General features: G+C 37.2%; 1 pseudogene; it reads left to right on the top strand.

The window, feature by feature from the left end:
- The first annotated feature begins 55708 nt into the window (after positions 1-55708).
- On the top strand, positions 55709-115911 carry LOC117077706 (annotated as a pseudogene).
- Positions 115912-144179: the final 28268 nt, after the last annotated feature.

Below are 144179 nucleotides of genomic sequence, written 5' to 3'. Positions count from 1 at the left end.
TCAGTCTTACAGGACAGTTAAACTATCTGGCCTGATGGGTTAGGTGGCTGGGACCTGTGGTTACAGAGGGACTGTGAGGCTGGCAAAAGCTAGATTGGTAAGAGTTAATAGAACAAATAATTTTTAAAATTTAGGGAAAATAGTTTTACATTATAAATACAATCAAATGTAAATATGTATTGAAAAGAGGGCATGCAAATGAGACTTTCTGGCAGAGAGTGGGGGTGAGGATGAAGTGGTTGCACTGAGGCACTGTGCTTTCTTCATCTTAATCAGGTTAGTGATGTGGAAAAAGTCCTGGGCTAGAAATGAAGAGATCTGGGTTCTAACTCATAAGGCAATGTTTATGGGCCGTGTGACTTTGGGCAACTCACTTGTATTCCTTGAGCCCTAGTTTCCTTATTGACAAAATAGATGGTTGGACAAAACGGTCTCTAAGGTGCCTTTCAGCAATTTGATCTGATGACCTAACATGATTCACAGAACTGTGATTTTCAATTCTGCTAATCCATGCAATTTCTTCCTGTCAAGGGTTGGTATCAACAATTGATGTGACTCATGATACCTATAAAAAGACTGTTTAGCTTGTATGTCTCCTTTCTTTTCCCTGAGGTTGCATATTATGTTCATGTTGCCCTGGCTTCTCCTTGGTGATGAGAAAGGAATTCTATTTTCAGGAAGAGGCTGAGGGAGGCTGGGTGCCTTCTGATGAATGGGAAGCCATCGAAAGGGTAGCAGTCACCATTTTCTTTCCTGGCAAGCTGCACTGTCCCACTCCCTGGTGTTAAATCAGGGACTGGCATAAGACAAGTTTGACAATTGAGCAGGAAAGAAATGCAAACTAAAGGCGATGGGGTTATCAGGCAGTTCCCTCTTCACTCCATCTCAGGCAAGCTTCAGGATCGAAGAAAAGGTTAAAAGTGTGTGGCAATTTGTAACTTGGAGATAGAAGAATTCATTTTCTAATAGGAAAACTAAATTATATGTAAAAAAGAAACTTTTATTAAAGCAGTTCCATCAGAGTGACTCTGATTAAGAAGTAGAGCAATTTTCATCATGTAAATTATGTTTTTAAATTAGATTTGAATACACAGTAATACTTTTATTCATGTTATCCACCATTTAAAGAAATAATAATTTGGTCAACTCCCTGCATTTTCACGAAGCAAAATTCCATTACAATTCTTGAGTAATTGAAACTGTGGTGATTATAGAACCATCCAATTACAGGAATTCAGTGCAATTATTTTTCTAATAAAGTTAGTTTTCACTTACATGTGTCTGTTATTTGCTGTGAGTGTGAGAATGCTTTAAAAATCTTTTTCAGATGAGCTCTGGATATTATTGTACCTGTAGAGAGATATTTATTGATACTGTCAGATAAATGTAGAGCCCATAAAGGAAGGCATGATTATAAATTTTAGTATGTCTACTTATCTTTGTTTTTCTGCCAGCATCAATAAACAATTGTGAATGTTTCTCAGTAACCTATTGACCATAGTACATTGAGTGGAAGTCTGGAATTTTAAAAATAATTAAATTGAAATGTTAATGCCGACATATTCTATTTAGACAGTAATGCTGCAGTAGAGATTGGATTACACTGGGCCAGTGCCTCTTAGCATCCTAACAATTATGTCCTTCCCTGTTTTCACTGAATGAAAGTTGAGGTAATTCAAGCCAATGTGATTGTCAGGCTTTGCCCTCTATTCACCCTTAACTGTAGTTTTATGATTGGAGAAAAGTATAAGAACATCAGAAAAATTTAATATGCAATTAATTATTTAACTGATCCTTCTACAGACATTTGCTCAGTGAGCCCGCATATGTCCCAGATACTGTGCTAGGCCATGGAGATACTGAGATTAATTGACCTCATGTCAACTCTCAAGGAGGTCACAAATCCGGAAGTCTGTGCACAATACAGGATAGTAAAGTTGCAGACTAGCGGTGGGTGAAGGAGGGCAGGGGGATACGAGAAACTTGTGACATTTCTCACCTCAGCAAAGTCAGTTTGGTGACTGGGGTTCACAAACAATAAAAGTTATTTTGGAAAAATGGCTCCTTTCTTCTAGAGTCTCTTGCTCCCTTTAACTATAAGGGGTTAATTTCCTCATCTCTCAGGAGTGAGAGGTGGACAAAAAGTAGAGCGTAACTCGGAAGGAAAAGAGAGAGCGAAATCAATTTATTTCAGACCAAAGCCATGCTTTTAAACTATGGACCCCTGTGTAGAGTTATTATAAGTCTAATATTGCTCTACTGTATATCTAAAGGTTCGGATCACTTTTAGTTTAATGACAAAGTCTATGTTTTAAAAGGTCAGCCAATGAATTAAACATGTGTGTGGTAGGTTTTTGCATTGCTCTACCATTTCAAAGATACAATCCAGTGGAGAAGGCAATGTGCTTGATGTACAATGATATCAGGTTTTGTTATCTAGCAGGCTTTCTCCACAATTTGTACAGCTTAAAAGGAGAGAAAAGTGAACTGTTTTCTACGTGTAAAGGTAAGTTGCAGTTACACAATTAAAAAATAGTTGCCTTCAAAGTAAAATACACACTTAACTATGGCAAAATTATGGATACCAGTGCATGGGATTATTGAAACAAACAGAAACACACTGATCTATAAATTAAATGCAACTCTTTGAACTGAATCCCATTGTGCAGGTGGAGGGTTGTGTGTGAGGAAGATTGGTTTCCGTTGAGTGTGTTCTGAAGTGGACAAGGAGAGAAGTCTTGACATCCACACGCCAAAGAAATCAGATTTATGAGAAACACTGGGTTGTAAAGGTCTGACCAAGAAGTGATTGTCAGTGAATCATCTGCTGATGACCAAGAAAATCAGGAGAGTTCATTTGAACAATATCAGGTGCCTTGAAAGTATGGCATAATGTCAGAAAAGCTTCAGGTATTATACAATATTAAGGAAGGGATTTCAGTGAGGTTCAACATAGTCTGGTAAATAAAACCTTTTTACTTTAACATTCTTATGAATGATCAAGGGACATTCATTACATTTATAGCTGATAGTGAATTAAGTTTTATTTGTTACAAACACCAGAGAGAACAAAGAATTGCCAGGTTAGAAACATGCTAGAAAGACAACCTGGGTAGGTTTAGAATAAATACCATGGATGGAAATAGAATGCTTGTAGACATTAAGTGGTAAACAATGAAATATAAGTCATATCTTCCTCTGTCTGGCCCCTGTCAATTCCTTTTCTGAACAGCAGCAGCAACAACAACAACAACCACAACAGCAGGAAAAACAATCCCAGCAATAAAAAAGACTTAAGCATGGTTTCCTCAAACACGCAGAAAGGCAGCATGAAAGTGTAAGAAAAATAAAGTCCAAGTAGTAACCCACAACATAGTAGTATTTGAGAGTGTCTGTACAAAACGCACTGCTCCCAAAACAGTGCTTGGGTCAGAGGGCTGGTCTACGATACAAAATATGTGAAATCAGGGAGGCTTTTCCTTAGCATTTCCAAGAACTGTTTTAGAGAAGATTAACAAAGAGGATTGTCTGGATCTGCATTGCTATTTTACAAGAGGTTTGAGAGTGAATTAAGCTAGCAAGAGTGGCCCATTCTCCGAAATAGGCCTTACCAATGAGGGAATTATCAATCATTTTCACCTCATTCGTGCTAGAGTCACAGCAGTGAAAAAATTTTCCCTCATGAAACGTCAAGCCTTTCACAAACATGCTATTTTAATTACCACAATCTAAATTTTCATCCATGTCCTCAGAGTTAACATTCTGATATGGGCACTTTAAGGAGGAAACATTTCAGCTGTATTTTGAAGTACATAAAGAGTAGTAGATAAATAGTTTACAATGGCCAATTCTTCGTGCAGGAGGGTGTGGGCAACTGAAAAATGGAGCTCGCAGAGCAAATTGGTACTCTCTTTTGGAGGTAAAGTGCTCATACGTTTAAGGTAATTTACCTCTTCCAAGAAGACCATTTTGCTCTCTGAAGGAATAATTTAGTTCAAAAGGGTACAAATTCAGCATCATTAAGGCTTTGAGGAGCTACATTTTCTATTATAAGAAATCCTGGAGAAGCTAATTTGCCTGAATTAGATGATCACTTTGAATCCAGGAGGGAGTATATTTTACTTACCTTACTCATAGTCATCAATTTTCTGTTGATTGCCCAGGTGTGTATGAAAATGTGTTATGTATTATATACAAGCTTAATAAAATAAGACCCAATCCCTTTTTCTAAGTAGCATATGTTCAGCTGTATCTTAGCACATGTCCCAGTTACTGGTAAACATGGATATACAGAATATGATTCTTCATTAAAAGGAGTTTATGAAGTTTTTATTTTTGACAGGAAGGCACCTAGGGTAGACAACAGAACAGAGCTGGCCTAACTTTCATGGATGTGGTAAGGACTGACTTTTAACAGCTATGAAAGTGCTTTCAATATTAAGCCTTATGGAACCACTAATTACATTCATTATTTAAAAGGCATAATGGGAAGAAATAAAACCAAGAAAATTTTAGGGAAAATATCTAGAATTAGTGCCTAATAAGCAGCTTTTTCAATGGCTAAAGAGTAAGTGAAGGTTACTGGTAGAAAATCTATTACTGCAGTGACTTAAAATGGGAATACAGGAAATGTGCTGGAGGAAAGTGAAAATCATTAGGGTGCTGCAATTTAAACATTAGGCAGTGACCATCTGGCCACCCTCTTGGCTCCTTGGTTCATAACCTGTCAATAAATCTCACATTAATCGACACTTATTGTGCTTTGCCTATAGAACGATCGAAGCAGCTGTGTTATTCTTTTCACAGCTCTTCTTACTTAAAGTGTATCACTGCATTTCAGTTGCAAATGGAAGCAACACTATTTTGTTTGCTCATGACCCAAGTCACTTGTCAAACCTATTGTAGACTTCCATATATTGGAGGTCTGTAAGAAAGGTGCTGTAAGGATTGAGAGGCAAATCAAAGAGTAGCTTATTTCAAACCGAAGGAGTTTTAGTTTTATTATTTAGCAATGCATTATACCTAAGACATTTTCTACCCTAAGTAATAGAATTGACCTCAAAGGATAACCACTAACAGCCAAATACCTGACTACTAACACAGCAAAATCATATCCAGCTATATTTTAATTTGGCTTCATTTACTTCATGCAATATCTTATATACGTTTAGGAAATTAGAAGAAGAGAAAAATCTCTTTGATGCCTGAATTTTTAAAAATCTTTTCACTCTGTGGGGTTGTATACAACAGGCAACAATGATTTTGGTAACCTAATCACAAATGTTCATTTTTTAATGTTAGTCTTTATAAAGTAACTTTAAGAATCTTTAATATTCTCTTTAAGCACTGTTAGAAATCTACTTGCCGATCACAGAACATGTTCGTTGTCTGAAAACAGGGAATTAGCTTCATCAAAATACATCAAACCTAATTTCGGTACTTCTTTTGTGGAGAAGTCAAAGGGTCTATGACCCATGTTGGCATAGAAAGATACTTTATTTGTGTAGCTGACTTCTTGGCAGTTCTAATAAAACCTGAGTTTAAAATGCAGTAAATTCTTCTTATTTGTGATAGTTATGTTTTACAAACTACTGAACCATTGCTTTTAGAAGAAACATAGGGTTAAGTTCCTATAAGCTTCTGGTCACATTTTTGTTAACTAATCAATATATAATTTTGTTTTATGTGTGTTTCTCTTTAGTACATTCTATTTAACATATTCTGGCTGGGCGCGGTGGCTCATGCCTGCAATCTCAGCACTTTGGGAGGCCGAGGCAGATGGATCTCCCGAGGTTGGGAGTTCAAGATCAACCTGGCTAACATGGTGAAACCCTGTCTCTACTAAAAATACAAAATTAACTGGGCATAGTGGTGCGTGCCTGTAATCCCAGCTACTCAGGAGGCTGAGGAAGGAGAATCACTCGAACCCAGGAGGCAGGGGTTGCAGTGAGCTGAGATGGTGCCATTGCACTCCAGCCTGGGTGACAGAGTGAGACTCCATCTCCAAAACAACACAACAAAACGAAACAAAAAACAAAAAAGGAAACCATATTCTGTTGTTTCATTAACCTTGGACTCAAGGCCCACAGCACTACTATTTATGCCTGAATGATGCTTGTTAATATGTTTTTTTTTTTTTTTTTTTGGTAAAAAAAAAGTCACACACAGACTTCTTGTGCTTAGGAATACTTAATGGTACTTCAGCACTACACTTGGGGGCCATTTAAAACTGTTAAAATCATCCCCCAGAAAAACAAAAAATGTGAAAAATGTGGCACCAAATAGACCACAAAAGGACATTGGTTTACAGTATGAGACCTGAAACAAGAAGGCAGAGTGTTCCCTTGTTTAATTTTAGCAGGGAGTATGCATATTGGACAACTGAAATTTTTTGCCACTCTCTGCATGTTCACTAATGACCACGAAGCAACACGGATGTTGATTGTGAGGTTACAAATACAATTTCAGCAAGCAGGCAAATTAATAAGTTTGGAATCTGCAAATAATGAAGACTGACTGTACCTATCATGGAGTAATGATTTTTTTATACTTCTTATTTAAAACTGATTAAAAAGCTATTCTTTACTTGCAAAGAATAAATTAGAAATACACATGATTTTGACTTAGTACTTAAGTTTCAAATTTTGCCCTTGGACATTTATTTCAGTAAATTAACTTGAAAATAAGGTTTGATCTTCTCTTAAGTTGGTCTAACAATTGTAGTTATTTCAGTGGCCCTATTCAGGAGCTCAGTAGCTAAGAGAGTATAAATTACAAAAATACATGGGAAGGCAATAACAGGAAAAGAAATCAAGGAACAAAATACATGTTCTCAGTATTCCAGTCGATAGAAAGTTCAAAGAGCTGAGATGTGCTTAATCAACACTTGTTGAAGGAACTTGACAATTTATATTTTACTTTATAATTTATAATTGAAAATGGTATGAGAAGAAGGATGGATGGAAACATTATTTGAAGATAATAATACCATTAAATTAACTCCATGACATACTACATTGCCATTATTTGGACCAGGCTTTATATAGCCTCAATTCTGAAGTGCCTAGTGTTGGCCAATATTTAAGACACGAGCATTTGATTCCCTATGAAATAAAAATGGTCTAACAGACATTTTATAAAGTGTGCTCTGTTGAAATGTATCATTCTGTACTGCCAGGAGAGCATGCACTTTGAATTGAAAGGTAGTGAGAAGAAAATAGGGAATGACTTATGCATGGTGCTTTCAAGCTCACAACAGAAAGAGCTCTAGCAAATGTGGTCACTCAAGAAAGTTCAAAGGTGCTGGTGTCTGAGTTTGGGAAGGTAGGAGAAGACTTATAAAGCTAAGAAGACATTTCAATTAAAACTTTTAAAATATAAAATAATCAATGTGTGAAATTCACTGTAAATGGAGGAGGAAAAGCAAAACCTGAATGTTTAAAAACAAAAGAATAGAATAGCACTAGCACACGAGAACACAGAAAGTCACGTTAAACAGGAAGATAGAAGTGTGCATTATTATCTTTTCTACACTGGCAAGTTCAAACATCAGCTGGGAAGAGATGAGAGTGATTTGATCTCTCTCTTATCTTGGCTTTATCATATGAAACTATGTAACCTCTTTCCTGTCTTATGTTTTTGCCTTCAGTCTGTGGCTTCATACAACAGGTTTATCTTCTAGGCCACATTTATGAAAAAGGAAAAGAACTGAAGACAAAGAAAAAAATCAAGCTTTTAAAAGGATGCCAATTTTGTCTAGAAACTGCCATTACAGAGATAACAGGATTTAAAAACTTGTCTAAATTTCTTTTAATGTATTTAGAAAACACACTTTCTATAACTGAGATGATCCCTATGAAAAGGAAAAATGACTTTCAGCACATTGCATTGTGCCATAATATACTTTCCTCGAATTTTTTTGATACTAGTCATTAAGATGCATAAGGCCAAACCCAGGAATATGGTTTTGTCTGATAAGATGTGTCAAAATGCACAAGCCCAGCCAATGAAGGAGAATAGTTGTCACTTGAGAGAAGCTGGGGAGAAAAGGCAAAGGCATTTTTAACAACCTCTCACAAGACACTAGAGTTTTAGAAAACTGATGGGTGAGTTAGTTCCCAGGGGCATCCTAGGTTAGAGTACTTGTCTATCTTAAAGGGATTCTTTAGTTTTATGTTAAAGAGCTTTACCTCTGAGAAGTGAGGAAGGACTCTGAGTCTCTCGTTGGTGTTTCTGTACTGCGCAGCTGCGCAAAGAGTAGCCACTCAGGGTCCCCTCATAGAGTAGGCAGAATTTATGTTAAGGTACAGGCCACCAAAATAAATCCCAAAGGGTTTTCCACAAGTTCTGAACTTTTAACAAACACTCAAGTCCCTCTGAAATATGATTATTGATAGTTAATATTTTTTTGAGCACTTACTATGCACCAGCATTGTGTTGACAACTTTCTACATACCATGCTAGTTTGTTTAATTCTCATGATAGCCCTATAGGATAAGTGCTCTTTTTTTTTTTTTTTTTTGAGGCGGAGTCTCGCTCTGTCGCCGGGACTGGAGTGCAGTGGCCAGATCTCAGCTCACTGCAAGCTCCGCCTTCCAGGTTCACGCCATTCTCCTGCCTCAGCCTCCCGAGTAGCTGAGACTACAGGCGCCCGCCACCTCGCCCGGCTAGTTTTTGTATTTTAGTAGAGACGGGGTTTCACCGTGTTAGCCAGGATGGTCTCGATCTCCTGACCTTGTGATCCGCCCGTCTCGGCCTCCCAAAGTGCTGGGATTGATAAGTGCTCTTTTATGCCCATTGTACAGATGAGGAAAGTCATGCAAAAAGAAGTTAAATAACTTGCCCAAGGACATATTGAAAGGATGTGGTGGAGCCATAGTCCAACTGTAGTTGGTATTATTCATTAACATAATAGTCAGGAATTAGATTGTCTAGCTAGTTTATTTGAAAGGCTGTAAAAGACTAGTTCTCAGTAACGGTAAGTTGTAAGGTGAGTGAGCGAGAGAGACAGGGATTATGGAATGCTACAGAGAATGAAGAGTGTTAATGTGGAGGACTAGGGACAACCCAGGGGAATTATAAGAATAGTAAGAACTGAGACACAAAAGGAAGAAAGGGGACACTCAAAGGAGTTTTTAAAGGTATCTTCACAAATTTTCCAGGTCCAGTTCTAAGAATTACCATCAGTATTGAAATCCAGATATGCCTTAAAATTCAGAATAGGTACACTCCAGCAAAGCTGGTTGCAAAAGAAAATTGTAGTCCCTTTTTGTATTCTCTTATGCCAGAGGAAATAGTGGAGATGTTCAAATAATTTTAGCATGTGGGCAAAGTATAGGATGGCTTCTTGTTATTGTGGCTCCCTGGCTTAGGTGTGACCATCACGCCAACAAGTAGCTGAAGCAAAATTCGGGTAAGCTGTCCCTCAAACTATAATCTTCCATAGCTCTGGTACACCTTAACCAAGACACCAGTGAGAAGCAGGGGCCAATGTCTAGCTTAATCTATTACGCTGGAACTATCGTAGTGTCCTGCTGGATTTGAGCTAGAGAATTATGATGTAATGATATTAATAAATGAGGGCTTCCCAATTATGCTACTCTGAGGTTTTAATTAAGACATAGCAATCAATTTTACTTTTTTATTAGTTTCCTAGGGTTAATATTAATCTATATTATTGCTTCACAGGATGCAATGGTATGCCACATACAGATATATATGCACACAAACATATTTGCACATGCATATATGCATATATGTACATACATGAGAACACACACATCTCTACTTCTATTCCACAGCATTCAGAGACTCTAAAATAGTTACAACTTATTTCCAAGCTAGTAATAAGTGGCATAATAAAGAATTTTCATTTGCTGACTTTTGATTGGTATAACCCAACAATTTAAGATATTAACAGGTCATAAAATTTCTTTTTACTTTGAGGTAAAGTTTCTTCACTATGGGATGACTGATGTTTTAAACTAATTTTCATTTAAATAAGTCTCATAACCCTGAAGCGGTTGGCAGTTTTTTAAGTAGAATCATAGACATTGAGAGTTGGAAGAAACCCTAAGGCTAGGTCAGCATAACCTCCCTTTTGATCATTCCGTTTTCTCTCCAACAGTCCACCAAAAACTCTCAGACCATCTCTCTCTCTCTGTCCCTCCCCCCTTCTTTTCTTTCCTAAATTCATTTATCCAAACAAGTGAATGCCTATTATGTGCCAGCTTTCTTCCTACATGATGCAGACAGAAAAATTAATAAGACACCGTTACTAATTTTAAGAAACTCACAGTTGAATAGAGTTGACAGATATGCAAGCAGAAAGTTTTCTACAATTTGGGCCATAGAAGAAAAAAAATAAGAACAGAAAAGGAACAGATAGTATAGAGGAGAGAATAATTAACTTGCGTGTGGATGTAGTGGGGGTTGGGCAGGGTCTAGACACTTTCCAGAGGAAGAAATGTCAGATCTGGGTCTTTGATGAGTGAGGTTTGCTAGGTGAACAAATGGATGATGAGGTAGAAAGAGAAGAAATAATAGCCTAGTGTAAAGGTGAGAGATTAAAGAGCCTGGCTTATTAGAACAATCCCAAGTAGTTTGTCATTGTTCGCTGTAGTTGGAGAAAGGTAGGGAACAAGAGAAATCAGATCCAGATGGGCCTTGTCAACTTGATCAGAAGACCAGACATCATTCTGAAGGTGGTGGGGAGTCATTAGAAGATTTCAAGTAATCTGTCATTATATACCAAAAGTGTGTGTTTGAACTTAACTTTGAACAAGTTTGGATTTCTAAAGTTCTTATTTAGAGAGATCTAAAATCTTTCTCACTACACCTTCAACCTCATAGTCCCCATTCTTTTATGGGGTTCTCACAGAATAAATCTAATTGATTCTTCTACACATGTTAAATAGAAACATTGAACAATTGTGATTGGATTCTAATGGGTCTTCTCTGGGTTAAACATTTTTAGTTATCTTGACCATTGATTCTCACAGAATTGCTTGCCCGAAGGAAGTCAGGGGTATTTAACCACTACCTCTTGTCTTCCATTAATTATTTGAGGGCTGTGAGGGATTCTGAGGCATTGGTGAAAGCTCTGATGCAAAGATTAGAAAGTTGCACAGCATTCATTTGAGGTGGGTGCAGTCAACATAAGATGGGTCTGAGCTCACATGGAACTGTCCACTGCAGGCTACAGCTGAAATCAGAGGTGGATCAAGAGGGTGTGACCTGGGGCATGAGAGACAAATGCTACAGTAAAGGTAAAGGTTAAGCCGTTGCAACATAGAGATCCGAAAACACAGTGGCCTAAACAAGACAGAAGTGTATTTCTTAAGTAGGGTCTGGCTAGCCTAGGATGGTGGGCCTTCTCTGCTCAACAAGGTCATTCAGGAACACAGGTTTCTTCTATCTTGTTGCTCTGCCTTTTCCTGGGGCATTTCCTAGACTGTATGGTCAAAACTGGGTTGCTAGCATATCTGTGCTCTATCTTGTAGAAAGGGGAGAAAAGAGGGAGTCCAGTGCAAACAATTTCCTTTTAACCAAGTGAGACAGAAATTGGACACATCCTTTATGCTCTTATTCCATTGATGAGAACTGAACAGCATGTCGGCGCTGGCTGTTAGGGATGCTTTGAAATGTTTCTAGCTGACAAGCTGTGTGTGTAGTAAGAAGGGGAGAAAGGAATTTGGGGGGATACCTAGCAACTATAAAACCTCCCTCATACTGAATTTTCTGTCTCATAAAACCAGTCTGTTTTACGTTTTCAAATTCAAATTCGAATCAGTCCTGAAGTTGCAACAAAACCCAACAGGTTCAAACGCAGCCAAAGCCATACCATAATCATTACTTACTGCAAGCAGCTAAAGAATTCCTTGGGGCCGGGCGCTGTGGCTCACGCCTGTAATCCCAGCACGTTGGGAGGCCGAGGCAGGCGGATCACTTGAGGTCAGGAGTTTGAGACCAGCCTGGCCAACATGGCGAAACCTCATTTCTACTAAAAATACAAAAATTAGCCAGCAGTGTTGGTGCATGCCTGTAGTCCCAGGTACTTGAGTGGCTGAGGCAGGAGAATCACTTGAACCCGGGAGGCAGAGATTTCAGTGAGCCGAGATCACGCCACTACACTCCAGCCTGGGTGATAGGGTTGAGACTCTGTCTCAAAAAACAAAAAACAAACAAAAAAATTCCTTGGTTGGTCTTAATTGAGAACAGTGTAGGACAATTCTCCTATTACAATTGGTCTTATTAAGAGCTGTTGAACCATGCAGAATGGACTGAGAAGAAAGTTCCTCTCCTCAACAGAGGACCATGCCATTTTCCGTTTGGCCATTATTCTTCATGTCTGTCGTCGGGGCTTACGTTTCACTATAATTCAGAGAATAACAGGAGGTTCGAGGGATTTTGGTAGGCTATTTTTTTTAATCACATGTGCAAATTTCAGAGATACTACTTTCTGACAATCCAAGTTGCAAGGGAAAAACAGTGTGCCACTACTGTCCTTGTACATCATTGCTAATGAGGGCAGCTTCTGCCACGTCAGTGGCATGGACGCTTTACTTGTGTGGAATCTGGGTCCCAGCTGTGTCATGTGCCACAGTTATTTGTATCTCTATAATATGATGTTGTTCACTGCATACATTGAGTTATGTAAGACATTAGGAGAGAAAGACCTTTTGTTTCTCTGCAAGAAGAAGTATGTCTCTAAAGCCTTAATTGGGTAGTATGAGATGTTGACATTTTACCCCAACTTGACAGCCAAATCAATGTTATTGAAGGCAGCCTGTAGGCATTTGTGACAGCCTAAGGATTAATACTTTTAGCCAGTTTCAAAATGGTTGCAGCACATCAGCAGGCCTGGTGTGTTGGCTTCCTGGATTCCAGTCAAAGCAATTTCAAGGTGTGCCCTAAGCTATTTATATATTGTAGATAGTAAAATTAAACTGGATCTCGACTGATCACAATGGGCTCATTTCTAAAGTAACTTTACTTATTCCTTCCTCATTTTTTATATTAGTGCATATACTGATGAAGACATGGAATTTTCTTCATGCTTGTTGAACCTAGACAAAATGAAGTTAAATTTCAGTAGCAGACATTTGAATCCCAGATAAATGAGTAGAATGACAAAATGACTATGAGTAGAATATTGAATGAAATGGCTGTGGCAGAGATAGTATTCAACAAACATCTATGCATTTCTTTTGACTTCCTACTTTCCTTTGCGGTGAGGTTGGAGCCATGTGGCTAGCTTTGCATAATGGGGATGGAGCTAATGTAATATGTGACATTTCTGGATTGAGTCAGCAAAGACCTTTATACCTCCTCTATTCCTCTTCTGTTGCAATGATCTTGGAGGTCACATGTTTCATATGGCATAGCTACAGGATGGAGCAGAGTGTTTTGAACTATATCATGCTGCGTATAAATAAGAAGTAAATGGTGGCATAGCCAAACTTATTCTGACTAATACAGAGGTGTTTTAAATTATCCAAAGACTGGGCCAGTTCTCCATATTATCAGTCTAGATGATTGGAAATGGCATTCAAAATATGCACTTTTGCAAATGCCGGGTGAAGCTTTCAAAGCTTATTTATTTCAAAGTTTATTTATTTTAAAAGGTACCACGACACCCTAAATGCCAAGATGCTAACTTTGAGGGAAGATCATAATACACAGCAAAGCATGAAACTGATCTTCAGTTTTACAGCTGTTATTATTTTTCTTGCTGTTTTTCTACTGTGTCACATGATTCTAAACAATTCTGAAACTGGAAGTCAAGCTCATCTAGCAGTGAATGATGGCATCTCTAATTGTTTATAAATTTAGACAGTAAGTGAAGTTGAAGCACAAATCACAACTGCATTCCATTGCATGTAGAATTAATGTTGTATGTTGGACACCCAAAATGATGTATGAGGAACCGATGGCATCTAGCTGGAACTTAAATTTAAATTTCTTTTATTCGTAGAGGTGAGCTGGAGGGAAGCCACATTTCAGCCAAGACATTATCTTTCAGTGGTTTGTCCTTTTTCCTCTTGCTGTAAAGTAGATTCCAAGTGCAGGAAAGGGTTATCAAATTTGTGGCAACAAATTATTTGGGGCTGACTAACTTTAAATTAGAAACTCCTATTAAAAAGATCACTGTAGCTATTAAAGAAAGTCATTATTATAAACATAACCTTGCTTCATAAGAAGTAATAAAATACTTGGCAGTTCCAGGCTCAGTTTATTCATGTATCCAAATCTTTTCAAATTCTCATGCATTTTTGTAACTCTATTTCATGTCTTTATATTTAGCTTATTCCAGACGGACTTTGTCAGAAAATCCCATATAAGATCAAGAATCTGTGCTCATGGCATTAATATACTCACAAGATGAAAATACAACTTCATGATCTCCCTCCCTCCTCACCTGCTTTCATCTGCACAAAAATGGGAAGCAATACAGCATCCACAACAAGAGACATGATGTCATTTTATTTATTGAAGAAGCACTGTTGACTGACTGAATAACCTGCACTGATAATATGCTAATAAAATAGGCTTGGATGGTGTAAAATAGAATTGGCTATAAACTGGTCCCTGATAGAAAGAAAACTGGTATATAAGACTTATATCTATTGGAGACTTTTTCATTTAATGAGTAATTCATTGTAATTAAAATGAAATGAAATAGCTTTACTACTGGCTCCTAAGAGATTTTATCAAGGCAACAGTGTTCCTAGTTTTAGATCAAGAAAATTTTATATCTAGTTAGTTCCTATTCAAATATAGTATCTTCTCTTTCCAAGGAGAAAATACAACTTTATTTCTTGTCTTTATCTCCCTTTTCTTCTTTTCTTTTTCATTTCATTTAATTCTCTCTCTCTCTCTCTCGTATTTTTTTTTTTTTTTTTTTTTAGCAGGCAGAAAGTTTGTTTTGGGTTACGGATGTCACTGAATTATCTATGGACTCACTGAGTGGATAATTTGAATTTTACTTTTCATCTGCATAGAAACTGAAGGATTGTAAGAGCACTGCAATGCGGGCAATTTTGGAATTCTAATTACAGTTTTTAGCTCGGGTTGTTAAAACTTCCAAGTTTCCCTACTCTGGATTCAGACTGTCACATGGATTTCCTGTGGTTTTAGGTTTTCTCTGCAAATACAGGCAAGATCTTTTGGATTTGAAATGTCCTTCACTTTCCCAAATTTAACTCTTTACCTCTTGTCCCTAGAGAAGATCTGAGAGATGATGATAATCGAATATACTTCCTTTCCCAACTCTACCCGAAAACATAAATGCATTATGGGAGCAATTCAACATCTATTAGATGAGACTCTAGGCAATGGCACAAACCTGGCAGGGTGGGCAGGAATGTGTGATGGTGAAGCGTTTTGTAACACAATGTCTGGCTCTTTCATCATTTAATTTAGCTGAGCTGTACATTCTTAATAATATGTGTTGGGCTCTGAGTGACTGTGCCATTCTGGAAATCATTGCTTTAGCCAGATTTTCTCAAGTTCAGCTCTATTTGCATTTGGGCTGATCATTTTCTGTTCTAGGGGCTGGCCTGCGTATTGTAGCATTAGTAGCATCCTTGGCCTTTATCCACTAGATGCCTATAGCACTTCTGTCCCAAGTTGTGACAGCCCCAAATGTCTCCAGACATTGCAAAATGTCCCCTGGGGAGGGGATAAAATTATTCCAGTACAGTGCTCCTGTTTTTGGGTGAAAGACCATTCAGTAGACAAATCTGTTTTGTGCCAGAGTGGCACACCTAACATATTTGACACCTGGAAAAGATGTTTGAATCCCCCTCTTGTATAGGTAAATATCGTTTTCAGTGATAATGAAGTGACATTAATATCCAAGAGAGTGAGAATTTTGTTATTACTGAGAGCCTTTAATTTTTTATATGTAATCATGCCAGTAAAATATAAGAAAATTAAACATGAAATAAATTTTGTAATACAAAACAAATAAAGTAATAGATTATTTCACACTGCTTGCTTCTATCAAAACATCTTATGCACCCCATAAACATATCACCTACTATGTACCCACAAAAATTAAAAATAAAAAGAAAAAAGTAATAGATATAACAGATTAATACCTTTTAGTTATACTAATGTATTTTTAAGGGAAAATCTTATACCTATATATAATAATAAATAATAAAATAACGTCACAGTTTAATAACAAAAAACAACTTGATAAGAAGAGTAAAATTATAATAGAAGACTAAATTTCAATTTTAACTATACTATTCAAATTCAGTAATATATTTCATCTATTAACTAAATTTTCACTAATCAAACCAGGATACTAAACCTAGTCTGCCAAAACACCAAATCAAAATACCTAAGGAACAATACATTACAGTTTGTCCTCTGCTTCATTCATTCATTCTTTTAAAAATATGCAAGTAGTCACATAGAATGATGATATTGAAGCAAGTCATGTTCAGGTTCTTTGCTGCTAAAATGTCTTATCATTGTCTACTTTAAATCTAATATTTAAACGCGGGAATATGCAGAAACACAAGGGATGCAGATGTGAACTCTACATAGGGTGAGTTCAAATGAGTCTGAAACGTTAGCAACTTCCTTTGGAAATAAATGCATGTAGAAGGATCTGCGTGTGACAGAAACCAAGTATATAACTGAGAGTTCTTTAACTTCCATGTCAAATGTAATGTTCTTTATGTGGTAAGCAATATAAATAAATACCGTTATTAAAATTAATAAAAATATTAAATCGTAAGAGTAATCATTGCAATTGTTTTGAACTTAGACTAGTGATTCTCATCCAGGAGCAATTTTGCTCTGCGGGGGACATTTAGTCATGTTTAGAGACATTATCGGTTGTCACGATTGGGAAAGGGTGCTCCTGGCATCTAACGGGTAGTGGCCATGAATACTGGTAAGCGTTCTGCAGTGCACAGGGCTACACAACAAAGAATGATCCAGTGCAAAATGTCAGTGGTGTCGACATTGAGAAGCTCTGACTTAGACTGACCAATGATCCCACTCCTCTCCCGAGGAGTATTTTATCCTTGACTTTGTTTCCAATAAAGGGGCATGGTGATAATAAAAAGCAGACTTATTTTTAGTTTGTTTTCTTATTGTTTGTAAATTTTCTACAGACAATGCATCCCCTTATCTTCTAGGCTTGGAACAGACCACTCTAATTTCCCTTCCCTGGGTAAGATGCCCAATGTAACAAATATCAAAGCAAAGAGATATTTATGTGGTATTCATAGTGCTCACTAAAGTGTTCAACGTCATTAACAGAACTGGATTTTTGAAGTGCCTGAGAAAAATTGGCAGCTCTGACAATTTTTCCCAATATGCTGTGGTTAATCTGTGATGACATGAGTCATGTTTTAGTGCTATGGGCTTTGGCTGGTCCCAAATGGTAAGAAGCACTTATATTTAGGAATTCATCTTGCTTTGAGATCTAGGAAGACAGAAGATGGGTAGCAGTATTGGTAAGAAACATTCACACTAATTAGTTATATGAAGTCCAGAGAGCACATATAAATCAGGAAATCGAATGATAAAAATAAAAGCAATCAGTTAGACAAAGGGAGGCAGATATGAATTTCACCAATTGGTTTTCTTATTGTCCTGCTTTTGTTTTGTTTTGTATTAAATGACTGCAAAAGATTTTGCCCCTGGGTGAGGTTAGGATGGTAAATCAAAGCCAGATGGATGATCTATCTAATAAATTCTTAAGTAATGAAACAGAATTCATTCTCTGCCAATGGCACACTCATTCCTGTCTCTGTGTCTTTATTTATTCTCTTAACCTTTCTTTGAAGACCCAACTCACCTCTCCACCAGAGAAAGAAACAAATTTGATATTTCCCTCAAAGCCTCTTTTGAATTAGACTTTTGCAGTTTTTCTTGCATGTCCTTGTTTTTTTTAATTTTTTTTATTTTATCATTTATTTATTTTTTTTTTGAGGTAGGATCTCACTATATTGCCCAGACTGGAGTACAGTGGCACGATCTCGGCTCACTACAACCTCTGCTTCCCAGGTTCAAGTGATTCTCCTGCCTCAACCTCCCAGGTAGCTGGGGTTATAGGCGTGCACCACCACACCCAACTAATTTTCGTATTTTTAGTAGAGATGGGGTTTCAATATGCTGGCCAGGCTGGTCTCGAACTGCTGACCTCAAGGGATCCACCTGCCTTGGTCTCCCAAAGTGCTGGGATTACAGGTGTGAGCCACCACACCTAGCCTGTTTTTCATTTTAATACATTTCCAGGAATTTCTTTATGGGATTACACCTGCCCAATTCTAAGAACTTCCTTCCCCACCCCCTGTGATGAGTTTGTGACCTAGACCTGACCAACTGAGCATTGCCTTCTCTTGGTCACAGTGACTGGTTCACAGACAATAACATGACCCAAGCAGAACATATTAGACATAGGTGCTTTCCTCTCACTGGGGTTGCTGAGAGAATGGGATATAAGCCTAGAGTTTCTGGTAGCCATCTTGCTACCAAGAGGAGAGAATCTTCCCTAGAGCCGTTATGGAGGAAAGTGGAGCTGACAGATGGAGAGAAGACAAAAAGTTGATGACTTTATTTGATTCCCTGGATGCATCTGTGCCTAAAGTCCACAGCTGAACTTTCCAGTTACATAAGTAACTGAAGTCAGCTTGTGTTGGTTGTCTGTCACATTATAACACAGTAATTCATGACTAACATCACTTTCTTTCCAAAGTCTTCCTTAACCATTTTACTTCATGTTATTCTTTCTCAACTCTGAATTTTCATAGGATTTATAAGTTTTAGTATATACTCTAGCACTTGATTATATACTGTTTTATCGTTATCTACTCATTAAATTTATCTGAATCCAGTCTTTCCCATTGTATACTTTAATAGTAGAAATATGTTCATGGTTTATGAATCAGTTTTACATTCAAAATTTCACTTAACTTCTAAATTCATAGAGAAAAGATAATTTGTCTTATATTTCTTTTGTATTTTTCACAGTACTCAGCACAGGGTGGTCACATAATGAGTACTTAATAAAGAGTAGGTTTAGTCAAACTTCCATTCACAGCTATGCTTCTGATTTCTGAGCATCTGAAAAACTTCTAATCCAATAAGCTATAAGTAACAAACTCCTAAAGATAGTAATTTTGAAGTTAACAAAAGTAAAGAAATGTAATTCTTCTTGAGCCAATTTACAGAAATAGAGCAAGGCCAATTCGCTCGCGTGAGCTTTGTGAAGACAGGAACTTTGTCACATTTGCCTTTGCACAAAGCACCATCTAACACAGTATCAGGCAAATACTAGATGCTCAATACAAGGTTAATAAATAGTAAAATGACTGCATTACTTATAACATGCTTTCTGCAGTGACAGAAATGTTTTGTACTATAATTTGTACTGTCCAGTATGGCAGTCACATGTGGCTGTTAGGCACTTGAAGTGTTGCTAGACTAACTGGATTCTTATTCTTATTTAACTATTATTAATTTACATTTAAATAGCCAAATTGGCTAGTGGCTACTCTGCTGTATAGTTTGAGTTTGTAAGCATAAATAAGCAGCCTATACCACACAATACAAGGATGTCACTGGAAATACGCAATTTAAATGCCATCACAGGTTTTTTTTTTAAACAACCCTAATTTATAATGATAGTGAAAGCAATAGACATGTCTTCTTGTTCTCATTATGGTCTAGTTCAAGTATCACCTCCTTTGGGAAGCCTGTCTTGACTCTGATCTCCACTCCACTTTTACCCTATCTAGATCAGAATTAATAAATTAATTATTCTTTCAAATGGTGCTATGCTATATTCTAACCAGTTTTACTTATGTCTAATTAATAAGCTGGATTTATTGAGTTTTGAGGGCAGAGACTATGTCTTATTCTTCTTTATTCATTCAAAAGCACTTATTAAGTTCTTACTATGTCAGAACTTACAGTGTAATTTTCTGTTGGTTAAGCCACCCAGTCCGTAGTAATTTGTTATGGCAGTCTGTAGACTATTATACTACAACTGGGCTATATTCGAGTCTTTTGGAGGCATAAAGCAGGGTAACTCAACAGGATGTTACACAACCCACATTGTGAACCCCAGAGAGTTGCTACTCTAAAGTCATCTGTATGCTGAGACTTGAAGATGACTAGGAGTTAGGCTAATGAAGCACAATTGAGTGACCAAGGAACAAGTATATCTCAAGTGAGTGACACCACGTGGAGCTTTTGAGGAAGTAAAATAATTTAGTATGTCTGGGCTGGGCACGGTGGCTCACGTCTGTAATCCCAGCACTTTGGGAGGCCAAGGCAGGCAGATCACGAGGTCAAGAGATCGAGACCATCCTGGGCAACATGGTGAAACCCTGTCTCTACTAAAAATACAAAAATTAGCTGGGTATGGTGGCATGTGCCTGTAATCCCAGCTCCTCGGGAGGCTGAGGCAGGAGAATCGCTTGAACCTGGGAGGTGGAGATTGCAGTGAGCCGAGATTGCACCACTGCACTCCAGCCTGGCAACAGAGTGAGACTCTGTCTCAAAAACATAAATAAATAAATGAAATAGAATCAATAAAAGAACAGTATGTCTGGAGCCTAAGTATAAAATGGTGCAGATGAGAATGGAAATTGTGCAGGACTTATGGAAACCAATGTAAGGTTTTGAGACTTCATTTTGGACTCTCCAAAATGAAGCCATTTTAAAAAAGTAGAGTGGCACAATTAAAGTTTTGCTTTGGATAGCTCACTTAGATTGCAGAGTGGAGACAAGGTTGGAGGAAAGCCATTCTGAAGGCAGAGAAACCACGGAGAAGGCTGTTGCAGTTGTCTAGATGAACGATGACAGTGGCTTGAATGAGAGTTCTCATGTCTCTAAGGCCTACTACGGTATCCAGCACATAACAGGTGCTCAACAAATATTTGAGGTGAAGCAATTTGAGTAGAAATCTGAAGGCCAATATATTCTTCATTTGGATGACAAAAGTAAAAGCAGAGCTACAAAAAAGAAACAGCATCTTTCAAGATTTACATGATGCCAACAGCTATATCAAGATTACATTTCAGGTGGGTAAAATGAAGAAGGATTTTGAATCTCACAGTATTTGAATCTCACAGATTTTGGTCACATCCAAGTAAAAAGAAAACAATTTATGCAAGCAACATTATCTTAGAAAATGGAGAGTAAGATTAGCAGAGCAATGATAAACAAAAAAGAAGGATGTAATATCTGAACACTCTATTTTTGGTCTAAACAAGGCTTCCATATTAATTGAAACCAAATACAATTCTGATTTATTTTTCATATTTTAGGAGTTGGAAGTGTAGCTTTTCTCAAAACTAGGAATTTAGAGGATTAGCCTTCAAAATTTGTTGATTTCCATTCTTCCTTTAAAATAAGCTCAGAGGATAATAGTAAGAAGATTTCAGTTGATCAAAACCATGTCAGGAAAGCTCAAAACCTGTGAGACAATTGAAATTATCTGCTAAAAGAAAAAAACAGTTTAAAAAACTTTAAGAATTTGGGCTTTTACCAAATTTTAAGGGGTAGCTTAGATTTTATCTTGTCCAGAGATAAAGAGGTTGAACAAGTGCCTTCTTAAGCTACCTTTTATCTTCATTTAATTTGTCTTCTTACCCTCTTGAGTGCTCGCTACACTTTTATTAGGCCACCTTTATTAAATGTCCATTTCTGCCAGTCATCTGTCTCTACCTTCTAAAGTCTCTCTTTTGACTTTTAAACCTTTTTAAAAACGGAATGTCTAAAATATTGCTCCAGCCCCAAGCTGTTACCCTACAATCAGTGAAAAAAATTCTGCAAATTTCAGCTCTCCCAGGAATTCATCACAACCTAAGTTTCATATATTTCACCTTCCGACTTGTTTAAATTTTCTTTCTTTTTTTCTATAAGTCCCTAATACCTTAATATTTGTATAATTCTGTTTTAGATTAAATATTTCTATGGAGCAGAAGCTATAGAAATTTCTTTCACCTTGAGTTGAGCCTGATGAACAGTCCTATCAAGGTAACAGATGAGTGATGTATATAATGTGTGTGGGTATGTGCACGTACTTTTAAAAGCTTGAAAATATTTATCTTCCTGTCATGTGGAGATGCAGATTCAAACTTCTACAGTTAACAATCATGTGCCAAAGGTCCTGAAGCATAACTTTTAATTTTAGGATGACTTCAGGGAATATCAAGATTGACTTGAACTATTCTTGTAATCATTAACAAATAGCATGATTTAATGTAACCAACATTCTGAGACCTAAATGGAAGAAAACAAACAAAAAAACTGAAACAACCCTCAGCCATTACATATCTACTTTCAGTTCAAATTAGTATACATTCCATTTTCATTACAACAGAGAGAAGTGGAGAGTATGGTCCTCTCTTAGCCACAAATCAATAGATAAACCCTGATCAATGGATGTGAAGCTCCTCTGAAATTTGAAAATATTTTTATGCATTTTGGCAGACTCTATAGCAGGAAGCAATCCATTAGGCTTTGAAAAGAGGAAAGCCAATAAAGATAGGCTAGATGTCAAATTCTTACATACCTCATATTTCTGACATGAGAACTATTCTTTCTGTCTGTTACATCCGATGATCAACATGTGGAAAATCTAGTCAGAATTATGTCTGAACTATCAATCAAGTAATTTATCTATCCATCCTCATTTTACCTCTTCCATGCATTTTCCACAGGAAGACTGAAAAGTATCTTTACCTCAGTTTTCTACTGCCTGAAAAATGGAAATACGAATATTGATCCAGAAATGCTGCAATGATCAATCACTTGAAATCTGAAACTAGAAAAAGCTCAAATACCACAGAGCCATTTCTCTAACTTCTGTTCTCCTTCAAAAAGCAGAAGCTGAATGTGCAACTAAACTTTGCTTGATGGGTAAAGCAGCTTCTTTTCACATGGTAGACTCTCAATTTTCTAAAATCTTGCTTTCCACATAGGAAGCCTTCAGTATGAGACTGTGATTAGTCACAGGTTGTAGCTGTCACACTTTATCATATTATAGCCAAATGAGATATCATAGCATAACATGAGTTACTGACAAATTTTTAAGTCTATTCCTAACCTATGACCAAGATTTATGGCTAGCATGACTGCAAATCACAAGGTGACTTGTTCACTCAGAAACTTGTACTGAAATATTATTAAGCCATAGTCGGTCTGGGAAACAAAAAACCTTGTAATTATCTACTCGCCAAAGATGAGCAACAGTTTGTGCCAAGTGAGACAAACAGCAAACTCATGGAAAAGTGTTTGCCTTTCTCATTAAGGCTATCTTGTCATATACAGTGTCTGAAAGAAAAGATTGAGACCTTTGATAGTTTACCAGCCCTAAAAATGCTGTGCAGAGGCTTTGCTGTTAGGCAGGTGATATAGATCTCTAGAGGCTTGGAAATACTACGTTCCCTTTGGAAGATTTTCCTCTTTGAACTCGTTGTGCTACTAAGTTCATCCTAACAAATCAATCTTAAAGGAATTCAAACTTGTTACTCAGGAAGGGAAAGGTTTGTCAAAATCTGTTACTTTGATTGTTAAGTTATTGCTCTGGCTAAGAGTGATTCTTAAAAACAGTGCTGGAGGATAGAGATGGATGAATAAGGCCTGGCAAGTTAAAATGTGATGGACTTTTTCAGTGGAGAGGGAGATGTGTGCTCCTGCATAGAATCCTGCTAGGAGAAGAACTCAGAAAGTTAGGAAGAGGTTATGAAAGATTTGTGCCTGGAGAAATTGAGTCAATTGTTCCACTGGGAATGTGGAGGGAAAGAACAGATGATATTAAACCTCAACATTCAAAAGAATTATTTTAGTTCTACATTATCCTGTAATTATTACAGCTCTGCAGGTCTCTACTTGTTCTGCAGTATTCTACATTTTTGCTGAATGGTTTAGCACATCTGCAGTAAGAAAATGTGTAAAAAGGACTCAATGAATTTAATCATCCATACTTGGCTTGACTGCCTTAGGAGAGGATTCTAAAAGTATATAAATTATTTCAGGGTCACTTAAACTGCTAGCAAAGACTGTAGCTATTGGTTAGTGTAATGAAGGTTGAAGCCAGCTCCCAAATGACACCCCATCCCCCACCTAGAAAAAAAAGTGAAAATGAAAGTTTGCAACTTCTGCAACATACATTTATTTATAAAGTGCTTAGAGAGCAGAATATCCAGAAATTGTGGGCAGTTACACTCTGGTGAGCAAAACTCAGTGAAAAATTATTTTCTTGGGCTATAGGATTCCCCCTTTGTACTATTTTAACCTGAATGTTGATGCCCCCATCCCCAAACTTCTGAAGTCAATGTGAACAGGTGCTGCACACACAGGTTCTCAAATCGGTAAGTATCTTTTGTGCTAGGGAGTGGGTAGGAGTGGGTAGGCTATTCAAAATAAGAATGGGAAATTCAACCTTGAAGGTTCATGTGGAAAAACCTAGGCGCTAATTAGAACAACTTAGAAAAAAGGGTGCATAGAATTCCCGTGTTGTAACTCTGTTGGTCAGATTGTTTCTAAGTCCAAACTCAGTGTACTGTAGAAAATCACCACAGGTACAAATCCATTCAGCGTTCTACTTTTGAAATCCAGAATTGGCATTTTGAATTTAACATTACAATTTAATCTATTTATGCATGCCACATTATATGGAAATGAAAGACCTGGTCTGCTCGATTTGCACCGGGCTGCCTGCATGACACGTTGATGTGGCAGGGACTCAGAGATCTGTGACTCACTCTTCCTAGCACTGTCTTGATGAATTAGGAAGAGTCCATTTTTTTTGTCCTGTTTGAGTTTACAGCGCAAATCTCAATATAGCCATAGGAAAAAAAAAGATGCATTTGATTGAACAAAGAGTGCATAATGGTCCTTAAGGCTTTGTATGCTTTTTAGAAATATAGCAGAGTTTTCAGAAATTTCCTTTCTGCCTCCACCCTTGAAAGGAACTCTTTTCTTTATTGGAAATCAATTTCATTTGAATAAGGGCCATAATGAGGTGAATATTATAAAGGTAGTAAGCTTATTATATTGGAATGACTGCTCTACTCTTCCTCTTCAAGAAAACAAAGATTTCAAACTAACTATAATGCAACCCCTAGTTAGCTCTACTGTCACAGACAGAATAAAAAATGAACTCCCATTGCCCAACCAGTGCCCAACCAGCTTTCTGTTGTTGAAGTTAGATTTTTATCGTATTGGGATCATTTTAAATTAACAGGAGATGTTAGACATAACCAAATTTGACCAGTTTTTTTTTTTCTCTTCCAAACCCTGTGGAAATATTTTTGTTAAAGAGGGCATCACTAAGTTTAACTTGAAAAAAAATTCTTTTTTAAATTTCTATTATACACATTGTTTTAGTGGTTTAAGTTCAAGAGCAAAATTGCAGTGCTCTTCCTTTCTCCTTACCTTGCAGAGATATTTAATTTCTCTAACTATCGTCCCATTTTTCATTTAGGTCTCTTAAGGCTGCCTGGTTTTTTAATGTAATGGTCATCTTCATATCTTAATAAAACAAAAATTGAATTATATGCACTACTGGGCAAGCATGACATGACTTTTGCTAGCATATGTAAGGTGTGAAAACCTGGGGGGAAAATACTATTCAATTTAAGTTCCACTTGAGCACACTGCAGTGCACTGGAAATGAGTTCAGCCTTAATGGCACTGAAAAAGGTGGAAGCAGGGAAGGTGGAGATCACCGATTTGAACCTAATTAAAAAGACCTGATAAAAATGCTAGAAAGCCAGATGGTAAAGTCAATTTCTTAGTACTGTGCCAGTCCAGGATGGAATATGTTTAGCAGTTGACATTCTGCAAGGGTAGACTGATAGTATCAGCAGGGAACCAAAAGGATTTTGCTAACACTATTAGACTTTACTTTTAAAACTCTTCCATGCTTCTGTGTCTAAGTGGAAACAAAAAATATAAATTCTCTATTTTAATCAAATTCTAAAGCTCTATAAGAGCTTCAAGCATTTGATTGCTATTCAATATCTCCAACACTAATTTGAAAACTAAATATCAACACCGTTATAATAGCAAATAGTGGAGTGGAAATTCAGCACACTAGGATGGTTATCATCCCTTAAGAGAATTGTTCCTATTTAATTTTAAAAGTTAAACAATTGATTAATCCAAAGCAACACTTGAAGTAAAGCACTTAAAGAAACAGTGTCCACATTTAGGCAACTTTTGGTTACTCAAAATATAAACATTTAGAAATTGGAAATTTCGTTTGAACACACAATAATAGGTGGGCCTTTCTTGAATATTTTCACTGCCATGACCATAAAAAACATCTCTACATGGAGCAAATTAAAAAAAAAAGTAGATCAGAAATCTTTCTTTCTTCATCCAGATAATTCTCTGTTGTCAATGTAGGATTGCAATGAAGGATGAGTAGACATTCTCAAATGATGCATATTTATCCATATATATTGAGTGCTATTAAAAGTTAATTGAAATTAGAAACTGAGTGAGCTACATTTTGAAATATTTTATTATTTTAAAAGAAGACAATGGAGGAGGGTTTACAAAGTATCAGGGGTCTATCCAGGGACAAAAAAAAAAAAGGATAAATAGAGGGAAAAAAAGGATAATTCGAGACTCTCGTTGGTGCCAAACTTTGCCATTAGCAATTAACTTTTGGAGCACTGATTCACAGCCTTGATGTTCTTCTTCAGTCCATTTGTTCCTCTGTGATGTAACTGAGTAATTTATAGGTAACCAAGTCTTCCACTAGTGCCAGGAGAGAGTAAATAGACCTGCTTTTTTCCAGCCAACAATGAAGAGCAATGCTTGGATTTATAGTTCTCCTTTTCCAAAGTGCTCAGGAGGAAGACATTTTGCCACCCAATTCATCTCAAATAGTGGTGCACCTTTAACAAGCAGTTTAGGTGGCGTCAGGGACAGAGCTAATGAGGTTTGTTAAATCTCAGTTTTTATAAAGTACGATGTTAGCTTTCTGCCTCACAATAGGATTTGCTCAGTACTACAATCCCTGATATCTTTCATACATTCTCCCCAAGGCAGTTGTGTTTCATGGTCTACTGTCAAGTATATATTTGCTGCTCTACCTATATGAACCACAGAACAAATGACCTATCTAAGCTATACTACACCTGAGGCATACATGGCAGAGTAAAATACTTGTCAAAATCTTCTTCATTACTGCAGGGAAACGGGGGGCTTTGCTATTTATGTAAGCAGTCACCATCCTGGCTAAACATTGTTTCCTCACCCCATTGTTTCCTCACCCCAGTAGGTATATTTGTCTCTCAGTTATCTAGCTCTTCTTTCTGTGCCTTCCTGGATTATATTCAATAACGTTTAGACTTTTTTATTTGAATTTGCATATTTGCCATTATTTATTTACACTAAAAGTGTTTCTCTAAATAATAATAGAATCTTGACTGAAAAAATTTTTACACATACAAAGGATAAATATTTTGTAGCAAGTATCTTGGTTTTTCTTTTTTACCGACTGTATTGAGGCATAATATGCACACGACCAACTGAGTTTATTAAAATTATATAATTTTATGAGTTTTGACGGTTAAATACACACACGAAAACACTACCACAATTAAGATACATACCATTTCCATCACCTGCTTTTTTCCAGCCAACAATGCACATCAAGTTTGTTGATGATGCTTTGTAATCCAGCCCTGACTCTGTATGCCCCAGGCAACCAATGATCAACTTTCTCTCCCTCTACATTAGTTTGTATTTTTTGGTGTCTCAAATGAATGAAATCATGCAGTACGCACTCTTCTTGACCAACTTCTTTCATTCAACGTGATTGTTTTCTGAAATACTGATTTTGTTGGATGTAGCAATAATTCATTCCTTTTTATTGCTGAATAGTATTCTATTTTATGACTATATGACATTTATTTGTCTATCTATTGACTTGTTGAAGGACATTTGGGTTGTTTCAAATTTTGAGGTATTATTAATACAAATAAAGCTTCTGGCTGGGTGCAGTGCTCACACCTGTAATCTCAGCACTTTTGGAGGCTAAGGCGGGCAGATTGCCCTGAGCTCAGAAGTTTGAGACCAGCCTGGGCAACATGGCAAAACCCCGTTTCTAGTAAAAATACAAAAAATTAGCCCAGTGTGGTGTCACATGCCTGTAGTCCCAGCTACTTGGGAGGCTGAGGCAAGAGAATCGCTTGGACCTGGGAGATGGAGGTTGCAGTGAACCGAGATCAACCTGAGTGGCAGAGAAAGACTCTGTCTCAGAAAAAAATAGCTTCTACTAACGTTTTTCCTTGGATAAACACTTAGGGACGAAAATGCCGAGTTATATAATAGGTATATGTATATATTTTTTAAAAACTGCTAAACAGTTTTTTTAAAGAAGTTATACTATTTTACATTCCTACCAGTAATGCATGAAAATGCTAGTTGCCCCACATCCTCATCACTTGAGTTTTTCATTTGTTTGTTTGGTTGTTTTAGTTTTAGCCACTTTAGTATGCTTGTAGTGGTGTATCATTATGGTTTTAATTTACATTCTCTGATAGCTAATATCTTGAGCATCTCTTCCTGTGCTTATTGGCCATTTGTATATTCTTTTGTTAAGTGTCTGTTCAAATATTCTTTCCATTTTTCATTTTTTTTGGTCTTTTTATTATTGAATTGTAGTAGCACTTTATATAATCTGGATACACGTCCTTTGTCAGATATAAGCTCTGCAGGATATTTCCTTAGTTTGTGGCTTGTATTTTTATTTTCTTAAAAGTGTCTGTTAAAGAGCAGAAGTTTTTCATTTCAATCTATTCATTGAAATGAATAGATTCTAATCTAATCGTTTCTTCTTATATGTTTATTGATTTCTGAGATTTGTCTAAAAAATTTTGACAACCCCAAAGTCATAAAGATTTCTTCCTTCGCTTTACTCTAAAAGTTTTATAGCTTTAATCTTTCATATTTAAATCTATGACCCATTTGGGGTGAATTTTTGCATACAGAATGAGGTAACAATCAACATTCATTTTCTCTATTCACTGAATTGCATTGACATTGTAGTTGAAAAATATTTTGACTATATATATAATATTTCTGGACTCCTTTTTATTACCTTGATTGATATGTCTTCATTCATACCACACTCTAGTACTAATGCTTTATACTGTCTTGAAATCAGGTGCTATACTTTCTACAGCTTTGTTTTTCTTTTTAAAAATTGCTTTGGCAATTCTAAGGTCACTTGCATTTCCATGTACCTTTAAAAATCAACTTTTCAATTTCTACTTAAGAAAGCCCTGCTGGAATTTGGATTAGGATTGTGTTGAATCTACAGTTTAATTTGGGGATAATTGACATGTTAATAGCATTAAATTTTCCAATCCATGATTATGGCTCTCTCCGTCTATATGTCTTTAATATTTTCCACTAATGTTTCATAATTTTTAGTGAGGAGATGTGTCATGTGTTTTGTTAGATTTATTCCTAATTTTTTTTATATTTGAGGAGAGAGGGCTACTGTCAATTTTTTAAAAATTTCATTTTTCTATCATTTGCCAATATATCAAAATATAACTGATTTTTTGGATATTAACTTTATATCCTGTAACCTTGCTAAATTTGTTTGTTAGTTCTATGAGTTGTTTTGTAGATTATCTAGGATTTTCTCATAAATAATTGTGTCATCAGGAAATACACACAATACTTTTCTCTTTCCAATCTGTATGTTTTCTATTTCTTTTTCTTGCCTTATTGTAATAGCTAGGACTACTAGCAAACACAGGAAAGCGTTTAATGTCTCACTCCTAAGTATGCTCTTATTTTAGTTCTTTGTTTTTTAAAAAATAGATGCCTTTGGTCAGATTAAGAGATTTTTTTCCTAGTTTCATGTGAGTTTGTTTCTATTTTTAATCATAATAGCTGTTGAATGTTCTCAAATCTTTTTTTCTCTCTATTGAAGTAATCATGTTTTCTCCTTTATTCAGTTAATCTGGTGAATTATATGTTTTATTTTTGAATGTCAAAGTAACCTTGCATCCCAGTGATAAAACAAATTTAGCTATTGTGTTATTTTAAAAAATAGAAGGTTAATTGATTCATCAATATTTTATTAAAATTTTTTTGCAGTTATATTTATGAAAAATATTGGTCTTTTTTGGTAATTTCTCTTTCAGAACTTTATATTAAGTATATTTTGGCTTCATAAAACCATTTGGGAGGTTCTTTCTCCTCCCATATGTTCTGAAAACTTTCTGTTTCAACCTGTGTCAAATTTGATAGTTGTGTATCTCAAGAACTTGTCCATTTCAAGTAAGTTATTGAACTTGTTAACATGAAGTTCTTCATTTTTAAAAAAATTTTAAATGATATGTTTAATGTATCTAGGACTTGTCTTGCTAACCTCTTTCTCATTCTTTATAATGATTTGCATTTTCTCTTTTTCTCATTTAATCTAGCTAGGGTTTATAAATTATGTTCATCTTTTCATAGAACCAGCTTTTGGCTTTGCTACTTTGCTTTATTACCTGCTTTTTGTTGTGTTTATTACTGCTCTCATATTTCCTTCCTTCTACTAACTTTTGGTTTACTTTTCTCTGTATTAACTTCTTCAGGTGGGAATTTGGGTTATTAATATTAGTTCTTTCTTTTTTCTGGTATAGGCATCTTAAACTATCAATTTCCTCCTAAGCACTGTATTTTCACATGCTTTATTTTCATTATCATTAGTTAGAAACTTTTTTAAATTTTATTATTTTCTTTGTGATTTTTCTTTGGCTCGTGAATTATTTAGAAGTGTCTTGTTTAAGTTCCAAATATCTGGGAATTTCCTAGACTCTTGTTGTGTTATTGGTTTCTAATTTAATTCTATTGTGACTGGAAAATATACCCTGTATGATTTCAAACCTTTTTAGATTCATTGATGTCTGTTTCATGGTCACACATGTGGTCAATTTTGGTGACTGTACCATGTGTACATGAAAGAAATGTGCATTCTGCAGTTATTGAGTGACACAGTCTATAAATATCAATTAGGTAAAATTTGTTGATAGTATTGTTCAGATTTTCTATGTTAACCTAACTTTTTTCCAGCTGTTCTATGAATTACTGAGAGAGAGGTGCTAAAATCTCTTACTATGATTTTGGAATTGTCTATTTCTCTCTTTAAGGCTGTCAATTGTTGCTTCATGAATTTTAAAGTTTTGCTATTAAGCACATGTATGTTTAGAATTTTTTCCTGGAAAATGATCCAGTTATCATTACAGAATGTTACTCTTTACCTTTGGTGATATTCTTTGTCTTAAAGTTTCTTTAAGCTGGTGTTAATATAGCTACTATGACCTCATACTTACTGCTTACATATTATACTTTTACACTTTTCCCACATATCTGTGTTATATTAAAGTATGTATGTTGTAGATGGCATATAGTTGGGTCTTGACTTTTTAGCATTTCTGATAATATCTGCCTTTTGATTAGCATATATAGTCTATTATTATTTAATGTAATTATTAATATGGTTGCCTTTATTTTATTTCCAATTTTTGTGAGTACATAGTAGTTGTATATATTTATGAGGTACATGAGATTTTTAAAAAAAATTCTATTTCCATAGGTTTTTGGGAAAAGGGTGTTGTTTGTTTACATGAGTAACTTCTTTAGTGGTGATTTGTGAGATTTTGATGCACCCCCCATCACCTGAGCAGTATACACTGTACCCAATTTTCAATCTTTTATCTCTCACACCACTCCCACCCTTTTCTCCAAGTCCCCAAAGTTTATTGTATCATTCTTATGCCTTTGTATCCTCATAGCTTAGCTCTCCCACTTATGAGTGAGCACATGTGATGTTTGGTTTTCCATTCCTGAGTTACTTTACTTAGAATAATGATCTCCAATTCCATCCAGGTTGCTGTGAATGCCATTATTTCATTCCTTTTTATGGCTGAATAGTATTCCATATATATATATAAATAATTTCTTTACTCATTGATTGATGGGCGTTTGGGCTGGTTACATATTTTTGCCATTGTGAATTGTGCTGCTATCAACATGCATGTGCAAGTATCTTTTTCGTATAATGACTTCTTTTTCTCTGGGTAGATACTCAGTAGTGGGAGTGCTGGATCAAATGATAGTTCCACTTTTAGTTCCTTAAGGAATCTCCACACTGTTTTCCATAGTGGTTGTACTAGTTTACATTCCCACCAGCAGTGTAAAAGTGTTCCCTTTCTACTGCGTCTCAGCCAACATGTATTATGTTTTGATTTTTTGACTATGGACATTCTTGTGGAAGTAAGGTGGTATTGCATTGCGATTTTGATTTGCATTTCCCTGATCATTAGTGATGTTGAGCATTTTTTCATATGTTTGTTGACCATTTGTTTATCTTCTTTTGAGAATTGTCTATTTATGTCCTTAGCCCATTTTTTGATGGGATTGTTTTTTTTTTTTTGCTAATTTGAGTTCCTTGTAGATTCCAGATATTAGTCCTTTGTCAGATGTATAGATTGGGAAGATTTTCTTCCACTCTGTGGGTTGTCTGTTTACTCTGCTGATTGTTTCTTTTGCTGTGCAGAAGCTCTTTAGTTTAATTAAGTTCCACCTGTTTATCATTGTTTTTGTTGCATTTGCTTTTGGGTTCTTGGTCATGAGGTCTTTGCCTAAGCCACTGTCTACAAGGGTTCTTCCAATGTTATCTTCTAGAATTTTTATGGTTTCAGGTCATAGATTTAAGTCCTTGATCCATCTTGAGTTGATTTTTGTATAAGGCAAGAGGTGAAGATCTAGTTTCATTCTTTTTGGCTTACCAATTATCCCAACATCATTTGTTGAATAGGGTATCCTTCCCCTACTTCATGTTTTTGTTTGCTTTGTTGAAGGTCAGTTGGCTGTAAATATTTGGGTTTTTTTCTGAGTTCTCCATTCTGCTCCATTGATCTATGTGCCTATTTTTATGTCTGTGTCATGCTGTTTGGGTGACTATGGCCTTATAGTATAGTTTGAAGTCAGGTAATGTCATGCCTCCAGGTTTGTTCCTTTTGCTTAGTCTTGCTTTGGCTATTTAGGCTCTTTTTTGGTTCCATATGAATTTTAGGATTGTCTTTTCTAGTTCTGTGAGGAATGATGGTGGTATTTTGATGGGAATTGCACTGAATTTGCAGATCGTTTTTGGCAGTATGGTCATTTTCACAATATTGATTTTATCCATTCATGAGCACAAAATGTGTGTCCATTTGTTTGTGTCATCTATGATTTCTGTCAGCAGTGCTTTGTAGTTTTACTTGTAGAGCTCTCATACTTCCTCGGCTAGGTATATTCCTAAGTATTTTTAATTTAATTTAATTTAATTTTATTTCTTTTTGCCACTATTGTAAAAGGGGTTGAGTTCTTGATATGATTCTCAGCTTGGTCACAGAGCTACTGATTTGTGTACATTAATTTTGTATATGGAAACTTTGCTGAATTCATTTATCAGTTCTAGGAGCTTTTTGGAGGAGTCTTTAGGGTTTTCTAGGTATACTATCATATCATCAGCAAACAGTGACAGTTTGACTTCCTTTTTACTAATTTCCATGCCTTTCATTTCTTTCTCTTGTCTGATTGTTCTGGCTAGGACTTCTAGTACTATATTGAATAGAAGTGTTAAGAGTGGGCATTCTTATCTTTTTCCAGTTCTCAGAGGGGATGCTTTCAACTTTTCCTAATTCAGTATTATGTTGGCTGTGGTTTGTCATGGATGGCTTTTATCACATTAAGGTATGTCCCTTCTAGGCTGATGTTGCTGAGAGTTTTAATCATAAAGGGATGTTGGATTATGTCAAATGCCCTTTCTGCATCTATTGAGATGATCACGTGATTTTTGTTTTTAATTCTGTTTATGTGGTGTGTCACATTTATCGACTTGCAGATTTTAAACCATCCCTGCATCTCTGGTATGAAACCCACTTTATCATGGTGCATCAGCTTTTTAATATGCTGTTGGATTCAATTAGTTTGTATTTTGTTAAGGATTTTTTCATCTACATTCATCAGGGATATTGGTCCACACTTTTCTTTTTTTTTTGTTATGCCCTTTTCTGATTTTGGTATTAGGGTGATGCTGGATTCATAGAATAATTTAGGGAAGATTCCCTTTTTCTCTATCTTGTGGAATAGTGTCAGTAGGATTGGTATCAGTTCTTCTTGGAATGTCTGATAGAATTAAGCGGTGAATCCATCTGGTCCTGGACATTTTTTTTTGGCAGTTTTTAAAATTACCGTTGCAATCTTGCTGCTTGTTATTGGTCTGTCCAGGGTTTCTAATTCTTCCTGGTTTAAGCTAGAAGGGTTGCATATTTCCAGGAATTTATCCATCTCTCTAGGTTTTCTAGTTTATGCACTTAAAGGTGTTCATAGTTAGCCTTGAATGATCTGTTGTATTTCTGTGTGTTGGCTTAGTATCTCCCATTTTCATTTTAATTGAGGTTATTTCAATTCTCTTGGCTGTACTGGTATGTTCCTGCAGTAGTTCTTGGAGCAAAAAGTCACAATATGAGTCTGCACACGCTGCCCTCTCCGTATGAGTAAGAGTTGCTATTTCGGTATGTGAGATGTTTTGATACAGACATGCAATGTGAAATAAGCACATCATGGAGAATGGGGTATCCATGCCCTCAAGCACTTATCCTTTGAGTTACAAACAATCCAATTACACTCTTTATTACAAATGTATAGTAACGTTTTTATTGGCTATAGTCATCCTATTGTGCTGTCAAATAGTAGGTCTTATTCATTCTTCCTATTTTTTGGACCCATTAACCGTCCCCACTTCCCCCAAGCTTCCTACTACCCTTCCCATGCTCTGGTAACCATACTTCTACTCTCTATATCCATGTGTATGGTTGTCTTTATTTTTTAAAAAACATTTGTGGGTACATAGTACTTGTATATACTTACGGCATACATGAGATGTTTTGATACAGTCATGCAATGTGAAACAAGCACATGATGAAGCACATCCTTCCCCTCAAGCATTATCCACTGAGTTGCAAGCAACCCAATTACACTCTTTAAGTTATTTTCAAATGTACAGTTATTATTGACTATAGTCACCCTATTGTGCTAGCAAATAGTAGGGCTTATTTATTCTTTCTCTCTCTCTATATATTTTTGTACCCATTAACCATCCATACCTCCCTGCCAGCTCTTCACTATGCTTCCCAGCCTCTTGTAACCATCCTATTCTCTATGACCATGATTCCATTGTTTTTTTTTTTTTGAGGCGGAGTCTCGCTCTGTCGCCCAGGCTGGAGTGCAGTGGCCGGATCTCAGCTCACTGCAAGCTCCGCCTCCCGAGTTCACGCCATTCTCCTGCCTCAGCCTCCCGAGTAGCTGGGACTACAGGCGCCCGCCATCTCGCCGGCTAGTTTTTGTATTTTTAGTAGAGACGGGGTTTCAACCGGGTTAGCCAGGATGGTCTCGATCTCCTGACCTCGTGATCCGCCCGTCTCGGCCTCCCAAAGTGCTGGGATTACAGGCTTGAGCCACCGCACCCGGCCGATTTCCATTGTTTTTATTCTTAGATCCCACAAATAAGTGAGAACATGCGATGTTTATCTTTCTGTGCCTTACTTATTTTACTTAACAAACTGTCTCCAGTTTCATCCATGTTGTTGCAAATGACTGGATCGCATTGTTTTTATAGCTGAATAGTACTCCATTGTGTACACGTTACATTTTCTTTACCTATTCATCTGTTGATGGACCCTTAGGTTACACCCAAATCTTAGTTATTGTAAACGGTATACATATGGTTGTCTTTAGATGTATTATTTTACTATTTGGTTTTTGTTTGCTCCTTCTTATTTTTATCTTTCTGTTTTCCTGACATAGCCTTCTGTTAAGTTATTTGAATATACAGTTATATGTTGCATAAAGACATTTCTGTTAATGATGAAGCACATGTATGATAGTGTTTCCATAAGATTATAATATCATGTTTTTGCTATCCTTTTTCTAGATTTAGATATGTTTAGATACATGATATTTACTACTGTGGAATTGCCTAAGGTATTCAGGATAGTAACATAACAGGTTTGTAGCCTAGGAGCAATAGGCTATACCATGTAGCCTAGGAGTGTAGTAGGCTATACCATCTAGATGTGTGTAAGCGCATTCTATGATGTTCACACAACTGTGAAATTGCCTAGGGTCATATTTCTCAGAATGTGTCCTCATCATTAAATGATACATGACTATATTTTAGAATTTGATTTTGATTTATCTATTAACTTTTCCCTATACTCTTTTAATATATACATATATTTAGTGGTTGCTCTAGGGATTAGAGTGTGCTTTCTGAAGCTGTTACTCTTCTAAGTATTAATAGTGTACCATTTACACAAAATGTAGTAACCTTACAACCATACGGGTTTATATTCTCCACCTCCCCATCTTTTAAATGTAATGTTTGTTATGTACATTATAATTAATTACTTTCTAACTATGCAAGGGATTGATATAATGTTTGTTTTAAATAGCTATAGGCATTTTAAAGAAATTAAGTGAGAAGAAGGTCTTTCATTTTCACTCAAATACTTAAAAGTTTTTGATTCTTTTCATTCATTCCTAAAAATCTGGGATTCTCTCTGGTGTCATTTCTTTCCAGCTGAAGAACTTTCTTTGGCATTTCTTATAATTCAAATCTGTTGGTGATTCATTCTCTTAGTTTTCTTTTGTCTGAAAACATGAAATTTATTCTATGCCAGTTGCTTCCTCCAAACTTTGGCTTCTCTCTGAAATACACATGTTTTTAATTTATAGTTTTATATTTGTCGTAGGATAATTTTTAGTAGCTTACTGATTCATACTGGAAGTGGAATTTCTATTAACCCGTTTTTCAAAAATATTTAAAGCATGGGGAAGAGTTTCTGCAGTAGTGATAAGTAAAAAAAAACCATGACAATGAGCAGAATGTATTCCAATTTTATAAACAATAAAAGCAATTATGCATTTATAACGTAAAAATGCAAAGAAAATTTGTTTAAGTCTTAATAAGGATTATTTCTTGGTGGTTGGATTGGGGTTAATTTTTATTTTGTCCTTTAGAACTTGCTATAAGTTATATTTTTAAGAACGCATTTAATTTTATTATCATAAAAATGATAAAATTGATTTAAAAAGATATTGGAAGGCAATGAATGAATAATTAATAAATGACTCATAGAGTCAATAAATCCTCCAGTAGTTCAGAGGAGGAAAAGATTTCAAGACCAGAAATCTTTCAGACCAGATTGCTTTGTCTATTGTATTTATATTTTTCCTAAGAATATTGTATGGCTATATTGTTTCAATATGTATAAGCATTAAATATCAATTAGCTGGAATGTTCAAGATAAAGAACACTTTGATTAAAAGAACTTTTAACTGATATTTAAGCAATAAAACTTTTCAGTTTCAACACACTTACTGGACAATATTTGTAAAATATATGAGCCCATTTATCTGCCTTATAATCTCAACATAATTGAATCTTCATCTGAAGACTAACGATCTTTCAGGGCCTCAGACTGTTCATACTGCACATCAGTGATTCCTATAGAGGACGTTGGAGAAAGTCTTTAGTCAGTGTTCACTCAGGATACAACCTGGAAGTTGGATTTGTGATTATCTAATATGTAGTTTAGTTTATAACTTGCCCCTTTTATCTAAAAAGTTAGATTTCAAAAAAAGCCTCTTTTTATGTTTATGTAATTTGAGGATTCTGGTGAATGAGGGGGCTGTTTATTTGAAATTTTTGGTAAACATAGAAAACATAGTTGTCATATTGTATTCTGAAAGTAGTTCTTTTTTCAAATTGTTTCACTGAAAATTTCTTTCCATATTTGAAGAGTAAAGCAGAATAAATGATACCAGAGAAACAAATAATAATTCTCCTATGAAGTTTGATAAAAGAGATTGATGAGATTATCATCTCAGTCTGAGGATATTTCCCTAGATGGAAAATAAAATGTTGGAGGAATTGAAAATAAAAAACAATACAAGTTTTTAAAAAAAAGATAATACAAGTTACCAATTACTTCATTCTTCTTTTGCCTAGTTCCCCCATACAGCCTCTGAACCAGAAATAGAAACCAAACTGGAGGCTGAATGAGAAACTTATCTCTCTGCCACCCTTGCTAACAGAATCAGCCCATGGATGAAACACAATGAAAAATACTCATATTGTAGCTCAAAAAAGAGAGAGGCTTGGCATATAACTTCTTGAATTTAAGTAATAAAATTCCTTAATGAGAAAAATGTTAGAATGCACCTTCTACCTCACCTATATCACCCAGCACTTATTTAAACTGTCCCCCTCTAAAAACACTTTATATTCTACTTCCTCCATGTGTCCCTCTTCAAATTCCATCATCGGACTTGGAAAGGTTTGCTGTGAATACCTTCTAACAGTTATGGTGAGAAATATTTACTGCAGGTAGCTCTTCACCTTTTTCAGTGGTAAAATATTTTATGGGGAAGTGGTGGTGGGATGGGGTGACAGGAGCAGGATTATACAAGTAAAAATTTTTTCCATAATTTTTATGTTCATCTAGGTATTCTTGATTTCTTTCTCTGTCTCTGAGCAGGACTTGGACACTTACCTTTAAATGTACTATCATCTATGAATTTAACGTGCATCATTGTAGTCACTGTTGGGGGAAAAATAAATTTCCTCAAATCCAAAGAATCCAAAGCAAGCCTTTTGAAATATCACTCAATATTTTACCCTTACCTTTCCATCAGTTCGCTTTTCCTTCATCCTAGCCTCTCTTTCTGCTCCATAACAGAGGTTAAGACAAGGAGCACTGGCAAAAAGTTGGGGTAGGATTGGAAGAGAAACAGCAGTCATCTGCAGGCCTCATTTTCACCTGCAGGGTTGCTATAATATGAGTTATTAATATGCCAAGTCTTATGTTCTTGGTCTTTAAAAATGCCTTACAGCATACTCCAGTTAACTGTTTATTGCTCCCATTTCCAACCCCCCTACTGTGGAGTGTCTTGCTAATGCTGGGAAATCTCCGGATTACATATTGTCATTCCCCACTGAAGACAGCAATAAGCACTCAGTTGCTTTCAACATTATTTTCCACTTTTGGTACCCACTGTGCTTTGGTTCAGTAGAGTACTTTGTAGGTGGTTAAATTCAGATTTATTTTTTCTATCAATATAATGTTATAAAACTTGCCCTAATGTCTTTAAACTGTATTATATGCTGTATAGATAATAGAATACTTTTCCTAATGAAAATAGCTAATATATGCTATATATATGGAGTTTTAAATTGTGATAATAATGTCTTTTTGGTGACTGTAGTCTTCACTTTCTGATGTAAGGTTTTGTAAAAATGGCTAGTGATTTTACTGATTATCTTCAAATGGCTCAATAAACACATTCTTAATGATTCTATGAATATATTTTCAAAATTATTTTGCTCAATAAAGTGCTTATGTTGTAGGAGTTTTAAGCCCTGCACGATTTATTCAAAATAAATTCAATTAATCTTTAAATGTTGCAGTCAATAATTTGCTTTATTTATTTTAGAAAAAAACATAACAGCTTTTTCAATCTAAAAGAGATTTAAAAACCAAGACTTTCTTTAATTCTACACAATGCTTATGCATACTTATAAAATTTTCAAAAGTCATTTTTCAAGGAAAGCTACATTTCTTAATCTCTCTTAATGTTTTGCCTCTATCTGGTTCCAGTAGACTGCCCAGGCCCTCCAGTGATTATGTTGAGGAGGCGGTGATCTAGTGCATTACTCAGATATTGTTGTGGAAGTGCTGGCGCCTGCGCACCACAGGAATTAGAGGAGAGTGAAGGGAAATTGATTTACAAATACTTGAAAGAAAGACTCAGAGGAATGGATTCTGGTATTCTTTTAAGGGCTCGTGCTTTTTTTCTCTGAAAGGAGAAACAACACAATTAATATGTCAAGACAACAGAACTAGCTTCTTAGAATTAATTTGAAAACAAAAAGCAAAAAAGAAAACAGTTCAAGGATCTTTCTGATCTGACTGGAAGATTCCGTACTCTTTCAGAGATTACAGAGGGTGCTGATAAAGAACCCTACCCTTTTTGACTAAGGCTCTTTAAGTGTGAGGCTGCATCAGGATTCAGTACGGCTCATCATTCTGATGCATAGTCAGAAATATGAAGTAGCTGAGAATAACTAGTAGCTTTCTAGAAAAAGAAAGCAGTTCTGCATCAGACCTATATATGTATAGTGACTCTATGAAAAGAAATGATTTCAAAACCTGAGGCCCAAAAAGTTAAATTTTGAGGGGTATTTTGCTTACCTCTCTTCACTAGATAATTAAAACAATTTACATTGCTTTAAAAATTATAAAAGCAATCTATGTTCCTGGTAAAACAACACAGAATGATACAATGCTACATAGGAAAGTATTAGGTCAACTGAAAAAGTGGAATATGGCTGGTAGATTAGGGAAGTGTACTGTTTTCTTGTTAAATTTCCTCAGTTTGACAACTGTACTGTGGTAACATAAGAAAAATATTACAATTTAGAGGAGATACTCACTGCAGTATTTAAAAGTGCAGAGACTCATGCAGCTTACACTCAAACAGTGCAGAAGAAATGTTGTGTGTATACATGTGTGTACATATGTCTGTGTGTGCATCTGTGAATATATGTAGATGTATATGAATATGGCAGGGAAAAAGCCACCAATAAAGCAAATAGGGTAAAATGCTAAGAGGTGAATCTATGTGAAGGATATGTGAGTATTTTGTACATTTTAAGTTTTGCAACTTTTAAGTTTGAAATGACTTTCAAAAAACCAAAAAAAAATTAAAATTTGAAAGCTCCCTCCTTCTGAATTTTTTATGCATAAACATCACACACAGAGATGTTTTAAAATATAAATAGAATAATGCTATATATTTCATTTCATGATTTTTTTCTTTTTTATTTATTAATATGTATTGAATTGTGTTAATATTTTAGGCACTTGATTCCAAAGTACATGTTCATCTTATTGTAGCCAAGTTTTTTTTTTTTTGAGGACCAAGTAGTCCGTGCTTCTCAATGACCCTACTGACTACTATACATGTGTTTTAAATAACTTTGTCAACATTTACATAATAGTACAAAGATTGGGAGTTTGAGAAATCCATGATATTTCTAGGGTCTTACTATGGAAAGGAAAGCCATATTATGAAATTCAACTTCAATTGTTCCTTGATTCACTTATGGAAAAGGTAGTTCATTCATACAGTTCAAATTCCAAACTGTACAAAAAAAGCATATAGTGAAAAGCATTCTTTCCACCTTCTTCCGCTGATACTCAGCTCTTCTTTTTCAGAAGCAGCCAATGTTATTTCTCACTTATGTATCATCCAGAGATATTGCATACATTCACATTATGTGTGTGTAATATATCTTCACAGCATATATATATGTATGCATATTAATATACAGTCATGTGTTGCTTAATAACAGGAATAGAGTCTAAGAAATGCATCCTTAGGTGATTTTGTTGTGTGAAGACCAAAGAGTATACTTACACAAACCTAGAAGGTACAGCCTACTACACACCTTGGCTATATGGAAAAGCCTATTGTTCCTAGGTTACAAACCTGTACAATATGTGACTGTACTGAATACTGTAGGTGACTGTAACACAATGGCAAGTATTTATGTATCTAAACATAGGAAAAGTAATGTGCCGTGCTACAATGTTACAACAGCTATGATGTCAGTTAGGTGATAGAAATTTTTCAGCTCCATTATAATCTTATGCGGTCACCATGATATGTGGTCTGTTGTTGACCAAAATGTCTATATGTTGTGCATGACTGTATCTGTGGTATATTCAAATAATCACAGATTTATTGAACCCCTTCTATGTGCCAGACACTATTTTAGGTGCTAGTGATCTAACAACAAACATAACCAAATCCGTGCTTGTAAGTAGTCATCATTCAATGGGAGTAGATGTACAATAAGAAGGTAAAATAGAAGGTGAAAAGTGCCATTAAACAGAGGACAGAGAACATGAGTTTAAGAGTGCCAGGCCATGGAGCAAGGGTGGATTGGGTTAGAATTCTAAATACGATGGATAGGATAGTCTTCCTCAAGAAAGGAACATTAAAGCAGAGATATGAAAGAGGTTAGAGAGATTGTCTTGCAGATAATTGGATAATATCAGCAAAAGGAAACAGCTGTGTAAAATCCATAAGGTGGGCACATCAAGCCTGTTATCTTCTTCTTCTTTTTTTTTTTTTTAACGGAGTCTCTCTCTGTCACCAGGCTGGAGGGCAGTGGCATGATCTTGGCTCACTGCAACCTCTGCCTCCCAGGTTCAAACGATTCTCCTGCCTCAGCCTCCCAAGAAGCTGGGACTACAGGTGTGCACCACCAAGCCCAGCTAATGTTTTTATTTTTAGTAGAGACAGGGTTTCACCATGTTGGCCAGGATGGTCTCGATCTGTTGACCTTGTGATTTGCCCGCCTTGGCCTCCCAAAGTGCTGGGATTACAGGTGTCAGCCACTGTGCCCAGCCAAGCCTGTTATCTTTTAGGAATAATATAGGGTCAGTCTGACTGGATAAGAGTGAGCTAAAGAGTAAATAATTCCATGGGAGGTCAGAGAAGAAATGTGGAGTCAGTTCAAATGAATGGAGAGCCATTGGAGGATTCTGAGCAGAGAAATTACATTATCTGACTTAAGTTTTAAGAAGATAATTATCTGGCTGTTGTTTCGTTGTGTTGAGAATACGCAGTAGGGAGGCAAAGGTGAGAGCAAGAAGACAGATTAAGTGGTTATTGCAAGAATCCAGGCAAGTGGTGTTGGTGGTTTGCACCAGGGTGGTAGCAGTGGCCATGCATATGTTTTGAAAGCAGAGCCAACAAGATTTCCTGACAGATTGAATGTAGGGTAAGAGAAAGAGGAGAGTCAAGAATAAAACCGATGGTTAGATGTGAGCAACTGAAAAGATGAGGTTGCCATCAGGAATGGCACAAGTTCTGAGGGGCCTGAAGGTCATATACAATTTTGGGGACCTTCCTCAGGAAAATGAATATAAAATTACAAAAAACAAATAAGATGTCTGATAAAAATGGGGATATTTGTTTAGAATGAGAGAATAAATGACAAAATTCACAAGTACTAAAAAGCTAACAGACACCATGAATATCATAAAGTTTAGAAAAATAACAATCTTTAGATTTTTACATAAAACATTTTATTGGTTATTTGTTTGATTTCTAAAAGTTATTTTATTTTTTCTCTGAATATCACCTCTATGAAACTTTACCTGAGTATATCACTGAGTGTTTTATAAAGTTTCTTCTCTTTGCACAGTCTCCATTTCCTTCAGGTTTCTTTCTTCTTCTATTTATTGTTTAATTTTTTTATTTTTGTCTTTAACTTCTATGTTACGTACTTTCCTCAGTATATGGCAATTCTTGCTTGTTGACAAGGATCCCTTGCTTGGCCGAATTTTAGTCAGGCTCCTGAAACTTCTTCAAGGTCTATCTGTGCACTTCCTTGTAAAATCCAGTTTTAGCAAAGAACCCTGCTAAGTCAGTTTAGCAAGAATCACCCAGTCTTGATATTTGGTAGTCTTCAGTATCTGACTGGGTTCGTCATTGTCCACCATCTCCCAGGTGATGTCTGATCACCTTGGCCTGTCTTCAGCAAGAATACTATTAGGTCAGTTTAGCCAGAATCTCCCTTACCCCTGATGTTCCGTCTTAGTAATTTTCCATCTACTGGCCTCCACTGGGCTCCCTGGCTATAAATTCCCATGCTGTATTTGAAGGTGAGCCCAACTTCTCTCCCACACTGCAAAATCCCATTGTAGTGATCCTTATACCTATCATCATGGTCCTGAATAAGGTCTTCCTTACCATACTTTAACAATGTAATTGAAAATTTTTCTTCAATATCTGTTCATGTTCGAAAGTGCTGAGTGTAACTCAGAGCCTGTGGCTATAGCTGGTTTACTTGGTGTGTGAGTGGACTGTTCGCTGGGAGCTCCCTGGTGTCTGTATACTCAGGTTTTTCTTCTCGGGCTCATCAGTTTCTCCAGAGAAGACTTTTCCAGTCTCTTGCCTGGAGAATGGAAGACTGGCTTGCAGTGTTTTGCACACTAAGTGAGGGAAGCATCCAGTTTATTATGCATATGGTTGCATAATCACCTTGTTTTAGTTAAAGTGTCTAGGTCCACTATATTTAGTCTTCCAGTTCAGTGACTCTCTATTTTTTCCCCAAAGCTGGAGAATAATCTTTCAAACATCTGCAGGGTAGGGGAAAGACAGTTACCTAGCTCTGGAACAAGGGAAAGGATCTTTCTAGATTAAACTGAATTTCATCCAAACCTCCTAATTTTAGCTTTCTTTTCCTGAACTCTCTCAGTTCCAAAGGTATCTCGTGTTGCTAATTTCCAGGCTTTATGGGTATACTGGATTGTAAATTGAATTATTTCTCAGCTTTCTCCACTGCTGGCTGAGTTCTCTACCTAGGTCAATTAACTAAGTCAACCTAAGTCAACTAACACTAATCCATCTGCTTTCTATTTCAAAAAGTTGTGTTGCTGTTATTTCTTCTAATGTTCTTCTCAGTCTTCAGGATTTTTGTCATGAACAACTTTTTTCCCTCCATTTTTAGTGGGGTTTTGAGGGGCATTAATATCAGTTTCCTATATTCAATCCATCATCTATTCCAGACCTCCTTGAGATACAACATTTTAATAGTTATCTTACTGTTTTTTTTAAATTATTTTCATGAAGTGACTTTTTAATTGGAGGTAAAAAAACAAGCTCTCAATCACAAGTCAGTGAATAAACAACTTTCACAGACCTCCTTTCCGTATCCTCCTTGCCTCTTCTAAAGGCTTATTTTTAAATTATTATTTTAAGGAGAAAACATGTTGTTCATCTAACACTAGATGTGATTCCTGCATTTACCATCCTCTATTTTCTTTTTAAACCAATTTTTTAATTGTGTTTTGTACATTTAATTTATGGCTTACTTTGAAGGCTTAGGAAACACACACATACACGCACCCAACAGAAAAGGTTTATTCTACATTCTGGAAAAAAAAGAAAAGAAAAAGAAATACATGAAAACCAAAAAACACAACAGCAAATAAAAAATAAATTGACAAAATATATAAAACAACAATGTTTAGTTATTGCATATCAGGCTACACAGGGAAATGGTACCTCAGAGGGAAGAAACAAAATCAGTTCTGTTAGTTGTACTGTTATACTCCTTGAAGAAAGATGACAGACCTAAGCCATAAAAGAGAGTTGGTGGAGCCCAGTGAACTGCCTGAAATGAAGAAATGGAAGGCTAATGGAGAAGTAAGGCAGGCCAGCGTGGCTAGAAATTCACAAGGCAAAACAACAGAGAAAAGAGAACTGCACTGGACATCTGCAAAGTGTTCCCTCGGAGTCCTCAGCGGGTACTAATCAGCACTGTGTGTGAGGACGATACCAGGTGTTGGGGAAGACCCACCTAAAAAGAGTAAGGAAAATGTCCTCTGAGCTCAGAGAGGATTGTAAAGTGTCCATGTTACCGTAAACCAGAGGGGAAAGCCTTGTAATTCGTGAAGCATTGAGGATGCTCACCGGGAGGATATAATAGTCCTAATGGTTCATGCAACCATTACAAACATAAAACAGTGGGGTAAAAACAGGTGAAGCAAAACCCTATATAACTGAAAGAAGAAATACACAAATCCACAACCATAGTTCAATAATTGCTAAAAGAATTAGAAAATTAGGAGGGATGTATAAAACTTCAACAACACCTTAAACCAGGCTAAAGTATCGTTTTGGTAAGGTATTTTGTGTCTATATTCATGAGGGATATTGGTCTCAGTTTTTTGTACTGCCTTTGGCTTGTTTTATATCAAGGTAATCCTGGCTTCATGAAGTAAATTGGGAAGTTAATATGTTTCAGCTGTGCTCCCACCCAAACTCTCATCTTGATTGTAATCCTCATTATCCCCACATGTCAAGGGAGAGGAGCAGGTGGAGCTAATTGAACCATGGGGGAAGTTTCCCCATACTGTTCTCCTGAGAGTGAGTGAGCTCTCACGAGATCTGATGGTTCTGTAAGTGGTCGGTAGTTCCTCCTGAGTTATGCTCCTTTCTTCTGCCTGTGAAGAAGATGCCTTGCTTCCCCTTAAACTTCTGCCAAGAATATAAGTTTCCTGAGGCCTCCCCAGCCAAGCTGAATTGTGAGTCAATTAAACCTCTTTCCTTTATAAATTACCAGTCTCATGCAGGTTTTTATAGCAGTGTGAAAACAAACTAAGATAGATGTTTTCTGCTTTTCCAATACCTGAAGACATTATGTAGACTTGGTGTTAATTCTTGTTTAAGCTTTAGATATAATTTTCCAGTGAAACCATCTAAGCCTGTGGAATTTTTTTTTTTTTTTTTGGAGTCAGATGAAAAATTCATTTTCCTTTTATTGTATTAAAGGCTATGCAAACTATTTTATATTGTGTGAAGTGTGACATTTTATGTTTTTCAAAGAATGGACCATTCTAAGTGGTCAAATTTATGTTTTGAGAGTTATAGTATTTTTTTTTAATCATTTGATGTCTGCAGGGTCTATAGTGAAATCCCATTTCATTTCTGATAATGGTAATTTATGGCTTTTTTCCTAACAGTCATGCTACACGTCAGTTTTATTGATTGAACTCTTCAAACAGCCAAATTTTTATTTTATTGATTTTTCTCTATTGTTTAATATTCTCTATTGCTTTACATTTCAATGACTTACTTCATTACTTATTCCTTCTGCTTTTGTGGTTTTTATTTTGCTCTCTTTTTCCCTCAGGTTGGGGATTAGATTGATTTAAGAGTTTTTCTATTTTTCTAATGTATGTAATGCTATAACATCCACTCTCAGCACTGCTTTTGCTTTATCTTTAGATTTGAAATGTCGAATATTCATTTTCTTTTTTTTATTATATTTATACTTTAAGTTCTAGGGTACACGTGCATAATGTGCAGGTTTGTTACATATGTATACTTGTGCCATGTTGGTGTGCTGCACCCATCAACTCGTCAGCACCCATCAACTTGTCATTTACATCAGGTATAACTCCCAATGCAATCCCTCCCCCCTCCCCCCTCCGCCCTCCCCATGATAGGCCCCGGTGTGTGATGTTCCCCTTCCCCAGTCCAAGTGATCTCATTGTTCAGTTCCCACCTATGAGTGAGAACATGCGGTGTTTGGTTTTCTGTTCTTGTGATAGTTTGCTAAGAATGATGGTTTCCAGCTGCATCCATGTCCCTATAAGGACACAAACTCATCCTTTTTTATGGCTGCATAGTATTCCATGGTGTATATGTGCCACATTTTCTTAATCCAGTCTGTCACAGATGGACATTTGGGTTGATTCCAAGTCTTTGCTATTGTGAATAGTGCTGCAATAAACATACGTGTGCATGTGTCTTTAGAGCAGCATGATTTATGATCCTTTGGGTATATACCCAGTAATGGGATGGCTGGGTCATATGGTACATCTAGTTCTAGATCCTTGAGGAATCGCCATACTGTTTTCCATAATGGTTGAACTAGTTTACAATCCCACCAACAGTGTAAAAGTGTTCCTATTTCCCCACATCCTCTCCAGCACCTGTTGTTTCCTGACTTTTTAATGATTGCCATTCTAACTGGTGTGAGATGGTATCTCATTGTGGTTTTGATTTGCATTTCTCTGATGGCCAGTGATGATGAGCATTTTTTCATGTGTCTGTTGGCTGTAAAATGTCTTCTTTTGAGAAATGTCTGTTCATATCCTTTGCCCACTTTTTGATGGGGTTGTTTGTTTTTCTCTTGTAAATTTGTTTGAGTTCTTTGTAGGTTCTGGATATTAGCCCTTTGTCAGATGAGTAGATTGCAAAAATGTTCTCCCATTCTGTAGGTTGCCTGTTCACCCTGATGGTAGTTTCTTTTGCTGTGCAGAAACTCTTTAGTTTAATTAGATCCATTTGTCAATTTTGGCTTTTGCTGCCGTTGCTTTTGGTGTTTTAGACATGAAGTCCTTGCCCATGCCTATGTCCTGAATGGTACTACCTAGGTTTTCTTCTAGGGTTTTTATGGTATTAGGTCTAACATTTAAGTCTCTAATCCATCTTGAATTAATTTTCGTATAAGGAGTAAGGAAAGGATCCAGTTTCAGCTTTCTACTTATGGCTAGCCAATTTTCCCAGCACCATTTATTAAATAGGGAATCCTTTCCCCATTTCTGTTTCTCTCAGGTTTATCAAAGATCAGATGGCTGTAGATGTGTGGTATTATTTCTGAGGACTCCGTTCTGTTCCATTGGTGTATATCTCTGTTTTGGTACCAGTACCATGCTGTTTTGGTTACTGTAGCCTTGTAGTATAGTTTGAAGTCAGGTAGCATGATGCCTCCAGCTTTGTTCTTTTGACTTAGGATTGTCTTGGCAATGCGGGCTCTTTTTGGTTCCATATGAACTTTAAAGCAGTTTTTTTTCCAATTCTGTGAAGAAACTCATTGGTAGCTTGATGGGGATGGCATTGATCTATAAATACCTTGGCAGTATGGCCATTTTCATGATATTGATTCTTCCTATCCATGAGCATGGTATGTTCTTCCATTTGTTTGTGTGCTCTTTGATTTCACTGAGCAGTGGTTTGTAGTTCTCCTTGAAGAGGTCCTTGACATCCCTTGTAAGTTGGATTCCTAGGTATTTTATTCTCTTTGAAGCAATTGTGAATGGAAGTTCATTCATGATTTGGCTCTCTGTTTGTCTGTTACTGGTGTATAAGAATGCTTGTGATTTTTGCACATTAATTTTGTATCCTGAGACTTTGCTGAAGTTGCTTATCAGCTTAAGGAGATTTTGGCTGACACAATGGGGTTTTCTAAATATACAATCATGTCATCTGCAAACAGGGACAATTTGACTTCTTCTTTTCCTAACTGAATACCCTTGATTTCTTTCTCTTGCCTGATTGCCCTAGCCAGAACTTCCAGCACTATGTTGAATAGGAGTGGTGAGAGAGGGCATCCCTGTCTTGTGCCCATTTTCAAAGGGAATTTTTCCAGTTTTTGCCCATTCAGTATGATATTGGCTGTGGGTTTGTCATAAATAGCTCTTATTATTTTGAGGTACGTTCCATCAATACCGAATTTATTGAGCATTTTAGCATGAAGGGCTGTTGAATTTTGTCAAAGGCCTTTTCTGCATCTATTGAGATAATCATGTGGTTCTTGTCTTTGGTTCTGTTTATATGCTGGATTACGTTTATTGATTTGCAAATGTTGAACCGGCCTTGCCTCCCAGGGATGAAGCCCACTTGATCATGGTGGAAAAGCTTTTGATGTGCTGCTGAATGCGGTTTGCCAGTATTTTATTGAGGATTTTTGCATCAATGTTCATCAGGGATATTGGTCTAAAATTCTCTTTTTTCGTTGTGTCTCTGCCAGGCTTTGGTATCAGGATGATGTTGGCCTCATAAAATGAGTTAGGGAGGATTCCCTCTTTCTCTATTGATTGGAATAGTTTTAGAAGGAATGGTACCAACTCCTCCTTGTACCTCTGGTAGAATTCGGTTGTGAATCCATCTGGTCCTGGGCTTTTTTTGGTTGGTAGGCTATTAATTATTGCCTCAATTTCAGAGCCTGCTGTTGGTCTATTCAGGGATTCAACTTCTTCCTGGTTTAGTCTTGGAAGAGTGTAAGTGTCCAGGAAATTATCCATTTTTTCTAGATTTTCTAGTTGATTTGCGTAGAGGTGTTTATAGTATTCCCTGATGGTAGTTTGTATTTCTGTGAGGTCGGTGGTGATATCCCCTCTATCATTTTTTATTGTGTCTATTTGATTCTTCTCTCTTTTCTTCTTTGTTAGTCTTGCTAGCGGTCTGTCAATTTTGTTGATCTTTTCAAAAAACCAACTCCTGGATTCATTGATTTTTTGGAGGGTTTTTTGTGTGTCTATCTCCCTCAGTTCTGCTCTGATCTTAGTTATTTCTTGCCTTCTGCTAGCTTTTGAATGTGTTTGCTCTTGCTTCTCTAGTTCTTTTATTTGTGATGTTAGAATGTCCATTTTAGATCTTTCCAGCTTTCTCTTGTGGGCACTTAGTGCTATAAATTTCCCTCTACATACTTCTTTCAATGTGTCCCAGAGATTCTGGTATGTTGTATCTTTGTTCTCATTGGTTTCAAAGAACATCTTTATTTCTGCTTTCATTTCGTTATGTACCCAGTAGTCATTCAGGAGCAGGTTGTTCAGTTTCCATGAGTTGAGCAGTTTTGATTGAGTTTCTTAGTCCTGAGTTCTAGTTTGATTGCACTGTGGTCTGAGAGACAGTTTGTTATAATTTCTGTTCTTGTACATTTGCTGAGGAGTGCTTTACTTCCAATTTACGTGGTCAATTTTGGAATAAGTGCGATGTGGTGCTGAGAAGAATGTATATTCTGTTGATTTGGGGTGGAGAGTTCTATAGATGTCTATTAGGTCTGCTTCCTGCAGAGATGAGTTCAATTCCTGGATATCCTTGTTAACTTTCTGTCTCGTTGATCTGTCTAATGTTGACAGTGGTGTGTTGAAGTCTCCATTATTATTGTATGGGAGTCTAAGTCTCTTTGTAAGTCTCTAAGGGCTTGCTTTATGAATCTGGGTGCTCCTGTATTGGGTGCATATATATTTAGGATAGTTAGCTCTTCCTGTTGAATTGATCCCTTTACCATTATGTAATGGCCTTCTTTGTCTCTTTTCATCTTTGATGGTTTAAAGTCTGTTTTATCAGAGACTAGTATTGCAACCCTGCTTTTTTTTGTTCTCCATTTGCTTTGTCGTTCTTCCTCCATCCCTTTATTTTGAGCCTATGTATGTCTCTGCATGTGATATGGGTCTCCTGAATACAGCAGACTGATGGGTCTTGACTCTTTATCCAGTTTGCCAGTCTGTGTTTTTTAATTGGAACATTTAGTCCATTGACATTTAAGGTTAATATTGTTATGTGTGAACTTGATCCTGCCATTATGATATTAACTGGTTATTTTGCTCATTAGTTGATGCAGTTTCTTCCTAGCCTCAATGGTCTTTACATTTTGGCATGTTTTTGCAATGGCTGGTACCGGTTGTTCCTTTCCATGTTTAGGGCTTCCTTCAGGGTCTCTTGTAAGGCAGGCCTGGTGGTGACCAAAATCTCTAAGCATTTGCTTATCTGTAAAGGATTTTATTGCTCCTTCACTTATGAAACTTAGTTTGGCTGGATATGAAAATCTGGGTTGAAAATTCTTTTCTTAGAAATGTTGAATATTGGCCCCCACTCTCTTCTGGCTTGTAGAGTTTCTGCCAAGAGATCTGCTGTTATTCTGATGGGCTTCCCTTTGTGGGTAACCCGACCTTTCTCTCTGGCTGCCCTTAAGATTTTTTCCTTCATTTCAACTTTGGTGAATCTGGCAATTATGTGTCTTGGAGTTGCTCTTCTGAGGAGTATCTTTGTGGTGTTCTCTGTATTTCCTGAATTTGAATGTTGGCCTGCCCTACTAGGTTGGGGAAGTTCTCCTGGATGATAACCTGCAGAGTGTTTTCCAACTTGCTTCCATTTTCCCCCTCACTTTCAGGCACCCCAATCAGACGTAGATTTGTTCTTTTTACATCATCCCATACTTCTTGCAGGCTTTGTTCATTTCTTTTTCTTCTTTTTTCTTTTGGTTTCTCTTCTCGCTTCATTTCATTCATTTGATCCTCAATCGCTGATACTCTCTCTTCCAGTTGATCGAGTCGGTTACTGAAGCTTGTGCATTTGTCACGTATTTCTCGTGTCATGGTTTTCATCTCTGTCATTTCGTTTATGACCTTTTCTGCATTAATTACTCTAGCTATCAATTCTTCCACTCTTTTTTCAAGATTTTTAGTTTCTTTGCACTGGGTACATAATTCCTCCTTTAGCTCTGAGAAGTTTGATGGACTGAAGCCTTCTTCTCTCATCTAGTCAAAGTCATTCTCTGTCTAGCTTTGATCCGTTGCTGGCGATGAGCTGCGCTTCTTTGCAGGGAGAGATGCACTCTTATTTTTTGAATTTCCAGCTTTTCTGCCCTGCTTTTTCCCCATCTTTGTGGTTTTATCTGCCTCTGGTCTTTGATGATGGTGATGTCCTGATGGGGTTTTGGTGTAGGTGTCCTTCCTGTTTGATAGTTTTCCTTGTAACAGTCAAGACCCTCAGCTGTAGGTCTGTTGGAGATTGCTTTAGGTCCACTCCAGACCTGTTTGCCTGGGTATCAGCAGCAGAGGCTGCAGAAGATAGAATGTTGCTGAACAGCAAGTGTACCTGTCTGATTCTTACTTTGGAAGCTTCCTCTCAGGGGTGTACTCCACCCTGTGAGGTGTGGGGTGTCAGACTGCCCCTAGTGGGGGATGTCTCCCAGTTAGGCTACTCGCGTCAGGGACCCACTTGAGCAGGCAGTCTGTCCCTTCTCAGATCTCAACCTCCATGTTGGGAGATCCACTGCTCTCTTCAAAGCTGTCAGACAGAGTCGTCTGCATCTGCAGAGGTTTCTGCTGCTTTTTGTTGTTGTTGTTGTTGTTGTTGTTTAGCTGTGCCCTGTCCCCAGAGGTGGAGTCTACAGAGACAGGCAGGCTTCCTTGAGTTGCTGTGAGCTCCACCTAGTTCGAGCTTCCCAGCAGCTTTGTTTACCTACTTAAGCCTCAGCAATGGCAGGCGCCCCTCCCCCAGCCTCGCTGCTGCCTTGTGATTAGATGGCAGACTGCTGTGCTAGCAATGAGGGAGGCTCCCTGGGTGTGGTACCCTCCCGGCCAGGTGTGGGATATAATCTCCTGGTGTGCCATTTTGCTTAAAGCACAGTATTGGGGTTGGAGTTACCCGATTTTCCAGGTGTTGTGTGTCTCAGTTCCCCTGGCTAGGAAAAGGGATTCCCTTCCCCCTTTTGCTTCCCAGGTGAGGCGATGCCTCACCCTGCTTCAGCTCTCACTGGTTGGGCTGCAGCAAGGTGAGGCGATGCCTCACCCTGCTTCAGCTCTTGCTGGTCGGGCTGTAGCGGCTGACCAGCACCAATTGTCTGGCACTCCCTAGTGAGATGACCCCAGTACCTCAGTTGAAAATGCAGAAATCACCAGTCTTCTGTGTCCATCGCGCTGGGAGTTAGAGACTGGAGCTGTTCCTATTCGACCATCTTGCTCCGCGCCCCCCCCCCCATTATCTTACTGTTATATTTTGACCAGGAGTCCTGATTCCACTCCCTTTTCAGGGTAAACATCACCCCACCTCTGCTACCACCACAACGAATTTAACTAACCATCTTTCATTATGTGGGAATTAATTACAGACAAGAGGGCACATTATTTCATGTCAATGATTCAACAGTGATGAATTGAGACTCTATTATGTGTCAGGCACTGTGTTAGGCATTAATATGTAGAAATATTAAATATGCTAGAATATCAAATATTAATTCACAATTTAAAAACATTAAATATGTAGAAATATTAATAACATTTAGTACGTATCTGCATAGGGATCACAGTTTAGCAGGTTTAACAGTGATGTAGATAAAAAATGCTACGCATAATATCAGAAGTAAGTAATAACAAAGTTCAAAGATAGCTTAGAGGAAGGTATTATCAATTCACTTCGTGGAAGTCTTCCTGAAGGCATTGATGCTGAAATAGGAAAACAGGGGTGGTATCTTCCTATTTAGATAAAAAAGATATAATTAAGTTAGGTTACACAATATAAATCTTTCACACTTCTGATTTTGGTCTTAGGGCTCTTTTAGATGTTAGAATCCCAGACGCAAAACAGAGGAGGTAAATAAGTAGATATTTCAGACCGTATTAATTCAAGATGACAGAATGTCACAGTAGCTATGTTTTCAACTCTAATTCACAGAAGCAGAAGAGAAGACATGCAATAAAGTCTTTTTTGTCTTCATTGGGATGTTGTGGTGTTTAATGTGCTGACATACAAAAAGTGCTTTATAAGATCATAATATCAATTCAAAAACAAAAGCTGATATCTTAGTGACATAAGCTGATTTAACAAGTACTGAGCGCATATTATGTATTGGGAACTCTTCGGGTGTTGAAGATACAGTGATGAACAAAATGGAGGGTGGAGGACACAGTTCAAACAAGTGTCAAAAGTGTAGTAAATACAGGTCAATAAATACGGTTGCAATAGGTATGTGTGTGTATATATATATATATACACACATATATATATATATACACACATATATATATAAAACAGGTTGAGCTAACATAGTTTTGGACTTCTGGGAAGGTCTTCCTGAAGAAGCTATACTTAAATGGAGGCATAAAAAATGATGTGAAGTTAGCCAGGTGAAGTTGGAAGTGAGAGGAAAGAATTTTGGACAAAGGATTCAGCAAATGTGAATGTCCTAAAGTGGTCCAGAGTGAGGTTCATTCAGAAACCCGCAAAAAGGTCAGCAGCATGTCTGAAGCCTAAAGTGTGAGGCAGAGAGTGACACAATATAAGACAGAAGTGATAAACAACTGCCAGCTGATACACTTGAAATAATCTATGTTAAGGAATTTAGATTTTATCCCAACAATAATGGACATTGAAAAAGTTTATGCAGGGGAATGGCATGTTTATATGTATATTTTTAAAACAAAGCTTCCTGTTGATGTAATTAGAATATTGCAAATGTTCAAACCCTTGATAAAATAATGAATCTGAGAAATGATCATCAGTGGCAGTGGTAGTATGTACACAGCACTATCTAAGACATATTTATCTTAATATAAAAACTGAATCTAAATTAGATCAAACCTCTAGATCTAACTATGAATTTATAGAAAATGCAGGAAGACAGAAAAGAAGATCTGCACAGCACAGAGATACAATCAAGATTGTTTAGGGATCAGCGGTGACCATGAATATATACTGTCAGCAACATGTTTAGTTGTAAAATTTTCATCATTAGTGCTTAGTGGTATGAATGTGGCAAAAACAGAAATATTTGACATTTAAAAACAAAAAATGTCCAGGGTCCAAAGCAAGTTTTATTTACCTAAGTTATAATTTTCCTTTATCTCCCAAGGATTTTGTGAGTAAAAACAAGGTAATACATTAAAAGAACTTTAACATCTTTAGAGGAATGTCCTTATTAAATACAAAGTGATACTACTGTGATTATCACATAAAATTAAGCTATTTGAGATGTTTTTTATGTTGCTTTTTGTTTGACTCTTGCATTACATGCCATTGATTTCCCTTTGATTCATCTCTTCATGATTAACTTAGGTAAAATTTTCCTAAGGCATGATATTATCCTGTCAGTTTAAGAAACTTCAGAGTAAATCAAAACCCGATGATGCTTGTGATCACAAAATAACAAACATGTCAAAACAGGAGTGTCATTTAAAAAAAAATTAATAGCAACTTGTATCTTCCATCAAAATCCACTCAAGGAATTTCCAAATATCAACTAGTTTATAGTTAGGAAGTGGATTTCATTTAAAAGTTAGACGTGTATTTGAATGAAAATGTATTCTGTATTTTAAAAGTATCTTTTTTGTGATACAGTCTAATGTTTATTTTTATGTTATGGCAGGTACACTTGAATTTTCAAATTTAAAACATATAAAAAGTGGGTAAGGACTAACATTTATATGAATAGTTGATAAATCTCTAAGATTGTTTATTATACAGCGGAGTACAATGGTTGTGCTAATGTCAACAGGGCACCATGAAATTGAGTCTAAAAATATCACTAGGCTTTACACAAGCAATAATATATGCTGCTGGTTTTAGAATTTCAGGAAATGATCTGCTTCTAATACTAAGCAGTCTTTTACTATTTTTAATGTTGTGCAATTTTATGGTATTTAGTTTGGGAAATGTTTTAAAATATGGACCTGTAATGCAAAGGTATTACATGCAGTACCTTTCTGGGTTTGATGCCATTGTCCTCACTGAACTCATGCAGAACCTTTCCGTTTGCCGGGAAGATGACTCAAGCATCATGTCCTCTGTGTTAACACTATGACCTTTGTAAATGTAAAATAAGTCGAAGATGGAGAAGTATTTGATTTCAGAGGATGAGATTAGATTGGTTTAGGTTACAGGCATATACTAGTGTCTCTAAGGCTTAGCTTGGCCTTTCAGATCACAGAGAACTTGGAAACATGATGAATCCAATAATGTTTTCATACCAAAAATAGATTCTTTGGTGGAAATGTTGCTTAAAACATCAAAGCTCTACATATTTTGTTTTTATAGTCATGCTCTTGAGAAGATGCTTTAACAGTGTTTGGAGTTACTTTCTCAGTCAAGATGCTGAACTGCATTTTCACTACATTGCACTCATTTTATCAGTTGCATTCATGAACTGTGTGCAGCAGAGTTACATCATATTGGAGAATGTAGTCTTCCCTTATGTAATATATTTCTAGATGAAATGGCAAAACAAGCTTGAAATATCATCACAGATATTTGCACAGAACAGTGTACTCTTAGTGACCAGTTGCCGCCCAAGTATTATGCCAAAACCACCAGTCAAGCAGTGAATAAGAAATCAACAAAACAAAACAAACAAAACAAAACAGACTAGTAAGAAAGGGTAACCTGAAAGGGGGAAACCAGGCATTAAGAACACGAAGAAAAACAGGCTGGTTGTGACTAAACTTGACAAATTACACACTGCACTTTCTGAGTTTTAAATTGTGTCTCAAACATGGTGCTGTGGAAACATACCTTTACTCCATGAGAATATTTGACTTCCCATCTGGAAATCCTCTTTACTAAGTTAATTGTTGGGATGATTATGTATAATTGAGCCACACACAAAATGCAAAGCCATCAGAGATTCTAACAGGTGTAAGAGCACACATGACCATACTCCAGCCAATGTAAAACTACATGTAGATGGATATTACAAGAGTATTCAATGATGTTCTTCTTCAACAAACACAACATTTAGGCAGTTATGGAAAACTAATCATTATGAGTCTATATGGAAGTTGGTATTTGGAAACTTTGTTAAGATAAGTCAACTATGGCCGGGCGCAGTGGCTCAAGCCTGTAATCCCAGCACTTTGGGAGGCCGAGATGGGTGGATCGCGAGGTCAGGAGATCAAGACCAACCTAGCTAACATGGCGAAACCCCGTCTCTACTAAAAAATACAAAAAACTAGCCGGGTGAGTTGGCGGGCGCCTGTAGTCCCAGCTACTTGGGAGGCTGAGGCAGGAGAATGGCATAAACCCGGGAGGTGGAGCTTGCAGTGAGCTGAGATCCGGCCACTGCACTCCAGCCTGGCGACAGAGCGAGACTCCGTCTCAAAAAAAAAAAAAAAAAAAAAAAAAAAACGATAAGTCAACTATGATCATATAGCTTATTTCCCTACAATTAAAGCCTTTGTGAAATTACCTACAGAAAATGAATTAACATTCAATGCAGAGAATATTCTGACATGTCAGAAATAAGGTCATTATTAGAACTACTAGGCCCATATGAAGTTCTTAAGTGAAAGCCTTATGTGGCATATTTCATCACAAGTTGCTAAACTTAAGAAATTTGTGGAGAATGTTGAAGTGTTAACATAAATGTGGACCAGCTTTGACAAACCAGACCAGTGTCTGTGCTCTTTAAAAGATTATCATCTGTTGACAGTCTTTATTTTGAACCTAACACTGTTGTTAGACCCTAGAGATTTAAAGATGGAGAAGACAAATTCCCTTTGTGTCTTCGAGTAGCTCATGAATTTGAAGCATGAGTGAAGATATGAGTAGAGAGTCAACCTGTGAAGAGTTGTATGTCCTAAATTAATGGAGTTTGAATTTGAACATGTGGTCAAACCGAAACCACCAAATGATTTTCGTTAGGGAAGTGACATATCAGATTTCTGTTAAAGTCACATGGCAGGGTAGCAAAGGGGCTGGAGGAGAATAAGTTATAAGAAGACAAGGAGTTCATATTTCTTGAGTGCTTACTATGTGCAAGGTATAGTATTAAATATTTTATATTCATAATTTCTCCTTATCACTACAATAACACTTACTGACAAGCATTATTATCTCCATTTACAGCTGGGAAAATAAGGTTTAAAGAGGTTACTTTCCCTACAGTCACAATTGCAGTAAAATATATTGTTGGTATCTGAATATGAACTGACTTCAAGGTTCATGCTTTTTTCTGAGCTATGCTATTAATTAGGAGGCACTGTATCAGTCTAGAAATGAATGAATGAAGCCTGAACCAAGAGAGTGGTAGTGGAATGAAAGGAAAGGGAAAATGTGAGAAATATTCAAGGGATATAATTGGCAAGAAGACTTGGTTATTGTGCAGATTTGGAAGGGGGAGAGCAAGGAAGAGTGAGGTGTCAGGAACTTCTTTCATGTTTTAACTTGCCTGAGTGGGTGAATGATGATGTTATTAAATTGAAAAAGAACAAATGGAAATAGCAATGTTGGAGACACAGGACAAAATGGGAATAATTGATGGAATGAAGTGATGGAGGAGATGGGAAATGGTACAGGTGGATAGGTTACATCAGTTGCTTTTTCTGTAATGGGAGTAGAGAGGCTAAGATTATGTACAGATATAAATAAGTGTTGGGAGGAAATAATATTGAGAGATTTTAGACTCAATGACTTCTGTATTATCTCTGAAAAAAGGAAGTGAAAGCAGGAGGCAAAGAAGAGGAAGTGAACTTGAAAAGTATAGCATTAAAAGTTTGAATTACCCACTGTGGGGAATGAAAGAGGGAACTGATCACCATTATCTAATAAAATTACAGAGCATTTTTTTTGTTGTTGTTCACTGTCATATGATACCCCTACTGGAACTTGGTCTCACGTTTACTTTATTATTTTTCTATTTTTGAAATTAAAGTTATCATAAATCATAAATGAGATAACTGATATCATTATTCATCCATAGGGTCAACATTCTTTTTTTATGCAAAGTAGCGGGAACAAAGTACATTCTCATCAAAAGCATACAAGCTTTTGTTTGAACTTTTCTTGTCTGGTTCTAATATAAATGCTACATTGGCCTTGCAAAATAAATTAGGAGGGTTTTGCCTTTGGTATTTTATGGAAGACTTTGAGTAAGACTGAAATAATCTGTTTTTTGGCATTTCTCTGGAAATTATTAGAGCCTGGTCCTGGTGTTTTCTTCATTGGAAGTTTTTTTTTTTTTTTTTTTTTTTTTTTTTTTGATGTTTTGTTTTGTTTTGTTTTACTATAAACCAAATTTATTTAATAGATAGAGGGGTATTCAGGTTTTTGATTTCTCCTTGAGTCACTTCTGATAAATTATATTTTTCTAGAAATTTACTCATTCAAGTTTTCAAATTTATTATAAAAAATTGTGCACTGTCCTATCTGTTTAAAATCAACATCTATAGGTATCCTCTCTTCACTCCTAATATTGTTGCCCTTTCTCTCTTTCTTTTTTCCTTAGTTAATTCCATGAGAAGTTTTTCATTTAAAAAATATTTTCAAAAAAACAACTTATATCTCTATTGGTCTTTATTGTAAATTTGTTTTCTAATTCATTAAATACTCTTCATTTTTCTATTTTCCTTTGATTTATTTAGTTATTATTTTTGAAGTTTTTGATATGAATAATTTAATTGTTATTTTCAGCCTTTATGCTTTCATAATATGCCACTTTAAGGTTATAAAATGTCTTCCAAATACCACTTTAAGTGAATCCTGTGTGTTTGAATGCCTAATGTTTTTGTGATAATTTAGCTGTATTTTCTCATTTTTGTTATAAAGTCTTCTTTGACCTATGAGCTGTTTAGAATTTGTTTGTCTTTAGTTGTTGATAAATGAGTTTTTCTTGTTATATATCAAAATGTTTGTGATTTTTCACTTACTTATGGAATACTCAAAGAATGTTGTTTATGTGATAACACTCCTTTCAAATTTGTTGAAGCCATCCTTATAACCTAGCTTGTGGTTAGTTTTCTTAAATGTGACTTGTATGCTTACAAAAAATGTATACTGTGTTCTTGTTGGATACAATATCCTATTTATGTCCATTAGATCAAGCTTGCTAATTGTATGGTTCAAATCTTCCAAATCCCATTAATTTTTAATATATTCAAATTGTCAATTACTGAAATGCTTATTTTGAAAGCCCTCATAATGGTGATATATTATTTAACTTCTCTCTGTAAATCTGTTATTGTTTTATGTTTTGGGAGCTATCTTACTTGATTAAAAGAACTTTAGAATTGTTTTATCTTTCTGGAAAATCGAGCCTTTGTTATTATGTAGAGACCATCTTTATCTTTAGTACAAAGTTTTTTTTTTTTTTTTAATTATCTTTAGTACAAGGTTGTTTTTTTAAAAAATTAAAGTCTGCTTTATCTGGTACTAATGTATCTATAGCCACTTTATGTGAGTTACAATTCCATAGTATAATGTTTTCATCTATTAACATTAATATTTCTGTATACTCTATTAAAAGGTGTATAAATGGATATTTTTAAAAGTCCATGTAACAATCTTTGCCTTTTAGCTTGAGAGTTTAGTCCATTTACATTTGTAGTACCTACTGAGAAACTAAATGTATATAAATTATCTTACATATTCTCTGTACTATTTTTTCTATTTTCCTTTGTTTCTACTTTCTTGTAATATTTTGGATTGATTCATTTAAAAAATTAGTAGCTACCTAGTTATTTTAACATGCTTATTTAAACCAAACAAATTGTAGAATTGTCAACATTGTTACCCTCCACCTGAATTACATGAAGACCTCAGAATGCTTTACTTGTCATTGTCACCCTTCCAATGCTACATAACTGCAGCAATAGTAAAAACACTTGTATTTTCTTTCTTACTTTATTGGAAATGTGTCTAGTGATTCTCTGCTAAAACTTGTGATACCCTTTATCAAGCTATAAACATATCTTTGTATTCAAATAACCTAATTTTTATCACATACTTTTTTTGTTTCATTGAAATAGTAATGACTGTGTGGACTGTTGAGAAAGGCTCTGAGGCTGACTCTGGGCCTAGTAGGAAAGAGTGAAATACCTGACTATTGTGGTCTGCCATGGGCATTTGGGGGGCAGAATGGCAGCATGTGTGCTATGTCACCTTGGAAAGCGTAAGTGACCAAATGAAATGTAACACAGAGAAAGCATAGCTTGATTTTGGATGGGTAAGAGAGCAAGGATATGTGCAGAGGAGTAGGCTCTTTGGGGAGAATAAGAGAAATAGCCTTGTGGGCATCCTCAACAGCAAGGAGATTAACAAAGATACTAGATCATGGGGAAAGTAGGTAATGGGCAAGGTAGGCAATTTTCAGAGACAAATTATTTGTATTTGATTCCTTTCTTATGGCTACCCTTAGAAGGAAAAAATAAGTTGCACTTTTCTCTTGTGGCAGCCCCTACACCCCTTTCTCTCTACTCCTTAGGTTAATAAAGAAATCAGTAAATCACCTACCACTTCATATTATCTGTTTTATTGCTCCCTTCCATTAGTGTGGATGCTAGACACTTGGATGTGGTGCATATTAGAAGTAATACAGAAGGATGTTACATACATGCTAGTCAGCAGCCAAAATCACAACCTCATTTGCTAGTGAATTTTCAAATAACTAGTCTTTCAGGTACTTCTCTAATTTTCACCAAATGTTGCACTTTTGAAAGCTTCATTAATCTAGCCCCATTAAGATGGGTAGAGTGAATTAGTTTATGGCTGTAGAAGGTAAAGAAGCAGAATTTGCAGTTCTTAAGAACATTGCTACCATTCATTTTTGATAATGGTGTCTAAGTGATATTAAAATTCCCCCCAAAATATTATTTGGGGTAAAAGAGCACCAAATACATGGTGAATTTGATAATAGAATATTTAAAACCCAACACATGCTTATTTACTGAAATTAATGACTCTGAAATGACAAGCATGTGATTTAGTCTTAGAATCATGGTGTGCATAGCTCTAGCATTGCAGGCAAGGGAGAAGCTAAAAGCAAGTAAATGACATTCTAGAGGGAAAGAAACCATATGTATTCAAAGGAGAAATATGATTGAAAAAGTCATTAGTAATGAAGGAATTTTCAGGCATAGTTGACCTTTTCCTGAAATGAGAATGCTTTATTTTATGGTGAGAAATATTCTGTTTAGAAAAAGCAAACACTGCTGTTTGGGGAAGAATATTTCTGGCAGTCACTTTGAGTCAAGATGAGGTTTGATGATCCAGAACCATAACTCCTGGGCTTGGATTTTTGTTTATAATCAATAGATATAACATGAAAGAGATGTTCCTTGCAAATATCTTATCATTTTTGTCCTTCATTTTCATTTCATTTTGTCCTTCCTTTGATTCACCATTTGTCTTCAGTTTGTCTGCCCTGCTGCTAAAAATGACTGCTGGGGAAATAAAGCATGAAATAGGTAACCTCATGTGGGCCAAGAATCCTTCCTTTCCTTGATAGGTCCATTTTTATGTATCAATTTGTACAGGTGCATCCTGTGACCAAAGGCTAAAAGAGTAGTACATACTATCTAGAGCAATAGATTTTATGAAGGGAGCATTTTGCATACAAACCAATACAACTGGCACATTTAATCAAGTTTTCTATGTGATTAGGCTTTGAAAGCTGTAACTGGTTCTGATAGTAAAGAAGTACTGTTTGGAAACAAATTGCTACTCTTGTCTTTATGACATGTATCAATTTACACACAAGCTGCATAAATCACTTTTTATATTTTTCTGTAATGGAAAAATGCTGCAGGGCATTTTAATAACCAATAAATTATATGTTTAATGAACCAGACCAAAATATAAATGGTACCAGTCAAACACCCCTAAGAGTGAGGACTGGATATTGACTTGATAGAAATTCCAGTCACATGGACTAGAGGCTATTAGATCCACCACAATTCAAGAGAGTCAGTGCTTATACTTCTCTATGATCATCCACGTGAAAATTCTTCTTGGGACTTTATAACTTATTTTCATACCTCACCTATCTACTGCTTATATTATGCTCCAGAGAAATCAGGAGTGAAAATAGACAGTTTCACCTTTAACCTTTTATAAGTATTACTCCAATAATGTATATAGTAACTCTATCAGGCCTGGTGAATTAGTAGAGAAAGCTTTTCTGAATCACTTACGTAAAGCAACTACATATATTTGACATCACGTTTGAAACATGTGAGAGTCCACTGATAAAGGGATGTAGTCATAGAACCAACCAAATACCCTCTTAGTTTTCAGACATATGAATGGAGACCCTAAGAAGGTGAGAGAAATTGGATGAGAGAAACACATGAAACGAGTTGTTGCAATAGGAGTTTCCAAGTAAATATGGGATACTTCATTGCTTCCTAATCTTCTTGTATTTAGGATCACGTATGTCCATGCATGATAACTATAGAGAAGTAAGTATGTGTTACCTAACATGTATTGATGTTATTTTTGTTTCTTCTTCTTCTTCTTCTTATTTTTTTTTTTTTTTTGAGACAGAGTCTGGCTCTGCCGCCCAGGCTGGAGTGCAGTGGCCGGATCTCAGCTCACTGCAAGCTCCGCCTCCCGGGTTCACACCATTCTCCTGCCTCAGCCTCCAGAGTAGCTGGGACTACAGGCGCCCGCCACCTCGCCTGGCTAGTTTTTTGTATTTTTTAGTAGAGACGGGGTTTCACAGTGTTAGCCAGGATGGTCTCGATCTCCTGACCTCGTGATCTGCCCGTCTCGGCCTCCCAAAGTGCTGGGATTACAGGCTTGAGCCACCGTGCCCGGCCTATTTTTGTTTCTTATTAAAGAACAGTGAGGCAGTATAGTTTTAAAGAAACTGCATGGGAAGACAAAGAACATGGGATTTGCAAACCGCTAATGAAGGTGCCATCAACTAACTAACTGTAAAATTCTGGCCAAATCACTTCTCTTGAGCTTCCATTTTCTCATCTATAAAATGAGGGAGTCAGATAAGCTTGTTACTAAGTTTTTCATTTTTTCTTATCTATTTGGTATTGTTAAAAGCCTCAGAGTTTGCATATGAAATTTGGTAAAATTGTATCCTGTAGTATAAAATCGTCATATTACTGAAACATTGTGTATTCATTGTGAATTTCTTTCTTTACTTTGTGGGGAGGGAGCCAATTGTATTCTGAGCACAATGGAAAATACTGTTACTTAAAGGAAACTTGTGATGATTGTTTTTAGTATATGTACTGTGGAAGCCAGCACTCTGTGATGATTCTTTGTAAAGCAAATAAACCTTTGTAATGCAAATGTTCATATTCTAATGGTTTTATTTTCAAGTTTCCATTTTAATATATCAAGCTTGTTTGCTCCAAAGTACAACTGAACTTTACATATTAATGAAAATTCACATTCAAATATATATATATATATATAATTTTTAGCCTAGAGGAAAAAATTTCATTCTCTTCTGTATTCTTAAATATTTACTGACAGTGCCACTTATTTAGCTATATGCTTCTAAAAATAATTGTCATGTATTAGTTAGGAACTCAGTCTCTGGAGTCAGACAGTCTGGGTTTTAAGTCTGGTTCTGTTGCTTACTAGCTGGGTAGCTTTGACCAAAATGCTCTCTCCTACCAAGCCTCAGTTTCCTCATCTGTAAAAATAACATAACAGGAGTAGGGCTGGCAAGATGGCCGATAAGAACAGCTCTGGTCTGCAGGTCCCAGCGAGATCAATGCAGAAGGTGGGTGATTTCTGCATTTCCAACTGAGGTACCAGGTTCATCTCACTGGGACTGGTTAGACAGTGGGTACAGCCCACAGAGAGCAAGCTGAAGGAGGGTGGGGCATTGCCTCACCTAGGAAGCACAAGGGGTCAGGGAACTCCCTCCCCTAGTCAATGGAAGCCATGAGGAACTGTGCACTCCAGCCCAGATACCATGCTTTTGCCATGGTCTTCACAACCCACAGACCAGGAGATTCCCTCTGGTGGCTATGCCCCCAGGGCCCTGGGTTTGAAGCACAAAACTGAGTGACCATTTGGGCCAGCACCGAGCTAGCTGCAGGAGTATTTTTTCATACCTCAGTGGCACTTGGAATGCCAGCGAGACAGAACCATTTGCTCCCCTGGAAAGGGGGCTGAAGCCAGGGAGCCAAGTGGTCTAGCTCAGCAGATCCCACTCCTATGGAGACCAGCAAGCTAAGATCTACTGACCTGAAATTCTTGCTGCCTTCATTGCAGTCTAAAGATGACCTGGGATGCTTGAGCTTGGTGGGGTGAGGGGTGTCTGCATTACTGAGGCTTGTATAGGCAGTTTTCCCCTCATAGTGTAAACAGAGCCGCCTTGAAGTTCAAACTGGGCTGAGCCTACTGCAGCTTGGCAAAGCCACTGTAGCCATACTGCCTCTCTAGATTCCTCCTCTCTGAGTAGTGCATCTCTTAAAGAAAGGCAGCAGCCCCAGTCAGGGGCTTATAGATAAAGCTTCCATCTCCCTGGGACAGAGCACCTGGGGGAAGGGGTGGCTGTGGGCGCGGCTTTGGCAGACTTAAATATTCCTGCCTGCTGGCTCTGAAAAGAGAAGCGGATCTCCCAGCACAGTGCTCAAGCTGTGCTAAGGGACAGACTGCCTTCTCAAGTGGGTCCCTGACCCCTGTGCTTCCTGACTGGGAGACACCTCCCAGCACGATTTGACAGACACCTCATACAGGAGAGCTCCAGCTGGCATCTGGCCGGTGCCCCTCTGGGATGAAGCTTCAAGCCAAATGAACAGGCAGCAATCTTTGCTGTTCTGCAGCCTCTGCTGGTGATACCCAGGCAAACGTGGTCTGGAGTGGACCGTCAGCAAACTCCAGCAGACCTGCAGCAGAGGGGCCTGTTAGAAGGAAAACTAACAAACAGAAAGAAATAGCATCAGCATCAACAAAAAAGGCATCCACACAGAAACCCCATCCAAAGGTCACCAACATGAAAGACCAAAGGTAGAAAAATCCACGGAGATGAGGAAAAACCAGCATAAAAATGCTGGAAATTCCAAAAAGCAGAACACCTCTTTTCCAAAGTATCACAACTCCTCACTAGTAAGGGAACAAAACTGGATGGAGAATGAATTTAACGAATTGACAGAAGTAGGCTTCAGAAGGTGGGTAATAACAAACTTCTCTGAGCTAAAGGAACATGTTCCAACTCAATGGAAGGAAGCTAAGAACCTAGAAAAAAGGTCAGAGGAATTGCTAACTAGGATAACCAGTTGGGAGAACATAAATGACCTGATGGAGCTGAAAAACACAGCATGAGAACTTCCTGAAGCATACAAAAGTATCCACAGCCAAATCAATCAAGCGGAAGAAAGGATATCAGAGACAGAAGATCAACTTAATGAAATAAAGCATGAAGAGCAGATTAGAGAAAAAATGAATGACAAGGAATGAACAAAGCCTCCAAGAGATATGGGACCATTTGAAAAGACCAAACTTACGTTTCATTGGTATACCTGAATAATGACAGGGAGAATGGAACCAAGTTGGAAAACACTCCAAAGGATATTATCCAGGAGAACTTCCCCAACCTAGGAAGAGAGGTCAACATTCAAATTTAGGAAATACAGAGAACACCACAAAGATACTCTTCAAGAAGAACAATCCCAAGACATGTAATTGTCAGATTCACCAAGGTTGAAATGAAGGAAAAAATGTTAAGGGCAGCCAGAAAGAAAGCTCGGGTCACCTACAAAGGGAAGCCCATCAGACTAACAGCAGATCTTTCTGCAGAAACCCTACAAGCCAGAAGAGAGTGGGGGCCAATATGCAACATTCTTAAAGAAAAGAATTTTCAACCCAGAATTTCATATCCAGCCCAACTGAGCTTCATAAATGAAGGAGAAAAAAATTCTTTACAGACAAGCAAATGTTGAGAGATTTTGTCACTACCAGGCCTGCCTTACAAGAGCTCCTGAAGGAAGCACTAAATATGGGCAGGAAAAACCAGTGTCAACCACTGCAAAAACAAACAAAATTGTAAAGACCATCAACACTATGAAGAAACTACATCAACTAATGGGCAAAATAACTAGCTAGCACCATAATGACAGGATCAAACTCACACAGAACAATATTAAACTTAAATGTAAATGGGGTAAATGCCCCAATTAAAAGACACAAACTGGCAAATTGAATAATGAGTCAAGACCCATCAGTGTGCAGTATTCGGGAGACCCATCTGACGTGCAAAGACACACATAGACTCAAAATAAAGGGATGGAGGATTATTTACCAAGCAAATGGAAAGTAAAAAAAGCAGAGGTTGCAATCCTAGTCTCTGATAAAACAGACTTTAAACTAACAAAGATCAAAAAAGACAAAGAAGGGCATTACGTAATGGTAAAGGGATCAATGCAACAAGAAGAGCTAACTATCCTAAATATACATGCACCCAACACAAGAGTACCCAGATTCATACAGCAAGTCCTTAGGGTCCTAAAAAGAGACTTAGACTCCCACACAATAATAGTGGGAGACTTTAACACCCCACTGTCAATATTAGATCAATGAGACAGAAGGTTAACAAAGATATTCAGGCACTGGAAGTCAGCTCTGGACCAAGCGGACCTAATGTACACCACATAATAGGAAATAAAATACTGCTCAACAAATGCAAAAGAATGGAAGTCATAACAAACACTCTCTCAGACCACAATGCAATCAAATTAGAACTCAGGATTAAGAAACTCACCCAAAACCACATAACTACATGGAAACTGAACAACTTGCTCCTGAATGACTACTGGGTAAATAACGAAATTAAGGCAAAGGTAAATAAGTTCTTTAAAACCAATGAGAACAAAGATACAACGTATCAGAATCTCTGGCACACAGCTAAAGCAGTGTTTAGAGGGAAATAAATAGTACTAAATGTCTACAGGAGAAAGCAAGAAAGATCTAAAATTGACACCCCAACATCACAATTAAAAGAACTAGAGAAACAAGAGCAAAAAAATTCAAAAGCTAGCAGAAGACAAGAAATAACAAAGATCAGAGCAGAACTGAAGGAAATACAGACATGAAAAGCCCTTCAAAAAATCAATGAATCCAGGAGCTGGTTTTTTGAAGAGATTAACAAAATAGATAGACTGCTAGCCAGACTAATAAAGAAGAAAACAGAGAATAATCAAATAGACACAAGAAAAAAATGATAAAGGGATATCACCATTGATCCCACAGAAATACAAACTACCATCAAAGAATACTGTAGGCACCTCTATGCAAACAAACTAGAAAATCTAAAAGAAATGGATAAATTCCTGGACACATACACCCTCCCAAGACGAAACAAGGAAGAAGCTGAATCCCTGAATACACCAATAACAAGTTCTGAAATTGAGGCAGTAATTAATAGCCTACCAACCAAAGAAAAATCCCAGACCAGACAGATTCACAACCAAATTCTACCAGAGGTACAAATAGGAGTTGGTACCACTCCTTCTGAAACTATTCCAAACAATAGAAAAAGAGGGGCATCTCCCTAACTCATTTTATGAGGCCAGCATCATCCTGATACCAAAACCTGGCAGAGGCATAACAAAAAAAGAAAATTTCAGGCCAATATCCATGATGAACATCCATGCAAAATTGTCAATAAAATACTGGCAATCCAAATCCAGCAGCACATCAAAAAGCTTATCTGTTACGATCAAGTTGGCTTCATCCCTGGGATGAAAGACTCGTTCAACATATGCAAATCAATAAATGTAATCCATCACATAAACAGAACCAATGACAAAAACCACATGATCATCTCAATAGATGTAGAAAAGACCTTCAACAAAATTCAACAGCCCTTCATGCTACAAACTCTCAATAAACTAGGTATTGATGGAATGTATCTCAAAATAATAAGAACTCTTTATGACAATCCCACAGCCAATATCATACTGAATGGGCAAAAGCTGAAAGCATTCCCTTAGAAAACTGACACAAGACAAGGATGCCCTCTCTCACCACTTCTACTCAACATAGAGTTGGAAGTTCTGGCCAGGGCAACCAGGCACGAGAAAGAAATACAAGATATTCAAATAGAAAGACAGGAAGTCAAATTGCCTCTGTTTGCAGATTACATGATTGTATATTTAGAAAACCCCATTGTCTCAGCCCCAAATCTCCTTAAACTCAAAGCAACTTCAGCAAAATCGCAGGATACAAAACCAATGTGCAAAAATCACAAGCATTGCTATATACCAATAATACACAAACAGAGAGCCAAATCATGAGTGAACTCCCATTCACAATTGCTATAAAGAGAATAAAATACCCAGGAATCCAACTTACAAGGGATGTGAAGGACCTCTTCAAGGAGAACTACAAGCCACTATTCAAGGAAATAAGAGAGGCCACAAACAAATGGAAAAACATTCCATGCTCATGGATAGGAAGAATCAATATCATGAAAATGGCCATACCGCCCAAAGTAACTTCTAGATTCAATACTATCCCCATCAAGCTACCATTGACTTTCTTCACAGAATTGGAAAAAAATTCATATGGAAACAAAAAAGAGCCCATATAGCCAAGACGACTAAGCCAAGGCTGGACTTGACTAAGCAAGACTAAGCAAAAAGAACATAACTGGAGGCATCATGCTACTTGACTTCAAACTATACTACAAGGCTACAGTAACCAAAACAGCATGGTACTGGTACCAAAACAGATATATAGACCAATGGAACAGAACAGAGGCCTCAGAAATAACACCACACATCTACAACTATCTGATCTTTAACATGTCTGACAAAAACAAGCAATGGGGAAAGGATTCCCTATTTAATAAATGGTATTGGGAAAACTGACTAGTCATAGGCAGAAAGCTGAAACTGGACCCCTTCCTAACACCTTATACAAAAATTAACTCAAGGTTGATTAAGGACTTAAACATAAGACCTAAAACCATAAAAACCCTAGAGGAAAACCTAGGTAATACAATTCAGGACATAGGCATGGGCAAGGACTTCATGACTAAAACACCAAAAGCAATGGCAACAAAAGCCAGCATTGGCAAATGGGATCTAATTAAACTGAAGTACTTCTGCACAGCAAAAGAAACTATCATCAGAGTGAACAGGCAACCTTCAGAATGGGAGAAAAGTTTTGCGATCTATCCATCTGTCAAAGGGCTAATATCCAGAATCTACAAAGAACTTAAACAGATTTACAAGAAAAAAAAAAAACCTATTAAAAAGTAGGCAAAGGATATGAACAGACACTTCTCAAAAGAAGACATTTATGCAGCCAACAGACATATGAAAAAAAGCTTATCGTCACTGGTCATTAGAGAAATGCAAATCCAAACCACAATGAGATACCATCTCACACCAGCTAGAATGGTGATCATTAAAAAGTCAGGAAACAGAGTTGTGGGTCCAAGACGGCCAAATAGGAAGAGCTCCAGTCTGCAGCACCCAGCGTGATCAACACAGAAGACGAGTGATTTCTGCATTTCCAAATGAGGTATCTGGTTCATCTCATTGGGACTGATTGGAGAGTGGGTGTAGGCCATGGAGGGTGAGCCGAAGCAGGGTGGGGTGTTGCCTCACCTGGGAAGCACAAGGAGTCAGGGGATTTCCCTTTCCTAGCCAAGGGAAGCCATGACAGAGTACCTGGAAAATCAGGACACTCCTACCCAAATACTGTGCTTTTCCCAAGGTCTTAGCAACTGGCAGACAAGGTGATTCTCTCCCATACCTGGCTCAGCAGCTCCCACACCCACGGAGCCTTGCTCATTGCTAGCCCAGCAGTCTGAGATCCATCTCCGAGATGGCAACCTGGCTGGGGGAGGGGCATCCGCCATTGCTGAGGTTTGAGTAGGTAAACAAAGCAGCTGGGAAGCTCCAACTGGGTGGAGTCCACTGCAGCTCAACAAGGCCTACTGCCTCTAGACTCCACCTCTGTGGGTGGGGCATAACTGAACAAAAGGCAGCAGACAACTTCTGCAGACTTAAACATTCCTGTCTGATAGATCTGAAGAGAGCAGTGGTTCTCCCAGCACGGCATTTGAGCTCTGAGAAAAGACAGACTGCCTCCTCAAGTGGGTCCCTGACCCCTGTGTAGCCTAAGTGGGAGACACCTCCCAGTAGTGGCCAAGAGACACCTCTTATAGGTGGCTGCCCCTCTGGGATGAAGCTTCCAGAGGAAGGATTAGGCAGCAATATTGCTTTTCTGCAATATTTGATGTTCTGCAGCCTCTGCTGGTGATACCCAGGCAAACAGGGTCTGGAGTGGAACTCCAGAAAACTTCAACAGACCTGTAGCTGAGGGACCTCACTGTTAGAAGGAAAACTAACAAACAGAAAGGAATAGCATCAACATCAACAAAAAGGTCATCTACACCAAAACCCCATTTGTAGGTAACCAACATCAAAGACCAAAGCTAGATAAAACCACAAAGATGGGGAGAAATGAGAGCAGAAAAGCTGAAAATTCTGAAAACCAGAGTGCCTCTTCTCTTCCAAAGGATCACAGCTCCTTGCCAGCAATGAAGCAAAGCTGGACAGTATTGAGGACCGCGCTGGGGGTGGTGAAGAATGAACAGACACAAGAGACAAAGACAAACAGAGAACATGGTGGCTGCGCGCAGAGCCTCCGCCTCACTTTATTTATACTCCATAAACCTCACGTCAGCAGAAATAACACAATGCAAAACAAACTTTGTCTACCCAGATGTAACCTTCTGCTTAGTTCCTTGTCTCTAGGCTCTTCCTTATTTGTCTGCCTTCTTGGCGCCTACTGGAGTTCATTAAAAGTTCAACTGGAGATACTGTCCTTGAGCCCTATCTATTCTTAGCATATTGTTTTCAATGGCCCCTGCAGGACAGAGAATGACTTTGACGAGCTGGCAGAAGTAGGCTTCAGAAGGTCGGTAATAACAAACTTTTCCAAGCTAAAGGAAGATGTTCAAATTCATTGCAAGGAAGCTAAAAACCTTGAAAAAAAATTAGATGAATGGCTAACTAGAATAAACAGTGTAGAGAAGACATTAAATGACCTGATGGAACTGAAAACCATGGCACGAGAACTTCATGATGAGTACATAAGTTTCAATAGCTGATTCGATCAAGTGGAAGAAAGGGTATCAGTGATTGAAGATCAAATTAATGAAATAAAGAGAGAAGACAAAGTTACAGAAAAAGAGCAAAAAGAAACAAACAAAGCCTTCAAGAAATATGGGACTATATGAAAAGACCAAATCTACATCTGATTGGTGTACCTGAAAGTGATGGGGAGAATGAAACCAAGTTGGAAAACACTCTTCAGGATATTATCCAGGAGAACTCCCCCAACCTAGCAAGACAGGCCAACATTCAAATTTAGGAAATACAGAGAACATCACAAAGAAAATCCTCAAGAAGAGCAACCCCAAGACACATAATCATCAGATTCACCAAGGTTGAAATGAAGGAAAAAGTGTTAAGGGCAGCCAGAGAGAAAACTCGGGTTATCCACAAAGGGAAGCCCATTAGAATAACAGCAGATCTTTCTGCAGAAACCCTACAAGCCAGAAGAGAGTGGGGGCCAATATTCAACATTCTTAAATAAAAGGATTTTCAACACAGAATTTCATATCCAGCCAGACTAAGCTTCATAAGTAAAGGAGAAATAAAATCCTAAAAGACAAGCAAATGCTGAGAGATTTTGTCACCACCAAGCCTGCCTTACAAGAGCTCCTAAAGGAAGCACTAAACATGGAAAGAAAAAACCGGTACCAGCCACTGCAAAAACAGGCCAAATTATAAAGACCATTGATCCTATGAGGAAACCGCATCAATTAACAGGCAAAAAAACCAGCAAACATCATAATGACAGGATCAAATTCACACATAACAGTATTAACCTTAAATGTAAACAGGCTAAATACCCCAATTAAAAGACACAGGCTGAAAAATTGGATAAAGAGTCAAGACCCATCAGTGTGCTGTATTCAGGAGACCCATTCATGTGCAAAGATGCACATAGGCTCAAAATAAAAGGATGAGGAAGATCTACCATGCAAATGGAAAACAACAAAAAGCAGGGGTTGCAATCCTAGTCTCTGATAAAACAGACTAAACCAACAAAGGTCAAAAGAGACAAGGAAAGTCATTACATAATGGTGAAGGGATCAATTCAACAAGCAGAGCTAATTACTCTAAATATATATGCAGCCAATACAGGAGCACACAGATTCATAAGCAAGTCCTTAGAGACCTACAAAGAGACTTAGACTCCCACACAGTAATAATTGGAGACTTTAACACCCCACTGCCAATATTAGACAGATCAATGAGACAGAAGGTTAACAAGGATATCCAGGACCTGAACTCAGCTCTGCAACAAGCAGACCTAACAGACATCTACAGAACTCTCCACCCCAAATCAACAGAATATACATTCTCCTCAGAACCACATCACACTTACTCTAAAATTGACCACATAATTGGAAGTAAAGTACTGCTCAGCAAATGTAAAAGAAGAGATATCACAACAGTCTCTCAGACCACAGTGCAATTAAATTAGAACTCAGGATTAAGAAACTCACTCAAACCACACAACTACATGGAAACTGAACAACTTGTTCCTGAATGACTACTGGGTAAATAATGAAATTAGGCAGAAGTAAATAAGGTATTTAAAATCAATGAGAACAAAGATACAACATATCAGAATCTCTGGGACACACTGAAAGCAGTGTGTAGAGGGAAATTTATAGCACTAAATGCCCACAAGAGAAAGCAGAAAAGATCTAAAATTGACACCCTAACATCGCAATTAAAGGAACTAGAGAAGCAAGAGCAAACACATTCAAAAGCTAGCAAAAGGCAAGAAATAACTAAGATTAGAGCAGAACTGAAAGAGCTAGAGACACAAAAAACTCTTCAAAAAATCAATGAATCCAGGAACTCAGTTTTTGAAAAGATCAACAAAATTGATAGACTGCTAGCAAGACTAATAAAGAAGAAAAGAGAAGAATCAAATAGACAATAAAAAATGACAAAGGGGATATGACCACTGATCCCACAGAAATACAAACGATCATCAGAGAATACTATAAATACCTCTACACAAATAAACTAGAAAATCTAGAAGAAATGGATAAATTCCTGGACACATACACCCTCCCAAGACTAAACCAGGAAGAAGTTGAATCTCTGAATAGACCATCTCATGCCAGTTAGAATGGCAATCATTAAAAAGTCAGGAAAGAACAGATGCTGGAGAGGATGCGGAGAAACAGAAATGCTTTTACACTGTTGGTGGGAGTGTAAATTAGTTCAACCATTGTGGAAGACAGTGTGGTGATTCCTTAAGGATCTAGAACTAGAATTACCATTTGACCCAGCCATCCCATTACTGGGTATATACCCAAAGGATTATAAATCAATCTACCATAAAGACTCATGCACACGTATGTTTATTGCAGCACTATTCACAATAGCAAAGACTTGGAACCAACCCAAATCTCCATCAATGATAGACTGAATTAAGAAAATGTGGCACATATATACCATGGAATACTATGCAGCCATAAAAATGGTTGAATTCATGCCCTTTGTAGGGGCATGGATGAAGCTGGAAACCATCACTCTCAGCAAACTATCACAAGGACAGAAAGCCAAACACAGCATGTTCTCTCTCACAGGTGGGAATTGAACAATGAGATCACTTGGACACAGGGCAGGGAACATCACACACTGGGGCATGTCATGGGGTGGGGGCCTGGGGGAGGGATAGCATTAGGCAAAATACCTAATGTAAATGATGAGTTAATGGATGCAGCAAATCAACATGGCACATGCATACCTATGTATCAAACCCGCATATTGTACACATGCACCCTAGTACTTAAAGTATAATTAAAAAAAAAAACACACACACACAGACACACAAACACAAAAATGTCAATGCACAATAAATATTGCCAGCATTGAACATTTTTAATGGAAAAATAAATAAATAAAATCAAACACTAAAAAAAAGTCAGGAACCAACAGATGCTGGAGAGGATGTGGAGAAATAGAAACACTTTTACACTGTTGGTGGGAGTGTAAATTAGTTCAACCATTGTGGAAGACAGTGTGGCAATTTATCAAGGATCTAGAACTAGAAATACCATTTGATCCAGCCATCCCATTACTAGGTATATACCCAAAGGATTATAAATCATTCTTCTATTAAGACACATGCACACATATGTTTATTGCAGCACTGTTCACAATGGCAAAGACTTGGAACCAACCCAAATGCCCATCAATGATAGACTGGATAAAGAAAATGTGGCACATTAGGATCTTTAAAGCTGCAAGGAAAGGACACACCCAGATTACCTTCAAGGACAGAGGTTTATTGCAAGGGTACATGAGCAAATGAGGTAGTCAGGTCACTCATGATTTGCTCAGTCACTCTGGTTACTGATGTTTCCTAGACTTGGATATCTGCCTGGGTTTGAATCCTGGTTCTGCCACTTAAAATCTGTGTGACCTTGGGCAAGATGTTAACGCACTTAGTGTCTTAGTTTCTTTATCTCTAAATTGTAGATAAAAATAGTATACATCTCACAGGGATGAATGAGGATTAAACGAGATCGTTCATGTGAATGTTTATTTCAATGTCTGACCCATGGCAGGTTCTCAAGTTATGGTAGCTACTTTGTAGTAGTAGTAGTAGTAGTAGTAGTAGTAGTAGTACTAGTAGTAGTAGGGGTAGTAATAGTAGTAGTCATTATTGTAGCTATTATTGCACACGTCATAAAAAAATCAGAATACACGTCAGTGTCATTCAGGAAAATGCCCTTAACTCACACGATTTGCCTTTTCTTTTTTACCTAACATTTGTATTTCCCCAAATAGAGGATTTGATTGAGTTCATTTGCCAACCTTCAATATGCACAGTCAAGGCCAATTCATAATTAGGTGTGCTCCATTCTGTCCAACCTCTATCATGATTGTATTTATGAAATCCATTAATTCCAGGTTCAGTCTATTGGCTAGGCTAGCAGGGTTTTTTTTTTTTTCAATTTTATTGAGTTATAATTGATACACAAATAACTGCATATATTTAATGTGTACAATTTGAAGAGTTTGGACATTTGTGACACCTGTGACATCCTCATCACAATGCAGGTAACACCCATTGGATCAGCAGTGATAAAAAGACAAACAGACAAGCAGAAATTGGATCATTTTCCTCAGTAGAGATGTGTTTCTAAGTTGATTGCTTTGCTTCATGGACTCTTGTTTGAGCACATATAGTCTAGTGACCTTCCTAAATACTCAAATCTGGAAAGAGACATTTCCTTTCAGCACATGGTCATTTTTTTATTCTAGGACTTTCCATTCTAACTTGCTTGATCAAGACTCCTTGATCTCTTTCTTCTCTTGTGTGAGTTTCCTTAAAGCTCCCGATAATCTTTTTAAGTCTGCCAGACACAGTATTGAATCAAATAAATATTATTTAATTTTAAGTTATATACAACTTAAGAATCTGTGTGATAGGATATTAGCAGTCTGGTTCCCAGAAATCATGCTGCTTCATTGTACACCAACGGCAATTTTTATCTATCTGTGTAAGGTCCAGATAGAATGAGTTAGTTATTCAGCTTGAATGAAAAATCACCAAGGATTTTCATTGTAAAGTCCTTCACTCTTTATCAAAGGAGACAGTCCTGTGGATAGGTCAGAAATAATCAAGGAAGATTGTGTGGCCCAAAGAGTCCTCAAAGCCCAGTGGCTATTTACTCCTGCCTTGAATACCATGGCTATATTTTAAATATTCACTCTTTCACTATTAAAGCAACTTAGTTCATGTCTACATCTTTCAAATTTTTAAAAAAACTTAGAGTTAACCTTGATAGCTTTTTGACAGCTCTTCTTCTATAACAATTTTTAAAAATAGCTTTGGTCACCATTGAGGCAAATCTCTTTGTTTAAAACTCATGTTTAAGACATGAAATAGGCCAGCTATGATGGCTCACATCTGTAATCCCAACACTTTGGAAGGCTGAAACAGATATATTGCTTGAGCTCAGGAGTTTGAGACCAGCCTTGGCAACATGGTGAAACCCAGTCTCTTTCAAAGATACAAAAATTAGGCAGGTGTGGTGGTGCATGCCTGTGGTCCCACCTACTTGGGAGGCTGAGGCTGGAGGATCTCTGGAGCCCAGGAAACTTGAGGCTGCAGTGAACCATGATCATGCCACTGTACTCCAGCCTAGGTGACAGAGATTCTGTCTCTCTCTTTCTATATATATATATATCATATATATATACACATCATATATCATATATATATGATATATATATCATATATATATATCATATATATATCATATAATATGATATATGATGTGTATATATATATGATATATATATATATGATGTGTATATATATATATGTGAAAAAATATATATCAGTGAAAAACAAGGCATGGGACCAGATAATGTCCGACAGGTTTTTATAGCTAAGACCTAGAGGGGTTAGAGTTGCCCATTCTGCTTCCCAGAGTCCTTTTGGGTTTCATAGCAGCCACAGAGCTATCATTCAGGTCAATAGGCCTCTTGCGATCAACAGTGTCAAAACATCTTATAAATCTCAATAATCAGCATCCTCTAAAGAGGACTCCAGGCCAGAGTGAATAATGTTTTGAAGATAGCCATGATAATCCCTGCTTCACACCTGAAACAAGGCTGAATAACAGAAGAGAGATAATGAAATACACAGAATAGCTTTGCTTTTGAGGTTCCAGGAAACCATTCAGCATCTCTTGGTAGGAGATTCAAACTTATCACTGTCCATAATCTTCTGGTGTTTCTTAAAAGGGTAGCAATCCATGGCTCAGCCAATGCTATCTTACAAACAAATCAAAAGCACTAAAGTGACCCAATTGCTGCTCAATGGCTGCTCTTAACTAAGAGTTGGAGAGCTAGGGTTCATACTACAGTGCTTTGACTTAATTAACATCCTTCCTGACAAGGCCCTTACTCCATTCTCCTAAAGCATCTTATATCACAGTGAGACCATCAGTCTACATACACAGTTACACCTGTTCCTTCTCTGTTTCTCAGGATATCTCTAGTATTCCAGATTTAACCCTCAGAAGCTTTACTTTTTCAGATGAACAAAAAGTCTCCAATGTTAAGATAAAATAATTTTAAACACTTAGACTTGCACTTCCCATTTCAGGTTATGATACTGCATTTTTCAATACTGATTGTGAAGAAATAGTACATTCTGTCTTTTATCAAATGCTGGTGTTGCTTATACCAAGAAAAGAAACATTTTTTGTTTTAAAATATATCCGTTTTTTTTCCCTATATATGGCTGAATTACTCTATTAGTACTTTTAAGAAACATGACCTCAGAGCTCTCTTCTGACTCTTTTCTATTATATTCAATTTCCTTAAATGACAGTCATTGTCTGGGGTGAATAGGTACATCTTGACCTTACAACAAAGGCAAAAAGGCAGAATTAAGAAATTTATTACCTGAAATTCTCCTAGGGTTTTACTCTGTTTCTCTGGGTGGATTATAATCTACTAGGCCTTCAAATACTCATGATGACCAGTGGAAATTTGCTGACATTATGTCAGCAGCTGTCAGCCAGTGGTCCTTGGTGTACTTACAGGCAGACAGATGAACAAAGTGAACTTTCAAAGCCCAGAGAGAGCAGAGCCCAGCACAACTGGCAGTTCCCTGAGACAGTTATGGAGGAAAATTACAAAGGACTGTGGTGTTCTACTTGTGAGTCAAACTACATTCAAATAAGGTTGGAACCTCAAGGTATTGTTTATTGACTTGCAGGAAGTTTGCTGTATTTGTCTTTCTTGAAAGAGGCCATCATTATCTATATTCACCATGAAGAAGGAGAAAGTAAGCTTAAAGAATACCTTTTGATATTCCAGATTGCCAAAAAGCAGAAATAGACTCCAGATAGATTAAAGGACATATTACATGACGAACTGCAACAATTACAGTACCGTGAGAAGTAGGAGGGGAATGAAACAAAACTATTGTTGAGAAAATAAAGAGAAAAGGAAAAGAATTACTCTCTTGGCACTGCACGGTGGGACAGTGGGTACAAGTTTCTTCTCAGAGAGGGTAAAAGCACCTTAGTATGTATGGTACATCAATAAAGAAAAACTGAAACAGTGAAGAAGATGAAGATAATGAAAACCAAAGTTGTGGAATTGAGAAGTTAAATATCTTGAGAGGGAAGCTTTTCTGAAAAGGGATTCTGGGAAGAAGTCTTATACCACTGAAATTTTTCAATAGGCAGCAGGATTGTCCCACAAAATTGAATCAAGGTCTTCCAGAAAGAACAATGGAATAATTAGGAGAATCTAAAAACATTTGGGAATGCAGAGAAAAGAGTTGCTAACCAAAAGAGAAAGAGGCAAGGGGTTTGGGGTGGTCTTGAGAAATGTGGAAGTTGCTGGATATAGGCCTGTCATGCATAGCTCTTCAGTATGTATGCTACATTAATGAAGATTTATTACGAGAAGCTCCAAATCAGAAAGAATATTGGATTTTTTGGAGAAAATCACACTGGCATGATTTTCTTAGGGAAAAAGTGCAACACTGTGGAAAGACATAGATTTCAGCTCCAGCCTTTGACAGATTGAGGATCAAATCCTGGCACAGCTTTTAGTAAATGCACAAATTACCTCCTCTCAGCTCCAGTTTATTGTACTACTAATGCAAACATATAGCTATGTTTAGTTTGTTGTGAGAAGCACATGACATACTTTTTTTTTTTCTTTTTCTTTTTTATTATTATTATACTTTAAGTTCTAGGGTAATGTGCATAACGTGCAGGTTTGTTACATATGTATATTTATGCCATGTTGGTGTGCTGCACCCATCACTCATCAGCACCCATCAACTCATCATTTACATCAGGTAAACTCCCAATGCAATCCCTCCCCCCTCCCCCCTTCCCCCTCCCCCATGATAGGCCCCGGTATGTGATGTTCCCCTTCCCCAGTCCAAGTGATCTCATTGTCAGTTCCCACCTATGAGTGAGAACATGCGGTGTTTGGTTTCTGTTCTTGTGATAGTTTGCTCAGAATGATGGTTTCCAGCTGCATCCATGTCCCTATAAAGGACGCAACTCTCCTTTTTTATGGCTGCATAGTATTCCATGGTGTATATGTGCCACATTTTCTTAATCCAGTCTGTCACTGATGGACGTTTGGGTTGATTCCAAGTCTTTGCTATTGTGAATAGTGCCACAATAAACATACGTGTGCATGTGTCTTTACAGCAGCATGATTTATGATCCTTTGCGTATATACCCAGTAATGGGATGGCTGGGTCATATGGTACATCTAGTTCTAGATCCTTGGGGAATCGCCATACTGTTTTCCATAATGGTTGAACTAGTTTACAATCCCACCAACAGTGTAAAAGTGTTCCTATTTCTCCACATCCTCTCCAACACCTGTTGTTTCCTGACTTCTTAATGATTGCCATTCTAACTGGTGTGAAATGGTATCTCATGTGGTTTTGATTTGCATTTCTCTGATGGCCAGTGATGATGAGCATTTTTTCATGTGTCTGTTGGCTGTAAGAATGTCTTCTTTTGAGAAATGTCTGTTCATATCCTTTGCCCACTTTTTGATGGGGTTGTTTGTTTTTTTCTTGTAAATTTGTTTGAGTTCTTTGTAGATTCTGGATATTAGCCCTTTGTCAGATGAGTAGATTGCAAAAATTTTCTCCCATTCTGTAGGTTGCCTGTTCACTCTGATGGTAGTTTCTTTTTGCTGTGCAGAAGCTCTTTAGTTTAATTAGACCCATTTGTCAATTTTGGCTTTTGCTGCCGTTGCTTTTGGTGTTTTAGACATGAAGTCCTTGCCCATGCCTGTGTCCTGAATGTACTACTACCTAGGTTTCTTCTAGGGTTTTTATGGTATTAGGTCTAACATATAAGTCTCTAATCCATCTTGAATTAATGTTCGTATAAGGAGTAGGAAGGATCCAGTTTCAGCTTTCTACTTATGGCTAGCCAATTTTCCCAGCACCATTTATTAAATAGGGAATCCTTTCCCATTTCTTGTTTCTCTCAGGTTTGTCAAAGATCAGATGGCTGTAGATGTGTGGTATTATTTCTGAGGACTCTGTTCTGTTCCATTGGTGTATATCTCTGTTTTGTACCAGTACCATGCTGTTTGGTTACTGTAGCCTTGTAGTGTAGTTTGAAGTCAGGTAGCGTGATGCCTCCAGCTTTGTTCTTTTGACTTAGGATTGTCTTGGCAATGCGGGCTCTTTTTTGATTCCATATGAACTTTAAAGCAGTTTTTTCCAATTCTGTGAAGAAACTCATTGGTAGCTTGATGGATGGCATTGAATCTATAAATAACCTTGGGCAGTATGGCCATTTTCACGATATGATTCTTCCTATCCATGAGCATGGTATGTTCTTCCATTTGTTTGTGTCCTCTTTGATTTCACTGAGCAGTGGTTTGTAGTTCTCCTTGAAGAGGTCCTTACATCCCTGTTAGTTGGATTCCTAGGTATTTTATTCTCTTTGAAGCAATTGTGAATGGAAGTTCATTCATGATTTGGCTCTCTGTTTGTCTGTTACTGGTGTATAAATGCTTGTGATTTTTGCACATTGATTTTGTATCCTGAGACTTTGCTGAAGTTGCTTATCAGCTTAAGGAGATTTTGGGCTGAGACAATGGGGTTTTCTAAATATACAATCATGTCATCTGCAAACAGGGACAATTTGACTTCTTCTTTTCCTAACTGGATACCCTTGATTTCTTTCTCTTGCCTGATTGCCCTAGCCAGACTTCCAACACTATGTTGAATAGGAGTGGTGAGAGAGGGCATCCCTGTCTTGTGCCAGTTTTCAAAGGGAATGCTTCCAGTTTTGCCCATTCAGTATGATATTGGCTGTGGGTTTGTCATAAATAGCTCTTATTATTTGAGGTACGTTCCATCAATACTGTATTTATTGAGCGTTTTTAGCATGAAAGGCTGTTGAATTTTGTCAAAGCCTTTTCTGCATCGATTGAGATAATCATGTGGTTTTGTCTTTGGTTCTGTTTATTTGCTGGATTACATTTATTGATTTGTGAATGTTGAATCAGCCTTGCAACCCAGGGATGAAGCTCACTTGATCATGGTGGATAAGCTTTTTGATGTGCTGCTGGATTTGTTTGCCAGTATTTTATTGAGGATTTTTGCATCGATGTTCATCAGGGATATTGGTCTAAAATTCTCTTTTTTCGTTGTGTCTCTGCCAGGCTTTGGTATCAGGATGATGTTGGCCTCATAAAATGAGTTAGGGAGGATTCCCTCCTTTTCTATTGATTGGAATAGTTTCAGAAGGAATGGTACCAACTCTTCCTTCTACCTCTGATAGAATTCAGCTCTGAATCCATCTGGTCCTGGACTTTTTTGGTTGGTAGGCTATTAATTTTGCCTCAATTTCAGAGCCTGCTATTGTCTATTCAGGATTCACTTCTTCCTGGTTTAGTCTTGGGAGAGTGTAAGTGTCCAGGAAGTTATCCATTTCTTCTAGATTTTCTAGTTGATTTGCGTAGAGGTGTTTATAGTATTCTCTGATGGTAGTTTGTATTTCTGTGGGATCAGTGGTGATATCCCCTTTATCATTTTTATTGCGTCTATTTGATTCTTCTCTCTTTTCTTCTTTATAGTCTTGCTAGCGGTCTTCAATTTTGTTGATCTTTTCAAAAAACCAACTCCTGGATTCATTGATTTTTTTGGAAGGTTTTTGTGTCTCTATCTCCTTCATTTCGCTGCTCTGATCTTAGTTATTTCTTGCCTTCTGCTAGCTTTTGCATGTGTTGCTCTTGCTTCTCTAGTTCTTTTAATTGTGATGTTAGAGTGTCAATTTTAGATCTTTCAAGCTTTCTCTTGTAGGCATTTAGTGCTATAAATTCCCTCTACACACTGCTTTAAATGTGTCCCAGAGATTCTGGTATGTTGTATCTTTGTTCTCATTGGTTTCAAAGAACATCTTTATTTCTGCCTTCATTTCGTTATGTACCCCGTAGTCATTCAGGAGCAGGTTGTTCAGTTTCCATGTATTGAGTGGTTTGATTGAGTTTCTTAGTCCTGAGTTCTAGTTTGATTGCACTGTGGTCTGAGAGACAGTTTATAATAATTTCTGTTCTTTGACATTTGCTGAGGAGTGCTTTACTTCCAAGATGTGGTCAATTTTGGAATAAGTGCGATGTGGTGCTGAGAAGAATGTATATTCTGTTGATTTGGGGTGGAGAGTTCTATAGATGTCTATTAGGTCCGCTTGGTGCAGAGATGAATTCAATTTCTGGATATCCTTGTTAACTTTCTGTCTCGTTGATCTTTCTAATGTTGACAGTGGAGTGTTGAAGTCTCCCATTATTATTGTATGGGAGTCTAAGTCTCTTTGTAAGTCTCTAAGGACTTGCTTTATGAATCTGAGTGCTCTTGTATTGGTACCTATATATTTAGGATGATAGCTCTTCCTGTTGAATTGATCCCTTTACCTTTATGTAATGGCCTTCTTTGTCTCCTTTGATCTTTGATGGTTTAAAGTCTGTTTTATCAGAGACTAGGATTGCAACCCCTGCTTTTTTTTGTTCTCCATTGCTTGGTAGATCTTCTCTATCCTTTTATTTGAGCCTATGTATGTCTCTGCATGTGAGATGGGTCTCCTGAATACAGCAGACTGATGGGTCTTGACTCTTTATCCAGTTTGCCAGTCTGTGTCTTTAAATTGGATCATTTAGTCCATTTACATTTAAGGTTAATGTTGTTATGTGTGATCTTGATCCTGCCATTATGATATTAACTGGTTATTTTGCTCATTAGTTGATGCAGTTTCTTCCTAGCCTCGATGGCCTGTACATTTTGCATGTTTTTGCAATGGCTGGTACCGGTTGTTCCTTTCCATGTTTAGGCTTCCTTCAGGGTCTCTTGTAAGGCAGGCCTGGTGGTGACCAAAATCTCTAAGCATTTGCTTATCTGTAAAGGATTTTATTCTCCTTCACTGATGAAACTTAGTTTGGCTGGATATGAAATTCTGGGTTGAAAATTCTTTTCTTTAAGAATGTTGAATGTTGGCCCTCATCTCTTCTGGCTTGTAGAGTTTCTGCCGAGAGGTCTGCTGTTATTCTGATGGCTTCCCTTTGTGGGTAACCCGACCTTTCTCTCTGGCTGCCCTTAAGATTTTTTCCTTCATTTCAACTTTGGTGAATCTGGCAATTATGTGTCTTGGAGTTGCTCTTCTGGAGGAATCTCTTTGTGGCGTTCTCTGTATTTCCTGAATTTGAATGTTGGCCTGCCCTACTAGTTGGGGAAGTTCTCCTGGATGATATCCTGAAGAGTGTTTTCCAACTTGGTTCCATTTTCCCCTCACTTTCAGGCACCCAATCAGACGTAGATTTTGTCTTTTCACATAATCCCATACTTCCTGCAGGTTTTGTTCATTTCTTTTTCTTCTTTTTTCTTGGTTTCTCTTCTCATTTCATTTCATTCATTTGATCCTCAATCGCTGATACTCTTTCTTCCAGTTGATGGAGTCGGTTACTGAAGCTTGTGCATTTGTCACGTATTTCTCGTGTCATGGTTTTCATCTCTGTCATTTCGTTTATGACCTTCTCTGCATTATTACTCTAGCTATCAATTCTTCCACTCTTTTTTCAAGATTTTTAGTTTCTTTGTGCTGGGTACGTAATTACTCCTTTAGCTCTGAGAAGTTTGATGGACTGAAGCCTTCTTCTCTCATCTCTTCAAAGTCATTCTCCGTCCAGCTTTGATCCGTTGCTGGCGATGAGCTGTGTTCCTTTGGAGGGGAAGATGTGCTCTTATTTTTTGAATTTCCAGCTTTTCCGCCCTGCTTTTTCCCCATCTTTGTGGTTTTATCTGCCTCTGGTCTTTGATGATGGTGACGTACTGTTGGGGTTTTGGTGTAGGTGTCCTTCCTATTTGATAGTTTTCCTTCTAACAGTCAGGACCCTGAGCTGTAGGTCTTTTGGAGATTTCTTGAGGTCCACTCCTGACCCTGTTTGCCTGGGTATCAGCAGCAGAGGCTGCAGAAGATAGAATATTGCTGAACAGCGAGTGTACCTGTCTGATTCTTACTTTGGAAGCTTCCTCTCAGGGGTGTTCTCACCGTGTGAGGTGTGGGGTGTCAGTCTGCCCTAGTGGGGGATGTCTCCCAGTTAGGCTACTCAGGGTCAGGGACCCACTTGAACAGGCAGTCTGTCCCTTCTCAGATCTCAACCTCCGTGTTGGAGATCCACTGCTCTCTTCAAAGCTGTCAGACAGAGTTGTTTGCGTCTGCATGGGTTTCTGCTGCTTTTTGTTGTTGTTGTTGTTGTTGTTTAGCTGTGCCCTGTCCCCAGAGGTGGAGTCTACAGAGACAGGCAGGCTTCCTTGAGCTGCTGTGAGCTCCACCCAGTTCGAGCTTCCCAGCAGCTTTGTTTACCTACTTAAGCCTCAGCAATGGCAGGCACCCCTCCCCAGCCTCACTGCTGCCTTGCGGTTAGATGGCAGACTGCTGTGCTAGCAATGGGGGAGGCTCCGTGGGCATGGGACCCTCCCGGCCAGGTGTGGGATATAATCTCCTGGTGTGCCCGTTTGCTTAAAGCGCAGTATTGGGGTTGGAGTTACCCGATTTTCCAGGTGTTGTGTGTCTCAGTTCCCCTGGCTAGGAAAAGGGATTCCCTTCCCCCTTTTGCTTCCCAGGTGAGGCGATGCCTCGCCCTGCTTCAGCTCTCGCTGGTCGGGCTGCAGTGGCTGACCAGCACCGATTGTCTGGCACTGCCTAGTGAGATAAACTCAGTACCTCAGTAGAAAATGCAGAAATCATCGGTCTTCTGTGTCGCTGGTGCTGGGAGTTGGAGACTGGAGCTGTTCCTATTCGGCCATCTTGCTCCACCCTCCAACATACTTCTAATAATTGGCTCCTAATTGGGATTTAATAAACAGCATATATTTTTGGTTATTATATTTTTCCAGGTAAAAACAAGATATACTTTCTGAGAAATGACTTTATGCTTAATACCCATCAGTGGGAGGTGATCTGGTAACTATTTACAAAGAAAATAAAAAAGGCAAATACAACACAGAAGCCCATGTAGTTTTTGAAAGTAATACATAATGTTTACTATGACTGACTACATATAATTCTGTAGGCTGAATGATTTGGAATAAATTGTTGTAATTATATTGATTCTTTCTAGGATGAAGTTAACACTTGAGGTGCTGTTTACCATGTAGAGTATAAAAATTGTTATGAAAAAGGATTCATAACCATGTACTTTGTTTTATTTCCCTCTGGAAAACTTTATCATAAGGATAAATTAATAGTGCCACTTTCTTTTCATTAAGCCTTTGTCATAAGCAACAGCAGAATTTTAATGCCTCATCTATTCTTCAAATTCCTAGTATTCTTTTTGAAAAATATTCTCTGTTTACATTATTTGACATGTTACACTATTTCTCATAATGCTCAAACCATATAATTATACAAATTTGATGTGAGGTCACACAAAAAAAGGAAACCAAATGTAGCTGATGATTAATCCATTGTTTTGATAATGTCAAAATTGTCCCATCAGATCTCATTATGTCACCACACTATTGCAATTTTGAGTTTCCCTGTAGTTTTGGAAAGAATTTATATATTTATTTTATTTTAATTTTAATTTCTTTTTTGAGACAGAGTCTCACTCTGTCACCCAGACTGGAGTGCAGTGGTGCGATCTTGGATCTTGGCTCACTGCAACCTCTACCTCCTGGGTTCGAGTAATTCTAATGCCTCAGCCTCTTGAGTAGCTGGTATTACAGGTGCATGCCAGCGCACTCGGCTAATTTTGGCATTTTTAGTAGACACAGGGTTTCACCATGTTGGACAGGCTGGTCTCAAACTTCTGGCCTCAATTGATCTGCCTGCCTTGGCCTCCCAAAATGCTGGGATTACATGTATGAGCCACCGCCAGGCCTGGCCAAGTATTTATATATTTCAACAGTCATCATAACTGCATAATTTAGCATGCATTAATATCCTATAATAAAACACATGCTTATTTCTACAATGTTTCAGGGAAGATGTTTCTTATAAGATAACATTCTGTTTCTCCATCATGTGAACAATTTGCATGAAAAGAGTACTCCCAAAGTTACATTTGTCCCATTTGCTTTACAACATTGTGACAGGAACCTTTGAGGGATACTTCTGTTTCATATTCCTATACCGCCAGTGGCTGCAAAATTTCCAAGAGCAGGAGCTGTAGGTCACAATCAAAAATGAAAACAGTAGATTGGGATTTGACTTACTAACTGTATGGCTTTAGGGTAGTCTCTTAATACCTAGGGTTTTTTGTTACTTGGTCACCTGTTTTCTTTAAAGAAGGGACTGATAGATGGATTCTCAAAGTCTCCTCACAAATTCTTAAAATTTTATATTTTGTGATAAAAAGTGTTGAATTTGTCAGAGGAGAAAATTCTGTTCTTGATTTTGTCTGAAAGGGAAGAAAAGTCTGGACAGGATGCTTCTTTTCTTACCTAATTTTCTTGTATGAACATTTGTCTTTCTTGACTGAAAGAAGATAAATCAGAGGGGAAAAGTTTCCATTTAATATTAGTAGTGTATTCATATGATCTTGCAGTATCCACAGTATGTTTTCACCTGTGCAGGAGCTGTGGGCAATCACTTTTGTGATTTGGGATTTCTCAATGATACTAAGGTATGAAGTATAGAAACAATCTTAAAACCACATCTATAATTCTGTGGTTGTGAACACTACTTACAACATTGCATGCTTGTTAATCTAAATATAGCTTAATGAAAAGTCTGCCGGCGACAAAGATTTAACCACTTTTTTTCTTAGTAAAGGTAAGTTCATCAAAAAATACATTTTGATTCTTAAAGTTACAATGGCAATAATTGTGTGTTATTACAAGTGAGGCAACACAAAGTTGCATTAAAAAAAAAAAAACCTTCTTAAGTATCTCTTTCCATTCCTACTATCAATCTCTCTCTGCAATAACCAGTGTTAACCAACTCCAGGGTGTTTTCTTCACCATCTTTCACCAGGCTCATGCAAGTACATCCAAGTAAGTTTTTTCCAATTTATACAAAATATCAAAACTCAGGGTTACTAATGAAATATGACTCTTTTCAATGACTACCAACATTTCTTTGATTGGCAAAGTCCTTCATACATATAGCCTATCCTCCCCTGAGCTCAGTCTGAGCTCAGTCTCCTTTGCCATTTGTATGGTTCCCATTCCTTAAGAATGAAAAGAAGCCATTCATTTCCGAAGAAAGCATTCTCTTGGGGGCAATGAATAAACACAGCACTTCCTTTCTAGTAGCTATAAACTTTACTGTGGATATAAAATTTACTTTCCACACTATAATATTTGAATGATTTTGGTACCCAAACATTTAGCCCTATTTTGGGATGTTCAGTTCAGATTTAAACTTTTCTTGTGAAGTGTCTTAGCAAAGAGGAAATAAAAATGAGTTCAGGTGGAAAAAAAGTAGCTAACCACAATCTCACTTCTAGAATGGTAGCTGGTCTTATTCTCAGAGTGCATCAACTTTGATCTCATTTGTAACTCTAAATGTCAGTCAGAGCAACAAAACAAAACGGAGATTGTGAGAGAGTTAGATATTCCATATTAGGAACTGTTTTGGAAAGATATCCATTACATTATTCAAAGATAGAGATTGTCTGGTAGCTGTGGTACGTACAGCCCTGACCCAATTTCTCAGTAAAAAATAATTAGCATATCAGTGTTTCTTAAGGAAATAATGTTTTTTATGCTAGAGGAGTAGGTTCATTCTCTGCACACAATGTTGATCCTGAAATGTCACTCTCTAGATATAGTTTATAACTGAATGAAGAGCCAGCTCAGCAAGAAGTCACGACTTGTGTATAATATAATGATGAGACATTTTTTAACCTAATGGGATTCTGCATGACAAAAATTTTTAAGATGATAATAGTACTGGATAAATTATTACCTGCTAGTTCAACCCCCAGAAGGAAAGAATCTCTTTATATAATGTTGCCATAAGAGCTACTAGAAGATTTATAGCTTTTGCAGGAAGAGTTTAATATTTATCTATAAGAGTCTGAATTAGAGGCAGAGAATATGGAATAAAGCAGGGGATTACTTCAGTGACTGCAAATCCTCAGACTTCTGGAAGCCTAAAGGATAAAAGTGTCATTACTTTCTGAGAAGACCCCGAGATGAGTACAGTTTTAATTGGCAGAATTTAAAGGGAAATTAAAAGTGTGTATTATGAACCTTACAACAACCTCAGTGAAGACTTTCCTCAGAAACTGGGCACAATGATTCACAGAAATTGGGAATAACTATGCCAACAGTCTACCAGTGGCACCTTCCTGCAGATTTATGCCCAAAAAGAGAGGCATTTGATAGTCTTTTTAATAATATCATCTTATCCAAAATACACATACAGGAAGAGTTTGTATAGCTTGGATGAAGTCATAGTTTAGACAGGCAGATCTCTAAATCAACAGAAAAGCAGCACCTCTCCTGAGGAAGTCTCCAGAGACATCTTGCATGCTAAGCCTGTTAAGAAGGAGGATTATCATTAGTGTCAATAGACACAGGAAACTTGGGCAACAGATGTGGGCAATCCATAAGAACTTTGGCTTCCAACAACTGTCTTAGTTATGCCCAGCTGTGCATCTGCCAATGCTAATCCATCATAACACAACCCGCTATTTACTTTCCTTGTAATGATAGGGATTTAAGAGGATGATGAAAGAGAACCAAGACCTATGAAGTAATTTAGAACTTTCTTGAATTTAAACTCTCCCTTTTACTTCCTATCATATGGCATATTGAAAAGATAACATAACACCTAATTGCAGCTAGAGTAACTGCTGCCAAAATTAATAAGGGAAACACAATAGTTTGCTGAGTTTCTTGTTTATAGTATTTTATAATACCATACAGAATTATTTGATAGAAATTAGAGAAGAATATAATTTGTTAGGCAGTTATCCATCTTTAATGTTCTGACTCTTTCACATAAGGATGATCTATCAGGTATTCTTAAAAAGCATAAACAGCTAAATATAAATAAAGCACCATAAGCAGTACTCTAAAGGAAGTAAGATTTATGATAATCCTGCTCAACTGAAGAGAGAGAGAAAAATAGAGAGAGGGAGAGAAACTCTGTGCCTCTACCAACCCATACCATTTTCATGTGCATATGTGTGTTTAAAGTCAGTGATAATAAGGTTAACAGCTCTTCCAGATGCAAGACATGCCATTCCCAGTAAGACATTTTTTTCTATCCGTATCCCCCTCCCCACTGTACTGTTTATAGTTAGTAGTGTGTGATTCCTTGCTAAAATAAAAAAGAAGCTCAGAGCTCTATGCTAATAAGGTAAGGCTTCTAGGTTCTGTCCCATGCCTATAGAGTAGTTCATATCTTGAAGTCTACATGACACTTTGACAATTGCTTTGATGTAGCCATTACCAAATAATGTGAAAAATATAAATCCTTACCTCTTCCCTGAACCTTGCCCTATTCCTGAGTTTTATCCCAACCCAGATCTTCATTGTGAGAGATGTTGGTAAGGAACAAGGTGAAGCCGTGACATCTCAGTCATTGGGCCCTATGGCCTCTTGCCATACTCAAGTTGGACCAAGAGCATTCCTTATGTTTGCAAAAGACTCTGCATTTTTCTCTAGTTCTTTTATATGCAATTCAACATTAAAACAAACAAACAAAAACAAACAAACAAAAAAACCCCCCAAAAAACCACCTACAATTGTTTTAAGAGATTAACTTGAAACCAGATGGATGGCTTCATGGATGGATGTGAGCATGTTTACCGTGTCTTCAGGAGAAAGAAAAAGAGGACCAGCAGTACATCTGAGCTACAAAATCATCTGTAGATGCTAACTTCTTAAGCAAACGAAAAGGTTTTTGAGGACAGGACAATAATCATTCATTAAGGCCATTCCTACAGAAAGTGTTCCGTATTTGTTTAGGTTAAACCCTATTGCCATTTTTGTAGGTGAAAAATGACTTCCTGTTGACAATTCATATGATTCAATCTAAGAGTTAAGATCCTATACCATACCTCACTTTAGCATACTGGAAAAAACATGAAAGCTTTGAGCAGACAGACCTAGATTGAAATCCCAAATCTACCGATTATGTGACCTTGGGAAAGTATCAGTCTATCCTAGCCTTAATTTCTTTATCTGTAAACTGGAGAGACTAATACCAATCATATAAGATGACTGTGCCAATTAAATTAGAATAACATGCAAAAATGACCTGCTATAGAGACAGAAAGTAGACCAGTGGCTGCCTAGGGCCTGGCAGTTTGGGAAAAAAATGTGGAATGATTGCTAATGTATTCTTTTTAGGGTGATACAATTTTGTAAAATTAGAGTGTGGTAATAGTTGTACAACTCCGTGAATATACTAAAATCACTGCATGGTACACTTTAAATGAGTGAGTTGTATGGTATGGCAGTTATAGCTCAATCAAGTTGTTTTAAAAAAGTCATAATAAGGGACATACATAGAGAAAGTCAGAGAAAGAGCTCAAAGCTACTAAGAAAAAACATGCTTAGACTTGGCCTTTCACAAGGCTCATTTGTAGGCTTGAAAAAACAAACAAACAAACCTCTGAGTACTTCTTGAATTAATCCAGTTTAGCATGAAACAGTCATCACAAAGCATTATTACTAATTGGCTATTTCTGGTACTAGCCGCAGGGGAAGGGGTTGTTTCTTTCTATTCTACATCTGGCAAAGATCTAGTTTTGATATAACAAATGTCATGAAGTAAAGATTTATTTTAAGATTTACTTCAGAGTTGAAAAAAAAGCTACAGTTGATAGACTGTTTGGCTGTTTCACATCTCAGGCCTCCCAGTGTTTGGTGCATAGTCATATGAATAAGAAAGCTGTGTTCCCCAGCACTTTCTCATTGCAATTGCACAAACTCAACATGAATCTGGTTTTGAACAGCAGCACAGCTTGGACAATGTTCAATCACCACACAGAGTCTGGGCAATGTAAAAAGCAGACCAGGGAGGCCTAAAAAGAGGGCATAATAGTTACTTGCCCAGATGATCAAATTACATTTCCTCTTCTAACTGTTAGACATTTACAGGGACACAATTGGAGATGCCTTTGGGTCCTGTTTAATCCCTATGTAGAAACTAAGCATTTGCTAATAAAGGGCCAGATTCTTATGCAGGGAATTTTATACATAGGACTTTATAGGGCACAAATCTGGACAGAAAAGGATTCCAGTTTTGAATACTGCTTTATGATACATTTGTAAATAGTCCATCCTGTTCTGGATGATTTTTTTTTTACCCAAAAGTGTTATTCAGTGAATCGTTTCCCCTCCCCATCTATGCAATTTCTGCATAAGATAAGAACAGTTATCAAGAATTATAGATCAGTGATTTCACCTTAATTTACACATCACCCTCTGAAGATGCAACATCTTGCTGTTTAAATGTTCATTTGTTTTTAATCAACAGCACCTATTATCATACCCAGAATTAAATAACAACAATAAGGTGCTAGAATGCAACCAGGCTACTAGCATTGAACCAACTCTTATCCCAACATTAGCAGGATATCTGAGGTAGATTAGAGCAGGGAAGGTGAGCTCTTGTAAAAGCTGTGAGATAGATGATTCCTTTCTGTTGTACTTTTCCAGCCCTTTTGTTTCCAGGTACCCAGCGACCTACTGCTGTCTTCTAGGTTCTGAGATCCTAACACTGCTAAATACCATGAGAATCAGGCAGACCAATGCTCTGGATCTTTTTCTTCTTTGGTATTTTCTTCAATACTTACTCATCCTATATATTCCACTCTTTAGTCATATTCCATTTTATGGCTAGTCTGATAAAATAATTCAAGGTGAGGAGTTAATGCTTTGAAAAAATTATATGTTTTGCCCCTTTGAGGAAGCATTTGCATTTTAACAGTGGGCTTTAATGTCTTAAATTACAGTTAATCCAGTCAGGAAGAGATTTTAGTCCAGGAGTTTTTTTATGCTCCTTAAATAATATTATATAGATTTAGGCTATCTTTTTGGTTTATATATAAGAACAAGATATATATATATATATATATATATATATATATATATGAATAAGAATATATATATATGAACAAGTATATATATATATATATATATATAGCAACATGATGAAATAGATTCCACATGAAGAGGAGACTGCAATCAACAAGGATATATGATATGCTTCAAGGATCCAGAAAAAGTAAATTTTAAGTAACAAAGCTTGCCTGTGAACCACAGGTAAATACCAGCAGCAGACAGATGAACCAACAGTAGAAAAAGCAGATGGGGTAGGATTTTAAAAAATATTTTAGGAAACAGAAAGGAATCTGTACATTTAAGTGGGCTCTGTGAACACCAGCTATAGCCACAAACCAATGGCTGTTATCCTGGAAGTGGGAAGAAGAACTTCAAGTGATTTGTCTTTTGAGTAACAGCCATTTTGCATTTGAGTATAGGCAAACAATATCTGCAAGGCTTGTAATTTACACATACACACAAATGTATAAAAGGACACACATCTTACACTACCAAACTTCAGACATATAAATTATACATTTAGGACTTTGAACAATTTGCTCTCTTGTCATTCTGTAACTATAAGTTATTTATGATAAAAGAACACTTTTTTCTCAATAAAATCAATAAAGATAACTGAGACAAGGGTTTACTAAATTCAAGATTTACTTATTTCTATACAAATTAATGCAAAAATATAAGTGACTTCTTATTGGGGGAATCCACTCCCAATATTTCAACATGGGTTCTTTCTATTTTCCCTAAGTGTTGGCCAGTCTGAGAAATAAACAGAAAGAGTACAAAGAGAGGAATTTTACAGCTGGGCTGCCAGGGGTGACATCACATATCAGTAGGTCTGTAATGTCCCCTGAGCTGCAAAACCAACAGTTTTTTATTAAGAACTTTAAAAGGGGAAGGGGTGTACGAACAGGGAGTAGGTCACAAAAATCACATGCTTTAAAGGGCAATAAAGATCCCAAGGCAAATGGCAAAGCAAAGATCACAAGACAAAGGGCAAAATTAGAATGACTGATGAGGGTCTATGTTTGGCTGTGCATGTATTGTCTTGATAAACATCTTAAACAACAGAAATCAGGGTTCGAGAGCAGAGAACCAGTCTGACCTCAAATTTACCAGGGCAGAATCTTTTCCCCACCCTAATAAGCCTGAGGGTACTGCAGGAGACCAGGGCGTATTCCAGTCCTTATCTCAACTGCATAAGACAGACACTCCCAGAGCAGCTGTTTATAGACCTCCCCCCAGGAATGCATTTCTTCCCCAGGGTATTAATTATTAATATTCCTTGCTGGGAAAAGAATTCAGTGATATCTCTCCTACTTGCACATCCATTTATAGGCTCTCTGCAAAAAGAAAAATATGGCTCTATTCTGCCCGACCCCACAGGCAGTCAGACCTTTGGTTGTCTTCCCTTGTTCCCTATAATTGCTGTTATTCTATTAGTTTTCAAGGTGCACTGATTTCATACTGTTCAAACACACATGTTTTACAATCAATTTGTACAACAGTGGTCCTGAGGTGACGTACATTCACAGCTTACGAAGATGACAGGATTAAGAGGTTAAAGTAAAGAAAGACAGGCATAAGAAATTATAAGAGTATTAATTTTGGGAACTGATAAATGTCCATGAAATCTTCACAATTTGTGTTCAGAGACTGCAGTAAAGACAGGCATAAGAAATTATAAAAGTATTAATTTTGGGAACTGATAAATGTCCATGAAATCTTCACAATATATGTTCCTCTGCCGCAGTTCCAGCCAGTCCCTCTGTTCGGGGTCCCTGACTTCCTGCAACAACTGCTTGCAATATTAAACATCCATGAAATAAATAATACTAGTTGTTAAATTACTTACAAAGAAGCTCTTCTGCATACTTTTCAGAGAAGCATTTTGAGTAAAATTTGAAATATCTTGTTACTGTCCAGTAGACTAGTATAATCTTAGACACTGCTCTCTCTTTAAGCTATTTTCTTCTGGGTTTTAAGCACTTTTCTAATTCTTCCTTGACAAAGGTGATAAGGTATAATTTAACTATGAGCGTCTAGTCTGCATACAGAATTCACACATTATGGTCAAAACTAATCCATCTTATCTTTTGTTTTCAAAGTAGAAATGAGGGTAGAAGATTCACGAATGCATGGAAAATCCAATATATCTTAATTAATGTGAATGGTTCCTCCAAATAAAATACTGTAGAGAAAATTATCAATTGTTAACATTGAACAATAGGGAAACTGGAGAATGGATTACCCTTTCTTCAACAGAATGGATCATGCTCTTCACAAATAAAAATAGTACAGAATTTAGGTCCAGAATTCACTGAAATTAAATAATCTCCATTTTAATTGCAACATATACTCATTAAGAACTGATTATAAGCAAGGATCTATGCTAGGAGAATATGGAAATTCAAAGATAAAAAAGCTAAACTCTATTGTCAAAGACTTTACAGTCTACTGGGAAGAAAGATACATAAATGAGTAGGTGATAGAATAAAAGTTGTATGATGTTCCTACCTATTCCTTATTTCAAAAGCATGTATTTCTTTTACTTGAATGTCTTCTCAAGAGAAACATTAAATACTCTTAATTTGAGAGTATTATTGGAAGAAAAATCTTGCATATGACTTTAGTTTTGTAGGATTTGCCCCCTGGTATTCTGTGCCAACATTTCTTTTTTTCTTTTTTGGAAATGGAGTTTCACTCTTGTTTCCCAGGTTGGAGTGTAACAGCATGATCTCAGCTCACCACAACCTCTGCCTCCCAGGTTCAAGTGATTCTCCTGCCTCAGCCTCCCAAGTAGCTGGGATTACAGGCATGTGCCACCATGCCAGTGAATTTTGTATTTCTAGTAGAGACAGGGTTTCTCCCTGTTGATCAGGCTGGTCTCGAACTCCTAACCTCAGGTGGTCTGCCCGCCTTGGCCTCCCAAAGTGCTGGGATTACAGGTGTGAGCCACCGTGCCCAGGCTCTGTATCACCATTTCTAGCTGCTTTTCCCATGAACTAGGTTCTCCTTGACTCTGTGTCAATCCATTCCACTCTAACTGTTCACTAAGCTTTAGAGAAAGTCATAATGCTGAGAACTATCACTACTATCACATGTTATATATGTTTTTTTTTTGTGAGAAAATTTTGTGTCAGAGTATAGATGCCCTTCAAATTTCCTTTCATTTGAAAATGTCGGGGCAGTGACAGATATAGAAGGGCAGGAGTGTAACATGGGGGTAAATTCTATGACAAGAGTCAAATAAAGCCAGAGGCAATTGCTCCAGCTTTGAAGGCCAAGAGAACAGTATTAAAATCAATATGGTCAAAGAAAAAAGAAGTTATACTTACCTTAAAAAGAAGTAGACAACATTTTTTTCTTCCTGGCTAAACAATAAATTCCATAAGCATAAGCTACACTGCCTATCTGTTCCCCTGACCAATTTGCAGAGTATGCTGTTGCACTGTAAGTTGTACTCAAATAGCTCATTAAAGTCACATGTTATTAGTAGTTTGGGTTTACTTAGCAGATATCTCATCAATCGGATCCTAGAAATCTAGGACAGCCTACATGAGTAGGTGTGATGCTAGTGCTGCTAACAGGTTCAGGAACAGAAAATTCAGAAAAGATCAAGCAAAAACAATTAAGAAAATAAGCCTTTGGCTATAGGGTTTGGCACATAAAGTTGGATTTAAAGTTAAAATAGGAACTTGAGTTACTGAGAAGCAGATGACACTCTATTTCATGTCGATCCAAGAATAAATTGTTGAACAAAGAAAGAATGGCAAAGACAAATGTTCTACTGTTGTCCCTTTAAATATTAGTTTGTTGATTTTCTTGTTCTGGTAATGGTGGAAGAATTTTTCTTGGATTAACCCTCATCCAGGCACCAATTATGAGATCCATGTTTATGCAGTTTTATTCCAATATGGGTGCCGAGAACATGAACGGTGGGGCAGTTAGAAATCAAAAAGAAAGCTTGGCTTTAGGGGTCAAATAGTGGAATTCGAGGATGGCAATTCAGCTAGAATTTAAGGGGAGAGATTCTGACAAAGAGGAAGCTACAGAAGGAGAGTCCTCAAATCTGCATATAAACTGCTTTCAAATCTTGTATGTTCTGAACCATGCATGTGGTGGGGGGTGGGTAGGAAAAGACCCCAAAATTCCCAGTAGAAAAGAGGGGATAGAAGACTAACAATGCTGTACAGTTATTTCAGTAGATAATCATGGCAGAAAAGATAGTTTGGAGTTTTAAGGTGGCTTGGTAAATATATGGGGCTTATCACTGAAACTCCAGAAGGATCATGTCTTAGAGGTAAAAGTTACGTTTCCATATTGAGGGATTCACTGTAGGACAATGGGAAAAACTGGAAGAGAGTCACACTAACAGAGCACAACATCAAGCCTCCACAAGTTCAATTTAATCTCAAATTATTTACAACACACCTTCTTCAGAGGAACATAATGGAATCCAGGGTATCTACAATGAATTATCCAAAATATCTAATATAAAAATCTAAAAAAAAATTTGATGATGGCTGTTGAGAAACAGGAAAATTTAATCTATAACAAAGAGATAAAGCAATCAGTGGAAAATGACTTTTAGATGACCCAGATCATGGAATTAGCTGATAAGCACTTTAAAGCAGCCATTATAAATATGTTCAAGGTCTTAGACGAAAAAACTTGCCAAAACGATTCAGCAGTTGTGGAATCTCAGTGAAGAAACAATCTATTAAAAAAAATGAACATTTTAAAATTTAAAGGTTAAATACTAGAAATGAAGACTCAATTAGAGGCAAGATGGCTACCTGGATGCAACTAGGAGGAACATCTGCCACCGAGAGACCAGGACACTGTGAAGACTGGCACACTTCCAGCAGATCTTTGGAAGAAAGACATTGAGAGTGGATGGAGGGGTGACACAGGCACTGGGCTGAAGTGGGAGGAAGCTGGGAACCCTGCATGGGGCTACCATGCAACGGGACTCACTTCTGGCCTCCAGTGACTCTTGGGGAAGGAGTGAAGTAAGCAGGCAAGAAGGAACCTGTCTTAATATGAACCTCTGGAATCCTGCCCATGACCTGCATGGGCACCTGAGCTGGCAGGGAGAGTTGCTTAGAGAGGTAGTAGGGGCAGGATCCCAGCCTGTGTGGTCTAGAGTGTCTGGTGCAGAAACTTCTTCAGGGGAGCGTGACCCAGGCACTGCCATCCCCCAAGGCTTGCCATGCTTTCCTAGGAGATGATAGCCTTAGGGGAACTGTCTAACCTGAACAGAGGAGGGCAATCTTGACCATGAGATAAGGCCAATAGGACCTGAGCACATTTCTGTCTGCTGGCCTCTCTTGGAGACCCAACATGGAAGGGCCTGCTTGCAGTGCAGCTTCAAATGTCCAACCAGGGCAGGGGCCCACAACATAGCTCTTGCACTGGCTGAGTGTACCTGACCATTGAAAAGCTCTAGCAGTGTGGCCTCTGCCAATATGGACCAGCCCACCCACACCCTTCCCTGACAGCAGCCTCCCCTGTGCCAGTTAGCCAACACACACTTGCCCACAGCCAAAGCCCCCATTGCTCTGCTGATGCACGTGTGTGAAGGTAGGCCTCACTTCCTCTTTCCTGCTGGTGCATACATGCGTGTGCACCCTACCATGGCACTGCTGCCAGCATAAGCACACCCACCCCCATGCTGCATGGACACCAGCAACCTTGCCCCCTACCCCATACCACCACCACCAGCAGCATGAACATGTGCACAGAGGTCACCAGCCCTGCATTTGTGGGCACCTTGCACCAACTCCTCTACCCCGACAATACCACCACTCCTTCAGCCAACTCCCAAATGGAGGCTAGAAGCCCTGGGTCTCCCAGCACTCCAGCCCACACAATGTGCATGCATCCTGCCACACTGCCACTGCTGCTAGCACATGCAAACAAGCCCAGATCCTGCTGACACCACCTGATAAATTGCTTTGGCTGGTACCATCCTTCAAAGTGTTGTGGCCAGTGGTCTCAGAACACCTCAGCCTCTTCAGCACAGCAGGTTCTCACCTTGAGGGGCCACAGAACAAAGCCAGGCACCTGATACCAGCTCCCCAGAGTTACAGCATGCAGCCCAGGAGTCCTGAGCTGAACCTTGGCTCCCCACAATCCCCAAAATCTACCAGAAATGAAGTCCATCAGCTGAACTCAACTTATGCCACAATCAAAGCCCCAGGGCATCAAAGAAGATAAAAGCAAAAAAACCAAACCAAACCAAACCCACCCCATTCAAAGGACAGCAACTTCAAAGACTGAAGGAACATCAGTCCATACAGATGAGAAAGAACCAATGTAAGAACTCTGGAAACTCAAAAAGCCAGTGTCTTATTACCTACAGATGACTGCACTAATTCCCCAGCAATGATTCTAAACCATGCTGCGATGTCTAAAATGACAGAAATGGAATTCAGAATATGGATAGGAATGAAGATCACTGACATTCAAGAGAAAGTTGAAATCCAATCCAAGGAATCCTTAGAATCTGAGGAATACAATATAATGATACAGGAGATGAAAAACAAAATGATTATTTTAAGAAAGAACCAAACCGAGCTGACAGAGCTGAAAAACTCACTTCAAGAATTTCATAATACAATTACAAGTATTAACAGAGGACTCGACCAAGTTGAGGAAAGAATCTCAGAGCTCAAAGACCTGTTCTCTAAAATAACTCACGTAAAAACAAAGAAAAAACAATAAAGAATGAACAAAACCTCTGAGAAATATGGGATTTTGTAAAGAGACCAAATCTATGACACATTGGCATCCCAGAAAGATGGACAGAAAGAGCAAGCAACTTGGAAAACATACTTAGGATACCATCCATAAAAATTCTCCAACCTCACTCACAGAGAGGCCAAAATTAAAATGCAGGAAGTGCAGAGAACCTCTGAGAAATACTACATAAGAAGACCATCACCAAGACACATAGTCATCAGATTCTCCAAGGTCAAAGTGACAGACAAAATGTCAAAGGCAGCTAGAGAGAAGGGGCAGTTTTCCTACAAAGGGAACCCCATCAGGCTAACAGAGGACCCTTCAGCAGAAACACTACAAGTCAGAAGACAATGGGACCTATATTCAGCATTCTTAAAGAAAAGAATTTCCAACCAAGTATTTCATATCCAGCCAAACTAAGCTTCATAAACAAAGGAGAAATAAGATATTTTTCTGACAAGCAAATGCTAAGGGATTTCATTACCACCAGACTTGCCATACAAGAAGTCCTGAAGAGAGTACTAAACAGAAAAAGAAAAGACTGTTACCAGTCACTACAAAAACACACTTAAGTACATAGACCAGTGACACTATAGAGCAACCACATATAAAAGTCTGCATAATAACCAGCTGACAACATTATGACAGGATTACATCCACACATATCAATACTAACTTTGAATCTAAACTTGCTAAACACCCCAATTAAAAGGCACAAAGTGGAAAGTTGGATAAAGAAGCAAGACCCAATACCATGCTGTCTTCAAGAGACCCATTTCACATGCAATGAAACACACAGGCTCAAATTAAAGAGATGGAGGACAACCTACAAAGCAAATGGAAAACAGAAAAAAGCAGGGATTGCTATTCTAATTTCAGGCAAAACAGACTTTAAGAGAACAAAGATCAAAAACTACAAAGAAGAACATTACATAATGGTAAAGGGTTCAATGTGACAAGACCAAACTATCCTGAATATATAAACACCCAACACAGGAGCACCCAAATTCATAAACCAAGTTCCTAGAGAGCTACAAAGAGACTTAGATAACCACATAATAGTAGTGGGAGACGTCAGCACTCCACTCATAATATTACACAAATCATCAAGGCAGAAAACTAACAAAGATATTCAGGACCTGAACTTGACACATGACCAAATGGACCTAACAGACATTTACAAAATACTCCACCCAAACACATAAAAATACACATTCTTCTCATCTGCACATGACACATACTCTAAAACTGACCATACAATTGGACATAAAACAATCATTGACACATTTTAAAAATCCTACAAACCATACTTTTGAACCACCATGCAATAAAAGTAGTAATCCTTATAAATAAAAGAGCTCAAAACCATATAATTATATGGAAATTAAACAATACCATCTATGGGTCTGTCATAGATGGCTTTTATTATGTTGAAGTATGGTCCTTCTATACCCAGTTATTTTTAAGGGTTTTTTTAATCACGAAGGGATGTTGAATTTTATCAGATGCTTTTTCAGCATCAATTGAAATAATCATATGGTTTGTATCCTTCATCCTGTTGAAATGATTTATCACATTGATTTATTTGCATATGTGGAACCATTCTTGCATACCTGGAATAAATCCCACTTGGTTATGATGAATGATGTATTGTTGAATTCAGTTTGCTAGTATCTTGTTGGTGGTTTTTGCATTAATATTCGTCAGCAATATTAGCCTGTAGTTTTCTTTTTTTGAAGTGTCTTTGTCTAGTTTTGTTATCAGGATAATACTGGCCTCATAGAATGAGTTTGGAAGTATTCCTTCTCCTATATTTTTCAGAATAGTTGAGTAGGATTGGTATCAGTTCTTCTTTAAATGTTTGGTAGAATTCAGCAGTTAATTCATTGGTTTCCAGGCTTTTCTTTACTGGCAGACTTTTTTTTTTGTTTGTCTGTTTTCAAAAAACTCTATGGAAGACTTTTTATCATGGCTTAAATCTCATTACTTGTTATTGATCTGTTCAGGTTTTGGATTTCTTTATGGTTCAATCTTGGTAGGTTGTGTGTATCTAGGAATGTTTCCATTTCCTCTAGATTTTCCAATTTATTGCAGATAGTTGGTCATAGTAGCCAATAACGACCCTTTGAATTTTTGTAGTATCAGTTGTAATGTCTCCTTTTTCATCTGTGATTTCTTTATCTGGGCCTTCTCCCTTTTGTCTGGCTAACAGTTTGTCAATTTTGTTTTATTTTCAAAAATCTAACTTTTGTTTTGCTGATATTTTGTATTGTTTTCTTCATTTCAAATTTTATTTCTGCTCCAGTCTTTATTATTTCTTTACTTTGGGTTCATTTTGTTTTTGCTTTTCCAGTTCTTTAAGATACATCCTTAGGTTATTTATCTGAAGTTTTTCTTCTTTTTTAATGTAGGTAGTTACAGCTATAAATTTCCCTCTTAGGACTGCTTTTGCTGTGTATCATAGGTTGGTATGTTGTGTTTCCATTATTATTGTTTCAAGGAATTTCTCAGTTCCCTTCTTAATTTCTTTCTTGACCTACTGGTCATGCAAGAGCATACTGTTTAATTTCCATGTATTTGTATAGTTTCCAAAATTTCTCTTGTTTTTGATTTCTAGGTATAACTAAAACACTATAGAAAAAACCATAATAATCTGATAAAAATGGACAAGAGATTTGAATAGACATTCTCAAAAGAAAACACACAAATGGCAAATAGGCATGTGAAATGGTCCTCAACATCATGGATCATCAGAGAAATGAAAATCAAAACTACAATGAGATATCATCTCACCACAGTTAAAATGGCTTATATCAAAAGACGAGCAATAACAAATGCTGGCAAGGATGTGGAGAAAAGGGAAGCCTTGTACACTGTTGGTGGTAATATAAATTAGTTCAGTCACTACGGAGAAGAGCTTGGAGGTGCTTCACAAACTAAAAGTAGAGCCACCATATGACCCAGCTATTTCACTGTTGGATATATACCTCAAAGAAGAGAAATAAATATATGGAAGAGATATCTGTACTCCTGTGTGTGTTGCAGCACTGTTCACAATATCCAAGATTTGGGACCAACCTAAGTGTCCATCAACAGATTAATAGGTAAAGAAAATGTGGAACTTATACACAATGGGGTACTATTCAGCCATAAATAGGAAGGAGATCCTGTCGTTTGCAACAACATGAATGGAACTGGAGATCATTATGTTAAGTGAAATAAGCCAGGCACAGAAATTCAAACATTGCATGCTATCGCTAATTTGTGGGGTCTAAAAATCAAAGCATTTGAACACATGGAGATAGAGAGTAGAAGGAGGGTTACCAGAGGCTGGGAAGGGTACTGGGGGGTAGGGGAAGGGGAGAGGTGATAATGGTTAATAGGCACCAAAAAAATAATTTGAAAGAATGAATAATACCTAGTGTTTGATAGCACAACAGGGAGTCTACTATCAAGATAATTTAATCATAAATTTAAAAATAACTAAAAGAGTATAATTGGATGCTTTGTATAACAAAAGATAAATGCTTGAGGGGGTGGATCTCATATTTTCCATGATGTGATTATTATGTATTACATGCCTGTATGTAAATATCTCATGTACTCAATAAGTATATACATCTACTGTGTACCCACAAAAGTCAAAAATTAAAAAATATTAAAAATATTAAAATAAAATAAAAGTTGGCCAGGCATGGTGGCTCACGCCTGTAATTCCAGCACTTTGGGAGGCCAAGGCAGGCAGATCACCTGAGGTCAGGAGTTTGAGACCAGTCTGACCAACATGGAGAAATCCCATTTCTACTAAAAATACAAAATTAGTGGGGTGTGGTGGTACACACTTGTAATCCTAGCTCCTTGGGAGGCTGAGGCAGGAGAATCGCTTGAACCTGGGAGGCAGAGGTTGTGGTGAGCCAAGATCGCGCCATTGCACTCCAGCCTGGGCAACAAGATCAAAACTCAGTCTTAAAATAAAATAAAATAAAATAAAAGTTGAAAAAAAAAAATTATTATTACTTGGAGGCCAGTAGAAATCAAAAACAAACAAAGAAATGAAAACTCCATTGGATGAAATTAACAGCCAACTGAGAACAATAGAAGTGAGGGTAAGTGAGCTTAAAGATATGTCAATCAAAGTTACTCATATGAAGAACAAAGAAGAAGGAAGACTGACACAAAAATGAAGAGAGTATTTATAACTTCTAATACATTATAAAGCATTTAAAATACATGAAATTAGACTCTTGGAGGAGAACACAGAAATAATGGAGTGTAAAAATATTGTTAATATAAAAGGCTAAATATTTCCAAATTTAGTAAAATATGAGAAACAACTAGCCAACAAACAAAATAACCAATCATTAATTTACAGAGCAAAGAAGCTTAGCAAACACAAAGTAGGATAAATTCAAAGAAAACCACATTTAGACATATCATAGTCAACTATGAAAAGACAAAGACATAATATTGAAATCAGCAGTGAAATGACAGATAGCTTATAGGAAAAGATTAAAAAAGACAATAGAGACTGAAAGAAACTGGAATCACATCTTGAAAGTGCTAAAAAAAAAAAAGACATTTTTAGATAAACAGAAGCTGAGAAAATTTGTTACTAGAATATCAAAGCTACAAGAAATGCTAAAGGAAGTTATTCAGTCTGACGAAAATTATAGATGAAAACTCTAATCTACCTGGAGAAAGCAAAGTCATCAGGAGTGATGAACATGTAGGTAAATTTTAAAAAATTTTCTCCCACTACTTGATATTTTTAAAAGCCCACTGACTAAAGTAAAAACCATTGCATTGTTCAGTTCATGACATATGTAGATATAAAACAGATGACAATAATAGCACAAAGAGTGGTGGGTATATAAACTTCTACCCTTCAAGGTGCTTATTTTTTATTCGAATTGGTAAAATATTTACTCTACGCTATGATAAAGATGCATTGTTTAATTCTTAGAGAAACGGCCGGGCGCGGTGGCTCAAGCCTGTAATCCCAGCACTTTGGGAGGCGGAGACGGGCGGATCACAAGGTCAGGAGATCGAGACCATCCTGGCTAACACGGTGAAACCCCGTCTCTACTAAGAATTACAAAAAAAAAAAAAAAAAAAAACTAGCCGGGCGAGGTGGCGGGCGCCTGTAGTCCCAGCTACTCGGGAGGCTGAGGCAGGAGAATGGCGTGAACCGGGAGGCGGAGCTTGCAGTGAGCTGAGATCTGGCCAGTGCACTCCAGCTTGGGTGACAGAGCGAGACTCCGTCTCAAAAAAAAAAAAAAAAAAAAAAAAATTCTTAGAGAAACTACTGAAAATAATACAAAGAGGTATAAATAAAAATCAATAGAGGAAATATTATAAAATGGAATAATAAAAATTATTAGATTGAGCCAAAGGAAAGCTTTTAATTGGAAGGTATGCTTAGTCTACTTATATTTCATATAATTATTGATAAGGTTAGGTTTAAATTATCAGCTTGCTAGCTGCTCTGCATTTTTTCCTCTCTGTTTCTCCTTTATTGTTCCCACTTGGATTAATGCAATGATTTTTTTTACATGAAAAAGCAAGACACAACTATATGCTACCTTAGCTTTAAGTATAAAGATGTTTTCATATCAAAAGTTTTAAAAATGTAAAAATATATACAATACAAATGGTATGCATAAGAAAGCTGAATTGATTAAAATAATATCAGGCAAAATAGAATTCAAGAAAAGGAGGATTATTGAAGAAAATAAATACATTTATCCTGACAGAAGTGTCAATTCAGCCAGAAGACAAAAAATTCCATAATGTATGTATGTATACCTAATAAAAGAGCTTCAACATACAAAAGCAAAATCTGACAAAACTAAAGAGAAAATAGATACATGCACCATCATGGTTGGATATAGTAACATTCTTCTCTCAGTAAGTGAGAGACCATCTAAATAAAAATTAGTGAGTATATGAACAATCTGAAAATAAAAAGAGCTGGTTCTTTGTAAAGATTGATAAACCAGATAAAATCTAATGTATACCAATGAACAAATGAAAGAGCAAATACAAATATAAGTATCAGTAATATAAGTAGGGATATTATTCCAGATTTTACACACATTAAAAGGATACTTAGGGAATATTATGAATAACTTTATGCCAAAAAAATTGACAAATTAGATAATATGAACTAATTCTTTCAATGACACAAATTGCCAAAACCGATGTAAAAACTATAAAAATCCCTATTAACATGACATTTATAAAAGAAATGGAATGTGTAATAAAAGTACTTACACACACACACACATACACACAACTCCTGTATCACAGTTCTTGGTGATGAATTCTGTGAAACATTTAAGAAGAAAATAACATTCATCTTACGTGAAAGTTTTAAGAAAATAAAGGAGGAAGGAATCCTTCCTAATGTGTTTTATGAGGCTAGGATAATACAACTACCAAAATATGAGAAAGGCATTAAAAGAACAAAAAATAAAAAACCAGTGTCTTTCATATAGCCACACACACAGAATTTTTTTTTGAGATAAGAATCTTGAAATCCTGGGCTCAAGTGATCCTCCCACTTCAGACTCCCAAGTGGCTGGGACTAGAGGTGTGTACCCCTATGCCTGGCCCAGAGGTTTCTTATAATAATTTTTCAAGTTGCCTATGCTAGAATTTCTGGGAATTATTTAAAGGATTGTATTACCTAATACCAAACTAAACAAGATTCAGAATTGGTGGCTGTATAAAAATTATCTCATGTAAAAATAAAATGTTATCATATTGCTAGCCTCAAAACTTGGTCCTTATAAGCGCCTTTTGATAAATGATCTTCAGTAAAGGACTCACATAGCAAAAGCCCCCCTTACTTATGTTTGCTTGTTACCAAGCAAAAGCAGGATATTTAAAAAATAATAGTGTTTAACAAGCACCTAGCACATTTTCTTTGCAAGGATTTTTATATACCTCATCACATGGTTTTCATTAATACCTTTTTTCTTCTGTGAAATATGCATGCATAAAATGCATAGACTGTAAATGGGTAGTTTAATAAACAATTATAAAGGAAAGCTCATACATTTACACTCAGGTGAAGAAACTGCAAGCATCAGAAGCCTCTTACTAGGGTCTCCCTCAGCAAAAGTTCATGTTTCTTCCCAGAGTTGGCACTATTCTGAAGTTTGATAATTATTTTCTTTATTGTTTTACTACCCATGTTTGTACTCCTTAGCAATATAAATTAGTTTTGTCTGGTTTTTGAATTCTTTTCTATCTTTTTATTTTGAAAAATCTCAAACCTATAAACAAGTAGCAAAATAGTACAATGAACTTTTTCATATTCTTCACCTAGATTCCCACGTTTTCTTTATATCAAGAGATGGAAATACATATGTACTTTATTTGCTGAGCCATGTGAAAATATGGCAAGCACTGGTTTTGAATTTTGTATGAACAGACTTATACTATACATATTATTTTGTGTCTCTTTTTGTTTTTATTGTTATAAAACTTGTTGAGATTGATTCCTGCCCACCCCCACCCCTGCTCAAAAAAGCAACGTAGGGCTAGTGGTTTTCATGAAGGAGGATATATTTTCTGGAGGATCTGGGTAATTTTAAATTATAATATCGAATCTAGAGCTTGGATCTAAGGATTATTCCTGAATGAACCCTTTTTCAGAGGCAGTTTCATGATACATACGTATCAACTGCAATGAAAACCAATGATACGTATTTAGAGTGTTACACCCTACAGGCCAGGATGTCAACTTGGATTAGAATTGTAATCCCAACGCTTTGGGAGGCCAAGGCAGGCAGATCACATGAGGTCAGGAGTTGGAGGCCTGCTTGGTCAACATGGCGAAACTCCGTCTCTACCAAAAATACAAAAAAAATTAGCCAGGTGCGGTGGTGGGCGCCTGTAATCCTAACTACTCCGGTGTCTGAGGCAGGAGAATCACTTGAGCCTGGGAGGTGGAGGTTGCCTTAAGCTGAGATTGCGCCACTGCGCTCCAGCCTGGGCGACAGAGTGCTGACTCTGTCTCAAAAACAACAAAACAAAACAAAGAAAGAAACAGATTGAATAATCTAAGTCATACTTCCTGTTGGTATAATACCAGTTAATTTGTTTACTAAGGAGGGTGAATGATTCATCTTAAAAATGGATGTTTCTTAAAAACTAAGACACAACGACAGAAAAATGGATGAAAAATTTGCATAAAATGCATTAAATGGGACCAAATGGTCAATCAGTAATGGCTCTAGCCACGGTTGCCTGGAGATATTAACAACGTTACACTGGGAATGAAATGATGCTACACAAATGGAGACTTCTCCTAAGGGGGAAAGGATTCTTCAAGCCAAAGCCTAGAGCAGCATAAGAAACCATGCATAGATGCCACAAAGTTAAGTTAGTTGTTCCTAGCAAAAGAAACTCAGAGCTCTCAGGTTGTAGAGAGAGAAATTCCATATTGATCTTTCATTGGCACCAATGAATAAAGACTTAATTTTGAGCAAAGTTACCTGCAAAGACCAAGACTTGGTTATTGGGGCATGAAGCAAGAAGAGCCACTTGAGAGCAGACAAAATGATGAAATATGTTTTTTGAATATTTACTGTGTGCCAGGCTGTAGTCCAAGTATTTTATAAGCATTAACTCATTTAATCCCTTGAAGTGGGTATTATTTTTCTTTTATCATCTGCAGTTTACAGGTTAGGAATTTGAGACTCAGAGATTAAGTAACTGGTACATATCGCCCTAGCATATGAGACACCTACTAAGGCAAGACTGGACAAGAATATCCAGAAAACACATTGATAATTTTCAGACTTTTAGGGAAAAGCCACTGGGAATGGATAGCATAGGAGCTGTGTTAGATTTGTAGCTATGTCAATACATTTAATACTAGTTTTCAATTGTTATAATTTCATTATAACAAATTACCATGACAAACTTTTTTTTTTTTTTTTTTTTTTTGAGATGGTGTCTCACTATGTTGCCCAGACTGGCCTTGACTCTGGAGTTCAAGTGATTCTTCCACCTCAGTCTCCCAAGTCATTGGGACTACAGTTGCATGTCATCATGCCCCGTGACAATCATTATTATCTCAAGACTTCTGTAGGTCCACAATCCAGGTCTGCTCAACTATGTTCTCTGCTTTGGTTGTCACAAAGCCAGAATCGAGGTGTCAGAAAGCCTGGGATCTTATGTGGAGGCTCTGGGAGAGAATCTGCTTCTAAGCTCATTCAGGTTGTTGGCAGAATTCAGTTCCATGATGTTGTAGAACTGAGGTCTCATTTCCTAGCTGGCTGTTGACTAGCACCATTCTTTTCTCCTTGAAACTATGCATCTTCCTTGCCTCATGGCTTCCTCCATCTTCAAAGCTAACAACAGTGTATTGACTCCTTCCTGTGAGTTGAATGGTCCTGACTTCCCTCTCTGCCTTTCTCTTCTGCCACTAGTCAGGAAAAACTCTTCACTTTAAGACCTGTTTTCTGATTGGATTGGGCCCACACAGAAAATCTCAGATCTTAAGGTCAAATGACATGGACATTTAATTACATTAGCAAAATTTCTTCACAATGGTGTCTGGGTTAGTGTTTCATTGCCCGGAGACAAGAAGCTGGAGAGAGTACCTTTAGAATTCTGCCTACCATAACTTTGTTTCTGGTTACTTAAATATTTCAGCATGAGGTAAAATAGAGGTGATAGAAGTAGATATGGAAATGAGGAGAGTGTTGACTACAATTAATATTCAATTTTTGTTTCAATTTTAAAAAGTATGCTCTTGCCAAAAATAGAGAGCAGTCACAAAGAAAGGGATATTCTAATTAAACACCTTTAGGGATAGACACTTTTCTTCCTTCTTTCATTTAATTCTTCTAATACTAACTTCATAGGCATGCAGTGGAGCCAATGGAATCACTAATTCAATCAGTTAATATTCAATTTTTAGTGCTTACTTTAATCTCTGTGCATATAGGCTGTGATAGCTGAGGTGCACAGGGATTGGAAAGCTGTGATAAACACCTCATTGCTCTCTATTCAGAGTCTTACAAGTCTAGATCAAAGTGTTGGTTGGCCTGAACTCTTATCTGAGGACTTTGAAACAGCATCTGCTTCCATCCTCTTTTGGATTGTTGATTGAATTCAGATCCTTGTGGCCATAGGGCTGAGGTCTCTGTTTCTTTGTTGGTTGTCAGCTGGGAGCCTCTCTCAGTTCCTTAAGGCCGTCTGGATTCTTCATCACATTGTTCCCTCCATCTTCAAACCTATGATGGTGCATTGAGTGCATCTCTTGTTTCAGATTATTCTGACTTTTCCTTCTGCTGCATCTCTTTGGCTCCAGCCAGAGAAAAAGTGCTCTGCTTCTAAGGGTTCATGTGATTAAATTGAGCCCACCTGAATAATCCAGGACACTCTCTCTGTTTCAAACTCTGTAGTCTTAATTATGTCTGTAAAGTTCTTTTGTGATGTAATATAGTCATGGGATACAGGGGTTAGAGCGTACACATCTTTGGGGGACATTACATTCCCAAAGTGATGGAATATGAAGCTGGAAGAGAAGCTGGAGTAACATTCTGAAGCTCAAATGTCTTGCTAGGAAGTCTATAAGTCATTCTCTAGACTCAAGAGCATTATATTATTGAAGAATTTTGATCTCTAAGAAAGATGACTGGGAGCACTGTAGAGAAGTTAGACTGGAGAAAGACGATGGGACCCAGTTTGAAAATTATTGCATAATCCAGGTAAGAAATGTTGAAGACTTGGGCCATTTCATGTGTGGTGGGGAAAGGATCTTGTTTTCTTTAGACTTGGTTAATTCTTCACCTGGAAGTCCTACTAAAGCTTCAGATTTCACAGTTGATGTTATCTCCTAAAAAAACCCTCTCAAGTGTGTTCTCTCCCAATACCCTACAAAATACTCTTCACATTTTATGATGATTACTTATTTAATTGTGCGTCTTCCCTGCTAGGTTTCCTTTGCCTATCTTCCCTGCTTCCATTTTAGATTCGTGAAAAGAGTTATTAGTTCTGGCCCATTCATTTCTGTGTATTTGGCACTAAATAATTTATATTGCATGAAAGTTACTAAGCAATTTGGTTTCCAGCCTGGGTGTTTGGGTATAGGACTAAGTTATGAACTGAAGTAGGAAATACATTCCTTATGCTTCATCTCCTTCCTAATGGAAAACATTGGGCTTGCGTTGATTCCGTTGCTGAAACACTTTTAAACTTTGTATGAACTTTAAAGCCAGCAGAGGACTGAATGTCTTAAGTGATGACACTGACTTCTACGACACACATTGAATTTACCATGTTTTTCTTAACCCAGTTTTTCTTGTGAGATGGCATGTGTGTGTGTTTGTATGTTAAAGCCATTGTGTTTGTCCATCTGCAGTGAGGATTGGTATCCATTAATGAAGCGTTTTGCAATAGAAGTCACTATTTTTGTATATTTCTAATGATAAGGTCTAAACTGGAAGGATTATCTTATGATGGAAAGGTTTTTATAGTTGCATCAATACTTAATTTAGCAATAGTTGTTCAGGTAGCTTTTTTGAGCTGACACTACTCAGAGGAAGACCTCACTCTGTCATTATCAGATATGGGCCTGAACAACTGGCAAAGAGAATAACAATCAGAGAATGTATTGATTTCCTTTAGCAAGTTGAAGACATTACCATCATTAGCTCTAAGGCTTTGGATCATTTAGGAAGGTTTGGGCTCCTTGAACAAGTTCCCTGTAACTCCCTTCAGTTTGTCACCTTATTAACAAAGTTTTTCTTTTTTTCTTTTTCCTTTTGAACTGTAAGAGCAACTGTATAATCTAATATAAATGTTTTATGAAATAGTATTGTCAACCACTGATGTTTTACAGAAATGCACACTGGGTGGTATAATTATTTAAAGTTTAATGTGCTGAACAGAACTCTGTTTTAATAAGCATTTCAGAAGTTGAATAGACTGAAGTTCAAAGGACAAATGCTTTTTAAACAAAACTATTCATTTCATTTCCCATGTTTGAAATGAGTAGTTTAAAGCTGCTATTCAAGCTATAAAGGATTTCCTTTGTCTTAATTGTTAATACAATTAACTGCAGTGTAATATCTGCTGGTTTGAACAATAATATTATACATTAATGAGGTTTATGCTAATTTTTATCCTCAGACATCAATTTTCCAGATAAAAGCACACACAAATTTTGCATTTTTCCTTTAATGTAAATTCACATAAGTATTTGTTTACTTTGCTTAGTATCCATCTTATCTAATATATGAGCACATTATAATCAGTTTTAAATTTTTTGTTTTGTTGAATCTAGTTTATTTCAGGAGCACCATGAGGACAGTAATTTTTGAGCAAGATCAATGGTCTCTCTTCTGCTATATGACAGATACTTAGAATATATGCTAGTACAGACTGTTTGCCTGTTTCGAAATGAGACACCTGAGGTGGAGTTTGAGATAGTCTCAGGAAAAGATGAAGGTGGAGGAAGCCAGCAAAATAGTGCTGGAGTTAGAGTAGCTATAAAGAGAATGAATGAGACACAGTCATACTAGAACTTTCCTGTATTTATTCTTATATTAAAACTTTAAAAGATTATTGTACATTTAAAAAATGTATTTGATCAATAACAATTGTACATAATTATGGGGCACAATGTGATGTTTTGATAGATACATAAAATGTGAAATGATGAAATCAAGCTCATTAATATCTCCATCATCTCACTTGTCATTTTTTGTAAGACATGAAATTTTCTCTCTTAACAACTTCAAAATATACATTATTATTAACTACAGTCACCATGCTTTGCAATATACCTCAAAAACATATTTCTTCTAACTGAAAGTTTGTACCTTTTGACCCACATTGGAAAATCTCCCCTTTAAACATGCTAACAAATTCTTTCGGAAATTAGCCTGACATTTTAACACAAATAACTTGAATACATTCTAATTAGTGCCACTGAAGCTTGATGGCAAGATACTCAGTGAAAAATTGCAATTAATGCTAATAATCTGTTCAAAAATAGATTGAACAGGAGAAAAAACATCAGAGGTTGCAGAGATACAGAGTGAAAAAAAAAAAATCCTTGAATCTCCAGGCAAAAACATGGTGAGGAGAAATACCAAAATAACATAATTGTGAGAATCCCATACGAACTGTTTTGTCACATGGAGGATATGAGTGATACTTTCAATACTCATCACACAAGTGGGCACATTGGCAAAACAAATCTTAATGGGGACTCGAATTTTCAAGAGATATGCCTAAAGTCTCAGTGTTCTGAAAGCAGAGCATATGATGAATTCTTAACTTGCCTAACAATTTTACCTTATCGGCAACTGAGGAAGCAATGAAGGAAAGCTTTCTCTGGAATTAGGATTGCAAAGAATATGCATTGTGTATGAGGTATTGTGATTTCAGCAAAACATATAGCAAAAATGATTTAATCTACAAAAGTGGATTAAATGCTAAAATATGGATACAGACCATACTGTAAAAGTAGGTTCATATTCATAACTGGTTTAATAACTGAATGCAAAGTCTTGATTGGTGGATCATTGTTAACCTAAAAAAGGTCTCTAGTGCCTTGCCGCAAAACTCTATATTTGCTTCTGTTCCTTTCTATATGTTGAGCCATTATCTGGATCAAGACACAATCGTTTTGCTTGTAGAATTTGCTGATGATTCTATTCTGCGAAAGAGAACAGGTAAGATGAATAAAAGACTCAAGATTCAAACTCATATATAGGTTGGAAGAATGTCCCCAAAGTAATAAGATGAAATTTAATGTGAGTAATGATTAAGTTCTATACAATGATTTAAACATAGAAACATTCATAGATTTTCCACTGTATAATTCATAATGGTGAATGGCTTAGTATCATAGCATTATTATGAAAAAACTTAGCCTTTTATTGCACTGCCAACTCAACATGGGCCAACACTATGATATGGCAGCCAGAAAAGCAAATGACTATGTTGGGTTGAGTTAAAGGAAGCACAGAGTACGAGAAAAGGGAATCAGATCGTTCCAGAAGTACTCTGTTAAGTTTTTGTGCTGCTTATTTTTATTGATGAACTGCTAATGTCCAGAAGGGAAGGCCTGGGTAATATCATGTCACATGAGAAAAGATGGAACAAACTAGGGCTATTGATTCCAGAAAAGAAGAACTTAAAAGGGATAAAAAAAGACTGTCTATTTATTTTAAGAACTATCTTGTGGAAGAAGGATTAGGCTTCCTCTGTACATTTAGTACCTAGCACAGCCTGGTACACAGTAGATACCAAAAAAAAGTTGTTAAACTTCATTCATTGAAATATTATTTTCTTATATGGCAGGTATTATTTTAAGTGCTTGGTATACAGCATTGAGCAAAACAGACATAGTCCTTGTCCTTGTAGAACTTATATTCTAATGAGAGAAGAGAAGATAAACTGAATAGATAGCTACATAATGTAATGCCAGACAGAGAGTGGTTAAAAGCGAGGGCTCTGGAACTGGACTGCCTGGCTTCAAATCTTTGCTCAGGCTTACCAGCTCTGTGTGACCTTATACAAGTTATCTACTCTTTCTGTAACTCAATTTTCTCATATGTAAAATTGAGATATTAGTAGTGCCTACCTCAAAGAGTTCTGTGAGGGTTAAATGAGGCACTTCATGTAAAATTCTGTGGACAGTGTCTGGCATAAAGTAAGTATTCCGTAACAACTATTATTGTTATAGTCATAAACATTCTGAAGAAGGAAAAGCACGGTAAGGGGACAGATCAAAGAATGGGAAAAGAACGTCATTCCAGAGAATTGTGTGTAGAAGATACATGAAGACAGATTGGAATTATGACGTGTCACAGTTCTACACCATTTCACATGTTCATCTTCCCCCATTTGTCCTCTTCTCCTTTATTTGCCTGGATGATCTCTGCTTATCTTTTGAAACCAAGCTCAGATAGCACCTCACCTAGAAGGCTGAACTGATCCCCTTTGCTACTAGAGCTGGCCATTCTCTCTTCCATGCTACTTTTATTTTTTAAAATTTATCACAAGGTATTCTATTAAAATGTATGAGAAAGTCTAAGGCATAATGGTTAAGATCTCAGGTTTTGGAGTCAGATAGAACTGAGTTTGAATTACCAATCCATCACTTACTGACTGTTTGACCTTGAATAACCACTATATCTCTCCAAACCTTGGTTTTCTCATTTGTAAATTTGGGATAATAATATATACTCTATAAGGTATTTTTATTAATTAAATGAGAAAATGTATTCAAGAGCAGTACAGGGTTTTAATCCCAGCTCTATCCCTTAGATATGTGAATTTGGACAAGCCATTCAACCTTTCAAATTCTTAATCTGCAAATGGAAGAATTAATCCTTTCTTCTGGAGTTATTGTAAGAATTAAAAAATGTATATAATGTGCCTGGAACATAGTAGGCTCTGAATATATGCTTGTCAAATTGAGTTTGATTGGCAATCAGAGCTTTTAGAAAGAGTTGCCTTTTGAAGCTGTAAGTTCCTTGTTATATTATGAGGTGGTCATAGTAGATGGCAATATCCTGGAGATGTTGTACAGGGGATTCCTGCAATGGCGTAGTGGATGGATGAGGTCAGTACTTCCCAAACTTTGATCCATGGACCAGCTGCAGCAACCCCATCAAGTCTAATTTAATAGGTCTGGGATGAGAACCACCAATCTAGGTGACTACTAAATTGCCTCCAACTCAAAGGTTAATGATTCTGTAAATTAGAATTTAGTTCATAAGTTATGGACTTCATTAATTTTATCACATGAACTCCTCTCTGCATCCTTTGTACCCAGGCTTCTACTTTTTGCACCGACGCATATTATTAAATGGTTTCTTAACTACAATAAGCCCAAGAAAAATGATTTTCATTCATCTTCATTTATTTATTTATGCATTAAGTTTAAGTAGAGTCAGACATTCAAGAATCATGTTTTCATGCTGTGTGAGATAATTGGTTAATCTTAGTTTAAGTTTTCTCATTATTTAATATCCTTCCTTTTTACTTAAAGCTGTGTTATCATTGCCAAAGCTTTTCCGAGGCATCTTCTTGAATTTGAAGTTGCAGAATTACAAGTTGCCAAAGTCAACCATGACACAAGCATAGAAGGTAAGAGAACTTAGATGACCTTGAGCAAACACCGTTGTCCTGCTGTGTGTCAACTTCCTCATCTGCAAAGTGGGAAGAGGAAAATGCAGATAAGGCTTATAAAGCTTTTTAGATATGAGGAAGTATTATCTACTTTGTGATTTTCATTAATTTTCATATTACAGATTTTTTTCTGAATTTTTGCATCTGGATTCATTTATTATTTTTAAAGATTTACATATTTTAAAAATGTTTCAAATACCTAATATCAAGGTACAGGGATGTTAATACATGGTAGAAATTTACTTGTGTTTGATACTAATGTACAAAAGACATAATGAAGGAAATATAGCTAGGAAATTAGGAAAAAAGAGAGGGAAGTTGAATTGGGGAAAGAAAGGTTTTTTCAACAGTGTGGACTCCTCATTGAAAAGATTAGGGGAACAAGCTGAAGTTTTGAACTCTTCTACCTGGGAAAATATTTTAGAAATGCTTATTTTCCAATTTGTATGCATTTTGGGTGTCGTGGCTCCTTATGGTTTCTTTTTCTTTATTTCATCTAAAGAAAAAAAGAAGGGATACATGTGCAGAACGTGCAGGCTTGTTACATAGGTATACATGTGCCACAGTGGTTTGCTGCACCTATTAACCCGTCCTCTAAGTTTCCTCCCCTCACCCCCCACCCCGCAACAGGGCCTGATGTGTGTTGTTTTCCTCTCTGTGTCCATGAGTTCTCATTGTTCAGCTCCCACTTAAGAGTGACAACATGCGGTGTTTGGTTTTCTGTTCCTGTGTTAGTTTGCTGAGGATGATGGCTTCCAGCTTCATCCATGTCCCTGTAAAGGACATGATCTCATTCTTATTTTTGGCTGCATAGTATTCCGTGGGGTATATATATATATATATATACACACACATATGTATATATATACACATATATATACATGTATATACCATATATATATATACCATATTTCCTTTATCCAGTCTATCATTGATGGGCATTTGGGTTGGTTCCATGTCTTTGCTATTGTGAATAGTGCTGCAATAAGCATATGTGTGCATGTGTCTTTACAGTACAATGATTAATAATCCTTTGGGTATATACCCAGTAATGGGATTGCTGGGTCAAATGGTATTTCTGGTTCTAGATCCTCGAGGAATTGCCATACCATCTTCCACAATAGTTGAACTAATTTACATTTCTGCCAACAGTATAAAAGTGGTCCTATTTCTCTACAGCCCTACCAGCATCTATTGTTTCCTGACTTTTTAATATTTGACATTCTGACTGGCATGAGATGGTATCTCACTGTGGTTCTGATTTGCATTTCTCTGATGATCAGTGATGTTGAGCTTTTCTTCATATGTTTGTTGGCCATGTAAATGCCTTCTTTTGAGAAGTGTCTGTTCATATCCTTTGCCCACTTTTTGATGGGGTTGTTTGTTTTTTCTTGTAAATATGCTTAAGTTCCTTGTAAATTCTGGCTGCATATTAGACCTTTGTCAGATGGGGAGAATGCAAAAATTTTCTCCCATTCTGTAGGTTGCCTGTTTACTCTGATGATAGTTTCTTTCACTGTGCAGAAGCTCTTTAGTTTAATTAGATCCTGTTTGTCAATTTTGGCTTTTGTTGCAATTGCTTTTGGTGTTTTTTTCATGAAGTCTTTGCCTGTGTATGACTTCTTTTCATGTCCTCACAACATGGACATGTATGAGCCAATTATGATAATGTGGTTGTTATCAGAGTCTTAGAGAATCTATTTTGAAGGAATTCAAAGCAGACTTGAAAAGTATCTTTTTATACTCCCTTTTAATGTCTTTGTAAAAAATATTTGAGGATCAAGAAATATCTGGATTTTAAATAAAAGGAGCTATAAACATACTGAGTTGTATTATAACTGACAAATCCTATTAGGTATTTATAACTCAACTCTTGTTTCTTTCTATTTTAATTTTTAGTATTTCTTTGTCCTACAGGAAAGACACTCCTGTTATATTTTGACAAGTCACCTTTTTTATCTCATTTTTCTGCATTACTTAGTTGCAGAGAATGGATACAATTCAACAAGGTTAAGAGAGATAATCTCTTGCTAAAAGTAACTAATTCTGCATTATTTCCAATTATGCAAAGAATCGAATAGAACAGTAAATCAGAATTGTTCCATACTTGAGAAGAAGTACTTAATTTTAACTGAATGTCAAATTGTTAAGGTAACAAAGATGGAGTGTATGCAGAAGCACTTGTTAAAGAGTTATGATTCTATTCTAATTATACCAATTTATTTTTTTAATGAAAGTATTCTCCTGTAATTATTTTGATAAATTCTTTTAACACCCTCCTCCTTCTTTGCTCCACAGTTAGTATCCCACTGGTAGCTAGTGTAGGCAATTGCCAGAATTATCTTTATATTTAGTCCATAAGAAGTTTATAATTTTGCAAGTGATCACTTAAGTGATGAGAACATTCCCAGGTCCCTTGAGGAGTTATCTAGTTGCTTGGCTTTAAAGTTTTTTGGCCCATAAGAGATCATGCAAGGAGACTCCACTTATAAATTTCTATGCATGTATGATATCCTTTTAGCTTGTTCTTGCTGCTGAATTTTGATTGCATAAACTTTATACTCCTGGTCTTTGAATGAGTAGGTTAAAGTCTATTTTATACAGAGGTATACTTAGCTGAAGTAGTCACCGTGTCACTTAATGTTTCAGTTTCTAGGGATAAAGTTATTTATTTGTTTATGCATTTAAGTATTTATGAAACTCATATGATTCCTGACTATTTAAGCTACTCAAATGTAACTGGTTATTCTGCTTCCAGAAGTAAATGTTGCCTTGAATCAATATAACACTCTTTTGTTTAGTGTCTTGCCCAGTGCTCTCAGAAACTGCTTGGATAGTACAATCCATATACATATTTTAGCATCTTATCCCTAATAATCATACAGCATTTTTGTTATATATTTTGCTGAAATCAAAATACTATGTGTGTGCAATACATATTCTTGACAACTCTACTTCCAGAGAAATCCTTTTCTTCATTGCTTCTTCAATAAAGAATGACTAGAAGGTAAAATTGTTAGGCAAGTCAAGAATTCATCATATGCTCTGCTTTCAGAATACTGAGATGCATAGTTCTTGAAATTCAAGTCCCCATTAAGGTTTGTTTTGCCAATGCACCAGTTAGCTGTGTGATAAATATTCAAAGTATCCTCCATATATCCTCCAGGTGGACAAACAGGTCATATGGAATTCGCAAGATAATGGTATTTTGGTATCTCTCCTCACTATGCTTTTGCCTCAAGATTCATGGATTTGTTTGCTCTGTAACTTTGCAACATCTGATGTGCTTTCTGTTTTTGAATAGATTATTACCATTAATTGCAGTTTTTCATTGACTATCTTCCCAAGTCTCAGTGACACTTAGTCAACTTTATCTAACCTCTTTGCGTGAGAATTTCAAGCTACTTTCATTCACTACCCATACTGTTGAAATTGTGATAAAACATCTAAGGGTAAAACCATGGGTCACAAGTATCTTTCCTATCATTTCCCCATGACGATTATTGAGATAATTTTCCAGTTTTTTTTGGCTTTGTTTTCTGTATTTTCACAATCAGATTCAGGCACATATTTTTGTTGTTGTTATTGTTATTTTATTTTAGATTCAAGGGTACACGTACACATTTATTACATGGATATATTGTGTAATGGTGAGGTTGGAGCTTCTAGTGTAACTATCACCCAAATATTGAATATTGTACCCAGCAGGTAATTTTTCAACCCTCACTTCCTCTCACCCTCTCCCATTTTTGAGTCCCCAGTGTCTATTAGTTCCATTTTTTATATCCATGGATAGCCATTGTTTAGCTGCCACTTACAAGTAAGAAGATGTGGTATCTGATTTTCTGTTTATGAGTTATTTTACTTAAGATAATGACCTTCAGCTTCATCCATGTTGCTACAAAGGACATGATTTTGTTCTTTTTTATGGCTGCATAGTATATCATGGCATATATATATCTCACATTTCCTTTATCCAATCAACTATTGATGGGCACTTAGGTTGGTTCCATGACTTTGCTTTTGTGAATAGCACTGTAATAAACATACAAGTGCAGGTGTCTTTTGATAAAATGACTTCCTTTGGGTAGATACCCAGTAGTGGGATTGGTGGGTCAAATGATAGTTCTGTTTTTAGTTCTTTGAGAAATCTCCATACTGTTTTCCATAGGGGTTGAACTAATTTACATTCCCACCAACAGTGTATAAGTGTTCCCTTTTCTCCACATCCTCATCAACACGTGTTTCTTTTTCTTTCTTTTTAATAGTGTATTTATAACAACCATTCTGACTTGCGTGAGATGGTATTGCATTGTGGTTTTGATTTGCATTTCTCCAATGATTAGTGATGATTGAGCTTTTTTTCATACGCTTGTCGGCTGCATGTATGTCTTCTTTTAAGAAGTTCTGTTCATTTCCTTTGCTCATTCTTTTAATGGGGTTGTTTGCTTTTTGCTTGTTGATTTGTTTAAGTTCCTTATTAATTCTGAGTTTTAGACCTTTGTCAGATACATAGCTTGCAAATATTTTCTCCCATTCTGTGGGCTGTCTTGTTCACTCTGTTGATAGTTTCTTTTGCGATGCAAAAGCGCTTTATTTAATTATTAGGTTGGTGCAAAAGTAATCACGGTTTTTACCGTTAAAAGTAATGAGCCCAACCGCAATTACTTTTGCACCAAGCTAGTAGGTCCCACTTGTCAATTTTTGTTTTTGTTGCAATTGCTTTTGGACATCTAATCATGAAATATTTACCAAAGCCTATGTATGAAACAGCATTTCCTAGGTTTTCTTCTAGGGTTTTAATAGTTTTAGGTCTTGCATTTAAGTCTTTAATCCAGTTGGAGTTGATTTTTGTGTATGGTAAAGGAAGGGGTCCGTTTTCAATCTTCTGCATCTAACTAGCTAGTTATACCATCACCATTTATTGAAAAGGGAATCCTTTCCCCATTGTTCATTACTGCCAACTTTTTTAAAGATCAGATGGCTGTAGGTGTGCAGCTTTACTTATGTATTCTCTAACCTGTTCCATTGGTCTGTGTCTTTTGTATGACCAGGGTACTATTTTTATTAGAAGTGGTGTGCGTGTGTTTGTGCACACACATACACATATATACATGGTTTATTTCACATGCATACTTGCTAGACTAAGAATCTCATTACTTCCTGTAAAGATGTCAGTTTTAAATTTTGCCAGTTTTGGCAACAGTTTTCACACAGCTGTATCTGCTTCCTATTTGCAAGGTATAAAGAAAAGAAATTTTAAAGTTTTGTTTTGAAATCTAAATGGAAGAGGGGCTTATTAACAATATGTCTTTTTTTATATGTGAAAAGCCAAGCATGCTCATTCTACTAAAGAGCAAACAATTTTAGTCACACTGTAGCTGCATTATGTAAATCAACATTTTATAATGGGAGCAACTACAACAATTCTTGTGACGTCCAATTTTTGTGATGTCCAAATCAGAGTTTGGAAAAAGGAGGAGGAAACTCATGACTACGTGTGAGTATTCGGCTCTAAAGTTTGATTAAACTTTTCAGAAATTTGAGAGTATCTCAGGCCACTCAGGCCAGCCACTGATGTCTCACAAAGTTTGGCATTTAACAACACAGACACACACACACACACACACACACACACACACACACTCATGCACACCCACAGAAAACAGACTGGAGGAAACCCCCGAGGAGACAGTTCTAACATCAGTAGACAACCCTCTCCTCCATGCAGTCATAGGGTCCCATTGTAATGCCCAGACCCGCGATGACCCGAAAGCAACCACCAGAGTCCAGAGACAAAGCCAAGCGGGCAGGGATCGCTTTATTTCGAGTTCGAACTCGGTTCCCTCCAGCTAGGCATCAGATCCTAGGGAGAGATCCCGAGTTCGGTGTTCAGCCGTCTTTTATAGTCAGACACAAACAAGTTACAGCAAGTTACAGAGTCACTGGGGATTTTTACAGTTGTAGGTTTACAATTGGCTAACATTTAAAGTTAAACATTAGTCAGTTGTTCATTGGTTCCCGCCCTTTGACCAAACCACAAACGGCCACTTGCCCTGCTGGGGGCTTTCCAGATAACCTTGTTGTTTTAGCATTAAGGGGAGTTTCCTGACTTTTCTGACCTCTGATATTCAGTATTTTTCCACTCCTCAGCATTTATTGCATCCATCAAGAGAACCATGTTGAGATTGACAATCCTTCCTGCCGTGGGTCCTGTTTCACCTCCTATTTGAGACAAAGAAGAATTTTGCAGGGCACTAACTTGGAATTCTGATATCTGCTTTACTCTGATTCAGAGGAAAATCAATTTTCAAAATATATTTGTAATGGCTACCGACTTGCCAATGCATTTGCTGAGCTAGAAGTTTTCAGCACTTTGAAACTTTATCTCCCATGTGCTCTAAGGACTTCCCCAGCATCATAACACCTCTTTAAGTGTGGCACAGCAGGCAGGCTAGTGCGCAATACAGGCAACATAAGGCTCCTCTCACCTGCCTCACAATGGAAGGGGTTTCAAGGTAAAGTCAGAAGGAAAATCATTTGTTATGCTAAATGGGCCTTCCCTTTATTCTCCTTAGTAGCAATGAGAAATTCTGGGCGGATATGTAGGGGGAAAGGACATTTAAGCCTGCACCTGCAACAGAAATGCAATTTCCCTGCTTTCCAATGGATTTTACTCACCATTGAGCTAATTCTGTTGTGACCCTGATGGATTTTGAACAACAATTACAGGAAGCCCAAAGGACCCCGCTCAATGCATTATAAAACCAGGTGTAGGAATGAACTCTTCCAATGAGTAATGCAGTTACATGTCTATGCTAAGGTGTTCCAACATAGCTTTGAAGTCTTTAATCATAAATTACATTCACAAGCTTCCGTCTATGTCTGTAGCATGCATATAGTGCTGCTACATTACCACTGAACTTGGAATAAAAATCTGTTCTTGTGGAGATTATCATAGGACACAGAGATTATTCTGCTACCGACAGGAAAGGAAGCATGCTAAAAATGCATGAGCTGTCAAACTGGTGAACTTGCCATGACCTGGAACATCAGAAATACATTGACTGCCTTGAGAGAGGAGCCTTTTTGAATTGTGGTTCTATGAGAAGCAGTAGCACATAGAGTTGGAAGAGTGGGACTACAGGAAATGAATTTAGAAATGAGACCAGAGAATCTTTAATGTCTCTCACAGCATTCAGATTTTCTAAGTTAAAAGTTATAAAGACTAATACTGCTCACCCAGAAACTCAGAAGAATAATTAGGGAGTGGAACCTGAGCGAGGGGACCAAATGGAAAGTGGATTACACGATATAAAGTGAAGTGCTAGGGGCAACTAGAAGGCAGTGGGAAGGGAGGTCTGTGGCAGCCTGAGAAAGATTCCACTGTCTGGAAGGAAGAGGAATATAGATTTCAAGGAATTCCGTCTACTGCACATGTCCTTTGGCCTTATCTTTTCCTTCTTCGTGAGATACTTCTGACATGCAACAAGAAGAGGAAGTCTCCATGGCGAGTTCTCCCGAGTCTCACCATGGATCTTCCATTTCTTGTAAGGCTTTTAAATTAAGGCAAGGATTTATTCTGCATGACGCCTGAACTCCTTTTTATACTCAAAGAGATGGCCTGTTAAGAACAGTTTGGGCACAGTGGGAGGAAGTTGGACTGTAGCTCCCTAGGCTCACCATTAATGGATAAATTGAATGCTTCCATTTGGGGCACGTAAGACAGGGAATATTTGGAGTCTTTTGTTAGAAATACATTTAAATGAAAGATCTGTTAAATGCTTTTAAGTGACAATATTTCATTTCTCTGTGTCCACAACCAGGTGTTCCGTAGAGTTCCAAGTCACTCTATATTAATTTGCAATTACGTGCAACTACCTTGTCTCTCTGCAGTCTCTTTCTGACATATGCACCTAAAGAGGCTCTGAGGAGGGTTTGAGGAAGCTAATGACCAGCCAGGAGGACATATTTACACTATGCAGACAAATGAGAAAGAGTCAGTGCAAAAGTCAGTGATAGAACACCTGCAGTGAACTAAAAGTCACTTGTCATGTAATGCAGGAACATTTGCTTACAAGTTTCTTTTAAGGACTGAATAGAAAGCACTGTGAATTTGGGCAATATTTTATGTATGCTTTATCTTGCTCTCAGACATAATTTGTTTCAACATAAAATTTCAATCCTAACTATCTTCAGAGCTCCAACCTCACAGCTCAAGTCCAGGTTTTATTATTTTTTTAAGAAGCAGTTTTATGTATCATCAGTGTTAATGAAAACATTATGTTCAATTCTTAAGTTGAATTGTGGATTTGAAATATGAAGTTCTCAGAACCATATGCTCATGTTCAAAACTGATGTCTTTGTAGCTATGCCTACTCAGAGCATGAAGATATATAGAAGTAAATGCACATTTGAATGTGCAGGTTATATTTTATCATTAAGGCCGATTATTTATAGAAGCAGAGCAAGCAGAGCACTGTCAAAATGGCTTTAAATAAAACAAACAAGCAACTGCAGAAAGGTATGGTTTGCAACAGGAATGCTTGCCATAGGATCCTTTATCTTTAGTAGAAAGAGCTGGCCGTGGCTGCTCCTGCAAGCAAAGCACTTTAAAGCAGCTGGACAAAATGCTGCAGGAGGGATGCAGCTGGGCTCTTCCTCTCTGGAGAGAAGATGGATCCCTTTGAGGGAGACTCAGCTGGCTAGGAAGCCTCCAATGCACTGGCAAGCTCAGTTCTCCCTGGTAACCATACAGTATTTTCCAGAAACCGTATTTTCCAATAGCCTTGAATAATAGAAACTTTCTAAGCTGTCTGGAAAATATAATCTGCTCCTGGAAAGGAGTAGTAAATGCCTTTTAGATCTAGATAAAACATGTAGCTAAAATATTTTTTAAGTAATGATGATTTGTGCAGCAGATAATAGTACAGTGTTCTGACTACAAAGAATCTAGGCTCTGTCACTTCGTGGCTGTATGAATGTGTGCAAGTGTCTTAACTGACTTAATTGAGCCTCAGTTTCCTCATCTGTAAAATGGTAATAAATAATGGCATCTTTGCTTATTTTTCGAGAAATGCTAATTCATAAATAAATGGCCTTTTCCCGTAAGTTCAGAGAAAAGCTCTTTAATATTCTTGTTGCTAGTGACTCAGTCTTTCTATTTATTATAGAACTTATAAGATCTTGTCAATGAAATTGTTTAATCTGCTGGGTGAGCCACTTTTGGTAGGTCCAGATTTAGGTGCAGGAAATGTTTAGACATTCTGAACAACTGTGCCTGTTTCAGTCTTCACTTTCCCTTTAAGTTTTGCACCTGACACTCTGCAATCCTCATATTTTTGTTGATCCAATTCTCCAATTTCTTGTTGACCAGAATGTCACTGTTTATATGGCCCATCACATTCCAATTCTAGAGAACCTATTCTCTTCTTTGCCAAAGATTGTCTTTTGCCAGGTATAGAATATTTTTGGCCTGACTGGATAATCTTTGTGCTTATTTATAAACCCTAATGCTGGCTATAATTGTTTTAATATTTCACAAAGAGTACTAGCTGCCTAACTAATATCCATTCTCTCTTTCTTAGTTAATAACATAACCTAATATTATTCTGGATGGCCCTGGAGAGGTAAGTGAGAGATGGGATGCAATTTTCAGGAACTCTCCTTAAGAAATAGCCAGCATTTGGTATATATACTCTTTCCCTTCCCATTTCCTGCTTCCTGATGTTTATGGGGACATAATGGCTGGAGCCCCAGTAACCATATTGAACAGTGAGGTAATCTTGCATATGGAAGCCACTGCAAAAGATAATGAATTATAAACATAAAAACTCATACTTTGTGACCTTGGAGTTACAATTATCATCTCTGAATTGCCTACCTTGGAATGACTTTATGTTAGAAAAAACTGATTTTTAAAATTTATTTAAGCCCCTGTTCTTTAAGGTCTTGGTTGCTGTTTCTAGATAATACAGGACACTTTCCTGAGCATGTGTTCTGAGACCACAGCCAACCTAGTAATATTCTAGTAGTGGCTATATTGGTTATACTGAGAAAAGATGCAGAAAAGATATTATAAATATTGCTGGGTCACTGTTGACAGTGAAGTTTATGTTTTCAGGGCAAATATCCTGTCCTTTTCCCCCAAAACATTTAATTCAAATGACAAATGCTATGAATTTAGACCACAGATTTTATTGAGACAATTTCTCTAGAAGGGTGCCGATGGATCAGGACCAGAAATTGAAAGCCTTTGTGTTAGTATTCTGTATTTCTATGACTCCCAAATAATACCACTACCAAACTTTAAAAAGCACAAACTCAGGGATTAAAATAAAACTATAATCTTGAACTGAAATTTTACTCAAATACAATGTGGCACAATTCTCAAAATTGAGATTAACAAATGCCCTCTTGTCTACATTTTTCCCCCTCTACCAGTGTTTTTCGATCTTCTAGGCCTAATCTTCTTTAATGTTTTAGATTTGAAATAAATATAGATTCACAGGAAGTTGCAAAGATAGAGTAAAGAAATTCCAAGTACCCTTCACTCAGTTTCCTCCCAATGACCACATCCTAAGTACCTATAGCACAATATCAAAATCAGGAAATTGACTTCAGTATAATATATGTATTTAGTGCTATGTCGGTTAATCACATGTGTAGATTTGTGTACCTACCATCACAATCAAGTCATGGAACTATTCCATCACCACAAAGATCTTTCTCATGTTACCCCTTTAGAGTTATACCCACCTCTCCCTTATACCATCCATTTCATCTTTCACCCTTAGAAAGCAGTAATCTGTGTTTTCCATCTCTAGAATTTTTTTAATTTTCAGAATGTTATATAAAGAGAATCAAGGTTGTGACCTTATGAAACTGGCCTTCTACAGTCAGCCATTGCTCTTTAGATTCATTCAGGTTATTGTGTGTATCAATAGTTTGTTTCTTTCTATGGCTGAGTGGTAGTCCATGCCGTGTATATACCATGGTTTGTTTAAACCATTCACACCTTGAAGCATATGCCCATTGTTTATAGTTTTGGGCTATTATAAATAAAAATGCTATGAACAAAGGTGTACAGGTTTTTGTGCAGACATCACTCTTCCTTTCTCTGGGATAAATGCTCAGGAGTACAATTGCTGGGTTTTATGACAGTTCTATGTTTAGTTTTTTAAGAAACCACCAAACTATATTCCAGAGTAGATGTACCACTTTGTAATTCCTCCAATGGCCTTCTGGTCACCATCTTTCCTTTCCTGGGTCCTAAGGTTCTTAGCCAGTCTGGCTTTTTTCTCCTCACTTTCAGAGTCTTCTTATGTTTGTCTCACGTATAATCCCCAAGAGTTTCTAGTACTTAGCATGAGGAATAGGAAATAGTACATCTACGCCATGTTACTGGAAGTGGAAGTTTTCTCTTTATTTTCTCTTGATGAACACAAAAATCCCACACTCTTTTTCAATGTTATATGAAATTTCAAAATAAAGTAACTCATAAAGAAATAAATTAACTTTTGCCAGGTATAAAAATATTAAAAAGTTAAGACATTTCTGTTTTGTTTTCAAATTAACACACCAAACATTTTCCTTCACTGATATTTATATATGCCACCCACCTCCTTGAGACTCATTGTCCCATACATTTTCAGAATTTTTGAGTTTTAATTTCTAATCCCCCTGCTGTTATTTCCAGCATGTCACCATTCCCTAGTTGGGGTGCTCTTTTGGTATAGTGACCTGTTGTGAACCAAGGCTCTGAAGTCAGTGTCAGATTTTTGGCCCAGTTTTTTAGAACAAAGATGTTCAATTTCAGATAAGTTCAGGTAAGCATTAGATAAGCATCCACACATTTAATCAATGCTTAGTTGAACCAGCAGCCTTCATCAAAATTTTGAGGCCTGTCCATCAAAAGAGATTTGCTTTTATCAGTATTTGGCTTGATTCAAACTAACCTGCTAACCCTATTGCTTTGAAAAAAAAAATTGCACCAGTTCAGAAGCATGAGGCTTGGAATGAGTATAAGGGTCTTTTATATATAGTTTGAGAATATTTTATCACACTATACCACTTGCCAAATGTAATTATAAAGGGCTATTAGATGAGGTTCAATTTCCACATAGCTTTATGTAAAAGAGACAAGATTTTTTTTCCCCCTCTTCTCTTGGAGAGGAATATATTTATATTTTCTCCAAAATTTATTGATTTTTCCTGTGGAATGTTTGAAATCATTGTATGAATCTTCAACTGCAGTAGAAGCATAAAACATTTTATAAGTGGTGTTTTCATCATGAAAGCTGTAATTACACACAAACACACCCTTTATGCGTATATTTTTTATTGGTTTTGTGGTTAGTTGATTCTAAAGAATAGCAAGAAAGGAATACGATATTGGAAACAATCAAATAAAAAAGAATAGAAAGTCAAACATTTCCAAATGATTATTTTATTAGATTTTGTTTGTTTGATTATTAAATTTATCCTCATTTTCAGACCAAAATAGTCACTTAAAGTTTGATGTATTTTTGTGTATTTATTTTTACTGTATATTTTTGGTAAACTCCTTGACATCTTTTCTTTTAGGGAAGGTGGATGTCCAGTATGCACATACAAGGCAAAAGAGAGCATTCTCTTTGTGTTACCAATTTCGATCACTTTTTAGGCTGTGGAGCTTTGTGTGTCTTTTTTTCTTTTAGAAGCCTGCATTTTTCTTCTGACAATTTGTGAGTGCTTTTTCTAACATATGATAATAATTCAAAACAAATAGCCAAACCCCTAAAAAGTGGCTTTCTTTTTCTTTTATATCTCCTGTTCTCCTTCAGCAGACAAACATTCAGTTAGTTTTTGTGAAATGCAACATCTAGTCTCCCCTGCTTTTTTTAAGGTAAAAGATAAACTTCAATGGCTTGAAGCTGACAATGTGGATTCAGCTTCATTCATCTACACTCAGATTGTAAAGTATTCCTCATCCTCCTTTTAACCTGCATGCATGCAGTACTGTGTGGTAAAAGTACAAACCCAGGCTCCATTGTCATCTTCAGTTGCATAGGTCAGGCTGATTTTTAGGATGAAACACAACTGCAAAACCTAGTCTCTCTTCTTGGGAAAAAATCAGTCATTCCACTCAGCACTAGCTGAAATACAGAAAAGCAAATTGTAGCATTGCTTGGGAAGAGATAACTTTTTTCTCCCTCTTATTGCCCTCCCCCTTTTCCCCTGTTCCCTCCACCTCCTCCTATTCTTCTTCCTCAATTAAGTAAATCATTTATTTTTCTCTTTTTTAAGATGGCTAACGTAATGGTTTCTCTGAAGTCAGTGTTTATATAGCTAACCAACGGTGCTGTCGTTCACAGCTGCTGCTACTGTACCAAGATTTTCAGTGTGGTGTGCTTTCAGTATCTGTGCAAACTGTTCTGTTCCAGTTTGTTGAAAGATTGGAAATGCCCGGTGGTAATCTCAGGTATCATCCTGGTGGCCACAGATCAGCCTTGGTTCTTCAGCTTCTTCAGTTATGCTGCTGCCCATGGAGCAAGGGCTTGTTTTGTTTTGAATTTCTGTCCCTTAGTCAATACTTCAGTAATCATCAGCCTAGTTGTTACTAATTTCAGTACATCTTTCTTTCTTTCTTTCTTTTTTTTTTTGGAGACAGAGTCTTGCTCTATTCTGCAGACTGGAGTGCAGTGGTGTTATCTTGGCTCACTGCAACCTCTGCCTCCTGGGTTCAAGTGATTGATTCTCCTGCCTCAGCCTCCTGAGTAGCTGGGATTACTGGTGCCTGCCACCACGCCTGGTTAATTTTTGTATTTTTAATAGAGACGGGGTTTCACCATATTGGCCAGGCTGGTCTCGAACTCCTGACCTCAGGTGATCCACCCTCCTCGGCCTTCCAAAGCACTAGGATTTCATGCGTGAGCCACTGCACCCAGCCTCATCTTTCTTAAATGGTGTACATAAGTTCCCTATCAGTTCAGCAGTACCAGTACCTATGCTTTCTATATGATTCTCAATCTAGCAATGTGGTAGAGGAAAGACATACTATTTCTACTATTGGTTGCATCAGGAGTATATCTGGGCATGCATTCTTCTAGCCACCCTTTGATCCTTGGACAATTATAGTCTACGCTTCCCAGCAATCTTCTCTTAACTCATTCAGATAATCCACCATGTCATTCATAGTCTGACTTGTTCATCTGGGATTTGGAGGTTTGCTGAATGCCATTTGTATGAATACCATTTATGTATGTGGTAAACTCTCCACCAATAATAAGGGCAATATCACCAAACACAGAATCTGTGTCTTCACAAACCTATGGATATTCTCATTCCCTATGTTCTCCATCAACAAAAGGTAAGATACTGAATTTCAAAATGTGACGTAAGTCTTCCACTAAACCTATGGTCTCCAATAAAACCTGACACTCAGTATAATATTTCAATACAATATCCTTGCTCAGAAAGAGTTTAGAGGCTTCTATGTACTTTAGAAATTCATCAATCAACATTTCCCCCAATGTGCTAACTGCCATTAGGTCATCCTCTTGCATTCCTCCAGACCTACTTGTGACTTGGAAAATCCTTAATAGGGAGACTATGATCTCATCTAGATGCTGCACTTTTCAGGGGACATTTCAAAGAGTTAGGTACAGTAAAGACCAAAGGTCATTGAATTGGATCTTATCAAAAGCACTCTTATATGTGATTTCATCTGATACACCTTTTGCAGTCAGACCAGAGCTGCCAGAGGCAATTTTTGAACTGAAGGGTAATAGTGCTTGGTAATATTTTTCACAATTTCCGTCAAAGCATCATATGCAGCACTTCTCAGGTTGTTCTGTTGGTCAGCACAAGCTGTCTGGGGTCTCCATGAGCTTCTGAAATATGAGGATAACCAGGAAGTAGCAGTGTCTGCCTGGCCATCACTTACGAAGTTTCATAAGCAGCTTCAGTGAGACTGGAAAAAGCCCAGCATGCATTTGAAGACATTCTGGGTTCATCATTCAGGCCTTCCATCAGACTTTGTGGCAGGGCAGCCAAGTAGAGACCCGTGATGGCAGCTTCATGAAGCAGCTTTCAAAATCTGCCCTCGGTCTGTATACTTGTATATAAAAAGACCTCTTACACAGGGGTCTTTGATTCATTCTGCTAAGATAAACATTGCATGTATGACTAGGAGTTGTAGCTTTTTGGGTGTCTGTTCTTCCAAGATACAGGCAAAAGCCACCATAGTAGTATCCTGGTATGACTAATTGGGGTTCTTGAATGTTCTTTAACGGAAAGAAGAACATGTGGGACAATGTCATCTTCACATCACGTGGTCAGGAACTTGATCATTTTCATCACTTTTTGCTAGTGCCTTGTAATCATTGGAACCACAATTGTAGAGCTCCCTTGGCACAGAACTCGCTGTGTGCTGTGGGGGCCTTGTTTTTTCTGCTGCCTCTTAAGCTTTAATGATGAAATCTATTTTTCATCACAGGCACTGGAACAGAATTTTATTCCTGATAGAACCGCTTCATCAAAGTCACTATTCATTACTTCATTTGTGACCACAAAAAGAGCAGGACTCATGTATGTGTCCATGTACTGATAATATAGGGACATTTTCTTGACCAGATTCTGTAATGTACCTACTCATACCTAATTATCTTGATAATAGTTTGCTCCGTAGATGACCTGCAAAATAAATTGCCTTTCAGACTCTTCGTCAATGTTTCCTTTGGTGAACTCCAGTAGTTCAGGAGTGCCTTAGTAGCCACTAACTTCACATTACTATTAGGACCTCCAATCTCTTTAGATTTATCCTGTAGCTGCTCCCTGTAAATTTCTTGGCAGATGTAACAAATTGCATCCAATGTTGACTTTTCCATGTACTCTAGGCTGCTGGGGATGTGACATTAGCTACCAGCTAAAGAATGAGTTCTGACGACTGGTTTACTGGGGTCTCTGCACAAACAGTATCAGCCATCATAGTGAGGAAGAACTAAGCTGGTAGGTTTCTGTGCCCAAAGTCCACACAACAGTTCTCAGCTTGTTTGTCAAACAGTAGCATTAATGGCAAACCTTTCTGCTGATGTTGTGCCTCGAAGTTAAGATTCTTTGATGCCAAAGAGTTATTGATTTGTAGACCAGCTGCAACCCTGCAAGTCTTGCTGTTTTCTGAATTTTCTGGCACTCTGGGGAGTTCCAGAAGGACTCTTGGCAAGTTCAACCATCACACACTCCAGGAACTTCTAGGCGGCTTCTAGTTTAAGCAGAGGTTGGGATGTGGTTTTCACTTTGGTTCAGCTTCAAGGTGATTTTGATAGCAGCAGCTTTTCCCCAGGTAACACTTGGCCACTCAGGCGACAGCCCTTACTAGGGGTAAGGGTTGGGAGTTGAATGGCAATGGAGAGTATGAAGAGGATAAGAGTCATCACAGGTTCATTCATGTGCTCCTTCTTGGTAGTGCTTTATCACCCTTTTTGCCCCACTCTCTCCCTCTTTCCTTCCTGCTTTGCTGTTGACAGTGGTAGCTGCCCCTCAGTTGAAGACAAAGCAGGAAAATTAGGGTCAGCTCAGAGCACGGCTATAGCTTGGTGATGAGTAGAGAAAGAAGACAAAGAGGCAGTGAGTGAATAGCTGCCAGAAAGGAGGGAGGGATTCGCTAATCTTTTGATTACAGAAACTAAAAGCTAAATCACGAATACCAGGGGTCGTTAAAATGACATACAAATTGCGATAGAGTATGCATGAATACCAATGCTCAGTTCATTGTCTTGGCCAAGTGCCCAAGTAGATGATGATATCTTATAACCCCAATGATTTCCTTAAAATAAGTTACATTATAAAATATCAGCCTGCTGTTCACCCAGAGTTTCTTTATGCCAACCTATGTGAGAGAATCAAACTTTCATTATTAAGTGCTTTGAGATTCAGACAAGTGACAGGCACTTTAAAATCTGCTGTTTATTTGGTACTAAAGATTGTAGATTAGACTTTTCAGCCAGAAGTGCACAAATGTGCAACACAACCATTAGCAGTGTCATCTGCAATATATGGAAGTAAAATGATTGACCGGTTTTAAGCTAAGTCTTAGACTCATCTAGCATAGACCAAAAAGACAGGGGAGGTAACTACACGCATTAAAACGTAGTATAAGTACACATTCAAATAGAAGTCAAGGTTACAAAGGCAGAAGAACTTTAGGAGAAAAAAATAAAATCATTTTAGTTTGCTTTCAAATTGTCAAAATTTAGTGGCTAGCCATTCCGGGATATCAGCCTGGTATAACTAGCCAGGAACATAAATAATCCAGCAGATAGGGATGGATGCAATATAGCTCAAGAGCTTCATCCTGGAAGGGGTAGATGATGCTGGTATAGCCAAGAGGTAAAAGTCAGAAAGCAGGTTCTAAAGGTACTTTCTTAAGGAAAGTACCTTTGACAAATTGGGAAAAAATAGACAGGAAATGGGTTCAGGACAATAGAGCTAGGAACATGTTTTACACTAGACACAGCCAAGCAGATACACACCTGAGTTTGTATTTTGTGGACAGAAATGACTTGTAAGGTTTGTGCTGGGAAGCAGACAGGAGCACAGCCTTTCAGAAAAAGGTGTCCAATTTGTGTTTGTAGCTAATGGTGGCAGAGAATTTATGGTTACTTATGATCCTAGACATGCAAATTGTGTTTCCTAGCCTTGGCAAGAAAGTCTGTGGAGCTGGTGAATACTTTTCATAAAGTAGTGGATCTGGGCTGAGTGCAGTGGCTCACGCCTGTAATCCCAGCACTTTGGGAGGCCGAGGCGGGCAGATCACCTAAGGTCAGGGGTTCGAGACCAGCCTGGCCAACATGGTGAAACCCTGTCTCTACTAAAAATACAAAAGTTAGCTGGGCATGATGGTGCATGCCTATAATCCCAGCTACTCATGAGGCTGAGGCAGGAGAATCACTTGAACTTGGGAGGCAGAGGCTGCAGTGAGCCGAGATCATACCACCGCACACTAGCCTGGGTGACAGAGCGAGACTCCATCTCAAAAAAAAAAAAAAAAAATCAGTGGATCTGATCTAGCTCTCTGCTCCATAATTTTAGAGAAGTCCAAATAGCTACCCCTGGAAAGTCACAAACTAAACATGAAAAATGGCAGTATTAATCTGGAAGTATTAATAACTGTATTACCTTTCTAATACTTATTTCTAAAACCTACTTTAAAATTCTGAAATAAAATTTATAGATACTAAACCTACTGTCACACTATTCAAGGGGAGAAAGGAACAATACAATGTTCTATCAATAATATAAAAGGTAAATGAAAAGAAAATAATATGTATCTAAATATACAAATGGTCAGTCAAAACCACTTCAGAAGACATAATAAAATAGATGCTTATAACTACAGGTAAAAATCATTATGACATGACAGCTACCAAGGTTTACTTTGTAGGTGCCAAATACCTAAATACCCAAATACTGTAAATGTAATTGCTGTTTATGACATGATTTCCTCTAATTATTTTTAAAAAGGGAAAAGAAGCTTATTAAGTTTCAGACAAAACAAAGAATAATATTTCCTCAAATTATAGTGTAAAAAAATTTTCAACTACATGATGTGTGTTGGACATTTGAAAGTGATTTAACAGATATTTATTGAGCACTCATTAAGTGCCAGGCACTGTCTTAGATACTTGGAATAGAATAGTGAACAAGACATGCAAGCATCCCTGCCCTCAGGGAGCTTACAGACTAGTTGGGAGTGGACTGGGAAGAAGAGAGACAATAAACACAGAAAACCAAAACCAATTAAATCACATATTGAAAGGTATTAAGTGTCTTGGGAAAAAATAGAGCAGGGTAACTATTGGAATTGCCAAGGAGTGCTAGGTGGCTCGAATTTGAAATGACAGTGGTTTTGACAGGCCTCATTGAGAAGGTAATATCTGCAGAAAATCTCGAAAGAGCTGAAGAAGTTAACCATGAATTCTAGGCAGAAAGAACAGCCAGTTCGAAGGCTGTAATGAGGGCTCATGCCTGGTTAAGGTGCAGCAAGGGAGCCAGTCTAGCCAAAATCAAGTGTATGACGTGGGCAGTAGCAGGACATGAGGTCAGAGAGGTAGTGGGAGGCAGCAATATCTTGTAGGACTTGTAGACCACTTTAGGAATTTCACTCTGAATGGGAAGCCATTGCAGAGTTTTAAGCAGAGGAGTGACATGATATCTTATTTATGATTTAAATAGATGCTATGTTGGGAACAGTTGGGGATGGGGTTGGGGCTGGACAAGGATGGAATCAGGGAGTCTAGTTGGGAGGATATTGTAGTTGAGGCAAGAAACGATTGTGACTATATCAGGGTTTTATCACTGAAGATGGTGAGAAATAGCTGAGTTTTGTACAAGTTTCAAAGAGCCAATAGAATTTCCTGATGAATTGGATGGAGTATGATAGAAAGAGGGTGATGGGAAATGATTTCCAAATTTTTAGCCTGAAAAAGATTCTGCATGGTGAAAGTTCCTATTTATGAGATGGGAAAACTTGCAACTTTTGTGGGGTGAAAGAAGAGGAATATCAAGTTCAGTTTTGAAGATGTCAAGTTTGAAATGTTTATTAGACATTTAAGTGGAGATGTTGAGTAGGCAGTTGGAAATACAAGTATGATATTCAGAAGAAAGTTATGAACCAAAGTTAAAAACTTAGTAGGCTTAGCTATATCTCTGGTATTTAAAACTATTTATTGGGTAAGCTCACCATTAATGGGGGTAAAAATGGGACCTGCACATTTGGCACTGTAGCCGGTTTCCCCAGAAGGCATTTTCAACTCCATCAACAGGGGTCAAGGGAAATCCACACGAATCTTCAAAAGTAATAATTCTCCTCCTCCAAATGGAATTAATAGGCCTTGTGCACTGGGAATCAGATCACACCTTTTCTTGACTTCTACCCCATCATTAGAGTGAAACAAGAAGCCTGAATACCAGGAATGATGTTCAGCTTCTCCAGGTGTTCTTAACACCATCAAAGTCAAGAGTGAGACCCCATACTGGGGCGAAGACCCTGCTTCCTCTAGACATTTTACCTTCCATAATCAGGAATCAAGACGGGGTTTGAGCACTGCAAATAACACCTGGCTTTCCCTGTAATTATCGACTCCATAGACATTGTCATTCACTAGTCCTTGTCATTTCTAATGACTTCAATTTTTCCATAATCTCAATTTCATTATAATCACTTGTCTGCATGCTCCCACAACCCCCATGTCATGAAACAGTTCTTTTGAACTTCTAGATGGGGAAATTTGCCACTTACTGAGAAGAAAAAGACTCTAGTTTTTGTGGGATGGATGAAGAGGTGTATCAAGTTCAATGCAGGAGTGTTTCTATATTTCAGGAAATCTATAATCTCTGGTCTCTGTTCACTAAATGTCAGTAGGGTCTCCAATCATTATGGCAGCAAAAATTCCCCCTATATTATTAAATGTCCCATGGGGAAGCCACACCTCCTTGTTGAGAATTGCTGCTCTATTTACAAAAATAGTATTGTTTCTAAAGTGTTGAGTGAAGCAGTATGTATTCACTCAGAGTATTGTTAAAATTTTCAGAATTTTCCCTTCTGGCTAGCAAGATCTATAAAGATAGACCCGTTTTTGTATTTCAATTTTGACAATTCTCTCAAATAACCCATAAAATCACTACCAATTATTTTCAGATTTAGTTATTCTGCTTTTAAAATGGGAATAGCATTTTCCAGAGCACCACTTACGTACTGATGCTGGAAAGCTTTTAAAATGGGAATAGCATTTTCCAGAGCACCACTTACGTACTGATGCTGGAAAGATGAGGACAGTATATAATATGCCTGAACTTCTCAGAACATAAGATGTTACCTAACTCCTATTAATAATTATTTTAAGACAAAGCTGGAAAATATACTGGATATAGAAAATAAAGAAGGTGTGTAGATGATGACATTATTAAGCTTATAAAAATCTGTTTTCCTATATAAAGAACAGTTCTACTGCAGGAATAAATACCTTCCAGTGTCATTGAGAAGTAAAATGTGCCATCATACATACTGGCAATTTAAGAGACTGTAGAGGATTAAAGGGGTTACCACAAGTTGCTGAGTGATTTTGACCAGATTTAGGCAAGCATTTTGCAAAATGCATAGCTCTTCAACTAATTCTAAGTGCTTAAAGAAACAGAATTTACATCCTCTTGAATCTAAAGTGTCATCATCATCACCATCTTATATTTATTGAGTGCCCATGGGTACCTAATACTATGCTAAATTTTCAAGTCAGTATTTTTGCAGTCTTTGTGGATTGTAATCTCATGGATGAGACATCCACTTAGAAATTTTATTTTATTTTAGTTTTTATTTATTTTTTTGAGACGGAGTCTCGCTCTGCCGCCCGGGCTGGAGTGCAGTGGCGGGATCTCAGCTTACTGCAAGCTCCGCCTCCCGGGTTCACGCCATTCTCCTGCCTCAGCCTCCCGAGTAGCTGGGACTACAGGCGCCCGCCACCACGCCTGGCTAGTTTTTTGTATTTTTTTAGTAGAGACGGGGTTTCACGGTGTTAGCCAGGATGTCTCGATCTCCTGACCTCGTGATCCGCCCGTCTCGGCCTCCCAAAGTGCTGGATACAGGCTTGAGCCACCACGCCCGGCCCACTTAGAAATTTAGAAAAAATAATTTCTCTGTGGTATCATGAAAGGTAGCAGAATTTTGGCTTTATAGTAAGAAGTTTTAAATAGGTATAATGAAAGGACCCCTGGGCACAGATCTCCTGCCATCCAACTAAGAAACCTCCCTACGGGATGTCTGCTTGAATGAATTCCTGGTCCTTAGAGTCAGAGAAAGATCTTTATAATCATTAAATTAGATTGACAGACACTGCCTTGAGACAATGGCAGGGGTTCTTACTGAGCACCTGTAGATCACAATGTAGTTAGAAGTGAATACCCTTATACATGGATATCATTTCCAAAACCTGACACGGTATTTGCATAGCATATATGTGTAGTAAATTTAAAAAATTGAAAACTATAATTCAGTTGTAAAATATCCACCCCGTAATCCAATCCAAACATTGTCTGTGCTATCTCTAGACAGGGTACTGCAGAATAAGGTTATTTCTGAACAGCTTCAGAGTCAGACAGTTATATAAGCGTACCCCAACATTCTGGCTTCAATTTCAGTACATTTTGAAAGGCCAAATGCAAAGTCTGACTGCTGGCAAGTCTTAATACTTCTGCCAGTAAATGATGCTGAATCTTTCAAACAGCAAAGGTTATTTTGATCTCTTTTCACTGCCTCTCAGTTCTTCCCTGGCCTCTGGCAGTAAAATATAATCACTTCTGGGAGCAATTAATTCACCTAGAGCTTTTCTTTAAATTCGCTGTATTTGTTATGACAAGATGTGCAACTCAAAATAATAAAATGAATGAAATCCTTGATTTACATGGTAGGTGAGCTGGAGTTAGATTGAATAGACATTAAGAGTACCATTATTTCTGATCTGAGGGAGACACCCTTTTGCACAGTGGCCAATTGTTAATCTCCTGGGTGTCTCTGGGTTCTGGGTGGCACAGCTACCTGAGCTATGTCTTTTGAATACAGAGTTACTTCCTTTCCAAAACATGTCATGCCATTCTTGAAGGGTCTTCAGCCGTTCCTTTCCTTTATGAAGGAGTTGGATTGCGATGGCTTTTTGCCCTCTTCACCATGACCTGAAAAAGCGTGCACACCTGGTGGAATCTTCTTCAATAACAGCCAAACATGTTGGCTCCAATTTCTGCCTTCTGCAATGCAAATGATTCATTTTCTGTGTTGCTAATGTGTGTTTTAGATGAAAACCTTTCTCCCTTTCAAATGTAAAATCTCTCTGAAGAGTTTCTTAGGTTACCTTATCCCGGAGCCCTACACTTGCCCATAGTTACATTATTCATGATGCAGAGAGTTGCCCAGACAATGAGCTGTTGGGTGAGTACTTGAGTGCTTTGGAGATGATCCACACTCCTATGCTGAAGTATTGTTTGAGTAAAAGCAGTGTCTGAGTTCTCTTACTAATTAGTAGACATACTTACAAAACTGTGATCATTCTGTATCTGAAATTTTCAAAAATGGCTGACCTTCTAATTCATTTTCAATGAGGAAGGAATTTGCTTCTAAAACAGGACACTATTAGAATGTGGATGCAGAATAAAAGTGGGTTAAGGATGAGGGAGCTAGTAAGATTGAAAATGGTATGACATTCTTGAATGAAATATGTGATAAAGCCACATATTCTAGTTAAGCCGACAGAGTGTCAGATAAATGACAGCAAAATGCAACCTGGCAACATTACACAATATCTTTTCAAACATTTCAGTGTGGGAAGAGACACTAGTATAAGTACAAGTATAGCATTCTTTCATACTTTTGCATGTGGCAGATATGCTGGTGTTATCCTTAAAAATTCATTAATAGTTTTCCAACAATTCGGAAAAAGGCCTTTTTTAAAAAATAGACATCTAACACTTAGTGATTTCCTACATTAATGGTTACACAGGTTTTTTTCTACTTTATATGGTCCCTAAATATTCAACATAAAAAATGATACGTCTAGCCAAGCGAGAGAAATAAAGCCTTATCCAGCCAGTGAGCCAGCCAGGAAGCCATTTCACAAGTATGCATTTCATCTACTTCTGTGTGTTAAACACTATCAAAATACAAAGGTGAATCAATCATTGATTCCACACTCAAGAAACTTAAAGTCAAATAGAGGCAATAGAATGTGGAGATTAATCAAAAGCAATGAGACCACTAGTTAAATTTTATACTAATTTGTAACCCACATCTATCTAGAAAGGCATTGTGAGGCCTTATAACATGGCAATAGGAGAGTAAATAGAAAATATAAACCAAGAAAAAGGTAAGTGTATGTATGCTAATTTTAAAAATAAATTAATTTTTTGTAATTGAGTTGAAATGGTGGCTCTGAGCTTCCTGGAACCCCCGACAAAAAAAGTAAGTTACCAACTTATGAAAAGGCCCCATATCAAACCCATATCAGTTCCTGAGCAGAGGCAAGTTTTTAAATGGCTCAATTCTATCATGTAATTCATTGCACAGGACAATGAAAAATGAACACTTTTAAAAGTAAATGCAGAATATTCTGTAAGATTTCTTATAAAAGCGGAGAGGGTAATATACAAAGGTAGCTGTGAAGGAAATTCTGGGAAAGACTAAGTTAAAGTGGTTAAAGCATATACTTTTCTGTGGCCTCAATAATAAAATATAGAACTTATAGCACTGAATTCAAGATACTGGTCTATAGGTTGATGACTTTCTGTGGTTCTGTTTTATTGGTACATGGCAAATGGGAAAAATAAGTGTATATTAAGTTTTAACAGAGCTCAGTTTGTTTAATTTAATGGTCTCTTTTATTCTAAGACTATTTCCTCCTATTTTTGATATAAAGATTCTTTTGTTCTGAGAAACAATGTTGACAGTAGAAGGTTATTTACTAAAATGCACTAACTTGATGAAATACTGAGTTGGCAACCAAATTTGGTCTTCTAACCTTTAGTGTTCTTTGTGTTTTGTTTGAATTTGAAAGACTGTTAAACACAAGTGTAGAAACCACACCTGAAAGTGTTCAAATAAGTGAGGACTACATACTTGTCTGCCCTTGCCAACCTAAGTCTTGTCTACTGGCAGTAATAAACTGCTAACAGTGGTCTCAGCCTCACCCAAAGTATGATCGGCTTAGACTCAGGCTGAGGGTGTATATTGGAAACACCTCCACTGGTAAGTGGAATTGAAAAAGTCTGTTTAGCTTTCAGTGAGTAATGAATTTCAGGCTTTAATATTTTATCCAGTCTTCATCATGTGTTGTCAGTCCATTAACCTGTATATTTTCCTAGCCCTTGATTCACACTGGGGTGGAATTGTCCCTGAGCATCATCTCAGAGGTCTATTCTCCTTCATAAGAAATAGATGCATAGTTATCCTCCACAAACCTACATTTACTGCATTCCAAGTATTGATTCAAAAATGTAATACAAACAATGAAATATAAAAAGATCACCTATTTTTTAAAAAATGAAGTAGAAATATAAAATAAATTTAAAATAAATGAATTAAAATAAAAATGAAAAGAAATAATAAAACATGGGAATAAAAATATATAGACAATAAAACTGGCAACATGTTTGCAATGGAACAATTTTCTAATTGAGATCATTAAATGAAATAAAAAGGAATTTAACATATAAAGAATAATGTAGTACAATAGTGAAAGCAATAGAACAAAGGAACAGATAACAAAACAATTAAAATGTATTAGAATTCATTAATGAAAAGGCACTACATTAATGATAAGAAACTGACAGAAAAAGACAAATAAAATAACAATTTCAACAAAATAAAAGAACTTAAAAATTTACTTAAAAGACAAGATTTGAGGAGAAACTACATTAAAAAAAAACTAACTCATGTATTCCAGACGTTATTAACTTGTAACTGAAAAACAAACAAAATCCTTTCTTCTTGCTCAAATTATTACGTGAAGAACCTCTCATTCCTCACTTTTCAGCTTCAAAATAACAGGCTCAGTATATTGTCTCATGTGTGCTTCGTAATGAATGCTTCCAGAATTTCTGTTGTGTGCTTCATGTCTTGACACTATAGGGCTTCCTCTTTAGCCAATAACTCCCATAAAGTTGCTGTTCTCTTAAATTGCTGCATTAGGAGTAACTATCACATATATTCCTCCTCACCAGTCCCCAGGAAGGATACAGCTCTCTCCTTGGATAAGAATTCCTTCCTCATAGGGTTGTTGATGGGAGTCAATGAGAAAAATGCATGTAAAGCACTTAAAAGGGGATGGGCACATAATAGGGCTCCATAAATGGTAATGACAGTTACAGCTGCCCCTGGTTTTCTAGCATGGCCCTTATGGTATGGTATTATTGGTCCAATCATTCACTCCCTTCATAGGAGGATAATGCATTGCAGCTCATGGCCATGGGACTTGCAGTATTTCCATGTAGAGGAGTATATTCTCTGCCTCATTTATTCTATTTGAAGCTTGGCCATGTGACTTTCTTCAGCCAATCAAATATGAGTGAAATGATGTGTACTGTATCTGAGTTGAAGCTTTAAGAGATGAAAATAGGGGACACTCCTTTAGCTTAGAACCCATAATGAAAAGGCACAGGTTGCAGAACTAGAGCTGACTCACAGTCACTGATGGGGCTGTGAGGGAGAAAAAATATTGGCTGTGGTTAAGCCAGTGAGATTATTTTTAACCTCGGTATAACTGCAAACAAGCTGATTGACACGGCCTCATATCTTCATTCGCTGTAATATTCCATTCCCTGACTGTTCATCCTACATTTTAATTATTGTTTTGCTCTTCCTTCTTGTATCTGGTTCCTCTTAGACTATGGCTTTTAAACTGTTACTTGTTTAGCTTTATGTTTTCCTAAGCATGGAATACTTAGTACTGTTGGGACACAGGCACGTAATAGATGATTCATAATGAGAAAGTTAATCTCTTTTCAATGCTCATTCAGTTCTTCCGATTACATTAATGAGAAATTCTTGGTTTGGTGCTGGTTTGTCATTAATAACTCTCTAACAGTTGCCAGTACTTCTTTGAAAAAAGACAAAAGTGGTCTTCAAGCTAAGAGAATAGGACTAACAATAGTATCTAGCTGGAACTTAATAATATTGTTTAATCCATATTGTATTTATTGTATGGTCACCCTTTGTTAATAACAAGTGATATTGATCTGTCAGTTACAACATAGCTCACTTGTAAAATTAGTACATGTGGCCTGGCGTGGTGGCTCAAGCCTGTAATCCCAGCACTTTGGGAGGCCGAGACGGGCGGATCACGAGGTCAGGAGATCAAGACCATCCTGGCTAACATGGTGAAACCCTGTCTCTACTAAAAAATACAAAAAACTAGCCAGGCGAGGTGGTGGGCGCCTGTAGTTCCAGCTACTCAGGAGGCTGAGGCAGGAGAATGGCGTGAACCTGGGAGGCGGAGCTTGCAGTGAGCTGAGATCCGGCCACTGCACTCCAGCCTGGGTGACAGAGCAAGACTCCCTCTCAAAATAAAATAAAATTAGTACATGTATTTAAGTGAAGAAATGAGCTGATTTAGATAAAATTTCAAGTGATGAAATTTGGGAGACTCTGACCCATCTTAAGGCCTCACTTTCTTTAGCAATGGAAATGAACCTGTCTCGAGCTGTGTATCTTATAGGGTTTGCTTACTTCCATGTCCACTTCAGGCCTGGCTCTTAGATTTACCCCTTTGACCTCCTGCCCAGTACAAGTTTCTGGGCCTGAAACCTGAAAACATAACTTCTCTTTCTAATTTTTAAATTTCACTGAAAAGACAAATTCATTGCATCTTATATGCACCTTCCTGTAGACTTAAATAGTTTCAAAGAACATACTGCTCTAATTTTGTTTCTGCTTCTGGTACGTACACAACAACTAAACACCACCAGGATCGTTTTTACCATGACCTCTTCTCAGCTTCAGTATACAGTCCACTACTCAAAGCTGAGTCTTGATCCCAAGAGTAAAAGGGATCCATTGCTTCTAGTAATAGCATTTCCTTTCCCCTTATTAATGCCCCCAATAATCTTAAGGCTTTAGGGAATCAACTGCTACACACAGCTAACTTGATTGAGCTATTTACTATAACTCATGGTTGTTTTCCTCAGAGACAGTTTCAAATATAGAATCCTATTAATGTTTATCAGAAAGCTGTTTTTCCTATAATATGTTTTTTTTCTGATTTAATATAAACATTTTTGTTGTAGCATGTTGCTCAGTTTCCCAAGACAATTAAGTTTGTTTGAAATGAATCTGTGTTGTGCCCTGCCCCTTACAAAGTAATAAAATAAAGATTCCCTTTGTGCTAGTTAATGTGCTGGGCCACTGTCAGGGGTGGACACAGCCTCAGGAATGGGCATTATGAGAAGTGCTTGACCAAAGGCTACTGAAGAGCTTGGAAACAGGCAGCAACTAGTTAGATGCAGAAAGCCTGAAAGTGAGGTTGCACTGAGGTCTTGCTCTTTCTATTGCTACTAATAGTATCATCAGAGTTGCCTCCATTTGATGAGATTGCTCCATAGACACCATAAGAAAGAGCCAAAGAGTAGCTTTTGTATTACTAGCACTCTCCAGCTGCCAGCAGCAACCAGAGTTTAACAACCCTATCGCCCTATACTTGTGTGAGATG

The sequence above is a fragment of the Trachypithecus francoisi genome, unplaced genomic scaffold, assembly GCF_009764315.1.
Source record: "Trachypithecus francoisi isolate TF-2019V2 unplaced genomic scaffold, Tfra_2.0 Lachesis_group6, whole genome shotgun sequence".
NCBI lineage: Eukaryota > Metazoa > Chordata > Mammalia > Primates > Cercopithecidae > Trachypithecus > Trachypithecus francoisi.
Note: the sequence above shows the minus strand (reverse complement) of the source record. Positions and strands in the feature narration are given on the sequence as shown.